Source organism: Sciurus vulgaris (assembly GCF_902686455.1).
Source record: "Sciurus vulgaris genome assembly, chromosome: 2".
Lineage (NCBI taxonomy): Eukaryota > Metazoa > Chordata > Mammalia > Rodentia > Sciuridae > Sciurus > Sciurus vulgaris.
This window is the reverse complement of record NC_136462.1, coordinates 181306987-181423026: the sequence shown is the minus strand read 5'-3', so window position 1 is coordinate 181423026 and position 116040 is coordinate 181306987. Positions and strand designations below refer to the sequence as shown.

At 41.8% G+C, this 116040-nt stretch overlaps 2 protein-coding genes and 1 pseudogene across 7 annotated transcripts; 2 read left to right on the top strand and 1 right to left on the bottom strand.

Moving 5' to 3' along the window:
- The first annotated feature begins 20005 nt into the window (after positions 1–20005).
- TRPC4AP (transient receptor potential cation channel subfamily C member 4 associated protein) lies at positions 20006–92558 on the top strand. 4 transcript variants are annotated; one of them, XM_079128183.1, is made up of 19 exons: positions 20006–20222; positions 37166–37294; positions 39207–39323; positions 49017–49074; positions 51254–51309; positions 51860–51988; positions 57223–57430; positions 62482–62667; positions 76359–76501; positions 80739–80870; positions 82615–82673; positions 84882–84983; positions 86119–86202; positions 87270–87360; positions 88271–88411; positions 88906–89014; positions 90414–90526; positions 91269–91475; positions 91661–92558. In XM_079128183.1, exons 1-19 carry the CDS (start codon positions 20055–20057, stop codon positions 91796–91798), a joined length of 2370 nt encoding a protein of 789 aa, XP_078984309.1. In that variant the 5' UTR covers positions 20006–20054; the 3' UTR covers positions 91799–92558. The 4 variants fall into 4 exon arrangements, with proteins under 4 accessions (XP_078984309.1, XP_078984308.1, XP_078984306.1 ...); XM_079128182.1 differs by having other exon boundaries at positions 62482–62676; XM_079128180.1 differs by having other exon boundaries at positions 62482–62676; positions 76335–76501.
- Positions 70938–76327, top strand: LOC306654583 (ELMO domain-containing protein 3-like; annotated as a pseudogene). The gene has a single exon. The product of its transcript is annotated as an ELMO domain-containing protein 3-like (transcript).
- Positions 92559–92633: 75 nt separating the features above from the next.
- Positions 92634–115611, bottom strand: MYH7B (myosin heavy chain 7B). 2 transcript variants are annotated; one of them, XM_079128124.1, is made up of 42 exons: positions 115593–115611; positions 115110–115234; positions 113718–113824; positions 113437–113580; positions 112713–112869; positions 112416–112443; positions 111318–111414; positions 109172–109195; positions 108965–109057; positions 108765–108828; positions 107686–107784; positions 106736–106839; positions 106436–106574; positions 106038–106156; positions 105811–105960; positions 105515–105685; positions 104270–104449; positions 104049–104181; positions 103880–103956; positions 103260–103347; positions 102956–103073; positions 101378–101501; positions 101155–101291; positions 100258–100513; positions 99193–99435; positions 98287–98463; positions 98059–98204; positions 97701–97791; positions 97230–97619; positions 96530–96656; positions 96321–96439; positions 96036–96232; positions 95550–95899; positions 95309–95433; positions 95089–95204; positions 94295–94691; positions 94084–94209; positions 93810–93980; positions 93618–93722; positions 93441–93536; positions 92869–93006; positions 92634–92778 (listed from the first exon to the last, which is right to left on the bottom strand). In XM_079128124.1, the coding sequence occupies exons 2-42, from the start codon at positions 115198–115200 to the stop codon at positions 92767–92769; spliced, it is 5826 nt and encodes a 1941-aa protein (XP_078984250.1). In that variant the 5' UTR covers positions 115201–115234; positions 115593–115611; the 3' UTR covers positions 92634–92766. The 2 variants fall into 2 exon arrangements, with proteins under 2 accessions (XP_078984250.1, XP_078984249.1); XM_079128123.1 differs by lacking the exons at positions 111318–111414; positions 112713–112869; positions 113437–113580; ... (1 more) ...; positions 115110–115234; positions 115593–115611 and having other exon boundaries at positions 112416–112436.
- Between the last annotated feature and the right edge of the window lie 429 nt (positions 115612–116040).

Sequence of the window (116040 nt, the reverse complement as noted above, 5' to 3'; positions counted from 1 at the left end):
GTTAGTATTGCCAGAGATTATTTTGTTATTCTTTTTTAAAAAATAAACTTTTTACTTTGTTCTTGCTGTCTGCTATAGTTTGGATATTGAACGTTTCCCCAAGAGCCCGAGATGCTTGATCTCCAGACTGGCCTGTTAAGTTGGGGGTGAAACTGTTGAGAGGTGGAACTTAGTGGGAGGTCATTAGGTCATTGGGTACATTTTCTTAAAAGGGATAGTGGTACTCTGACCACCTCCTTCCTTCCTTTTGTTTTTGGCCATGAAGTAAACAGTTTTTTACTTCACTACACACTGTCTACCTGATGTGCTGTATCATCACAGGCTCAAAGCAATGAGGCCAATGGATCATAAGCTGAAACCTCACACTGTGAGCCAAAATAAACCTTTACTCTATAAGTTAATTATCTCAAGTATTTGTTATAGTGATGGAAAACTGACCGACATAGTGTCAGTTATGTTTGTTTTCTATTGTAGTAATTACAGCTTTTATCTTCCTGCCTTCCTTCTACTTTGTTTGAATGATTCTGCTGGAATTGCCTGTTACTGTGGCACAGGCTCCAGGGTTTCAGTTTCATGTGTAGAATACTTCCATTTGCCCCTCTGGATATAGTCTCCATCCTTTCAGCCCTGTTCTTTGCCTACCAAAGATAAATATTGTAGTTAGCATCAAATCCAGATTCCTTACCATGTGTGTACAAGGCCGGGTTGTGGCTCAGTGACAGAACACTTGCCTAGCGTGTGTGAGGCACTGGGTTTGATTCTTAGCACTGCATATAAATAAATAAAATAAAAGGCCCATCAACAACAACAAAAATATTTTTTAAAAAAAGATAAATTATTCTCTGCTCTTTTAGTCTTATATGAACTACACCAATGGGCTCATTTGCTTCCTGGCATCCAACTGGGTCCATTTCCTGAGGATTCCAGATGGGATATTGGAGACAGTAGGGTGAGATCAAGGAATATATTTCCCTGGCTCCCTTCTTGCGGGGCAGTTGCAGTCATCTCTCAATTGAAGGTCACTGTTTCTTTCAAGGCAGCTTTCTCTAAAACAGCTTTCTTTTCAGTGATGGTTAATTTTGGGTGTCAACTTGGCTAGGCCATGGTCCAGATATTTGGCCAAACATTGTCTATCTCAAAGATAATGTGTCCATCTACAACTAGATGGGGGTATTTTTGGCTGAGTTTTCCCTCCATAATGGAGTGGGTTAGTTAATCAGTTAAAAACTGAATAGAATAAAATACCAGCCCTCCGTCACATAAGAGGGATTCTCCAGACATTATCTGTACCATCAGCTCTCCAGGGTTTTGAGCCTTCTAGCCCAGGACTACTGATTTGGGTTTGCCAGTCTCCATAACTCTGTGAGTCAATTCCCAATAAATCCCCTTTTCTCTGTGTTTATATGTATGTGTGCATATATATATATTACATATTAATCATGTATAATACTTTACATAAATTTATAATAGAATTAATTTAATAAAATACCTTATTTATGTTATACATATTTTACATGTATGTGTATCTCCTATTCTGTTTTGTAACTGACTAATACAGTAATATTTCCACTCCCTCATTCCCTTCAGGCTAGGGATTGTAATGTAATGGCCATGCTATTACTAGCCCCAGAATATTATATTATCCCTGTAGTTCTTCAATACTCTTAGTCTCTTTACTAAACCTTCCTCCTATCTTTCTCACTTTAATGAGCCATCTGTTTCCTGTCTGGTGCCCAGTTAATATACCTAGAAACCATTATAACTGGTATACTTCTTAATTTAAAATCTAAAGTTGGTCACATATGTTAATGAGTTCAATTTGCCCATTCCACAATGAATGCACATTTCAAAATATGCTGTAAAAAATAAACACAGAGCTGGGGTTGTGGCTCAATGGTAGAGGGCTCATTTAGCATATCTGAGGCCCAGGGTTTGATCCTCAGCACCATATAAAAATAAAATTAAGGTACTGTGTCCACCCTACAACTTAAAATATGTATATATTTAAAAAAATAAACACAGACAAATTTTGTCAATTAAAAATGATAAAAAAAATAGGACTGGGGTTGTGGCTCAGTGGTAGAGCGCTTGCCTAGCATGTGTGAGAGGCATTGGGTTCGAGTCTCAGCACCACATAAAAAAATAAAGATAATGTGTTCATCTACAACTAAAATGTTTTTTAAAATGATAAAAAATAGTTAATATATTTACACTCCTCCCAAATAATAGAAAAACTCTAGATCAGCAAAGTTGCAGAGCTGAAGATCAATATAAGAAAATCAGTTATATTTTTATATACTTCAACAATCCAAAATGAAGTCAAGAAAATAATTCCACTTACAATAGCATAAAAAGAATAAATTACTTAAAAGTAAATTTAACAAATCAAGTGTCAGGATTGTACATTTTGAAAAAATACTGAAATTTTAACAGACCTAAATAATTAGAAGAATTTTTCCATATTCATAGATTGGAATACTACCCAAATTGATCTACAGATTCAATGCAATCTCTTTCAAAGTTCCAACTGTCTTTTTTTAGAGAAATTGACAAGTTCATCCTAAAATTCAGATGGAAATTCAAGGGATCCCAAGTAGCCAAAACAATCATGAAAAAGAAAAAAACTAGAGAACTCACACTTCACAATTTCCAAACTTACTACAAAGCTACTATAATCAAGACACTGGTACTGGCATAAGGATAAGCATATAAATTAATGGACTAAAATTGAGAGTTCAGAAATGAACCCTTATATTAATGGTTAATTGATTTTTAATTTTTTTATTTTTTAAATTTTATTATTAATTTTTTGGGTACTGGGAATTGAACCCAGGGAAGCTTGACCACTGACCACATCCCAAGCCTGTTTTATATTTTATTTAGAGACAGGGTCTTTCTAAGTTGTTTAGAGCCTCACTAAGTTGCTTTGAACTCACAATCCTGCCTCAGCCTTCCAAGCTGCTGGGATTACAGACATGTGCCACTTGCCCATCCTGATTTTTTTAAAAAGTTTCCCAAAATGATCCACCATCAAGATTTTAAACAAAATGTTCCTGAGACAACAGGAAATCTGCCTGCAAAAGAAAGATTTTGAATCCCAATCTCACACTGTATATAAAAATTGACTCACTCTATGTTATAGACCTATCCATAGAAGCTAAAACTATAAAATTCTTAGAATAAAAAAAAAAAAAAACATGGACAAGAAGAACCTTTGGGACCTTGACTAGGACACTGAAAACACGTAACAACAAATAGATAAGTTGGACTTCCTTGAAATTAAACCTTTATACTTTGTGCTTCAAAGGACACCATCAAAAGTAAACCTAGGGGCTGGGGATATAGCTCAGTTGGTAGAGTGCTTGTCTTGCAAGCATTAAGGCCCTGGGTTCAATCCCCAGCACTGCAAAAAAACAAAACAAAAACCTATAGGAGAAAATAATCATAAATCATATATCTAACAAAGTCTACTGTCTAGAATATATAAAACCTTTGCAACTAAAGACCATTCAATCAAAATTGGGCAAAGGCGCTAGATAGATATTTCTCAAAAGAAGAAAAACAGATGCCAATAAGCACATGAAAGATGCTCAACATCATTAGTCATTAAGGAAATAGTAATCAAAACCACAACAAGATGCCATTTTGCACAGGCTAGGAATGGTTTTGATAAAAAGGAAGCACAAACAAATGTTAGTGAGAATGTCCAGAATTTGGAATTCTCAGACATTGTTTCTGGGAATATAAAATGGAGCAACTAGTTTGGAAACAGTTTGGTGGTTCCTCAAAATGTTAAACATACCCAGCATGGTGGCACATGGCTATGATGCCAGGTTCTCTGGAGGCTGAAGACGGATTGCAAGTTTGAAATCTGTCTGGGCAATTTAGTGAGAGACTGTCTCAAAATAAGATTTAAAGGGCAGGGGACAGCTGGGTGCTGTGACTCATGCCTATAATCCCTGTGGCTTGGGAGGCTAAGGCAGGAGGATTGCAAGTTCAAAGCCAGCCTCAGCAATTTAGCAAGGCTGTAAGCAACTTAGCAAAACCCTGTTTCCAAATAAAATATGAAAAAGGGCTGAGCCATATGATATGGCTCACTGCTTTAGCGCCCCTGGGTTAAATCCCTGGTACCAAATAAAAGAAAAAAAAAAAAAAAGCCGTAGACATAGCTCAGTGGTAGAGTACTTCCACAGCATGGGCATGGCCCTGGATTCAATCTCCAGTACTGTTAAAAAAATATATATATATATGGCTGTGTGGGGCAAAGTTACCTCAGTGATAGAGTGCTTGCCTCGCATGCCCAAGGCCCTGGGTTTGATACTCTGTACTGGAAAAATATAATTAAAATTAAAAGTTAAATATAGGGTTACCATGTGACCCAGCAATTCCACTCCTATGTTTAGATTAAAGAGAAGGGAAAACATACTCCACACAAGCCTATACACCAATGTTTATAGCAGCATTATTCATAGTAGCCAAAAGTAGAAACAATCCTCACTTCCATCAACTTACAAATGGATAAACAAAATGTGGTATACCCATACAATGGAATATTGTTCAACAACAGAATGAAGTACTGATAGATGCTACAACATGGGTCTACCTTGAAAATATATGCTAAGTACAAGAAAGTAGACCCCATATATATTGTATGATTTCTTCAATACTAATTGTTCAGAATAGATGACTCCATAAAGACAGAAAGTGGTTGCAAGGCATCAAGGGGAGGGAAAATGGAAAATTATTCTGAATGGGTATGGATATCTTTGTGGGTGATTAAAGTTTTCTGGAATTAGATAGTGATGATAGTTATACAACTTTGTAACTATACTAAAAACCACCAAATTGTACATTTTTTCTTTTGGTACTGTGGATTGAACCCAGAGGTGCTTAACCACTGAGCCTCATCCCCAGACCATTTTTGCATTTTATTTAGAGACAGGGTCTTACTGAGTTACTGAGACTGGCTTTGAACTCAAAATCCTCCTGCTTCATCCTCTCAAACTGCTGGAACTACAGGCTTGCACCTCTGTGCCTGACGAATTGCACATTTTAATAGGGTGAATTTTATGGTACGTGAATTACATCTCAATATTTTATTTATTTATTTGTTAATTTTTGGCACTGGGTGCTATACCACTGAGCTATACCACTGTATACCACTGAGTGCTATATTGGGTGCTATACCACTGAGCTATATCCTCAATCCTTTTATATATATATATATATATATATATATATATATATATATAGTTGTAGATGGGCACAATACCTCTATTTTATTTATATACTTTTACATGATGTTGAGGATCGAATCCAGTGCATCACATGTGTTAGGCAAGCGCTCCACCACTGAGCTACAACTCCAGTTCCTATTTTTATTTTTATTTTGATACAGGTTCTCATTAAGTTGCTGAGGCTGATCTTGAACTTGTGATCCTCCTACCTCAGTCTCAGGGTCACTGGGACCTGACATATCTCAACATTTTAAAAGATGGAGAAAAAAGAAAAAAGAACATATATAACACACACACACACCATCTCCTACTAACAGTTTGTCAGCACAGTGTGATCTACATTCAGACTGGAAAATAAAGTAATTAAAGGAAATACTCAATACATAGATAAGTAAGCTATTCTGTTTATATATTCATATGTATATCTTACAAACTTTATTGCTATAGTAATGGTTTAGTGTCTTAGAGCAGTGCTTTTAAGACTTTGCTTATAATCTTTTTTATAACTTTATTTATTTATATTTTTTAATGTGGTGCTGAGGATTGAACCCAATGCCTCACATGTGCTAGGCAAGCGCTCTGCCACTGAACCACAACCCCAACTCTGCTTATAACTTTTTACTGGGTCAAGAAATAAATTTCATGTGTTCCACTAACTTTCAAAATAATGAAATAGAATGAATTAGAAACTATTAGAGCACATTATGAGGATCCTTGGGAAGAACTGAGGACACTGGCACAATACAAAGGCTGACTGCATCACATTTTGGGAGACACAGAAGAGAGCATGTGAAAAACACACACGTAGGCTGAAAGCAGATTGTCTTATTTAGTACACTGTTACCTCATGTGGTTTTCTGGCATTTGAATATCTTTATGACCATTGCATTATAATAGGGGAATAGAGCATTTTAACTTTATAGCAATATAATTTGCAGTTAGTTGAATTAAAGCTTTTTTCAGTTTAGTTTTGGTTAGATACTTGCAGTGTAGTTTTCCAGAATGTGCATAATCGAATATGAAGATTTCAAATATGTGATTATTGTAGCATTTTGATTGAACTAGTTTAGACTATCCTGACATTGATTATTTTAATGCTAAAAAAGTGGACAAGAATAATCAAGTGACTCCTGAGACTGAGGTAGGAGGATCACAAGTTCAAGATCAGCCTCATCAACTTAGCAAATATGACTGAAACATAACAAAATTAAAAAAAAAATTTTAGCAGCATCTGAAAACCTTGCCATTTGGAATATCATTTATGTGTTGTAAATCTTTAGAGAACAAAGACATCCTGCTGAAACTCAGATATCTGTTGGAGAAAACTAGTAAAACTCAGTTTCCTGAAAACGTATTTTCAGGGATTAAAGTTGACTATACCACTTACTGTATCAAAGTTACTTGGTTGTTTTTAAAGCAGGTTATAAAAACACAAGAATGAAATTAATATTTTTCCAGCTGAAAAACAATCTCATTTGGAAAATATTTCCAAAGTTGTTTTTTGAGTAAAAATGTTGGCCTATCTAACTGATTTTTTTTTTTTTTTAACATTATTAGAGAATTAAACTAGAAACTTCTGGAAAAACTGTCCCAACATGTCAAGCCTGTCCAGTCATTCTCAATGTCATTACCACTATGGTAGCCAGGATTAAATATATATATATCACCAGAGAATGAAAACAAATGAAACTCTTGGCTCCCCCCACACCAGACCTTCTGAATCAGACTCTGCAGGTAGAACCAGCAATCTGATCTTACAAATCCTCCAGGTGATTCTAAAGCAAGCTGAAGACTGGGAACAAGGGTATTAGATGCTCAACATTGTTGCAACAAATTCATGGGAACTTATTAGTGAAAGCAGCTGAATTAGAGTGAAAGCAAAGTACATATTGTTACACTTCACACTTCATCGCCTATGTTGTTATCAATGTGGTGCTATTTTCTTAATATCAGTTTGCAAATATTACCTCTTTTTCCAGTCTCTGGGAGAAATTATGGAATACTGGTATTAGTTTCTCTTTAAGAGTTCAGTAGCCTGCTGGGCTGTGGTGGTGCATACCTGTAATCCCAGTGATTCCAGAGACTGAGACAGGAGGATCACAAGTTCAAGGCCAGTCTCAGCAATTTAGTAAGGCTCTAAGAAACTTAGCAAAACACTGTCTCGAAATTAAAAATAAAAATAAAAAGGACTGGGATGTGGCTCACTGGTAAAGTACCTCTGAATTCAATCCCCAGTACCAAAGAAAGAAAGAGAAAGGAAAAATAAAGAGTCTAGCAGCCCAGCTTAGTGGCATACTAAGCTACTTGGGAAGCTGAGGCAGCAGGATTACAAGTTCAGGGCACAGTCTGGGCAACGCAGTGAGACCTGGTCTTAAAACATCTGCAGTTCTTTGGGACTAGAGCTATCTTTATGGTAATGTTGTAAATTATAGATGAAATTTCACATAATAATGGTCAATGACAGACTATATATACGAAGGTGGTCCCTTAGGTTATAAATGGAGTTGAAAAATTCCTTTTGTCTCAGGGAGCTGGTAACTGTGACAATGTGTAGCACAAGTGCCATGTGTTTGTGGTGATGCTGTAGTGAACAAACCTATGTGCTGCCAGTTGTTTAGAAGTATAGCACATATAATTATATATAGTAAATTACACTTAAAAATGAAAGTAAATGACTATTTATTTATTAACCCAGGGGCACTTAACCACATTGAGTGATTGAGCTCTGTCATCTAGGTTTGTGGAGCACCCTGTGATCTTCACACAAGGACGAAATCACCTAACAATGAACTTCTCAGAAGGCATCACATCGTGAAGCGACACACGACACATGGTTCCTAGTTATGGGATGATTCTGACTTTTTATTACCTCTTACATTCATTTAGGTAAGTACTTTTTTTCTACAAATTTGTTCCATCTAAAATTTCAAGTGTGTAAACATTAAATTGTTCATCATATCCTCTTTTGATCTTCTCCCCCCTCTCCTTCCCCCTCCTCCTTCTCCCTCTCCTCTTCCTCCTTCTTTTCTTTTTCTGTGGTGATGGGAATTGAACCCAGGGGCACTTTACCACTGAGCTACATCCCCAGATCCTTTTATTTTTTATTCTGAGACAGGATACAGGGTCTTTCTAAATTACCCAGCCTGATCTTGAACTTGCAATCCTCCTGCCTCAGTCTTCTGAGTGGCAGGGATTACAGACATGTGCTACCATGCCTGGTTTATGATCTTCTTACTATTGGAGATTCTGAAATGGTATTCCCTTTTTAAATTTCTGACCTTAATTTCTGGTTGGAATCTCTTTTATTTTACTTCATGTGGTCTGTTCTAACTTGATTGTTTTCCAAGATTGCAGCACAACAGTCAATCTGGGATTTCTTTATCTTCTGTTGGCAGCTTTTTTAGAAAACAGAAAACTGATAGTTATGTAAGATGTTAATATTAGGGGGAGCTAGTAAAGGGCATAAGGGATGGTTTAGACAATGCTTGAAACTTCTGAAAATCTAAAATTTTTTTCATATTTTTATTGGTATGCATTATAATTGTACATAATGGTAGGATTTGTTCTCACATATTCATATTAGAAATTAAAAATTATTTCAAGATTAAATGTTAGAAAAAAAAAACAGAAAAGTGCTATTAATCATTCACTTATTTATCCAGCTCCACTCAGATGGCTTTGGATTGTTTGTAAAACTGCAATCTACCAGATTCCAAAGACTGTAGAATCCATTCAGGGGCAGGGTTTTTTTTCCCCTTTTGTTTTAAAAGACATTTTTGGAATTGTTTTCAAAGAGGAACTTCAAAAAGGGATTGAACTGGGTAGTGGCACAGACCTGTAATCTCAGTGATTTGGGAAGTTGAGACAGGAGAATCCCAAATTCAAGTTCAGTCTGTACAACTCATAATATCCTGAGGCTGGGGATGTAGCTCAGTCTCTCTCTCTCTCTCTCTCTCTCTCTCTCTCTCTCTCTCTCTCTCTCTCTCTCTCTCTCTCTCTCTCTCAAACACACACACACACACACACACACACACACACACAGGATTGAAACATTGTAACTTTATTATAATCATTGTACAATTCAAGAATCAAGGATTCAAATGTGTTTTGAACTATATTTGTGTTAAAGTCGTGGGTGGGAAGTAATCTGATTGCTTTTTATTTCTATTAGATGCACTCTACCTAGAAAGAAAAGAAACCACTGAATTATAGAACAATATTAAAAAGGTTTGTGAGCAAGTATTAAGTAGTAAGACTTTGAAGAAAAGTGGTTCCCAAGAGTTCATGAAAGGGCAGGAATTTAGTTTTTTGTTTTTTGGTTTTTTTTGTACCAGAGATTGAACCCAGAGACACTTACCCACTGACGCTCATCCCTAGCCCTTTTTATATTTTATTTTTAGACAAGGTCTTACTAAGTTGCTCAGGGCCTCACTAAATTGCAGAGGCTAGCTTTGAGCTCATGACCCTTCTGCCTCAGCTTCCCAAAGAGCCACTGGGATTACAAGTATGCACCACTGCACCTGCAGGAATTTAGTCTTAAAGGAAATATGGAATCTCCCAGAGTTAAGAGATCTATCTCACTGTCAGCATGATAGGGAGTCTCTGAGGGTCCTGTTCTGAAATTTCTGTCAGCATGTGGAAAAACTATAGGACTGAGGGCTGAGTACTTGAAGACAAAGGACTGGATTTTGTAGAGCCTTAACAATGCCAATTTAAAAAGCTAAGTGTTGGAACTCGAGGTGTAGCTCAATGATGAGTGTTGACATATCATGCACAAGCCATTGAGTTTGATCCCAGTACCAGAAGGGGCTTAAAAACAGAAAACAAAAACAAATAAAAAAGCCCAAGCAAGGTGGCTCATGGAAACTGAGTGGGAGGATTGCCTGAGAAGTTCCAGGGACCAGCTTGGGCAACACAGTGAGACTCTGTCTCAAAAAGAAGAAAAAAAGCATTACCAGTTGAGGCCTTTGAATGTTACATATGTTGAACAGAAAATTTACATTGTATAAATTATGTAATAGTAGTAATAATAATACCTGACATTTTTCAGTGTTTACTTTGGCCCAGGATGATATTTAGTGCCTTATGCAAAAGGCAACTCAGAATAATCCACTTAAGTAGGTGCTGTTATTTTCAGCATTTACAGATAAGCAGTGAGGCTTCACACAAATTAAAGATATTAAAGTTCAGGGTTACAACTTGTGTGGGGCTGGATGTGCTGCTCAGTGATAAAGCATGTGCTTAGCACACTCAAAGCCTTGAGTTCAATCCCTGCAAGTCTTACAGGGGCCATTTACAATTAAGATCATCCCAGAAAATGTCAAAAGAACAAAGGAACAGGTTTCAAAAATGAAGTTCAGAATAATATGAGCATCCAAAAGAATAACAAAAGGGAAAGGAAAACATACATATCAAAAACTTGTATAAGAATATTCAGAGTAGCTTTATTCATAATAAACCCAGTCTAAAAATAACTGAGATATCCATAAACAGGAGAAAAAAATAAACCAATCATTATAGTCATACAATGAAATAATTGCCAACAGTAAAAAGTAGTGAACCATGGACAAATGAACAAGGTGAAACTAAAACATTATGCTGGATGAAAACAAAGTAGACATAAAAGGTTACATACACGCAGGCCTATAATTCCAGTGGTTTGGGAGGCTGAGGCAGGAGGATCATGAGTTCAAAGCCAGCCTCAGCAAAAGTGAGGCACTAAGCACCTCATTGAGACCCTATCTCTAAATAAGATACAAAATAGAGCTGGGGATGTGGCTCAGTGGTCAAGTGCCCCTGAGTTCAATCCCTGGTACAAACAAACAAACAAACAAAAAGACTGCATACCATATGGCTCCATTTAAATTAAATTGCATTCTAGAACCATCAAAAGTAATGTATGGAGGCTAGGATTGTAGTTCAGTGGTAATGTCCTAGCATGTGTGAGGCACTGGGTTTGATTCTCAGCACCACATAAAAATAAATAAAACAAAGGTATTGTGTCCATCTACAACTTAAAAAAAAATCTGATCTGTGATGATAAAATTAAAACAGGGTGGCTTGGAGGAGGTAGGAATTGACTGGGAAAAGGTATGAGGGAACCTCTGGAGTGGTGAAAATATTCTATAGCCATTTCAGTATTTGTTAATTGGGGTATCAGCTACACAGGTGTACATATTCAAAATTTATGAAACTATATACACTGAAGATAAATGCATTTCACAGTATGTAAATGATGCCCTAATAAAATCAAAGTAACACATCATAGCACATTGTACAAAAAAGAATCCATAAGTTCACAGTAATATCCCAGATGAAAGGTAGGGAAGAGTGTTGTCTAGTAAAGGGGCAAAGATGATAGAATTAGAAAATTGCAATTTTTTCAGCCACCAACATCAAGGAAGGAATCATGAAGGCATGCTAAAAACTATGGAGCAAAGGTGGTTAGGGAACAATATATTCTCATAGCCTTGAAGGCCACAGATTATTTATTAATTAGAAAGGGGAAAGCACCTTTTAAAAAAGGTTCCATACTAGCCAAGAGATCAAACGGCATCATCAATAATGGAACAACTTTATATTATTTTCTCCTGATGTGAAGCAATGGGTAAAATATCCCATGACCCATGTAGCATTCTTGCCAAAAAAGTTTAATCCTGATTATATCATGAGAAAACAATCAAGCAGATCCTGATGGTGGGGCATGCAGTACACGTGGCCTCAACTCTTAATTGTCAATATCAAAAAGACGGTGAGGATGAGGGACTCTTCTAGATTAAAGAGACAGCATTCAAATGAGATGCATGATTCTTAATTGGATCCTGGATTGTGAAAAAAGGAACTCTAAGGGACATTTGAGGGACAACTGAAGATATTTTAATAGATATCCCAAGATAATATATCAGAATTAAATTTTCTTGGGTGTGATGATATCATGATTATTAGAGTGTCCTTGTTCTTACAAGATACACACTGAAATATTGAAGTAAGTTGTCATAGCATCTATAATTTGCCTTCAAATGGTTTTGCAAAAAGTGATTTAGCAAAAAAAGTCCTCTATATTAAAATATACTCATATCTACATGTGAGACTATATGAAGATAGATGTAATGTATTTCTCTATATAAGAATAGAGAGAGAGGCTGGGGTTGTTGCTGAGTGGTAGAACACTTGCCTGGAATGTTTGAGACACTGGGTTCAATTCTCAGCACCACATATAAATAAATAAATAAATAAATAAATAAATAAATAAATGTCCATTGATAACTAAAGAAAATATTTTAAAAAGGATATGAGAGAAAGATAAAACACAATTGATGAGTCTCCACAAAGAATATATAAATGTTCACAGTATTCTTTTTCAACTTTTCTGTAGATTTGAAAATATCCTCCAAAATCTAAGAGAAGAGTAAGACAGTGCAAATGAATTGCTAGGTGCATGGTATAGTGCTCAGTAAAGGGTAAGTGGTACCCAAGAGTATACGCTCCATAGGGAGCAGGGATTTTGCTTTTTTTGTTTAGCACTGGTTCCCCACTACTTGTAATAATGCCTGCTACATATGATGATACTCAACAAATATAAAATTTGATTAAAAATATAAATTTGATTAAAAATCAAATCATTAAGAAATTGTACATTAGAAATGTAATGTGAAAAAATAGTGTCCAAGATGACACCACAGGATGATGCATAGTTAGGGACAACTCTTCCCATGACCTGAAGATAACTGTACAAGTTGCTTGGTTAAAATGACTTCATGATTAAAAAACATGATTCAAAAAATTGCCCAAGAAAATTCTGTCTGCCTAGCTGAGATGAGTCTGGCAAGTCATTTTACAAGAGGTAATAGACTATGAATAACATCATCATATTTGGTCAAACCATTTGGGATTCCTGTGGAAACAAACAAACTCACCATTTTGATAGCTTCATTTTTTTCTAGTGCTGACCCCAATCCAACATCAACAGGCCTCTTGCTGGAGGAGTATTATGCCCTCTGGTGGTGAGAGGCCCTCAGCGGTTTCCAGGGAAAGGCCAGAAGACCGGAGAGGAAGTAGGAAGACAGGCTTTACACAGGTTTCTGCAAACCTGTCTCCTCATTTCCTAATCACATAGTGTCCTTAGGGGCTGAATTTGAGGCGATCATTTTTGACTCATGAATATCCATCTTTGGGGAATGCCTGGGCCAGGCTGGACTAAGAAAGCTACAAATAGGAATGCAAAGTGACATTTGCAGTTGGGTAAAAGCTGAGGTTGGAAGATTTGTCCCTAGCATGATGAATGCCAAGGGAAACCTGGAGGACTGTTTGAACTGTGAAATTTGTCAAGATCCTGTCTTCTCGCTGTGACAAGGATGAGAATATAACACCGCCATATGCTTCAGGAGGAGCTCTGGGCAGAACCCAGGGGTGGTAGATCTTTGGCTGCTGCCCAGACCACTCACCAATTCTGGCTTTTCATCCCTGGAAATGTCTTCCCTTTTTAAATTAATTTCAAACATTGAAAGACATTTTTCTTGAATGTAAAAATGATACATGGCCTATGCAAAAAACTATGAAAAATATTAATAAAATAAAAATCACCTGAAATCTGTCCACATTGGCGATAACCACAGCTGACATTTTTGGTGACATTTCTTTCTTTCAGGTAATTATATGTGTATAAGCAGATAGAGTAGGTATGTTTAATTGTACATCAGTGGGATTGTAAGTAAACCTATTCCTTTGCGATTTGCTTTGTTTTGTGCAATAGATCTCTAGAACCTTTTCATCTTGCAAAATTGAAACTCTATAGCCATTGAACAAATCCCCCCCACTATTTCCCCATCACCCCTAGAATCTGGTAACCAGTCTTTTACTTCTTATCTCTGTGAATTTGACTATCTAGGGACCTTATATAAATGGAAACATATAGTATTGGTCTTTTTTTATGATCGGCTTATTTTCCTTAACATAATGTCCCCAAGGATTATCATGTTGTAGCATATGTCAGGTTTTCCTTCCTTTTTAAGACTGAATATTATTCCATCATATGTATACACCACATTTTCCTTGTCCATTCATCTGCCAAAGGACATTTGGGTTACTTCTACCTCTTAACTATTGTGAATGATCCTGATCAAGGGTTTTCAGGTATCTTCAAGATCATGTTTTTAATTCTTTTGAATATATAGTGTTATGGATGGATATGAATTTAGTGTGTCCCCCCAAAGTTTTATGTGTTTGAAGCTTAATCCTCAGGTGGCAGTATTGGGAGGCGGCATGAAAATTTTAAGAAATGGGGTCAGAGGTCAGAGGTCCTTAGGTCAACTGAGGGTGCTGCCCTCAGAAGGGAATAAGGTAGATCTAGTGCGACCCTTTGGGAGTTCTTTTTTTTGAGGGGAGGGGGTGTCTGGGGTACTCCCCCACTCAGGGGAACTCAATCACTGAGCCACATCCCCATCCTTTTTTTTTTTTTCTTTTTTTTGGTGTTTTATTTAGAGACAGGGTTTCACTGAGTTGCTTAGCTCCTCGCTTTTGCTGAGGATGGCTTTGAACTTGCAAACCTCCTGCCTCAGCCTCTGGAGCTGCTGGGATTACAGGTGTATGCCACCATACGTGGCCTTTGAGAGTTCTTAAGAGAGGGTTTATAAAAACTTGAGCCTGGTCCTATCCAGCTCTCTGGCTTTCTGTTTTGATATGTGATCTCTCCCTTTCAAGCCATTTTGCCATAGTCATTCTGCCATGATGTGACACTGTCAAAGAGGGTCTTCACCGGAACTGAGTCAGTACAAATACCATGCCTTCAAACCTTCAAAAATGTGGGGTAAATAACCTCTTACATTAAGTTTTATTCCTAAGTATTTTATCCTTTTTTGAAGTTGTTGTAAATGGGCTGGTTTTCTCTAATTTGTGTGTTGGTTATGTGTATTTTCATTATAGCAGTGAAAAACTGATTAATAGGTGTACCCAGAGAGTGGATTGCAGGCTCATATGGCAATTCAAATTTTAATTTTTTGAGGAAACACCATATTGTTTTTTTAAATTGTAAACAAATGGGATACATGTTGTTTCTCTGTTTGTACATGGAATAAAGGCATACCATTTGTGTAATCATAAATTAACATAGGGTAATGTTGTTTGATTCATTGTTATTTTTTCCCTTCCCCCCCACCCCTCCAACCCCTCCCACCCTCTTTTCCCTCTATACAGTCCTCAACAGGACTCCCACAGCACAAGAAATAAAAGCAAGAATCAATAACTGGGATAGATTCAAACTAAAAAGCTTTCTCTCAGCAAAGGAAACTATCAGCAATGCGAAGAAAGAGCCTACAGAGTGGGAGAAAATCTTTGCCAATCATACTTCAGATGGAGCACTAATCTCCAGAATCTAAAAAGAACTCAAAAAACTCTACACCAAGAATACAAATAACCCAATTGACAAATGGGCTAAGGAAATGAACAGACACTTCACAGAAGAAGATCTACAAACAATCAACAAACATGAAAAAATGTTCCACATCTCTAGTAATAAGAGAAATGCAAATCAAAACCACCCTAAGATTCCATCTCACCCCAATTAGAATGGTGATTATCAAGAATACAAGCAACAACAGGTGCTGGCGAGGATGTGGGGAAAAAGGTACACTCATACATTGCTGGTGGGGCTGCAAATTAGTGCAGCCACTCTGGAAAGCAGTGTGGAGATTCCTTAGAAAACTTGGAATGGAATCACCATTTGACCCAGCTATCCTACTCTTTGGCCTATACCATATTGTTTTTGTACCAATTCTTTATAGTTTTGATTTCCACTTTGATTAGTGAAATTGAGCACCTTTTCATATGCTTCTTGGTTATTGTATGCCTTCTTTGGAAAAATATCTATTTAAGACCTTTGCCCATTTAAAACCATCTGGTTATTGTTGTTGTTTCCGAGTTGTAGGGATTTTTTTTAAATGTGTTCTGGATATTAAAGAGTCTGCAGCCCCGCATGGTGGCACACACCTGTAATACCAGTGGCTCGGGAGGCTGAGGCAGGAGGATCTCGAGTTCAAATAAGCCTCAGCAGAAGCAAGGTGCTAAGCAACTCAGTGAGACCCTATCTCTAAATAAAATACAATATAGGGCTGGGGATGTGGCTCAGTGGTTGAGTGCCCCTGAGTTCAATCTCCAGTACCTGCCACCTCCTTGCCCCACCCAAAAAAAGTCTGCAGACATTTGATTTGGAAATATTCTCTTACATTCCATAGGTTGAGAGACTCATTCTGTTGATTGTATTTTTTCATGAGAAGTTCTAAAGTTTGGTATCATTCCATTTGTTTATTTTTTGTTTTTATTTTTATATATTTATTTATTTTTTGGTACTGAGAATTGAACCCGGGGTGCTTTGCCACTGAGATACATCCCCAGTCCTTTAAATTTTTTTTTTTTTTTATTTTAAGACAGTTGCTGTGTGGCCTTGAACTTGTGATATCCCTGCCTCTGGCTCCTCAGTAGCTGGATGACAGGCATGTACCACCAAATCCAGTCTATTTTTGCTTTTGTTGGCTGTGATTTTGTTCAAGAAATAATTGCCAAATCCAATGTCATGAAGATTTTCCTCTGTTTTTATCTAGAAATTATGTAGTTTTAGGTGATATGTTTAGGTCTTTAATCCTTTTTGAGTTAATTTCTGTGTATAAAGATAAGGACCCAGTGTCATTCTGTTGCATGTAGATACAGTTTCCCCAACATTATTTGTTGAAGAGACAACAAATGTTCCCATTGTGTGGTCTTGGCACCTTTGTTGAAGCTCATCTGACCACGAGTGAGAATTTACTTCTGTGTTCTTTATTCAATTCCATTGACCTGTATCTGTTTTTGTGGTAGTACCACACTGTTTTGATTACAGGAGTTTTGAATATGTTTTGAAATTAAGAAATGTGAAATCTTTGACTTCACTCTTACTTTTTTGAGATTGTTTTGCTTATTTGGATTCTTTGAGACCCAAAATTAGGATTGTTTTCTGTTTCTAAAAAAAAAAAAAAAAAAATGCCATTGGGATTTTCATAGACCTTTCATTGAATCTGTAGGTTGTTTTGGGTTAATGAACATTTTGACAAACTTAAGTCTTCCACCCCATTAACATAGAATGTCTTTCCATTTATTTGTATCTTGTTTAATTTCTTCCAGCAATGTTTGTATTCGCAGTGTACAAGTCTTTCACTTCCTTGGTTAAGTTTTATTCCTAAGTATTTTATCCTTTTTTGAAGCTGTTGTAAATGGGCTGGTTTTCTCTAATTTGTGTGTGTGGGTTATGTATCCTGTAACTTTGCTGAAATTGTTTATTGGTTCTAATTGTGTGGGTGTGTGCGATCTTCAGAGTTTTCTACATACAAGATCATGTTATCTGAAGAGAGAGACAATTTACAATTTGAATGCTATTTCTTTTTATTTCTTTTTCTTGACTGATTACTCTGGCTTGGACATCTAATATTACACTGAATAGAAGTGGCTATAGAAGTAACTATTAAGTCAAAAAGTTTGAACTTCTTTATGACTCAATTCATATTGCTAAACAATTGCTTTCTAGAAATGTGTATTGATTTATGTTCTCATCATCATTATTCTACTATTGGTAAAATTGAGGTTTATCCTTTTCTACATTTGTTGGCCATTTCCTCTCTGTGAATTGCCTTGATCCTATCTGCCTATTGTGTTGTTTGGCTTATCTGTGTCATTATGTAGGACTGCATGCATCTGTTCATTAACCCATTGGTCCCATTAGTAAATATTTATCACCTACCATGTGTCAGGTACTATTGTGGGTGCTGGGAATGGATGTAGCAAAGAACAAAACACATCAAAATTTTATTCTCTAGTCCAGGGGTAGGGGTTCAGAGAATAATCAACTATATATTTCAGGTGGAGACAAATGCTATTTTTCAAAAGTAAGTAATAAGATGAAGAATATAAGAGATGTTACTTTATATAGGTAATCAGGGAAGATCTGTCTTTGATCAGAGAACTGGAGGTGGGAAAGCAAGCCTGTTGTCAAAGTCAATTTTATTAATCTTCTATTCCTGGTTCTAGATTTTATCCTTAAAAGGTCCTTCTCTGTCAGGCGCTGTGGTGCATGTCTGTAATTCCAATGACTTGAAAGGCTGAGGCAGGAGGATTGCAGGTTTGAGGCCAGCTTCAGCAATTTAGTGAAGCCCTAAAGCAACTTAGCTAGACCCTTTCTCAAAATAAAAAAATACAAAGGACTGAGGTTTAATCCCTACTACCCCAAACAAAAACAAATAAACAAAAAATACACAGTATCTTTTCTATCCCCAGATCTTAAAAATATTCTCCTATATTCACTTCTATTGTTTTTACTCTTTAATTTTTAACAGCTTTATGGAAGTATAATTTGAATATCATAAAATTCACTCATTTTGAATATATGATCCAGCGTTTCTTTGTAAATTTATGGAGTTATACTATCATGATTGTAATCCATTATAATGCTTTGATTTTGTTATGTTTAGCTTTTAATATGTCTAAGATTCACTCTAGCTTTTAGTATGAAGTTAGAGACCTATCAGCATCAACATCATCATCATGGTCATTTATTAGAGACCTAACATTATTATTTTTCCCCTTCTCATTGATTTGCAATATCTACTTTACCACATGCTAAACTTCCATGTATATGGATATCTTTTTCTGGTCTCCTTCTTCTAAGGATTTTCCAGGGTTTTATTTGGTCAATACAGGTTTCAGAATTGGGGGATTTCACATAAAAGCCTGATTTTTTACTTTTTTGGAAAAAACAGACAATCCAGCTTTAAAATGCTAGAGGTGAGTAGAGACCACACCTTTTAAATGGGTCTCAATTTGCCCAGGATAATGGCCTATTCTTTAAAGTGTTCACTTAGTTATGAGTCATATCCTAATTCATCACACTCAGCACGCCTGTTTCATAAATCACAAGATTGCATCCTAGAAGGGAAAAGGGGAGGAGTCGATGCCATCCTGCTACAAAAGTATGTCAGAAGAATGAGTATGTGGGCTCAGAGTAGAGAGAACATGCTGTCCACTGGGGAGAAATTAGGACAGGTTTTCATCTGACCGTCGATGTAACAATTTACTAATCCTTTCCCTTCCATTATTTCACTTAACTTCATAACGACCTATTCAGTTACACACCTTATCTAGTAAGTTATTGTACATTTATTTATGTGTGGATCTGCTGTCATCTGTTATAACCTGCATTCCAAAACAGGGTCCTAGACCGTTCTGCTTCAAGCTGCACCCCTGACTTCAGCGAACCATCGAGTGCCACGTACATAGCAGGCCCCTTAGGAAATATCGATTGGCGGATCTGGCGCCCAGAAACTAAAGATTGAATGAATTAACGAGGAAACTGAGGTGGCAGGTGCAGAATGCTGTGACTTGGTGGAGGTCAGTGGCGAGACTGACTCAGAGGGAAGGAGGCAGGAAGCAGACTTCAGAGCTTAACTCCTGAACTGTAGTCCAGAATCTTTTACTGCCCAGTTGGCTTCATCCTCCACAAATAGGAGAGAAATCCGAGAGTGCCCACGCAGGGACTTCGACTTGGAGGAACCTCGCGGAAATGCTGAACCTATGGCCCTTAAAACTGAAGATACAGGAAACACCGCATTTCGCTGTCACCTGCCCCGCCTCAGAGGGGGACTACACTTCCCAGCAGCACCCGGGGCACGCACGGACCCTGCCACGCGGCTTGTGCCTCTGCCGTCAGCCCACTGGGGGCGCTGCGGGAGCCCTCCGCCGCCCCGTAGAAATCTACGCGGCCCCGGGGCCGCTTGCTTCCTGTTTGTCCGACGAGGAGACATGGCGGCGGCGCCCGCGGCGGCTGGGGCTGGGGCCGGCCGGGGGAGACGGTCGGCAGCAACAGTAGCGGCATGGGGCGGATGGGGCGGCCGGCCGCGGCCCGGTAACATTCTGCTGCAGCTGCGGCAGGGCCAGCTGACTGGCCGGGGCCTGGTCCGGGCGGTGCAGGTACGAAGCTGGCCCGGAGGGGCGGGGCGGGGCGGACCAGGCGGGAGCTGGCTGGGGGCCGGGGAAGAGGCCTTTCCAGGCCTCTGCAGGACGGGCCAGACCCTTCCAGGCTGACCGCAGGGCCTCCCTGTGGACTGCCTGGACGCTGTCAGCCGCGGTGGGGCCGTGGGCAGATGCCAAGTAGAGGCCCCGGACAGGGACCGAGCGGGACTGGGCTGTTGTGGGCTTTGATGGCGTGTACAAGCCCTGGGCCCAGTTTCTGGATCCTCCCTTCCCTGCGCCACGTCTACACATCTGGGGGACCCTGGCGAGTTTGCTTTATTCTCTGTGGGCCTTGAGGTTCTTCCCAGTGAATTGGGCGGGGGTCCTCATTGCAACCCTGAAAACGGTTCCCAAGCGTATCATAAATGTCATTTTCTCAGAGAGGCCTTTCCTTGACATTCCTCCTTCCCCCTTTCTAAAGTAGGTCCCCATTGTTAGTGTGTCAAAGCCCCCAATTGGTTTCGTTCACATTACTTTCTTCGCGTGTAATTACATATTTCTTTGTTGTCTGCCCTTTTCTCGTCTGTCTCCCACATTAGGCTGAGCTCCAACGGGTGCAGAGACTGTTTTGCCAGTGTAGAGCGTCATGGTTTTACAGCCAGGACTCAAGTCAGGCCAGGGTTCAAAGCGCTGCTTTCTTTCTTGCTTGTGCAGTTACCATCACGTGCCTCAGTTTCCTCATTTATAAAATGGAGATGAGAATTAGTAACTTACTTTTTAAGGTTGTTGTGAAGATCAAAGGAGACAATTGTGTAAAGTGTTAATATATTACTGGTGCATGATAAGGATTCAAGGGTAATCAGTGACTGTTATACTTAGTGTTTGACCTGTAATGGGTGCCCAATATATGTTAATTTTTTTAGGATGAGTGAAGGACACTACTTTAGCAAAAAGCGGAATGGCTAAGACCTATTCACTCTTCACCAAACTCCACTGTCCCTGAACTACTTTCTAATACACCTGTAAAACATTAGCATAATTTAAAGAAAGCTTTTGCTTAAAGTTTTGAAGGGTACACAAGAAACTAATAGTGGTTGGTGGAAGAAGGGTAGAAATTGGGTGAATGGAGGAGAGAATGGGAGTGAGACTTTTCACAGTACAACTTTATTCAAATTTAGTTTTGAACCAATTGACTATTACTCAAAAGACTAAAAAGATAGAATAAAATAAATGTAGGTGGTCTGTGTGGAGGATTGCAGATGAAGGATTTGTTCTGAGTGAGCCATATTTTCCTGGACATCAGACAACCATAGATGAGCAACCTTTTTTCCTCTTGCATTCCTTTCTGTCTGCCTTAAGATCATGGAAATACTTGCTCTGTCCTATGAACTAGAATACCTTACTGAACTGGGTATGTAGGGACAGGCAGAAAGGGGTAGAGATAACTGCCCCTTAGTAAGCACATACTTGCACTCAAGCACCATGCAAGGTGTACAATATCTTTAATCCTTGATCTTTTGAGCAATGGGTCAGACTTATTTCTTAGCACAGATGAGGAACCTGAGACTGAGAAAGGTAGGTAGTATGATTTTAAACACCTATCTGGATAATCTGTGTTCTAAAAACGAGGAGCCAGTAGAAGATCTTTAGCATGATGAGTGAGGCAATTTAGGAAGGTTAATTTGTTTCCATTGCTGAAAAAATTTTAGGATGGGAGGAAACTAGAGAAGCTCACTGGATTAGAAAGCTACTAGAATATTCTCTAGCCTGATTTAGGCTAATTATTGTGGTTATTGATAGTTGTATTGCAGAGGTTGAGATAGGGACCCCTGCCCAGAACTATAGTGAAGATTCATCTTTAATATATTTTCTTTCTTAGTAACTTTGATGTATTCCTTGTCAAAGCCCCTCCTCTCTCACACTGCAGAATAAATTATTTGCTTAACCATATCTCCAGAGCACAGTGAACATATCCATTATGACATATGTATAAGTCGCAAAACACCAGGTTTTAAAAAAATTTAAATTTTACAAAATTATGTATAACCATCATAAGCATTTATAAGTGTAGGAGTCAGTAGTGTTAAGTGCTTTCACTTGTGCGACAGATCTTCAGAACTTTTTTGTCTTGTAAATCTGAAACCGTATACCAACTGAACAACTCCCCATTTCCCTTTCTTCTGTCCTTGGTAATCACCTTTCTACTTTCTGTGTCTGCGAGTTTGACTAGTATTATGTAACATAATAACCTCATATAAATGGAATCATGCAGCCTTTTTGTGATTGAGTTATTTCTCTTAGCATAAAGTTCATCTGTGTTGCAGCATGTGATAGAATTTCTCTAGAAAAAACTAGGTTTTGAAGTAAATGGACCTAAATTGAATCCTAGTTCTGTAACTTAGTTGTTGAGTGACTGAGGTTGTTTCTTAATCTGTCAGAACCTTATTTCTAAAATGGTGATAACATCATCTACCTCATTAGGTTGTTAGGAGAATTAAGTGAAATAATATGTCTAAAACGCTTAGCTAGCATGGCACATATGAGATATTTAATAAATAGTTGCTCTCAGCTAGTAGTTACTAGACAGGGTTTCTTCGTGGAATGTATCTTATTTTTTCTTGGTATCTGCAGTGCCTGAAACCATGCCAGGCACTTGATACTGAGGACTCGGTAATTTAAATACTGTATTCTCAGTCCTTTGTGCATTTGTTCTCACTGCCCAGCAACCCCATGACCTTAAAGGGTTCCAGAGTCAGATTGCCTAGTTTGAAACCTGGCTCTGGTACATACTTGATTGTCTTTAGGAATAATAATCTTTATTCTTCAGTTTCTTCATTTTAAAAGTAGGAATAATAGGACGTAACCTCCTAAAGTTGTAGTGAAGGCCAAATGAGTTTAAACATATAAAGCACTTAAAATAGTAACCAAAATGTATTAAGCACTATAAAGGTTAGCTTGTATTATTCTTAATACTCTATATTCTGATGGATCTTAAGTCTTTATTTCCATTCCTGATTTCTTCCTTTAGCTCCAGATGGATAAGCTGCCTGCTTAGCATTTCCACATAGATGTCTAATTGGCAACCCAGTTGGATTTTGAAAACCAAATTCGGATTCCTCTTTTACCAGATCTGATCATCCCTATCCCCCTAAATGAGACATAAGGGAAGCCTGAGAGATTACAGGCCTCATGATTTAGAATGAGCATGTCCTACTTGAATTTTGTTTGCCGTATTTTCTTCCCTTTTCTGCTCTGCCATTTGTCAAGGTAATAAAATATGCTGGTATACTTTAGAGTTTACTGAGCCCTTCTACATTCATCAGCACATCTGATCCTTAAAATAATTCAGATTTTATAAATCCCTTGCTTAAAACACCCCATCCACATCCCATTATAGTTAGAATCAAATCCAGATTCCTTACCATGTGTGTACAAGGCCCTGTGTAGTCACTAGGAGTTGAGGGAAAGGATAGACAAGGTAAACCCTGTGCACCAGGGCAGTGCACTCACACTACAGGTCCTGACCCACCATCCCTAGACACCCTTCAGTTTGGCAGTCTAGTGACAGATTGGATTATGGGAGCCTCTTTCCATTTCCCAAGTGCCTATGTGCCCTTTATGATTATTGGTATATCTACCTCTCATCCCATTTTTTTTTTCTTTAAACACTTCAACGGGAACTACTTGTTTTAGCCTTATTCTAAGCATTTGTGTTTGTAAAGCCTGAGGATTTAAGTAAAATCTTCCCTTGCCTGTCAAGGGTAATTGGATACTGAAAAACACTTGGATAGGATAAATTCTCACATAAGAGCTATTCCAACAAGGAAGTCTTTGTATTCACAAGCTCTAAAATGTCCTCCTAATTGTATTTAAACAACACAAACACCATTAAAATGTATTCAGTGGTTAACGTTTGTTGTCAGAATAACCTAACAAGATATTTAATCTTTATTAATAATCCTTTAAGATGTCTATTTGAACTTGCACTTAACTTGGCATTTTGAGACACTAGATACACTTAGGATTAAACAAATAAGATGTACATTTGTTTTTATGGAATTCATCCTTTAATTACTTAAAAAGAAAAGCAGTAAAATAAAAACTAAATGTCTGAAGAGGTTTCATTGGCTGAACCAGCTGACAGGGTGCTTGATACAAGAGATTATCACTACTGTAAACTGTCAAACCACAAGTACTCTAAGAGAAAAACCCATGTGACACCTGCCAATAATTCAGCTGTGAAGATGACTGGAAGGTGACTTTTTTCATCACAGTACTGTGCTATTCACAAGGAAAACAAAATCCTAATAATTATTTTTAAATGAGAGTAAATGCCTTGTAAGCCAATGTAGAGGCTGTAACAAATTTGTAAAGTTGAGTATTTGGACTGTGATTGGATCTTTGGGTATCATGAGGCTTGTAACAAAAAACAGCAGTAGCCTACCCTACTCTACCTCCAAATACTTCGCGTTTCATATCCCTGAGGCAATCACTCTCCATGCTGTAACTATTTTACAAGAAAGCCTAGGAGCTAGTGTTTCTAAACAACATGCTTTTAAAGCTATTTCTTGACATTTCAATTTGCTATTATCTGTTTCTTCCTCCTGTAAAAGATTAGGATTTAATTTACAACACTTTATGCCATCTTTCTTATCTCCACCATTCACCACTATCATAGGTTTGGTCGTTGGTATAGACATTGTGCTGATATAATTACTGTTTACAACAAAACCATATGTGTAAAACAATTGTGTTGGTTTTGTCTTGTATAATTTTAAATTGAAGTATATGCATAGTAAAACTCACTTTTTGTTTGTTTTTTTTTGGTACTGGGGATTGAACCCCCCAAGGCTTTGCATATGCTAAGCATACCCTCTACCACTGAACTACATGCTCAACCCACATTCACCCTTTTTAGTTTATAGTGCTCTGAGTTTTGATAAACATATAATCATGTGATTACCACTACATTTATAGAAAATTACCTTGTAGTGGTGAACTGCTTTCCACAACCACTGATCTCTTTTCTTCCTATTTTTTTGTCCTTTTCCAGACTCTCATAAAATGGATGCATATCTTATAAATACATATGCAAATATACCATGTGTAACCTTTTTTTAGATGTTGATAGGCTTTTATTTTATTCATTTTTTTATAGGTGGTGCTGAGAATCAAACCCAGTGCCTCACACATGCTAGGCAAGCACTCTACCACTGAGCCACAACCCCAGCCCCCATGTGTAACCTTTTGAGAGTGGCTTCTTTCACTAGCGTAGAATTGCATCTGTTTAAAATTGCTTTGTTTTCTGTATACTCATAATTTGTTCCCAAATTCTAAGATACTTTTTTTTTTGGTGGGGGGGTGAGTCCTTCTTCCTCCTCTTACTGGCAGGAGTTGGGGTTGGTAATTACTATATGTACTATACAGCTGAATTCTTGGGACTTCTCTTCATCACAGTGCTTTATTTGCTTTTTTCATGTTTTAAACTGGTTTCTAAATTCTGTGTCTGCCTTTTCTTGGAGCATGTTCTCTAGTAGCTTCCCAAGAAAGAGTATATGGGAGATAATTTTTTTCAAGCTTGCATATTTGAAAATGTCTTTTAGTTTGACATTTGTATATTTAGTTCAGTTAGGTATAGAATTCTGAGTATTTTCCCTTAAATTTTAAATGGCGTTGTTCTATTGTCTTGAAAAAAGTACATTCTTTCAGTCTACAGTGTTGGTTAGATTCATCTGTGAAGTTGGTGAAGCTGTATTTTGTTCATTTTCATTGAGACATTGTATTCTGTTGTATGAAGGGACCACAATTCTGTCTACTTTTGAGAAATATTTAGAATCCTTCCAGTTTGGGGCTATTATGAATAATTCTGATGTGAGCATTCTTTTTAAAATTTTTTTTTAAATTAAAAAATTTTTTGTCATAGATGGACACAATAGTTTTTATTTTATTTTTATGTGGTGCTAACGATCGTACCCAGTGCCTCACACATTCGAGGTGAGTGCTCCACCACTGGGCCACAATCCCAGTCCCAGATATGAACATTCTTGTTCATGTAGTTAGTACATGTATACCCAGTTTGGGGTATACATTTAGAAGTAGAATTCCTGAGTTATAGGATATGCATACATTCAGCATAAGTGGCTATCTCTAGGGTTTTCCAAGTGGTTGTACTAATTTACACTTCCACCAGTTGCAGTTATGAGTTCCATGTTCTCAGTAACCTATGGTACTGTGTCTTTTTCATTTTTCTTTTTCTTACAAGTATGTAATAGCATATCATTATGGTTTTTATTTATTTCTTTGATGACTTAATGAGCACTTTTCAGCATTATTGGCCATTCAGACATCTCCTTTGTGAATTGCTGTTCAAATCTTTTGCACATTTTTCTGTAACATCTTTTTAAAACTTGATTGGAAGCTTTTTTTTCAAAGTTTTTGTTGTGTTTTGTTTTGTTTTTGCTGTGCTGGGAATTGAACCAGAGCCTTGTACTTGCTATGCAAGCACTGTACCATAAGCTATATCCTCAGCCCTTTTTTGAAGTTCTTTACATTTTATGGATATGAGCTCATTTTAGTGAAGTTTTGCAGATACTTTCTCTTATTCTGTGACTTGCCTTTTTAATCTTTAATAACATCTCCATATGAACAGAAGTATTTCACTTTACTACAATTCATTGTATCACTTTTCCTTTGTGGTTAATGCTTTTTGTATCCTGTTTAAGAATCTTTGCCTACTCTGAGGTCATGAAGATACTTTGTGTATCTTCTAGAAACTTAATGGATTACATTTTACATTTAGGTATACATTCTGCTGAGAATTAATTTAGGGGTATATTGTGAGGTTTGTATGTAGATATCCAGTTTGATCCATCATTATTGGAAAGTACCCCTGTATCCTGCTCTGTAGTGCCACCTTTGTTATCAGTCAGGCATGTATGCATGGTTCTGTTCCATGTCAGTTATGTTCTACTAGTCTTATTTATCCTTGTGCTGGTATTAATGTTGTCTTATTTTCTGTAACTTTATATATGTTGATTTTGGGTAGAGTACATGAAATAGTATTTTTTCAACTTAATTATAGTCAAGATTGCCTTGACTCTTCTTGACACCCTTTGCCTTTTTTTTTTTTTTTTTTTTTTAAAGATTGGGGGAGTACTGGGGCTTGAGCGTAGGGGCACTCAACCACCAAGCCACATCTCCAGCCCTTTTTTTGTATTTTATTTAGAAACAGGGTCTCACTGAGTTGCTTAGCACCTCCCTGTTGCTGAGGCTGGCTTTGAACTTGAAATCCTCCTGCCTCAACCTCCTGAGCCATTGGGATTACAGGCATGTGCCACTGGGCCTGGCCACACTTGCTGTTTTTATACCCATTTTAGAATGAGCTTGTACATTTTTACAACTAAATTTTAATTGGGAGTGCATTGAGTCTTAATGCATTCATTCTCTCTCTTCCTTTTTGATTCGGTCATCTTTAATTTCTGTTGATGTTTACAGTTTTCTGTGTGGTAGTACTGCATAACTTTGCCTGGTTTGTTCCCTGGCATTTGGCTCTTTCAAATGATGTCGTAGTGTTTTAAAATTGTACTTTAAAACTGTAGCTGTAATATAAATTAAGATTGTTTTATATTTCTCATAGTTTGATAATTTATCTTTTAGACTCAAATTATATATGTGTATAATCATGTTGAATATCATATCTGCAGTTGAAGCTTTTATTTTATTCTTTCTAATCTTGCACCTTATATTTCTTTATCCTACCTTAATCTACTGCCTAAGACCTGCAGTACGATAAATAGAAGTGGCATGTTCCTGATCTAAGAGGGAAAAAACCTTAAAACATTCCACCATAAGGTATATTTGCAGTAAGCTTTCTGCAGATACCTGTTACTAGAAATTCATTTTTTTATCATGAATGTCTTGAATTATATCAAAGTGCTTTTTCTGTACCAATCAATATGCTCATATAATTATTCTGTTATTAATGTGGTAAATTACATTGAATAAAACTTTCAGCTTCTAAACCAACTTTTAATTTCTAATGTAGACTTATTTTTTAAAAATTTGTTCTAATGGTTATACATGACAGTAAAATGCATTTTCACATATTGTATACAAATGTAGCATAACTTCTTGTTCCTCTGGCTGTACCTGGTGCTGAGTCACACCAGTAATCATACATGTATATAGGGTAATTATGTCTCTCATTCTACTGTCTGATGTAGATTTCTATTCTTTTTGCTAAATTTGATTCCCTACTTAAAAAAAAAAAAATTTTTTTTAGTTGTCAATGAACTTTTATTTTATTTATTTATTTATATGCGGTGCCAAGAATTGAACCCAGTGCCTCACACATGCTAGGCACGCACTCTACCTCTAAGCTATAACCCCAGCCCCTCCCTACTTTTTTAATTATGTCTTTTTTTCCCTTCTATATTCATGAGTGAATCTGGACTACAGTTTTCCTTTGGAGGGATTTTGGTATCAGGTTTATAATAGTTACTGAACATGGATTTACTTGCACCCCATGAGTTGTTTTTTTTTTTTGCGGGGGGTGGGTGCTGGGAATTGAACCCAGGGCCTTGTGCTTGCGAGGCAGGCACTCTACCAACTGAGCTATACCCGCTCCCCCCATGAGTTTTTGATTTTTTTAAATTGTAAATGGACACAACACCTTTGTTTTATTTATTTTTATGTAGTGCTGAGGATTGAATCCAGTGCCTCACTGGATTGCTAGGCAAGCACTCTACCACTGAGCCACAACCCCAGCCCCTACCCATGAGTTTTTATATATGATATTTTCATGATCTTTCATTTGAGGATATTTTCAAATTTCCCCTTTGATTTCTACTTTTATCTGTGCATTTTTTTAGTAGTATAGTTTTTAATTTCCAACTATGGGTATTTTATAGTTATCTTTTTCTTAATAGATTTTAGGTTAATTGTGTTGTGGTCAGAGAACTTAGTCTGTATTTCAGTTCATTTAGGTGTGTTCCCATTTGCTCTGTGACCCAACAACTGGTCATTTTGTAGATGTTCTTTGTACTTATTAAGAATGTGTAGAGAGCAATGATTGAATGTAGTGCAATAGGAATGTCAGTTTTATTTGTGTTTATTTCTATTCTTTTTAAAAATAGTTGTAGATGGACGCGATACCTTTTTTTTTTTTTAATGTGGTGCTGAGAATCAAACCCAGTGCCTCACGCATGCCAGGCAAGTGCTGTACTGAGCCACAAACCTAGCCCCTATTCTATAGTCTTACTAATTTTTGGACTACCTATATCAGTTTTAGAAAGAGATATATAAAAATTTCCCACTATGATTGTGAATTTCCTTATTTCTCTTTTTAGGCTGGTCAGTTTTTGCTTGTGTATGTTGAAGCTTTTATTGTTACATTTAATGTTAGAACTATAATATCCAGATTGACTTTTTTAATCCTTCTGAAGTATCTACCTCTGGTAATGCTGTTTGCTTTGTGTCTCTTGCTGATTTTGATAGTTACACCACCTTTTTTTGTTGTGGGTTTCATTTAGCTTTCTCTAAGCATTTCTCTGGTAGGCAGCATAACAAGTTTTATTTTTAATTGGAACATTTAGCACATTTACACTTAATGTAATAATTGACATTTTAGGATTTAAATATAAATACATTTATATTTAAATATAAATATAATACAGTGTTTTCTGTCCTACCTGTTCTGTATTCCTTTTTTGATTTTTTACTATATTCTTAAAGTTTTATTGAGACATAATATAGGTGATCAAATTACCCATTATAAATGTTTGATTTGATGATTTTCAGCAAATTTATAAAGTTATCCAGCTGTCACCATAATCCAGTTTTAGAACATTACTCTTACTCTAAAAGGTTCACTTATATTCGTTATTTAGTTTTTATGATAGCTTTATTACAGTATGACTCACATACTGCATACATCACCCACTTAATGTGTACAAGTCAGTGATTTTTCACTATTTATACAAAGTTATACAGTTAATTACTGCAGCCAGTTTTAGAACATTTTATCACTCCATAAATAAACCCTTTACCCAGCAGCAGTTACTGCCTGATTCCTTCTTCCCTCTGGTCTTTGGCAATAACTAATCAATTTTCTGTTTCTGTGGATTTGCTTATTTTGGACATTTCATATTAAAAGAATAAAACCATGTGTCATCCTTTGTGACTGGCTTCTTTCATTTAGCATTATGTTCTCAAGAGTATGTATTAGTATGCCATTCTTTTTTCTTGCTGAATAATATTCCATTGTATGAATATATGGTACTTATTTGTACATCAGTTGATGGGCATTTGAATTGTTTCTACTCTTTGCTTATTAAGATTAATTTTGCTGTATTTGTTTGTGAGTTTTTGGTGGACATTTGTTTTCTGTTTTCTCAGGAGTAGAATGGATGGATCATTTGATAACCCTCTTTAACTTTTGAGTTCTGTCAAACTTTTTCAAAGTGGCTATACAAGTTTTATATTTTATATATCCACCTGCAGCATGTAAGTGTTCCAATTTCTCTATACCCTCACAAATACATCTTATTTTATGTGTTTTTGATTATGCTTTCCTGGTAGGTGTGAAGTGATATCTTATTGTAGATTTGATTTAGATTTCTCTGATAACTAATGATGTTGAGCATCTTTTTATGTTTCAACTGGCCATTCATATAGCTTTTTTGGATAAATGGCTATTCAGAGACTTGGCCCATTTTAAAAATTAGTAACAATTTCCTTAATAGATGATTTATTCAGTGTATCTTTTTAATGTGAGTTTTGGTCGTTTGTGTCTTTCAAAGAATTAATCATATAATCTAAGTAATCAAATTTTGAGGCATGTTCATATTATTCCTTTTAATTTCCATGAGATCAGTAATAATAACCCTATGAACATTTCTGACATTAGTAATTTATATCTTTTTTTTTTTTTTTTTTTTTTAATTTTGAGAGAGGGTCTTACTAAGTTGCTGAGGCTAGCCTCAAACTTGTGTTCCTCCTGCCTGAGGCTCCTGAGTCACTGGGTTTACAGGTGTGTACCTCCACACCTGGCTTTTTTTTTTTTTTTTTTTTTTTTTTTTTTCTTTTTCTCCTTGATTAGACTCGTTATTGAGTTTTATCAATTTTATTGATCTTTCAGAGTCAGCATTTGGTTTTGTTAATTTTCCTTTGATTTCCTGTTTTTGATATCGATTTCTGTTCATTTTTATTTCTTATTTTTTACTTGCCTTTAGGCTTAAATTGTTTGTCTTTCTCTGGTTTACTAAGGTGGAAGCTTAGGTTTTTGACTATAGTATTTTTTATTTCCTAGTGTGTTCATTGAATGGTTATAATTTTCCCCTTAAGCACTGCTTTTGCCTTATCCCACAAACTTTGGTAAGTTGTATTTTTATTTTCATTTAGTTTAAAATATTTTAAAATTTCTCTGGAGACATCTTTGACCCATATTTTATTTAAAAATGGGTTGTTTCATGTCCAAATATTTTGGGATTTCCAACTCTTCTTCTGTTAATTGGTTTCTAACTTAATTGCATTGTGGTTTGAGAACATACTTAGCATAATTTCTAAATGCAAAGAACATACTTTGCATACTTTGTGGCCCAGAATGTGGTCTATCTTGGTGACTCTTCAGTGTGAGCTTGAGAAGGATGTATATTCTGCTGTTGTTGGATGAAGTATTCTGTGAATGTCAACTAGATCCCCTTGACTGATGGTGGTGGTGTTCGTGTCAACCATATCCTTATTGATTTTCTGCCTGGTAATCTTTTTTTTGTACCGAGGATTGAACTTAGAGGCACTTTACCACTGAGCTATCATCCCTAGCCCTTTAAAAATTTTATTTTTAGATAGGGTCTCACTAAGTTGCTTAGGGTCTTGCCGGATTGCTGACCCAGTGATAGAGGGTTTTGAAGTCTTATCTATAATAGCTTTATCAGTTTCTCTTGGTGTTTATTTCGATTTTTTCCTCACTTTTTTTTTTTTTTTTCCTTGTAGTACTGGGGATGGAACCCAGGGGTGCTTTACCATTGAGCTATATCACAAACACTTTTTATTTTTTATTTTGGGACAGAGTCTCACCAAGTCGTGGAAGCTGACCTCAACACTTGTAGTCCTGCTTCAGTCTCCCAGGTTGCTGGAATTGCACATGTCCCCCACTGTGCCCAGCTCCATTCCTTTACTTGTAACCTGTCTATATCTTTATATTTTAAGTGGATTTAGACAATGTGTAGTTGGGTCTTGTTTTCTTTTTATCCACTCTGGCAGAATGGTCTTTTAATTGGTATAGATGTTTACAGTGATTCGTGATATAGTTGTACAAATGTCTGTCATATTTTTAACTGTTTTCTATTCATTATTCTTGTTTCTTTTTTTACCTTTTGATTTTTTTCTTCCTTCTCTGTATTTAATTGAATATATGATTCCAGTATTCCTTCTCTTACTGTGTCCATTATACCTCTGGAGTTTTAGTGGTTGCCCTGGAGTTTGCAGTATTTATTTACAATGAATCTAAGTCCACTTTCTTCAGTAATGCTGTGCTATTTCATGGGATTTGCGTACCCTATTGCAGATGTTCCCTGTTCCTCCCTCTTACCACTTTTAAGATTGCTGTCACTCATTTTCACTGCTCCAAATCCTGTAGTCACCTAATGTCCTTTTATTAGTTTGAATGATTATTAGATTCATTCAGAATAAAAAAGTTAAAGCTATTTTTATTTTACATTCATTTGTTCCGTCTTCAATACTCTGTGTGTATATGTGTATGTGTGTGATATATATATAATCATATATAATTATATATTATATTAGATATATAATATATATATCTGAATTTCTAACCTATATCATTTTCCTTGCCTCTAAAGAACTACTTCTTGCATTTCTGGTAGAGTGGGTCTCCTAGTAAAAATTCTCCTAGTTTTCATTTATCTAAGAAAGTTTTAATTTTCTTTGCTTTCAAAGGATCATTTCACTGGTTTTGGTGTTATTTAGTGCCATTTTTTTTTTCTTTCAGTGCTTTAAATATTGTACTCTACTCTTGGCTTGCATGACTTTTTAAATTAAACACTATGTAATTCTCTTACCCTAGTTCCTCTATAGATAAGCTCTCCACCTTCTTTCAAAACTTATTTCTTTGTCGTTGCTGTTTGTTTTGTACTTTGAGTATGATATGCTAACCTATCATAAAAACAAAACAAAACAAAACTCTTGGGTTCTCTGAATTTCCTGGATCTGTGGTTGTTATTTGTCATTAATTTTGGGAAATTCACAGCCATTTTATTTCCAGCCATTTCTCTTTTCTCTTCAGGTGTTCTAGTTACATGTACACTATACCTTTTGTGATTGTCTACCACTTCTTGGATATTCTCTTATACTTTCTCATTTTATATTTCACTTTGGGAAGTTTCACTGATTATTTCTTTGGCAATGTTCAGTATACTGATGAACCCATCAAAGGCATTCTTCATTTCTACTATAGTACTTTTGATTTCTAGTCCATTGTATATTTGTAAAATTGAATTGTCTTCTCATTGTTGATTTGCAAGAGTTCTTAATATATTTTGGACACTAGATCCTTATTAGATAACTAGTTTACAAATACAATTTTTGTGGGTTGTCATTTCACTTTCTTGATACTGTCCTTGGAGGCATAAACTTTTTTTACTTTTGATGAAGTCAAATTTATTTTTTCTTTTGTTTTCCCATTCTTTGGTGTCATAACTAAAACTATTGCCTAATCTAAGGTGATGACTTTTGCACCTCTTCTAAGATTTTTATCGTTTTAACTCTTACATGTAGACCCATGTTGAATTAATTTTTGTGAGGAAGGAGTCCATCCTCATTCTTTTGATTATGGACTATCCAGTTACCCTATCAGCTTTTGTTGAAAAGACTGTTCTACCACTGAAAAATTCTGATAGTCTTGTCAAAAGTCAGTTGATCTTAAATGTGTTTTAGTTTTGGAATCCCAGTGCTATTCCCCTGATCTAGATGTCTGTACTTATGCCAGAACCATTCTTGATTATTTTAGCCTTTTAGTGAATTTAGAAATTAGAAAGCAAGACTCTTCCAACTTCAAGGTTGTTTTGATTATTCTGGATTCCTTGCATTTCCATATGAATTTCAGAATTCACTTGTCATTTCTGCAGTGAAACCAACTGGGGTTTTGATTGGCATTCATCGAATCAATCAGGGATTATTGCCATAATAGTAATAGTAAGTCCCCCTATCCATGAACATGAGGTGTCTTTTTACTTATTTAGATCTCCTTTAATTTCTTTTAACAGTGTTTTATTTTCCTGTGTGAGTCTTATATCCCATTTTGTTAAATTTATTCTTAAATATTTTATTCTTGATGCTGTTACAAATGATATTGATATACTTGTATGTTATCTGCAAGTGCAGTTTTATTTTTTCCTTTCCAATCTGGATGCCTTCTGTTTCATTTTCTTATCCAGTTGTTTGAATTTCTAGCAGAGTGTCAAGTAGAGGTGGTGAGAGTGGACATCCTTATTTTTTCCCCTCAATACTTTAGTAGGAAAGCATTTCATCTTTCACTGTTAAGTATGATGTTAGGTATGGATGGTAAGTGCTTTTTTTTTTCCTTTTGTATTTATTGACGTATCATGAGGGTTTTGTTCTGTAGTCTATCAATATGCTGTATAACATTGATTGGTTTTCGTATGTTGAACTATCCTTACCTTCCTGGGATAAATCTTGCTTGATCACGGTATTGTAGTCCTTTTGATATATTGCTGAATTTGGTTTGGTAATATTTTGCTGAGGATTTTTACATCTGTATTCCTAAGAGATACTGATCTGTAGTTTTCTTGGAATATCTTGTAGTTTTCTTGGGATTTATTACCAGGGTAAAACTCGCCTCGTAGGATGAGATGGGAATATTATCTCCAATTTTTTAAAAAATATTTTTTAGGACTGGGGATATAGCTCAGTTGGTAGAGTGCCTGTCTTGCATGCACAAGGCCCTGGGTTCAATCCCCATACCCCCCAAAAAATTAAATAATAAGTAATTTTTTTTTTTTTAGCTATAGATGGACGCAATATCTTTATTTACTTTTTTATGTGGTGCTGAGAATTGAACCCAGTGCCTCACATGTGCGAAGCAAACTATACCACTAAGCTACAGCCCCAGCTCTGTAATCTCCTTTTTTAAAGAAAAATCTGAATTTTTGATGTTACTTCTTCTTTAAATGTTTGGTATAACATACTAGTGAATCCATCTTTCTGGACCTGGACTTTTCTTTGTGATTTTTTTTTTTTTTAATCACTACTAATTCAGTCTCTTGTTATAGGTATATTCAAATATTCTTTCTTAAGTCAGTTTCAGTTTGTATTTTGCTAATAATTTGTGCTGTTTAGGTTTTCTAATTCATTGGCATATGATTATTTATAATACTCCATTATAATCCTTTTTTTTGTAAGGGTGATAGTAATATTCCTTCTTTAATTTCTGAATTTTATAATTTGAGCCAGTAGAAGTTAGTTGGTACATCTAAAGATTTGTCAGTTTTATTGATCTTTTCAGAGACTCTTGGAACTTTTGGTTTCATTGATTATTTTTCTGTTCTTTATTTCATTTATTTCTGCTATGCTACAACTTTTTTTTTTTTTTTTTTTTTGGTAGTGATAGGGATTGATTGGCCTTATAGCATGGTCAGCAGGTGCTCTTCCACTGAACTACATTCACAGACTTCTTTTTGGTACCAGGGATTGAACCCAGGATTGCTTAACCACTGAGTCACATCCCCAGCCCATTTTTATATTTCATTTAGAGAAAGAGTCTCCCTGAGTTGCTTAGCCTCACCAAGTTGCTGGGTCTGACTTTGAACTCATGATCCTGTTGTGCCTCAGCTTCTCTAGCCGCTGGGGTTACAGGTGTGTGCCACCGTGCCCAACTCTACAGACTTTTTTATTTAAATTATATTTTGAGATAGAGTCTCAGTTGCCCAGACTGGCCTTAATTTTGTGATCTTCCTTCTTCAGCGTCTGGACTCTCTACAATTATATGTGTGGGTCACTGGGCCCTGTTCCTGCTGTGGTCTTTTTAATTTTCTTTCTTGTGTTTGTGTGTACTCCTTTTTCTCTATTTTCTCATGGTGGAAGTTTACATTATTTATTTGTGATACTGCTTCTATTTTTAATATTGTTGTGTAGAGCTGTAATTTTCTCTTAAGCACTCCTTTTGCTGAATTCCCTAACCGTTTGTTTTCTTCCTTTGCCTTCCAAAGAAAGAAGATATATTTCCATTGTTTTTGAGCTTCTGTTGATTTGAACTTGCTTGAACAAAATGAAATTGCTGATAATGGGGTTTGTCCATTATCATAGGAATGATAGATAGCAGGATAAAACCAAAATATTGAAGATCTGTTTGTCTTGTACTAATAGTTTCTAGAAGCTTTTGATCTGATTGAAGAACAAATGCACATGAAAATAATTCACATCTGGCCCCTCATAATGGTATGTTCGTTGTGTTCTAGAGGAGAGGGACAGATGAATCTTATGATATGATAGAATAAAGTATGCAATACATAAAGCCCCCCAAAAGAGTGCCTAATCTCTTAGAAAGGAGAGAGGAAGGCCAATTAAGGAAGATTTCTTGTGTTTTAAAGGAGAAGGAATGTTTCAGATAGAAAAGACTGAGAGTGTTTTAGGCAGGAAAAGATTGTGTACAGAGAGATGCAGAGAGAGAAAACACATGTGCTTGGAAGCTAGAGTGTGCCTTGAGGAATAGATGAGGCCGAAAAGCAGGGGTTAGCTTATGAAGGGCATTGTATCGTGAGGTAAGGAGTTGGACTTTTAGTTCGTAGGCTCTTGGGAGCTTTTGAAGATTTGTACAAAGAGGCCTTTGAATTGTTTTCCTGGGTACTGTAGGGAGTCAACTGCTCTGCTGGCTAGTAGTTCTTTCCTCCTCAGTAAAATGTTCCTTTTTTTCCCCCAATTCACAGTTCACTGAGACTTTTTTGACGGAGAGAGACAAGCAGTCCAAATGGAGTGGAATTCCTCAGTTGCTTCTTAAACTGTATGCCACCAGCCACCTCCACAGTGACTTCATTGAGTGCCAAAACATCCTCAAGGTAATGTGTAGGGGCCCCAAAAGGGCTGCCTTTAGGGTCTGTAGGCGATACAAACTGTGTGCCATTTAAAAATAGCTGGTCTTAAAATTATGTGAACTGTACAAAATTTGAGAATTTCAGGAAAAGTACAAAGAACTAAAAATCACCAGTAATCCCACCATCTGGAGATAATCACTATGAAGTTTCCTGTGTGTTTTCCTATGGGCTTTATTCATGCTTATTTTATGGTGGTATTGATTAGTTTTGGAGGTCAAAACTGTTTCAAGGATTTGGATAACATTCCCCGCCTCCCGCCATGGTGCTGGAATTGAACTCAGGGCCATGTGTGCATGGTAGAAAAGCACTCTTCCACTGAGCTACATCCCTACCCCTGGATGACATTCTTTGAACAGAGTTTAAAAGATCCCATATTGCTGAAGGCTTATGAAAGGTGCCTTATAAGTTGTTCATAACTACCGTCAACATAAGAAGATTGAAGGGTCCAGGTTTGATAGTTAGAAAGCGGTGGAAAGAGTGCAAAGACATTATGCTAGGGCAGTTATTCTCAACAGTGTTCATCAGAGTGCTGGGCTCCATCCCCAGAGTTTCTGATTCAGTAGGTCTGGGGTTATCTTATTCAAACTTTAGCTTGCAGCTGGGCCCAAATGTAAATTTAGAGTACCAGATCTAGCTGCAGTTATAACCTGTGTAAGTGTATTTATCATAATGAAACTGAATGATATAATGTTCTTTAGAGGTAAAGTTTTGATGATTATATTACAGAAGTTCTAAAATACAATAGTCACAAAGCCTCAGCTTTCCCTTTAGGAAGAGATGTTTTCATGTTCTTGCTCTCATAGGGTCATTGATAGAAATAATTATAGCCTCATATACTTACTTAGAAATGCTTTCCTAAGAATTTTATATTCTTTCATTTTTTATTGTAAAATCTCTCAGAGATAGGGTTGAGGTAAACTTGAGGGGGAGGAAAATTAATATCTGAATCTCTGATGCCTGATCATTTTTTTATTCATCTAACAAATACTTATTTGAGGCTAACTCCATAGAGGCTTTTCTATAAGATTTTCTATAAGGACTCTGTGGCTCCCAAAATTTGTTGAACCATTGCCCTATTTCTACCATATCAAATACCTGTTATGTCTTGTGACCTATGGTAGAAAAAACAAAGAGGAATCCATTTGGCCTTCTCTTCAAGGAGCATTGTATTCTAGGGAAGAAATAACATAGATTTATAAATAAATACAAAATAAAAGTGCTGAATGTGATAAATGACTTACAGATTGCTTTGGGCCTTTAGAAGAGCATCAGATTGCTTTTGAATGGGAGAAATCAGGATGGACTTCCTTCAGGATGTGACTCTTCAACAGATTTGATTATTGGTGCAGACCCAGTCACCATAAAACTTAGTAGCTTGAAGTAGTAACTATCATTTATCTCTCACAATTCTTGGTTGATTGAATGGTTCTTCTGCCTCTTCTGCTATCAGATGGGATACTGAGACATCTGGAATGTTCAAAATGGCTGGTTGGTGTGAACTGTCAGTTGGAGATAGGCTAAAGGTATCAGTCCTGGCCTTAGTTCTCCTCCTCATGACCTCACTAGGTGGCTATGTTGAGTTTCTCAGAGCACTACAGTTAGGTTCCAAGATGGTAAAAGCCAACTTTTAAGGGTTATACCAGAAGTGGCATAGTGTCACTTCTGTCACATTTTGTTAATTGAAGCAAATCACACCAGCCCAGATTCAGTGTGGACAAGGACCCTAAAGGAGTTTGAATACTAGGAAGTACAATTCATTTGGAGTTATTTATCTTTGTGCTCATGAGGATTCAACTTGTGGCTAAAATGCAAACTGATATTTCAGTCTGTGTTGAATTCTAAAACAGAATGTCTTTGTACTATTTTTTTAAACTAGGAAATTTCTCCTCTTCTTTCCATGGAGGCTATGGCATTTGTTACTGAAGATAGGAAACTTACTCAAGAAACCACTTATCCAAATACTTATATTTTTGACTTGTTTGGAGGTGTCGATGTAAGTAACTTTATTATTATTATTGTTATTTCTCCTACTTAAACCATTTTGAGAATTTAAGTGTTTAAATGGGAGACAGGAAACCTTTCAGAATTTATAGCAAACAATTCAGATTTAATCTTTTAGAAGCTGAGTAGCATTCTTATATGTTGAAGCAGCATATAGTTTTTTTTTTAAGAAGAATTTATTTGAATTGATACTATAGCCACCTTTTTTTTTTAAGATACAAAGCAAAAAATGTGTCTCCCACTTTCCCTGTGTCTCCTTCTTAGAAGCAATTGTAATTATTAATTTTTTGTATGTCTTTCTAGAGATACTATGATGCAATATGTGTGTAAATACTCCACACCCCTCAGTTTATAGTCTCTCCACATGCAGGGGCATACCATACACTCTCCTCTGCCTTGCTTTTTTTTATGTTATTCTCTCTATCTTGGGGATAGTTTCATTTCAGTACACATAAATCTGCCTTTTTTAAATAGCCAAATAGTATTCCTTGATGTAATTATACCATAATTTATTCATACAGGTCCCAGTTGATGGGCATTTCGTTTTTCCACACCTTTTCTTTTCTTTTTTTTTTCCCCTTTTTTTCTACACCTTTTCTATTACAAGGTTTCAGTGAAGATTTTGTATGTATTTTTTTCTACATGGGTGAATGTAGACCTTTGGAATCAAAGCATGTCTTTTATCGTTTATTAGCCTGCAGTTTATAGTTTTATCAACTTGCATCCCCAATAACAAAGTATATGAGTATCTTTACATCATCAATATATTGTATATATGTGTGAAGTTTTATGGCTTTCTATGGAAGTATATTCTTTATATAGAAAATTAAAGCTATAATTACTATAAAATAAATTCATTTTTGTCTTACTGCCTAAATCAAGAAAAAGAACATTACCAGACCTGGAGAGTTTCACCAAACTGTCTTTAAGTATTCACTAAGCAGATGTGAGAAAAGTAGTATTTCTTCATAGTTTTTACCAGGCTTTTGTTGAGATGATTCACATGTCATATAATTTACCCTCTTAAAGTATAGAGTTCACTGGTTTTTTAGTGTATTCAAAAATATGTGCAACCATTACTGCAGTTTTAGAACATTTTCATCACCCCAAAAAAGAAACTCCATATGGATTAGCTTTTGCTTCCTTATCTTTCTATCACTGTCTAGCCCTGCCCTGGCTATGAATCTACTTTTTGTCCCCTGTAGTCCATGTTTCATTTCATATAAATGAAATCATATAATGACTGGCTGCTTTCACATAGCCTAGTGCTTTCAGGGTTCATCCACGTTGAAGCATGTGTCAATACCCATTTCCTTCTTATGGCCAAATAATATTCCATTATATGGATAAACCATATTTAGTACATCCATGTGTCTGATGGATGGATAGTTTGTTTCCAACTTTTGACTATTATGAATAACACTGCTACAAACATTTTTGTACAGGTTTCTGTGTAGACATGGATTTTCATTTCTCTTGGGGCATATACCTAGGAGTGGAGTTGCTGGGTTGTGTGGTAACTCTATTAAACTGGGGAACTACCAGATTGTTTTTTCAAAGAAGCTTGCACTATTTATTACTATTATTTATTACTATTATTGGGATATAAGAGGTCTTTTATGTATTTATAGTTTTTAAATTTTACATTCTTCTGTGAGATTGAATATTTTTCATGCGTTTATAAGTAGGTCCTTTTCTGTGAATTGTCATAATACCTTTTGCAGCTCTTCATATTTGATTATTAGTCCTTTTTCCTACTGATTTATAAGTACTCTTATTTTTTAGAAGTCTTTTGTTATAAGTGTTTTAATGGGTTAACCACACCCCCAACACACATTGAGAACTGAATTTTTACTTTTACTTTGTGGTACTTTTAAATTGGAAGTGGTTACTTTTTTGTGTGAGATTAATCAGTCTTCCCTTTTATGACTTCAGAGTTTTCTTGCATGTTTTTTTCCTGCTGTTGGATTATAAACTTTGTTTCCTTCTTAATATTTTAAAATTTTTATTGTATCTTTTAAATTTTTATACCACTTGACTTTTATATTGGTTAGGGATTGAAATTTGACAAGTTTTTTTCTAGATCTCTACCATTTCCTTTATTATTTGGAAGGAATAGAAGGGACCGATCACAGTGGGGTGTTAGGGTTATTCTCTGTCTTGATCTAGGTGGTAACTATATAGGATTGGTGTTCTGTTTGTAAACAGTCATGCTGTACTTTTAAGATTTATACTGTTTATTGTGTTATACTTCAATTTTAAAACTTTTTTTAAAAATTGTTTTTAGTTGTTGATGGACTTTTTATTTTATTTATTTATTTATACATGGTGCTGAGAATCAAACCCAGTGCCTCACACATGCTAGGCAAGTACTCTACCACTGAGCCACAACCCCAGCCCTCCTTTTTCTTAAAGATACCATTTTCCACAAAAGTAAAGAATATTTTATCTGCATCCATATCAACCATGGCCTTTATTCCTCCCTCCCTGTTTCAAGGCCGGGGATTGAATTGAGGTCCTTGTACATGCTAGGCAAATGCTTTACCCTGGGCTATACCCCTCCCCATCTTTTTTTTTAATTGTTGCTTAGCATTCCCTCTTCTCAGCAGAGCCAGTGGTACTGTAGCATTTGCTTACTGGTCATCGAGGGGGACCCTTTATTTATGAATTTGTACATCAAAGGATTTACTGAGTAAAAACCAACATATTTATAAAAGGAAAAAGAATAATAATGTGGGCTGGGGAGATAGTTCAGTTGGTAGAGTGCTTGAGACCCTGGGTTTGATCCCCAGCACCACAAAAAAAAGAATATTAATGTAAGTCTGTAGCCTGATTTCTGTTTGTAGTGAAAGTGTAGCTTTGTATAGTAAGGGCCTGTCCGCCTGTCCTATCTTAGGACCTCTTTGGATCAACTGTTATTGATTTCGTGGGGTTTTTTTTTTTTTTTTTTGGTAACAAGAATTGAATGCTTGGGCGCTTAGCCACCAAACCAGCCCTTTTTGTATTTTCTTAGAGACAGGATCTCGCTGAATTGCTTAGGACCTCTCTAAGTTGCTGAGGCTGGCTTTGAACTTGTGATCTTCCTGCCTCAGCCTCCTGAGCTGCTGGGATTATAGATGTGCACCACCTCGCCAGGTGATTTTTGTGGGGTTTTCTTTCCTATTGTGAATTAGATCAGTTTCCTCAGGAATCCCCATCTTCATAAATATGGGTTTTGCTTTGGTCTTTTGTGTCTCACAGACTTTCAGTTATTGTATTTGTTCTTGTTGAACTTTGTTGCTGTCTTGCTTTGAAGGTGTTTTTCAAACAAGCTCATTTCCTCTGCTCTGTATTAGCAAAATCCCAAAATAAACCTCTGTTGGTTGTCCTGCCCAAACCTCAGCTGGATTGGAATGACTGACCACAATCTTGGCTGGATTATTTCTTGTCAACTTGACCCAACCCCAAACATGACACTGATAGTATATCTTAGAGTTTGTAAAGTCACATGCCAAGTGTGTAACCAAATGGAGCAAAATCATCTGCAGTAATCAAAAGACTGCAGGGGCTGTGGAGAACTGTGGAGTTTGTGCCTGCATTTCTGTGCAAGAAATGACTCTTCCATTCTCATCGACAATTTCCCTGAGGGGATGGAAATCTAGATGTGTGGGTAAAATCTCCCAACTTTTTAATAGATGTAGGCCAAAATATACATCTATATTCTATTATCTAGTGTAATAGAATATAGCTGTATTGTAAGTGTGAGCCAAAGCTTGACATTCAGAGACCGTTATTCATTGACCTACTCCATCTTCCATTTGAGGTAAATTTATTTTAAATATAGTATTCTGGGCAGTTGAGCATGTTATTTCTTGCTTGGTGATTGTGATCTCTTTTGAAAAGCATTTTTGTAGGATGCCTGGCCTAAAGATCAGTATTTATTTTGTGTTGTTGCATTCATTTCATGACTGTCTCCTGAGGACATAAATGAAAATGAAGTAAAGCTTTATATAAAAATTTTTTTAATAAAAAACGCTTTGTATACATAAATAGTATAACATTATTTGTTTGTTTACCTTTGTTTTATTTATTTTTATGTGTGTTTTGAGGATTGAACCCAGTGCCTCACATGTGCTAGGTGAGTGCTCTACCACTGAGCCCTAGCCCCAGCCCCAGTACAGCATTATTTGTAATGATTAAAAAGTATCCAGCCAGGTATGGTGGTGCATGCCTGTGATCCCAGGGACTCAGGAAGCTGAGGTAGGAGGTCAAGGCCACCTCAGCAATTTAGCGAGATTGTAAGCAATTTAGTGAGACCCTGTCTCAGAATAAAAAATAAAAAAGGGCTGGGGATGTGGCTCAGTGGTAAAATGCAACTAGATTCAATCCCCAGTACTGCTACTGCTACTATTAATGTACATACCATAAACATAGCTCTTTAACCACTTTTCATTAGTTTCTAGTGTGTTCATGAAGTTGTACAGTGATCACCAGAACAATTTTCATCATGCCAAAGGAAATTTCATATCTTGAGCAATCATTCCGCCTTCCTCAGCTCTGGCAACCACTAATCCATTTTCTGTCTGTGTCGATTTGCCTGTTATAGACAGTCACATAAATAGAATCATACATTGTGATTTTCATGTCTGGCTTCCTTAGCATAACAGTTTTATTGAGATATAATTCACATACCATACAATTAACCCATTTAAAGTGGAACATTAAATGGTTTTTCACAAATTTACAGTTATGTAACTGTCACCATACTTTATTTTAAAACATTTTTATCACTCTAAAAAAGAAACCCCACATCCTTTGTCACATCCCATTTCCTCCTAAGCTCCCCATCCTTAGGCAATCACTAATCTACTTACTTTCTGTCTGTATAGATTTACCTGTTTTGAACATTTCATATAAATGGAATATATAATACGTGGTTTGTGACTCAAGATTTATCTGTGTTATAGTACATATCAGTACATATGTTATAGTACATATCAGTACTTCATTCCATTTTATTGTCAAGAAATAATCCCATCATATGGATATACCCTATTGTGTTTATCCATTCATCAGTGAGCATTTGGATTGTTTCCACTTTTAGCTATTTTTAATGCTGCTTTGATTAGTAAAACTGCAATGAACATTGGAGTACAAGTGTTTCTGTGGCCATATTTTAAAATTTCCTATTGGATTGGGTGTTTTTAAAAATTTCTCTTGGTATATATGTAGGAGTGGAGTTGCTGGGTCATATGGTAGCTCTATTTAACTTTTGAGGACCTGCCAAACTGTTTTTTAGAGCAGCTGCATTATTTTACATGACCATCAGCAGTATATGGAGGTTCCAGTTTCTCTACATTCTTTCCAACGGTTGTTATCTGTAGTTTTGATTATAGCCATTCTAGAGGGTATGAAGAAGCACCTCATTGTAGTTTTGATTTGTATATCTCTGATGGCTAATGATGTTGACCATTTTTTTCTTTTCCTGTGTTAATATATTGGCCATTTGAAGAATAGCTTGGAGAAGAATAGCTTGAAGAAGTTTTTAATTTTGTTCAAGTTCATTTTCTTTAATTTTTCTTTCATTCCTTGGGCTTTGGTGTATATCTAAGAAACCATTGCCTAATCCAAGGTCCCAAAGATTTATTCCTGTGTGTTTTTCTAAGTTTTATAGTTTCTTCTCTTATATTTAGGTCCTTGATCTATTTGGGTTTATTTTTGTTTATTTGAGGTAGAAGTCCATTTTCATTATTTTGCATGTGACTGTCCAGTTGTCACAACACAATTAGAAAAAGCTAGTCTTTTATTGTTTGTCTTGACACCCTTGTCAAATGTCAGTTGATCATAAACACATGGGTTTACTTGTGTACCTTAGTTCAAGATTGTTTTGGCTATTATCTGCCCCTTGCATTTGCATGTGAATTTCAGGATCAGTTTTGTCAATTTCTGAAAAGAAGCCAGCCAGATTTTGATGGGCATTGCTTTGAATATGTAGGTCAGTTTGGGAAGGATATCTTTAGTTTCTTTCAAAAATATTATCTTTTCATTGCACAGTCTTGTACTTGTTTAATTTATTTCTAAGTTTCTTATCCTTTTTGGTAAGTGGAATCTTTTTAAAAATATTTTTCTTTAGTTGTAGATGGATACAGTACCTTTATTTATTTTTATGTGATGCTGAGAATTGAACCCAGTGTTTCACATGTGCTAGGCAAGCACTCTACCACTGAGCTACAACCCCAGCCCTGGAATTTTTGGTTTGATCATTGCTATAGTTGTAGAAATGCACAGTATTTATATGTATTGCTCATGTATCCCAAAAGTTTACAGAACTCTTATTTATTCTATAATTTTTTTTTTCTTTTTTTAGTGGACTCCTTAGGATTTTCTATATTATAGGTTGTAACATCTGCAAATAGAGATGTTTTGCTTTTTCCTTTTGAATTTGGATTCCACCCCCACTTTTTTTTTTTTTTTTCTAACTTTGCCCTGGTTAAAACCTTTATATGATAATAAATAGAAGTAGTGAGAGTGGACATATTTGAATTCTTTCTGCTTTCAGTGGGAAAGCACTCAGTCTTTCACCAGTAATATGAAATGAGCTGTCAGCTTTTTTTTTTTTTTTGTTAGTGTCCTTTATCAGGTTGAGGAAGTTCCCTTCTATTCCATATTGATTGTTCTCTTTTTTTACAATGAAAGTGTGTTGAATAGTTTTCAAATACTTTTCTGCATCTATTGAGAGATGTTTGTGTGGGTTTTATCCTTTCTTCTGTTGATAATGTTACTAATTTTTGATTTCCAAAGGCTGGGTCCTTTTTCCTTCTGGGAATTGCAGAACCAATTACAAGACCAAGCACTGATTAAGCAGTGGAGACTTTTAGTTTGTGCCAAGAATAGGAGAAGTAGGAGATAAACTTGCAAATCAACTTCCCGCTCCTTAAGGGTCTGGTGGGGAGTTTATAGACATAGGGTGAAAGAAATAAGGGGGAGAGGCAGGCTAATAAAGGGGAGGAATAGTATTTTATTATAATAAAGTTAGAGATTTTTGGCTGTCACTCTGGCCACCTTGTTAGACCCAACCAATTTCAACCAGCCGTCCTGAAGATCAGTGTCTGCCTTTCTGACACTGTCCTCAAAGGTAAGAAAGATTAGGGCAGAATAAAAATTCAGCAAGGGCACCTAGGCAATACAAGACCAGGGTGGAGTAACAATATGGTGTATCATATTAATTGATTTTCATATGTTGAACCAACCTTGCCATTTGGGGATAAATTCCTCTTAGTCATGGTGTATAAGGGTTTTTATATGTTGCTGGATTTGGTTTGCTAGTGTTTTTAGGATTTTTTTTTCATGTGTGTACATTCATAAGAGATATTTGTCTGTGGTTTTATGATATCTTTGTTTGACTTTGGTATCTGGGTAATTCTGTCCTCATAGAATAAGTTGGAAAGTGTTCCTTGCTCTTCTGTGTTTTGGGAGAGTTTATGAAAAATTGATAACAGTAATTCTTCTTTAAATGTTTTGTATAATTTACCAGTGAAGCTGCTTGAGCTTCTGCTTTTCTTGATGTATAGAAGTTTTTTGTATCCTTGATCACTGATTCAGTTGCTTTATTTTTTATAGGCTATTCAGATATTTTGTTTCTTTGTGAATTTTTTTTTTTTTTTTTGTAGTTTGTAGGAATTTGTCCATTTTATCTAGGTCATCTAATTTATTGGCATGCAGTTTTTCCTCTGTTATTTTCCATTCTCTATTTCACTAGTTTCCACTCTAATACTTATTTCCTTCTCTCTACTTGCTTTGGCTTTAGTTTATTCCTCCTTTCCCAGTGTCCTAAGGTAGATTATTGATTTGAAGTCATTTTTTTTAAAGATCATGATTAGCTATAAATTTCCCTCTCAGCATTGCTTTATGTATAAGTTTTGGTTTATTCATGTATCTCAGATACTTATAAATTTCCCTTGTGATTTTTATTTTAAATCTTATTGTTTGGGACAATTTTTGTAATTATCCACATATGGATGAATTTCCTATATTTCTTTCTCATTTCTAATTTCATTGACCAGAGAATATAATTTGTATATGATTTATCCTGAAGAATGTTCTGTGCATACTTGAGTAGAAGGTATTCTGCTGTTGCTGCATGGAGTGTTCTAAAAATTTCTGTTGGGCTGGGGAGATAGCTCAGCTGGTAGAGTGCTTGCCTCACAAGCACAAGGCCCTGAGTTCGATCTCCAGTACCGCAAAAAAATAAAATAAATAAAATAAATAAATAAAAATAAAAATGTCTGTTATTCCTAGTTGGTTTATGATGTTCAAGTCTTCTGTTTTTTTTTTTTTTTTTTTAACTGATCTTCTGCCTAGTCATTTATCCATTATTGAAAGCAAAGTATTAAAGTACTCTTCTAGTCAGCTTTTTTGCTGCTGTGACTAAAGGACCCGACCAGAACAGTTTCAGAATTCTAAATCCATAGGCAGCAGACTCTACTCCTTGGGGCTCAAGGTGAGGCTGAACATGGCAGAAGAATGTGGAGGAGGGAAGTCACTCACAGGATAATCAGAAAGCAGAGAGACTCTACTCACCAGATACAAATATATGCCCCAAAACCACACACCCAATGCTCCACCTTCTCCAACTACACCCTGCTTGCCTTCAGTTGCCACTCAGTTAATCTCATTAAGTGATTAATTCACAGATTGGGTTAAGGCTCTCATAACCCAATCATTCTTTTCTGAATCTTCTCACATTGTCTCACATGTGAGCTTTCAGGGGACACCTCACATCTAAACCATAACAAGTATCCTCCTGTTTTGTTTTTTGGTACTGGGAATTGAACCCAGGGGTGTTTTACCACTTACCTACACCTTCAGCCTTTTTTATTTTTTATTTTGAAACAGGGTCTTATTAAGTTGCTTAGGTCCTAAGTTACTGAGGCTGGCCTCAAACTTGCAATCCTACTGTCTCACCTCCAGAGTTGTTGGGATTACAGGTGTGCACCATGACCGACTCCATTATATTTGAATTGTCTCTTTTAGTTTTGTCAGCTTTTGCATCTGTACTTTGGAGCTCTGTTGGGATGTGTGTGTTTATTTAAAATATATCTTCATGATTGATTAACCCTTTTATCAATTATAAATTGTCTCTTTCCAACAGAATGAATTTTTAAATACATATTTAATCTAAAGTTTAAGGAAACTTGCATACTCTATTAAAAGTATGTAAAATGAAAAATATATGCATATCACCCCCAGTCCTTGGTAAAAATCAGTGCCAATGATTTATGGTATACCTTTTGAGACCTTTTTAATAAACACACACGTGTTCTTTAAGTAAAAGAAGAGCTGTGGTAGTAATAATGTTCTGTAGCTTTTCAAATATTAAAGTCACATTGAACCTCAGAGATTACGTTGATCTAACTTACTCATTTATAAAAATGAGAAAACCAAGTCCCAAATAGGGGCATTGGCATGTGTAAGTTTACATGAAAAATAAGTGGCTGAGTTGGGACTGGAACCCAGGTTTTCTGACTCTGGTACGATGCTTCTTCCCCTGAATCTCATTGTCTTCTGGCACAAGAAGATCTTGTAGTTCTGTGACAGCTACTTGGGCCATGAGCTATGATAGCAAAGAGTGTTTTATAGTTTGTGCTTTGAATTAATTTTTCAGATTTTTATTCCTTTTTTTCATGTTGTTTTTGTTTTTAAATAGCTCCTTGTAGAAATTCTTATGAGACCTACAATCTCTATCCGGGGACAGAAACTAAAAAGTAAGTATGTTTGTCAGGCACTGTTTCTCATTTCCCAATGTACCAGTATGGTGGCATTTCCTCAGCGTTGCTCTTCTTTCCCTTCCTAACTCTTAACAGCTTACCATATTCAGTTCCAGTTGCTCTCTCTATCCCCAACTAAGCAACACTCTTCCTTCATTCCGTACTGGATAGAAATATAGACCTGGCACTTTCAAAAACAAAATAAAGCATGAAAATCACTGAACTAAAAGAATTGCCTCTTTAATTTTTTGAACTTTTTAAATTTTTTTGTAACAGGGAATGAATGCAGGGACGTTTAACCACTGAGCCACATCTCTGGCCCTTTCTATTTTTTTATTTTGAGGCAGAGTCTCCCTAAGTTGCTTAGGGCCTTGCTAAGTTGCTGAGCTTGGCTTTGAACTTGCAGTCCTCCTGCCTCTGCCTCCTGAGCTACTGTCAGCCTCCCTTGCCGCTATAAATCTGTTAGTAGTTGTTTGATCCAACTTTTTTTTTCTTTGGAGATTCTTGTTTCACATATATAGCTACCTGAGAGTAAGGAATAACCTTGTACAATCACTTTATTTACGTTTTTGAAAAACCTATTCGTTTTTTGTTAGAAGAGTCATACATGCTCTTTGTAAAAAGTCAGTCGTTACCAGAGCACATATGATAAAAAGTCAGAGTTTTTTGGTACTGTATAATTTTTAATTTGGGTAGTGAGTATATGGGTATTATTCTTCTATTATTTGTAACTTACACATGTTACAGATGTTCTTTTTAGGTATTCAATATTTAATCTTTAAAAAGTAAGTAAGTAGTCTTAAAACCAGAATGCCCTTCTACAAGCATCACATGTGTGTTTTTTTTAATTTTTAAAAAATTTACCCTTAACGTCAATAACACATATTGTATAAGGCCTCATTTGTGTGTGCAGTAGTGGTTAAGAAAATTCCTATTTATCTTTAATGCCTTAGTGTTGTGCAGTAGGTTAGTCCTTCATGTTCTCTACCTTGACAGCAAGTAGCATCTTGTAATTGGTAGTACACTTGTTTATTTTCTTCTTCCTCCCTCTAGATTTTGTCTGTCTCTCTCTCTTTTTTTTTTTTTTTTGCTACTGCTATATGTTTTAGAGTAGGTGCTAAATGAATACTTGGTTAATGCATGAATCACAACAACTCTCTTTGAAACTGGAAAGCCTAGAAATATAGAAATAGGTCGGATCTGGTATTCCACCCTGCTCAGAAGTCACTAAATATATAAAGCAAAAAGGTTGAAGTGGGTTGAGAGGTAGTGATGAGGGATACAGGGCACCTGCATTGTCTCAAGATATATGAGGCAACCTTTCTGGTCAAGCCAGCTTGGCAGGACTGCTCATTGGGACCTCAGGGAGAATTTATGGCAGCATAGGAAAGAATTAAGATAGTTTTTAAAAAAATAGAAGCAGTGGAAGACAAAACACTTTTGTCCACGTGTCGTACTTCGTTTTATCATCTCTGGGTTTTGGGGTCATGAAAATTAAGTTTACATTTTTGTGCTGTTTTATTGTTCTGCTCACAGAGAAATACTGAGTTCATTGGAATCAGTAGTAGGTCAAACACTAAAAGCTATTTGCCCAACATAATTAACAGCAATTAAAAAAAAATAAAACACTTAGTTGGTGAATCTTTAGTAAAAGTGGTACCTTTGTTTGCTGCTAGCAGAACGTCCAATTGAAATTATAACGAACAATTAAGATGCTTGTACTTTGGATTTTAGTAGTTCCCTTTTGAAAATGTACCTTGAGGCAAAAACTGAACCCAGGTATAAAGAGGCTATACATACATATTAAGTTGCTTATTTATAGTCTATTTAAATAGCAAAACCGCCCTCAAAATTCTGGCTTATCCTAAACAAAGACACAAAGGAAAAATGGCTTTATTGAGTGATGGCACCACAGCAGATTGAATGAGAAGAATGTGGTGCACAGTAGGAAATTGGCTGCTGTATCAAACCAGAAAGTAATATACAAATTGTTTTTTAGGTTCTGATGGGCACTGTGAAATCTTTGATAGACAAATTTTTGACAGACTGGAAGGAGATATACTAAAAGAAAAGTAATCATCTTGGAGAGAATTATTATAGTTCTTTAAAAAGTGTAATAATGTTATACTGTCCTTTCAGTGAGAAAAATAACCAGTTATTGTGCCTTCCCTTTCAGTAAGTGATGAAATGTCCAAGGACTGCCTGAGCATCCTGTATAATACCTGTGTCTGTGTAAGTACCCCTGCCATTGGAGCACCATTTATTTCCCTACCACATCTTCAGTGGTTAAGAAGGGAACGTGTGAGTGGGGATGCAGACACAGAAACTGTCTTCAGACACTCGAGAGAATTGGATTTATTTTATGTGTGCCTTAGAAGCAAGACCAACAAGTAGAAATATTGGGGAGGCAGAATTCTGAAATAATTCTTTTAGCTCTGAGTGAAATCACTCACATTAGTCTCCAGTTTCTGTTCCAAATCATGTTTGTTTGTTCTCTAAATTTGGGGCTTAGATTTTACAGGCCAACTGAGGCCACTGCCGCCTACTTTTCTCATTCTCAGCTTTAGAGTGGCTCCCTGTTGTGTGTCAGAGGCTTTTTGATGCATGGCTGGGCGTTTGCAGCTGTTCCCCACAGTTAACACATGATGTCCTAGATTTATTGGGGTACCAGTTTTCCAAGGTGAGATTGCTTTCCAGCACCTGGAAGGAAGGTCTTGCTGTTTATATTTTATGGTCACAACCTATTCACAACCTTGCTTTTTCTTCTCTCTCCCTGTGACAGACGGAAGGAGTTACCAAGCGCTTGGCAGAAAAGAATGATTTTGTGATCTTCCTGTTTACACTGATGACAAGTAAGAAGACTTTCTTACAAACAGCAACCCTCATTGAAGATATTCTGGGTGTTAAAAAGGTGAGCTGAGGGCTGGAGATAGCTCATTTGGTAGAGTGCTTGCCTCCTAAGCACAAGGCCCTGAGTTCAATTCCCAGCACCGCAAAAAAAAAAAAAAAAAAAAAAAAAGGTGAGCTGTGTCCTCCAGCAGGTTGCTGAATAGATGGGGGAGCATATATTAGATTATTAGATTCTCAAACCTAATGTAATGTACAGAATTCCTTCAAAAGAAATTCTTTCATACTTGCAGTGTTAAATTGTTTTTTGGTGTTACTTAGATATATTCAAGTAATAAAACTAGTATCAGTGAGTCTTTTATGACTATGAAACCTAAATAAGTACATAAATTAAAAATCAAACTAATTAAGAAACTTAAAACTTCAAATTGACTTTGTGAATTTAATGTGATAGCCAGTATTTCTTTGCTAAGATAAAACTGCCCCTCGATAATTATTATGGTACACATTCTTTTTAGCATATCTGTACCACTGTATGCTGTGTGGTAACTCTAATTTAGAACCAGTTCTCTGTGTTTGAAACTGCTGTGAAACCTTTATTCATTAGGGTAAATTCCCCATGGTGGTAATGTTTGGCCTTTGCTTATTAAGTCTTCCTCAGTTTTTCTCAATGCCTTTAAGGATTAAGATTGATTAATTGCTGCCAACATAGTAGACAAAAATGTGAGCACTGAAATCCTACTACTTGGTTATTTATAAGGTAGACATTCAGATTATCCATAGTTTGGTTGTTTTTTTGTTGTTGTTGTTTTTGTTTTTATAATCAGCATTTAGGTGCAGTGATAAATACCTCTCATCTCAGCTACTTGGAAGGCTGAGGTAGGAGAATTGCAAGTTCTAGGCCATCCTGGACAGCTTAGTAAGACCCTGTCTTTACAAAGGAGTGGGGATGTAACCCAGAGGTAGATTGTTTTGGAGTTCAATCCTCAATACCAAAAAAAATTAAAAATTAATTAAATTTAAAAATTGTGACTTATAAATTTCTCATCAAGAACTCACAGACCCCGCCAAAAGACTTTTTTGTTAGAGACTCACTATTTTAGAATTTTGGTGTGATCCTTGTTAGGACTCAGAGTCTGCTTCCCCAGTCCTTATCTGTTCTGAGCCTCTTTGTTGGTTTCTGGTTGACAGATTTCTTCCCCCTTATGGCTGAGCAGCCTCCTTAAGGTTGCTATTGCAGAAGGTAGGGTACTCGTGACCCCAGCTTTCATTTGTCTTTCTGCTATGCTTTTCTGAGGACTTGCTTGTCATTGTTCAGGCAGAAGTAGCACAAGTGACCCATTGTCTTTAGGAACACATTGGAGATGTGTGCAGGCCCCAGACAAGCCCTTTGTGCCCTTTGACAAAAAGGCTTTGTTATTTTCCCAGTAATTGTGTGCCCTAGCTAGTGTGTAGAGGGCCTTCATGGCAGAAACTCCACTCTCTAGCAGTCTCACATAGGAGGCTGATATAGGAGCATAGGAGTGATGACTCTCCATGACTTTCCCCACCTGATCCCTTATGCCTTCTCATTCATTTCTGTGTTGCCAAAAATGATGATGGAGTCTACTATACTTGATGGGTATCTTGGCACAGTTTGCAAGGGGTATAGACACCAGGAGAAAAGTGGAAACGCAAACCACAAACTGGGAAAATGTATTTGCAATTCATGCAACAAACAAAGGATTGGTATTCGGAATTTTCTTACAAATCACCCTGAAAAAGAAAAGTAGCATGGTTGAAAATGAACAATGAAACGAACAAATATCTCACAGTAGAGTAACAAGTAAGCCATAAATGTAAGAGAAGAAGACTGACTTCATTGATAAACAAGGAAATGCAAATCCCATATCAATAGGGAGGGACAGAGGGAGGAAATGTTGGTGAAAATGTGTATCCATGGAAATGCTTACCCACTGCTAATTTTTTAATATCAGGAGAATTTATTTTTACTTTTTGTTTTGTTTTATACTTGAACATGCACCTAGGGAAACTGTTCAGAGGGCTGAGGCATTAGTATTTTTCCATGGGTTATTTGTACCTGTTTCTGAACACACTGTGGGAAAGCTTAGTCTCCAGAACAGTGATTCCTAGAGATGAAAGTGCTAGATAGAACTCAGAGGAGTTATGAAATTAAGGGGTCTAATAACTAAATAAAAAAGATCAAAGTGTGTGTCATGCAAGGGTATTGTTTGAAGATTTTTTTTCCATATTTATACATTCCCACATGTGTATTTATTAGGCTATGATGGAAAATATGATTTATTCTGTGCATCAGATAACATATGACAACATTCATAGCATCATTGTTTCAGAACAGAACCTGAAAGCAAGTCAGTGATCCATGTCTCTCTGTACAATGGAATATTGTGAAGTATTATAAGTGAATGAACAGTTGCTTTAGGCAGCAACATAGCTGAATAATGGAAATGATTGATAGAAACTAGTGGTGGAAGACTATAGATAGTATTTCATTTTTATAAAGCTCAAAAATAAAAACAGATTCTGTGTATGATAAAACTCATTGATGGCAAAGCAATAATTCACAGCAGTGGTTACATCTGACATAAGCAGAGAGATGTAACAGGAAAGGCATATAGAGGTATTCATTTTCTTATTTCAGAACATGTTGTATATATCAAATATTAAACAAAAATTGTAAAAAGAAGTGGCTTCTGGGTGGTGGGATTTGATTTGGGACCAATACAACAGGGTTACAGGAACTGAAGAGCTGGAAGTTGTAGTTTCCAATAATAAGACTAACATTTATGTGTACAACTGACATTTATGTGTACTGACTAGGGAAAGAAAAGACAAAGGTGGAAGCAACTGCTCCCAGTTCTCCCTCCACAGCAGATTCCTCTCCTCCATCTCCAGAAATTGAGGGTAGTGGGATTCATGAAAACAGTCAGGAATCATTAGCTTTTTAGTGCATGTTTGTGGATTCTTTCGCTACTGGGTCTTATGCTTTAGGGCTCTCGACAAAAGGTAAACTATGCCCCTCCCTCAAGGTAGTGTCACAATTATTTGGGAAATAGATGCAGAAACAAATAATTACAAGTCTACATTATGTTCAGTGCTAGAGAAATTCCTGATCCTGTGGAAGTTTAGTAAATCGGTAGGATGAAGGATAGCACGTGTTACCTGGGGAATATAAGACCCATTTGAAATAAGGAAAGCTCACATAGTACACACATTTGCAGACTCCCCCCCTCCCACCCCCCCGTACTGGGATTGAACACAGGGACACTCTACCATTGAGCAGCCCTTTAAAACAAAATTTTTATTGTGATACCATATCTGAACTAAATTGCCCAGGCTGGCCTTGAACTTGTGATGCTCCTGCCTCAACCTTCCAAGTACCTGGGATTATAGCCTGGCTGCATTTGCAGATTTAAAAAAAAAATATTTGCAGAGTTTAAGCAAGAAAAAGAAAAAGAATATAACCAACTAAGAGGCATTTCAAAAAAATTCAATATTCATTTATAATAAAAACTAGTATTTTAGTCAACTTTTTGTCACTGTAATGAAATACTGGACACAGGCTACTTATGAAGAAAAAGAGGCTTATTTAGCTCACAGTTATGGAAACTGAAAGTTCAGAGAGCATTGCACAGGGTCTGTGGCAAGGGCTGTCCCTAGGCTGTATCACCTCAGGGCAGGTAGCAATATGTGAGTATATAAGAGGGAGCAAGAAGATTACACATTGAGGTAGGAAACAGAGAGAGACCTGGGTGAGACCTTTTATAACAACCCTTTCCCAAGAACTACCAAGGAGTTCCAAGAGAAATAACTTATGAGGGTACGCTCCCAGTGTCATTAGGACCTCTTAGAGTCCCCACATCTTAAGGATTCTCCCACCTCGTAATAGGATTACCCTGGAGATGAATTTCCCAGTATAAAAACCTTTGGTGGGTCGCAAACTATATTCAAACTGTAGCAGTTAGGGCTGGGACTGTAGCTCAGTGGTAGAGCCTTTACCTAACATACATTAAACACTGGGTTTGATCCTCAGCACCATATAAGAATAAATAAAATAAAGGTATTATGTCCATCTACAACAAAACAAAAAACTAGAGATAAATGGAAAATTCCTTATCTTAATATAGGGCATGTATTGAAACTTACAGTAAACATTAATTTTGAAACTTTGAAAATATTTCTATTAAAGTCAAGAAAAAAATAAAAATACTTGCTTTTTTGTACTCTACATAAATGGGTATATATACATGTACACAAGGAGCATCGGTAGGAATATGCATTGTAACATTGTTTCATAGTGAAAGTTATACTTACCTAAATGTATAAAAAGGAGAACACTTAAATTGTGCAATAAAGGGAAAAAAATAATTGAATGAAAGCTATTTGAATCCATGTAGATAAACACCGTTGAATCAAAAGTAAGGTATAGTATCATAATCACACTGTGCATACAGAACAGTAGCATAAAATTTAATGAAAATACTTATAAGAATAAAATCATGCCCTGGGAATAACAAATGCAAAGTTCAAAATAATGATTACCTGAGGCTAGGGATATAACTTAGTGGTAGAGCACTGGCATTGGCATCTGCAAGATGCTGGGTTCAATACCCAGTTTAAAAATAAATAAATAAATATATGTATATATGTTAACTTTATATATAAAATTTATATATATATATAAAATTTCTTAAAAAGAAAAAAAAATCTAAGCCAGGCATGGTGACTCATGCCTCGATCCCAGATACTAAGGTAGGAGGATCACGTTTGAGGCCAGCCTTACCAACTTAGTGAGATTCTGTCTCCAAAATAAAAATAAATAAAAGGGGCTGTGGATATAGCTCTGTGGTAGAATGCTTGCTGAACGTGCGTGAGGCTCTGAGTTCAACCCCTAGTTAAAAAAAAAAAAAAAATCTGTAGCAAAATTGGTAGTTTATGATTTATGTAATTTGGTGCCCCACACCTTTTTTTCTTTTTTTTAAATAGCCAAAAATGCATCACAAGAGCAAAGGTAGAGCATGGGAGCTGTGGTGCTTAAAGGATAAATTTAAACCTTGGACTAATCCTAGGAAGTGTGTTAGTCTCATTTTACAGATAGCAAGGAAAGATGAGAGATACCAAAATTTACTTATCTTGCACAACTGCTAATTGTAGAGCTGGGATTTGAACACTGAGAGGTCTCACTACTGAGACCCATTTCTGAAGAAATGCACAAGGGCAGATAAAATCTCTTGAGCCAACTGAGCATGGGAATTGTTTCATTTGTATCTTCTGTAGGAAATGATCCGACTAGATGAAGTTCCCAATCTGAGTTCATTAGTATCCAATTTCGATCAGCAACAGCTTGCTAATTTCTGCCGGATTCTGGCTGTCACCATTTCAGAGATGGATACAGGGAACGATGACAAGCACACACTTCTTGCCAAAAATGCTCAGCACAAGAAGAGTTTGAGCTTGGGGCCTTCTGCAGCTGAAATCAACCAAGGTAAAGTTCTCAGAATTTTGAGATTATACCTCTGAGACTCTTCCTAAATCATCTAGCTCTTTGAATATCTCTAGAGAGTGAGGTGTAAGAGTCCTGACAATCCATTTAAAGTATGGAAATTTACATGTATCTATGTTTACCTAAAAATAAATAAATAAAAATCCACTGTTTATCAGAATTACAAATATTTATACCTTTTGTCCTTCTTTAAGCCTCTCTGAACCTTTATCTTATAGATGTATATCAAAGTTATTCATTGCAACATTGTAATAACAAAAGTCTTGCTGGGTGCACCTGTAATCCCAGCAACTCTTTGGAGGCTGAGGCAGGAGGATCATGAATTGAGTAAAAAATACAAAATAGGAATACAAAATGGAAATGTGGCTCAGTGGTTAAGTGGCCCTGGGTTCAATCCCCAGTACCAAAACAACACAAAAGTCTGGAAACAATCCAAATGTCCATCAATAAGAAACTACTTAATTTATATAATGTTTATATGATGGAAAATTGTATAACTTTAAAAAACAAAGATCTCTATGTACTACCATAGAAAAATCTCTTAAGAAATATTAATGATAAAAAGGAAAATGCAGGGGCTGGGGTTGTGGCTCAGTGGTAGAGCTCTTGCCTAGCATGTGTGGAGCACTGGGTTCGATTCTCAGCACCATGTATAAATAAATGAATAAAATAAATGCCTGTCAACATCTAAAAAAATTTAAAAAAAAAAGGAAAATGCAGAACAGTGTATATAATATGATACTTTCATATTAGGGAGGGAGACTAAGACTATTCATTTGTTTGCTTACATACAGTCTGCATAAAGAAACTGAAAGGATACCTAAGAAATCTGAAGTGGTTACCTGCTAGGAAGTGGCTGGTAATGGTGGCCAGTGTCATCAGTGGCACTGGGACTTCTTAATAATACTTATATATGTTTGATTTATAACCATGCGGGTATGTTAATTATTAAAAAAAAAAAAAACACTATTCTAACCAATCTACCCCACATATTTCTTTTCAGTAGCAGAATTACTCTATTCTATTGATAATGTATCATTCTGACCTAAGATGGTTTTGGGGAAACTGGGTATACATCTGGCTGTAAAAATATAGATGATAAATTTTTTTAAACTATCTTTACAGTTAGTTCCTTTGAGGGCATTATGTTAAATGAAATAAGCCAACTTAAAAAGTCAGGGGTTCTATGTTTTCTCTCATGTGGAAGCTCAAGAGAGAAAAAGAAAAAAAAAGTGTGTGTTGGGGAGGGAGCATCTCATAAAAATAGGAGACCAGTAGAATAGATAAAGGAAATGGAGGTGCAGGAGAAGGGGGTAGAGAAAGGGGAGGTACTATCACATTGTGTACATGTATAAATATGTAGCAACAAATTCCACTGTTTTGTATAATTATAATGTACTAATTTTTAAAAGCTAGTTCTTGACTGTTAACAGCTAGAAATTTAGACATCAAATTGTTGATAAATAAACATATCACTGCATATCAGTGTGTACTCTAGGGTTAAAAAAAAAAAGATAACAAAAATGCACTAGAAAACTCTATCATCCCAAGGTAGCTCTGGTGGTGCTTAGAAAACAATACTGTTTCTGCATTCCAGGGTTGTCTGCAGAGTTGCTAAAGTGCTTGCTACACAGTAGCCTGCTTTTGTAATATTAAATGTGCCCTCCATTAACTCTGTTAAGGTCCATATGGTTATAACTGTGCTTTGTAGGTTATTAAGGAATAAATTTTACATAGTTCAGTCATGATATCTGTAAAAAAAAATGAGTGTGTGTATTCTGTGGACCCTAGATGAATGTGTTTCCCTACAGGTTTGCATTGCCTTCTGTGTCTATAGAAAAGGCCTTCCTTGGTCTGTTAGGTGTTTCTTCTTCTCTTCCTTCCATATGATTTTTGGGGCATTCTCATTGTAATAAGTTGTAAAATAATACTTTAAAAATTATAAATTTTATTATAACTGAATTATACCTTAACACTGACATGAACACACATTATGTAGACATTGCTTCTGCTCTATGACAAACACTGAGCTAACTTAACTTCTTTACCTAGAAGTAATGAGAAAGACCTCAGTGTTGTTATTTTTTAACTGAACTCCAGTATTGAATACTTTTAAATGCATATAGCTGTGGCTGCCATATGAAATATCATGGACTAAGGGACTTAAATAACAGAAATTTATTTTCTCCCAGTTCTGGAAGCTAGAAGTTCAAGATCAAGTGCTGTCAAGATTGGTTTCTGGCAAGGCCTTTCTTCTATGGAGGTGGCTTGCAGATGGCCACCTTCTCATTACATTCTCTTGGGGTTTTTCCTCAGTGGATACAAAGAGAAAGAGAAAGCTCTTATGTCTCTTCCCTTTTTTTCTTTTCTTTTTTTGGGTGACTGAGGATCAAAGCCAGGGGTACTCTACCTAGGAATCTCTGGGGTGAGAAGTAAGGGCCTCATAACCGTGAATGCTGAGAAGGTCACATCTGAAGGGGTGTATTCAGTATTCAAGAATAGGGAAAAGTTGGACTGGGGTTGTGGCTCAGTGGTAGAGCACTTGCCTAGCATGCGTGAGGCATCGGGTTTGATTCTCAGCACCGCATATAAATAAATGAATAAAATAAAGGTCCATCAACAATAAAAGAATGAGGAAAAGTGAGTCTTCTGAACAAAGAAACTTGGAGTTATTTATATTGGAGAAAAGAAATACAAGAAAAATCCAATGAGGTAAAGATTTTTGTATACAATCCAAACTCTTTTATTTTTAGAAAAGGAATACATGCCTAAGTATTTTTTTTTTTTTTTATGCAAACAGTACAAAAGGAACAGCAGATAAACAGTAAACAGTACAAAGTTTGTCTCCTTCCTATGTAATTTATTACCAGTCTTCTTCAGAGATCTCTATATGAGCCAATTATAGGGTTGGGTGTGGGAGGGAAAGATTGACTCTTGTTTGTACATATGGCAGCGAGTGTGTATGTGTGTTTGTGTGTGTGTTTATTATAGATGGACACAATGCCTTTATTTCATTTCTTTATTTTAATGTGATTCTGAGTCATCAAAGTCAGTGCCTCACGTCTGCTAGGCAAGTGCTTTACCACTGAGCCACAACCCCAGTCCCATGTGATTCCCTCTTAATTAAAAAAAAAAAAACAACTTTTAGTTGTAATGGACACAATAACTTTATTTATTTATTTTTATGTGGTGCTAAGGATCAAACCTAGTACCTCACATGTGCTAGGCAAGCATTCTACCACTGAACCACAACCCCAGCCAGCTCTGATTCCTTCTTATAGCTACATTTTATTGCATTATATGAGCATACCATAATTTATTTGACCAATGCCCTGTTGATGGAAATTTATTTCCAGTTTTGTTACTACAGGTAACAACTTTGTGTGATAGAGTATAATATGCTGGGTGTTGTTTGTATTTTAAACTTTGATGGAAGTTGACAAATTAACCCTTTCTAGTACAGGGCATTTTCAGATTTTTTGATATTTGCCAAGCTGTTGAGTAAAACAATGGTATCTTAAAAAAAAAAAAAAAAAAAAAAAAAAAAAAGCTATCTCAATATAAATGTTTTTTTAATTGAAATAAAGGTCACATAACATAAAATGGACCATTTTAAAGTGAATTGTTGAGTGTATTTACATGTTGCACATCTACCCCACTCTGTCTTGTTCCACATTATTTTCTTATTTTGAGACAGTCTTACTAAGTTTCTAAGGCTAGCCTTGAACTTGGGTTCCTCCCACCTCAACCTTCCGTTCACTGTTATTCCGAATGACCTAATTCCCTCTGTTCAGTTTGATGGACATTTGGGCTATTTCCTCAGGCTGTTTCTTATGACATCTACTGCTGCTGGTTTCTTTTCTGTCCTTCCTGGGAGGTTTAATGGATATTTAAATAAATATATACAGACATTAGCCTCATTTTCAAGAAGGTTAAATGATGGTACCAGGATTTAAACCCAGTATCCCTGCCATTAAAGTTTATTGTTCTCTTATACTGATCTTAATTTCTCTCTTAATATGAGTGAATGGAATTAGTAGAAATACAAGATGAAATCATTCAGTTATCATTTAATCATCCTTAGAAAGGATGCTTGTCTTCTTTCTACTGATAACTGTTTGTTACAGGAAAGTCAGAAACTACAGATATGTAGCTTTGTTGGGGAGATACTGGGGGCTGAATCAGGGGCCTCATAAATGCTAGGCAAGTTCTCTAAACCATTGAACTACATCTCAAGATAAGTAATTTTTAAAATGTGTTATTTTTAGATATGCATGACATATTATATATACATGGACCATTTTTAAAGGAATATTTATGCTTTCCTACTCAGGAACAGCTGCGGTATATACCTTGTACATGCTTTTCTTCTTTATATGTATATATATATATTTTTTAGTTTTTTAAAATGTTTCTTAGTTGTAGGTATGTATATTTTAAAGAAACAAATGTTTAAATTTTTGAAAAAAATGAGCTTAAACCAATATTGTTTAATAATTTACTTTTTTCTCTAACAAGTAAATTTAAAAAGTTTTTGAGTCTGTGTAAAAATTTGTGTCATCATTCTCAAAGTCTGTGTTTAAATTCCATTATGTGGATTTATCATTATATTTAATCAATCTGCTGTTGATGAACATTTAGTTATCTTAACCTTTGTACTTTTCCAAAAACCACATCAGTGAAAATCTTTATACAGATATTTTTGTATTCATGACTGGATATTTTCTTATGATAGTTTCCCAGAAATGAATCTGTTAACTCAAACACAAATTTAAGGTATAAGGGTTATTCCGGTATATATTTGCAACAATAGATAAAAGAGAGCTGTAGTTTCCCTGAACCTGCTAAAAATTGAACTTGTTTCTTAAATTTTATTGCTATTTTACTTTGGCTTGTCATTTTTTCTTAAAAGAGCAGCTCTGACTAACTGCTATTTCAGTAAGAATCATTTACTATCATTCATATTGTTGAGTGCTTTAGAGCTCATTTTGCTGGTGATTGTTTTGGAAATTTCTTCATTCTCTTCCTGACAGCGGCCCTTCTCAGCATCCCTGGTTTTGTTGAGCGGCTTTGCAAACTGGCAACTCGAAAGGTGTCAGAGTCAACAGGTACAGCCAGCTTCCTTCAGGAGTTGGAGGAGTGGTACACATGGCTAGACAACGCTTTGGTGCTGGATGCCCTGATGCGAGTGGCCAATGAGGAGTCTGAGCACAATCAAGGTACTTTGGGTGGGTCCTCTGAGTGGTGAGCTATTTTTCATTGGGGAGCAGGGCCTGGAGACTTTTTTTTTTTTTTTTTTTTTTTTTTTTTTTTTTGCCATACTGGGAATTGAACCCAGGGTCTTGGGTTTGCAAGGCAAGCACTCTACCAGCTCAGCTCTATCTGGAGACATTCTTAATCACCTTTCCAAGAAGGATTTATTTGAGACTTGCTAAAAGTAGAATTCTCCTAATGTTGTCCTAGGGTGTGACTATTAAGACTTTTTTTTAAAAAAATATTCTTTTAGTTGTCAGTGGACCTTTATTTTATTTATTTATTTATATGCAGTGCTGAGGATTGAACCCAGGGCATCACGCATGCCAAGCAAGTGCTCTACCGCTGTACCACAACCCTAGCCCCAAGACTCTTGATAGCTGATTACAGCAGTCTTTTGGAACTCCTCACAGTGACTGATTACAAGAAGTGCTTTGTTGTAGAACCTGAGGCAGATATTTTTAAGGATTGATGGGAGCCAATAAACAAGCATTCTTAGGAACTCAGGAAATCTTTCTTGTCTGGTATTCATCCTACATATTTCTTAGTCTTTGTTTTTGCTCTGCCCTACCTTTTTCTTATTCCTTGATGGGACTGGGTAGCTTAATGAGTGCATAGACTCCTAGTCTAAGCCCCATCTTCCTGATAAAGGACTCTGGCCCATCTTGGGTCAGATGCTCACACCTGAAGCATTTGACTCTGGTCAGCAGGATGGAATCAGATTGTTCAAACCCAGGAATTCTTAACTTCCAAACAAGGAATATGGTACCTCCCTGGGATGCAAGGTCGCAAACTTTTCATATCCCCTCCAACTCCCAAATTGAAGAAGCTGAGTTCTTGGGGAGTATGATTTAACCCAGCTCTGTACTACACTTATAATGTGGAAGCTTTGCCCTATGTTTTTCAGGCCAAGAATACTATGGCTTCAAATGCTCTTTCCCTAGCTCACTTATTTCCAAAGATTTCACACCAGGAGAGATAAGTGGAGAGAACTAGGGCCTATGACCTTGTTCCAGACTATCGACTCAGAGGTTTTGCCTAAGGGAAGAGAAGAGGTACTTGGTCAGAACAGAACCCGGAGAGATTCATACCTAAGGGCAATAATTTCAAAAACAATAGAGATTTCGATGATAAGCAAATAAAAGGAGGGTGGTAGTTCTTAATTAAGAGTAACAAACTAAACAAATAAGCTCACTAGTTCACCATAAAAGCAAAGGCGGAGACTTGTAAGAAGAGCTCTCCTAAAGTCAGAACTAACCTCACCCTCAAAAACTATCCCTACTTGGGGCTGGGGTTGTAGCTTAGTGGTGGAGCACTTGCCTTGCATGTGTGAAGCACTGGGTTCCATCCTCAGCACCACGTAAAAATAAATAAATAAAATAAAGGTATTATGTCCATCTACAACTAAAATATATATATATATATATATATATATATATATATATAAATTTAAAAAAAAAAAAAACTATTCCTGCTTGAATTTAACCATAGCAGACTTTGGAGCAATTTATGCCCCAAGGCATTATCAAAAACAGAATTCAGTCAGCACTTGGTGGAGCCTGACTTCTGGGTGTCATACCAGAAGAGACAGAAAGCGTAACAGAGATCAGAGAAAGAACCAGTCAGAGAGAACCATCCCAGGGAGACTGTGTGCATGTGGTCTCTGAGGTACAACAGTAAAATCTTCACTAGACTATTGGAGAAATGGACTTTACTAAAATAGGCCAAGTCACTAAACAAATAAACAACAAGCCCTAAAGGGGAACCATGTCCAGAGTTGTTACAATATATTACCTAAAATGTTAGTTTTATGATACATACAAAGAAACAGGAAAATGTGAGCCATACACACAAAAAAATTAGCAATGAAGATTGCCTATGAAGGCCCAGATAAGAGATTTAACAGTGACTACAAAGCAGCCCGTATAAATATGAACTAAAAAGTAAAGGAAACTATATTTGTAGAAGTTAAAAAAAAAAAAAAAAGTGCCTGGCACAGTGGCACACACCTATAATCCCAGTGGCTCGGGAGGCTAAGGCAGAAAGATCACAAGTTCAAAGCCAGCCTCAGCAATTTAGGGAGGCCTTAAGCAACTCATTAAAACCCTGTCTTTAAAATAAAATACAAAAAGGTCTGGGGATGTGGCTCAGTGGATAAGTGCCCCAGGCTCAATCCCCAGTACCAAAAAAAAGAAAAACAGCTTTGATGATGCTGTCTCATTAAATAGAGAACAATAGAATGGAAATATGAAAAAGAGTCACGAGTTGAATAGTAAAATAACTGAAATGAAAAATTCATTTGAAGAACTCAGCAGTAGATTTGAACTGTCAGAAGAAAGAATCAAAAAACTTGAGGAATAGATTAAGATCCAGCATTCTGAAGACTAGTGAATAAACAGGAAATACCAACAGAACCTCAGAATAATGTGAGAGAATGTTATGTAAGCACAAGGCCTTGGGTTCGATCCCCAGCATCACAAAAAAAAAAAAAAAAAAAAAAAAAAAAAAAGAATGTTATGTGCACAAAGGTGTGCATAATAGAAGTAACAGAAGGAGATAGAAAGGAGCAGGAAAATAATCTTTTAAAAAATGGTGAAAACAACCCAAATTTAATGAAAAACATTAATACACATATCCAAAAAGCTCAAAGAACTCTAAATAGAATAAACTCAATGAGGGCTACACCCAGACACATAATAAAAATGGTAAAAGACAAAGAAAATCTTGAAAGTAGCAAGAGAAAAATGGCTTTTCATGCTCAAGGGTATCCAATAAGATTTAGTGACTGATTTTTCATTAGGAATAGTGGATATCAGAGATAGTGATACCCAAAGTGTTGAAAGAGGAAAACTGTCAACCAAGAATCATCTGTCTTGCAAAACTATCCTTTGAAAATGAATAGACATTCCTAGATGAACAAAAACAGAAACCCCTTATTAGACAAATGTGGAAATTAAATAGTACCACCTTATGAGAAATACCAAAGGAACTTCTTTAGATTGAAAGCAGATGACTTCAGACAGTGATTTGAATGCACACACATGCGTGTTCACGCACATGCACAAAGAGCTCCAAAAAAGGTAATTATATAATTGTAAATGATGGTATAAATGTATATTTCTTCTTTTTTTTTTTTTTTTAACATAGGGTATACATTTATTAACAGTGAAAAAGCATTTACCCAAAGTGAATGTTACAAAATACAGAGTGTCTCCACAGTCTTTCTAGCTCGTCATTTTAGGCATTTTCTCAACATGCATAGGGTTTCTCTCTCTCTCATTTGACCTTTTCCCCCCTCTATCACTGACCAAAGTTTAAACTTTCAGACAAACAAGAATATTAAATGCCTAAACCTTTACCAGTAGTTACTAGGAGAAACATCAAACAATTTATCTGCCCTCAAATCTGAGTATTTAAAAACTAAAATATCTACTAAATTTAAAAAAATAACAAATTAGATAGGAGCTATAACAAAAGCTAGTTTGATAATGTTCACAGTACCATGGTGATAACTAAAGTATTAAATATAGTTCTTTGGCTTAACTAATTTAAGAAGCATTTATATAAAAACTGTGTTTATATTTGACAATAACTACACCAAGAAAGTGGGTGGGATGAAAATTGTATTGGAGAAAGGAAAGAATGCTAGATGATAACTTGACTCTAGGGGAATCAATGAAAGGAACCAAAATGGTAAATAATAAGGTTAATGTAAATTCTGCAAATATTTACTTACAGTTTTCTTTTCTCAGGTCTTTAACAGAGGTAAAATTTTATAAAATAGGGCTGGGGCTCAGTAGTAGAGCTCTGGCCTCACACATGTGAGGCACTGGGTTCAATCCTCAGCACCACATTTAACAAATAAATAAAGATATTGTGTCCATCTACAACTAAAAAATATATTTTAAAAAATTATATAGAATAGTTATAACAATGTGTAACAGCTATTATTGGGTTTTTAACATGTGTAGACATAATATGCAAAACAGCACAGAAAGCGGGGAAGGGACTAAAGCTGTATAGGAGCTCTGGAATTTAATATAATTCTGAAAAATAAAAAGTCTGTTACGATGTATATGGTAAGCCCTAGTGCAGTTGCTAAGATAGTAGCTTAAAACATATACTGAGAAAATCATTAAAGGAATTGTATTGTACAGAAGAATATTCACTTAATCCAAATGGAGCACTAAAGGAGAAATAGAAGTTGGCGTGGTGGCGCACACCTATAATCTCAGCTACTTAGGATGCTGAGGCAGGAGGTTTACAAGTTCAAAGCCAGCCTGGGCAACTTAGGGAGACCTTGTCTCAGAATTTAAAAAGAAGGGATGAGGCTGGGGATGTTGTTCAGTGGTAGAATGCTTTCCTAGACTGGCCAAGGCCCTAGGTTCAAACTCCTCCTTCCCACCCCATAGAGCTAAGAAGAGAACAAGAGCTCCAGAGAAATAGAGAAACAAGAAACCCACACAACATGTAGAATGGAAAAAGTGAAATGGCAGAAATGTGAAGGGGTTGATTCAAAAGACAGATTTTAATTTTGGGTTAAACTTAAAATATCCAATTATATCAAGTGTATAGGGGAGACACTGATTCAAAGACAAAACTAGATTGAAAGTAAAGGATTGAAAAGATGTATCATGTATGTTAGCATCCATAAAAAAACTGGAGTGACTGTACTAAAAGAGACTTGAAAACAAAACCATTGTCAGAGGTAAAGGGGGCTATTTTGTAATAATAAAAGGTGACTACGTTTAGAAGATATAAGTTATATGTATCTAATAACAGAACCAAAATTTATATTAAACAAAAACAAACAGATTTAAAGGGAGAAATAGACAAACTGTAATAATTGGAGACCTTAATATACCACTTTCAGTAATTGCTAAACAATCAGTAGGGATATAGAAAAGAAGGTCTAAATAGAGAAGGTCTAAATTACTAAAATCAGAAACGAGAATTATAACCAACCTTATAAAGACAAAGAGTACTCCGAGAGAAAATGGTAAATGTTGCAATAAATTACATAACATAAATGAAATGGACAAATTACAAGAAAGACAAACTGCTGCAACTGACTCAAGAAAAAATAGAAAATTCAAATAGACATATAAGAATATAGTAAAGAGATTGAATTGGTAATGCAAAAACTACCTACATAGGAAAGCCCTATACCACATGGCTTCTGCCAAATGAGCTGGTGAATTCACTCGGTGAATTCTACCAAATGTTTAAAGAATTAACAACAGTACTTCATAGACTCTTCCACAAAAAACAAGAGGAGGGGGCATTTCCCAATTTGTTCTTTAAGGTTGTTATTATCCTGATACCCAAACCAGACAAAGACATCACAAGAGAAGAATATTGTAGACCAATATTTTATAGATATGGATGCAAAAATCCTCAAATAGAAAAAAAAGTACTAGCAAACCCAATATAGTAACATTTATGAAAGATTTTACACCATGTCCAAATGGGATTTTTTTCATCAAGATTGGTTCAACATATGAAAATCAGTTCATGTACTACACCATACAGTAGCATAAAGAATAAAAACTACATGGTCATTTAAATAGATGCACAAAGAGCATTTGTAAAATTCAACACCTCTTCATGATTTAAAAACAAAACAAACCACAACAAACTTAGAATAGAAGGGAATTTCCTTAACCTGTAAAGGGCATCTATAAAAATCATAAAACCCATAGCTAATATTATGTCTTATGGCAAAATGCTATACACTTTCCCCTGCAAGATCGTGAACAAGACAATTATGTCTGGTCTTGGCCATTTCTATTCAAATTATATTGGGGGTTCTGGTCAGGTCAGGGCAGTTGGGGACAAAAAAAAAAAAAAAGAACTTAAAGGCCTCCAAGGGCTGGAGTTGTGATTAGAAGACACACCTCACACAATTTTAATCCTTTTAAAATCAAGGCTTTTTAAGAAATAGCATCTTATATGGTCTATCGTGAAAAATGTTCCATGTGTGCTTAAGAAGTGGTAGAGCACTTGCCTGGCATGTGTGAGGCCCTGGGTTTGATCCTCAGCACCACATATAAATAAATAAATTAAATTAAAGCTCCATTGACAACTAAAAATTACTTTAAAAAAAAAAAAGGCTTCCAAATTAGGAAGAAAGAAGACTTTGTTCATAGATGATATGTGAAAAATATTTTAGGAATTTGTTTAAAAAAATATATATTTTTGCTAAACTAATAAGTTGAAAGTTCCAGGATGCAAGATTAATGTTTTAAAAGATCAACAGTTTTGCTATCTGTTAACAAACCAAAAATCAAATTAAAAAAGCAATTTCACTTAGAATAGCATCAAGAAGAATAAAATACTTAATACGTATAACAAAGAAGTGCAAAACCTATATTCTAAAAATTACAAAATATCATTAAAAGAAATTAAAGAAGACCTAATAAATGAGAAGAAATTCCATGGCTTTGATTTAGAAGACTTAATATTATTACAATATCAATACCCCTCATCTCGACCTACACATTCATTGTAGTCCCTATCAAAAATTCCAACTTGCTTTGAAGAAAGATGTTAGTTGATCCTAAAATTCATATGGAAATTCAGGGGACCCAGAATAACCAAGACAACCTCAAAAAAGGACTAGGTAAGGGAATTCACGCTTTCTGATTTGAAAATTTAATACAAACCTGCAGTAATTAAGATGGTGTGCTGCTGGCATAAAAACTAGACGTATACAGATCAATGGAATATTATCAAGAGCTCTGAAATAAATTCATGAACATATAGTCAGTTGATTTTCAACAAGGTGTCAAGACCATTCAGCAGGGGAAATGATGGTCTTTTCAATGCATGGTGTTGGGATCTTCAATATCTACATTCAAAAAGAATAAGTTGACTCCTGTAGCTCACATATATAAAAATTAACTTACAGGAAAGACCTAAATGACAGGGCTGGGGTTGTAGCTCAGTGGTAGAGTGCTTGCCTAGCACGTGTGAGGCACTGGGTTCGATTCTCAGCACCACATAAAAATAAATGAATAAACAAAATAGAGTTATAAAAATATATTTTAAAAAAAATTTTTTAAAAGACCTAAATGTAAGATTTAGACTTATAAAACCTGTAGAGGAAGACATAAGAGTAAATCTTGCTGAGTGCAGTGGCTCATGCCTGTAATCCCAGCGGCTTCCGAGGCTGAGGCAGGAGGATCTTGAGTTCAAAACCAGCCTCAGGAAAAGCCAGGTGCTAAGCAACTCAGTGAGACCCTCTCTCTAAATGAAATACAAAATATGACTGGGGATGTGACTCAGTGGTCAAATACCCCTGATTCAATCCCCTGGTACCCGCCCCCCCAAAATAATCTTTACCTTGGATTTGGCAGTGGTTTCATAGATGCGACATCCAAAACACAAGCAATAAAATTAATAATAGACAAATTGGACTTAATCAAAATTAAAACCTTTTACACTTTAAAAAACACCATCAAAAAAACGAAAAGAGGCAGGTGAGCAGGCTGAGGCCAGGGACAGACAACTGGCCCTCCGCAGTCCACTCCAAGGCTGCTGCCTTTACCCCTGGTGCCTCCAACAGCTGGCCTAAGAAACAACCCTGTCTCCTGCTGGGGAGTGCAAGCTTCAGGGACACACGGCCTCCCTCTGATCCCCATGTCTGCAGAGCACCCATCTCTGCCCAGAGCCTTGTAATAGGCATCTGCAACCATCCCACCTGAGGTCTGACCTTCACAGGCCCTTCCCCGGAGGCTGGTATACTCCACATGAGGTGAAAGAGTTGATGCAGGGTCAATTATGGTAATGGAGCCTCTGTCTTGCACCATTGAAAATCCCATCTAGCAGTGGCCAAGCTGGCCAACGGCTACTGTGTATACCGTGTTGAGCTGAGGCTTCAAAGGCCTCAGGGACTTTTTCATTACTTACAGAAATAAGCTACACCCTGGTGATGGTACAGGACTGTTTTCTTACTCCTGATCTGAATGACTACCAGAAGGAAGGCGTAAGATAGGGCAGTTAATTGGACCTTTGGCTCTCCTTGTGGTATCAGATCTCAGACCTCAGACCTCAGAAACCCCCTTTTTGAGCCTAAGAACAAAACTTGCTTGAACAAATGATTTTGAGTCTTGAATGAAAAATCTCACTCTTTCCATAATGAGAAAGAATTAAGAGAGAAACAGTTGTGATGCAGAGATGCTCAGAATCCATGTGTACCATTGTACACATGTACAGAATCCATGTGTACAATGGGAAACCGTGTGTACCATTCAGCCAGACACAGGAAGCTAAGACAGCTCAGATCAATCTGGACAGCTCATCTCCTTTGTTGAGGCCCTGAAACACTCCCAGACTCTGGGCCTCTTCTCCTTCAAGAAGAGAATCTAGCTAACTGTTCAGAAGCCTGGGCTTGCTGCCTCCAAAGTCCTACCAGGGCCTTTGGAAAGAAAGGGACTTGGTCCTGACCATTTCTCAGTGTGACTGTTGGGGCTGCCACAGGACAGATGCTGCATTGGTGGTCAAAACAGAGTGCCACCTCAGTTGAGGCCATGCCAGGACTCTTCTTGCATGTACCCTGATCGTGGGTGAGAGTGGGAACTGAAAGGAGGGTGTCTTGAGCGCCCAGTCCTCCCCCAAGGGACAGTCTAGCAGGGAGTATGGGTGTGTTTGGGGCAGGTGGCCAGGACAACCATGACCCAGTGCATGGCCATGTCCACCAGACCATCAACAAGAATCTGACAGGCTCCAATCTGGACTGTGCCCTCCACAAAGACCACTGGGAGGACCTGGGCTTTCAAGGAGCAAATCCAGCCACACTTCTTAGAGGGGCAGGCTTGCCCTCCTGCACCTGCAGTACCTGGTTATGAGCACAAAGACCTTGCTCATGGCTTGTCACCATTTCCAGCAGTTCTCTTTCAGTTTGATGTCCATGAATGTCACCCACATCACCATCCAGACTTGAGAGAGGAGTATCTCTCCAGGGAGTGTAATTGGCAGCAAAAAGGTCAATGCCGTGATGAACATCTTCTATGCTGTCACTTCCCTCTGCCTCACCAGTGCCTGGAAGATCTAGCAGAAGACTGTCTCAGACTCAGGCTTTGTCCTTAAAGATTTGGAAGTGTTGGTCAAGAAATATCCACAGCAGCTGCTTGAGACCCTAGAGATCAATTTGGCCTGGGTGTTAAACAGATAAGCCTCCTTGTTGACAAAAGTGCCCTGGACCATAAGCCCCTCACTCTATTGATCTCAGTTTCACAGTTGTGTGTGACCTGTAGCCCCACTCATCTGAGAGTGCAAGACTGATCTGAGCAGCCCCAGAGATTGATAGGAAGACTCCTGGTCTGGGCCACCAGCCTTCAGAAGGCATGGGGCAAACCACACCTGATGCTCCCTGACTGGGCTAATGGCTTTCCTGCCTTCGCAGGTGAGATGGGAAGCTCCTGGGCTTGTTTGCAGAAAGCCACCCACCCTCACCAGGGGCAGACAGCGTGACTAGACCTGACCTACTTCCTACAGACCTGCCTCTAGAGCAATGAGAGTCTTCCCTGTTCCCACCTGGACTCCAGGTCCCAGGTCTGGGTTTCAGGAATCGGTGGCAGTGAGTCGAGCCTGAGGCACAACTGGACACGCCACACCTCCCCATGGGAAAGGAGATTACCAAATAGAAGCAGCTAGAATTCGGACTCCCTAGCTAGCCTCTGGTTATCATCTGAAGGAGAAAGACAGCAAGTGACTGCAGCCAGCAGGAGGCAGCATGACCCAGAGAAAGCCCACTAATAGGCTGGGCAGGACCTGTCTCTCCTCCCCAGTCCCTCCCTTCCAGTCCAGTTTTGTGATTTAGAAATGGACATTGGCTAATGTGTCCTGGCTGCTCCCTCCTAACCATTCATGAGCTAGGGCTTCCTCTGGGGAAGGCTACATACTTGCCCAGGATGGTGTTCTGACCTGAGTGAGGAAGGAGGAAGTGGCTTACATAAGGTGGGTGTGGTAGGGGGAGTGAAAAGACAAACGCACAAGAATGAGGGAGGGAGAACATTTTTGCAAACCAAGTATTGAATAAGGTACTTGAATCTAGAATGTATAAAGAACACCTATAATTTAATAATGAGACAATACATTTCAAAATATAGAACAGGACCCAAAAAGACATTTCTTCAAAGAAAATACACAGACGGCCAGTAAGCCATGAAAAGTTGTTCAGCATCATTAGTCATCAAGGAAATGCAAATCAAAACTACAATGAGATACCTCTTCATACTCCCTAGGATGGTTATCATTGAAAAGACAGATAATAAGTCTTGAGAAGAATATAAAGATACTGAAATGCTTATTCAGTTTCTTTTTTTTTTTTTTTTTTTTTTTTTTTGGTTTTTTGAGATGGGGTCTCTCTGTGTTATACAGTCGGCCTTGGCCCTGAACTTGCAGTCCTCCTGCCTCAGCCTCATGACTAGCTGGGATTACAGGCAACCACCACTGTGCCCAGGCTTATTTGCTTTTGATGGCATGTAAGGTAGTGCAGCCATTTTGGAAAATAGTCTTGACAGTTCCTCAGAAGTTAAACATATAGTTACCATATGTCTCAGAAATTCTAATCCTAGCTGTATACCCAAGAGAAACAAAAACATGTTTATACAAAAACATTTTCATGAATGTTCACTATAACCTATTCATAATAGCTAAAATATGGAAACAACCCAAATATCTACCAACTGATGAGTAGTTGAACAGGATATGGTTTTTTTCATACAGAATACTATTCATCAGTTTAAAAAAAGGAATACTGATACATGCTTCAATATGGATAAACCTTGTAAACATTGTGCCAAGTGAAAGAGACTGATAAATGACCACATATTATGTGAATTCATTTATAGGAAGGATCCCATAGAGACAGAAATTGAGTGATTGCCTAGGGCTGGGGTTTAGTGGGAAGTGTAGACAGTGACTGCTGATGAGTATAAGTTTTCTCTTAGGATATTGAAGATGTTCTAAAATGATTGTGGTGATGACGGCACAGCTAGGATCATTCTATTAAGTCAGTGAATTGTGATTGATTTAATGGGTGAAGTGTATGGTATGCAAATTGTAGCTTAAAGCTGTTTTTAAAACTGGCAAGTTAGTATGCCCAAGAAAGTGGAAGACAGTGCAGACATATGGAGAATGGTCACCGCTTTCATCAGTGTTATAGAGCCGAAGAGATTTGGAGGGAAGGAACGCCTCTTGAACTAGTTTTCCCTTTCTTCATCCTTGGAAATGACCTTGTTGCTAAGCTCTAGCTACTGCTTTGGAGACTTTCTCTCAAATATTTATCCCCACAGAGTTTGTCAGATTGTACTAGCCCAGCACCAAAAATTGACTGTGACTTGGGGCAGGATCTGGGCTGTGTCTTTCTCTCCACAGACACTCATTTCTGATGGTGCCTATGTGCCCCAAATTGCACCTGCTCCTTCCGTAGCTCTCTTTTCCTGCAGGCCTCTCTAAAGCCCCCGAGCCAGGCGAGCCAGGTTGTGCAGATGTTGGGGCTTACCGGGTTACCAGCAAGTGTGCAGCAGAGGCAGATTGTGCATATTGGTTCCCCAGAGTCTCCACAGATCACTGGACTCTTACAAGATCTGGGAACTGACCAAAGAGTCCCAACATGGACTTAGTAATTCTGGTTTTCTCTGAAGGTGCAGGAAAATATGTGTGAATAGATAGAATTTTCTTATACTGTCTCTGGAAAAATTTTCCTTAGTCTTTGCCTACTGTCAGTTTAGTTGCTGTTAAGCTGGAAAAGAAGAAACATGGGTAATAAGTTTGTTAGATATGAGTAAGAAGTTCTGGTGTACTGTTGCCCAGTAGGGTAACTGAAGATAATAATTATGTACTGTATAATTGTGCTATATCTCAAAAAGCTAAAGAAAAGGGATATTGAATGTTTTTGCCATAAAGAAATGATAAATGTTTGAAGAGATAGATGTGTTTAAAGATTTAAGCATCACATAGCATATTCATATATATCAGCACATCACGTGGTACCCCATTAATGTGTAGTTTTTTATCAGTTTCAAATTAATTTAAATCTGTAAAAGAGAAAACAGAAGAACTCAGAGTTTTTTATTTCTATTTAATACATGCAAGCATATGTTGATAACTTGTGGTGGCCATTGTTCTAAGCACCTCCAAAATACTAGTTTCTTATATCTTTGCAACGTTATTAGGAGGTACATACTGTTGTCATTAGCACTGTTTTATAGATGAGGATGGCTACTAAAGCACATAAAGGTCAGCTGAGGCTTCCCAGCTAGTGAATGAGTTTCCAGCTCAGCAGTCTGACTTCAGCATCTGTGCTCTTACCCACTGTGCCATGCTGCCTCCTAAGTCATGCTTCATTTGGCAGCTTGTCCTCTTCCAGGGTTATGATTTTATATTGGTGATGTAATATGACTGGGAAAAATTTTTCTGGGTCTGTAAGGTGGAATAAGTCAGCTGTTACATTATGACACCCTGCAAAAATCAGTGTCTCCTGGCTGGGCCTTCCATGAATGGGTTTGGTCACCACTCCTCTGTATGTTTAGTTCTTTTGGCCTTTGCAAAAGGCCTCCAGGGAAATAAGTTCAGTAGGAGCTTGAAAGAACCTTAGCAGATACTGATTCATTCTTTTACCTTAAAGATGAGGAAACTGAAAGGAAGTGAATCTCCTAAAGTCATCCAGCCTCTCCGGGCTATCACCACTGTCCTCTTAAAAGGAATCTAATGGTGACGGAGGCTTCCTAAGATTCCATTGCTGGCCTTTTTGTGTCTTCCTCATGGTAACCCTCTCTGTCCATTGTAGTAGTTCAGGACAGTCTAAGACCTAGTGAGGAGATGATTTGCCCAGAGTCACTTAGCCAGCAGATTTCAATTCCAGAACCCTCCATCTTCATCATTTTGTTTTCCAACCTTCCCAAGGGTAAACTCCTTTTTGGGGTGGACCAGACAGACTTTTGTCAACTGGGTAGCAGAGTGAGTGAGTTGGGTTACCTAAAGTTTAGAGCACAATACTGTGCAGGTACCAAGTGTCCCATACATACTGCTTATCTGCTACTATTAGTAATGATGAGATCCTATACAATGAAAATCTACTGGTAGATAATGTTCATCTTTATCTCTGCTATCAGTAGTAAAACCCGGTCTGCTTTACAAAAATTGAGCCTTAGAAAACTTGAGATGGTTCTTTGAAAAATGGGGGAGACCTTCAAAAAGATCCAATCCCTTAGGCTTTCAGCAGTGTGCCCTCATAGAATCTAGACAGAAAAACCAAGGACTCAGAGTCATTTAGTAACTTGAAGAGTTCCACACAACTTCCTGTAAGACATCTGAACTCTTTCTGCTTGGGGGCAGGAGAAGGAGTACCAGTGGGGAGGATAGAATATGACACTGCATTGACTATGTCAGAATATTTTTACTTGGTAAAAGTTGGTGAAACACACCAGAACTACAGTCTGTTTTTCTAAGTTTCTGGCTTGCTTAGCTTCTGGGAGTTTGAGGGAACTTGGAGACTTTCAAAGTCTGATGCAGGCTAGGGCCCAGTCTAATGGCTTTGTATCTCCTGTCTGTTCAAAGTGGGTTTGAGGGCAGAACGTGTTTCCTCAGGAGCCATGACTTACCCCTTTCCCTGGGGCTGTGTCAGCCTCCACTGTGTTCCCTCCTCCAGGCTCTTCTGAGGAGAATGGGCTACCTCACACTTCAGCCAGGACCCAGCTGCCCCAGTCGATGAAGATTATGCATGAGATCATGTACAAACTGGAAGTGCTCTATGTCCTCTGCGTGCTGCTGATGGGGCGCCAGCGAAACCAGGTGGGCACCACCCTAACATCCCAGAACACGGGGAGTCAGGAGCAGATGCTGCCTGGCTTGTGGTGTACAGGGTGCCCTTCCATCAGCCTTCGTTTAGAATGGCACTCACTCTAACCCAGCAAAGTATATGGGTTTTTTTCCTTCTCATAAGGAAACTAGGCTCATTCTAGAGCTTGGGATCTTTCCAGGTACCTTGCTATAGGCAACATTTCTAGACAGCATTGGCACATAGACCAGAAGCAGGCATCTTATCTCAATAAGGTGAGGAATAAAGACTGGCCTTGTAGATGTGCTGGAAGAGTTTCTGATCTGTTGCAAGGTCAGTGTGGTGGGGTAGAGCTCAGAGCTGTGTCTACTTATGAAACCTGGGCAAGTACAGAGGGTTCCAGATGTCGCAGGGTTTCCTGAGCCTTGAAGCAAAAGAAAGGAATAAGTTTGTATAACCTGCAGTGGCAGAAAGAGGGCTCAGAAAGTTTCAAGATTGATGAGAACTAGATCTCTTCTACTAACTCTGCTGGTATGCCAGGCATACTGACAGGAGAGACTTCTGTGGGATGAGAGCTTAGGCAATCAGTAGCCCTCATGCATTTTTATGAGTCAAATGCTGGATCATCACATTATCTCTGGATGACAGATGTGCAGTTAACCTCATTTTACAAATGAAGAACAACTTCAGATAGGGTGCCCAGGGAAAAGACTCCCTTTAAAAATAACATTTGAAATAGCAGTGCACTGAGGAAAGTGAGAGCCTGCATTGTTGAGACAATGAGACAGCTGACCAACTAGAGGGAGCTGTGCCCCTGAGGTGGGAGAGGGCCTTGTAGGTTGGTGGAATAGAAAAGAGACCAGGGTAGATGACTAGGACAGTGAGAAAGGAGAGCTGAGGGATCATGGGCCAACTTGCATTGGAATGTCATAGGCCATTTGAAAAGACTGTTTTTCACTCTGAGTAAAGTGAGGAGTTGTCCCTCTGATTGCTTTGTGAAAGTCTGGGGGTCAGCAAGAATGGGAGTAGGGAAAGCCCTTAGGGACCCTTGTAATTGAGCAAAGATTTGGTAGCTAGGACCAGCACTGATGGGGTGCTGGTGGGAAGGGGTTACATTCTGGCTATATTTTGAAGATGGAACAGAAGAGATTTGCTGATGATTTGGATGCAGAAATATGAGAGGGGAAGAGTTAAGGATGAGCCCCAAGGTTCTGGAGATAGATTTGCCATTTATTGAGATGGTTAAGACTGGTGGGTGAGGAGTGGAGGGGCAGGTTTAGGGAAGATGAGTTTGGTTTTGAACAGGGTAGGATTAGGTGGAAGATGGAATAACACTTGGATTACCAGCAGTTGGAGTTGGGGAGAGGCTGGGGTAAATGAGTTACTTTGGGAGTCCTTAGCATACAATTAGGTAAAACCAGGACACTAAATGAGATCCCGCACTTTCTTCCATAGCCTTGGTGCCGTAGGGTTCTTCTAAGTAAGACAGAAGACACTTGACTTGGTGACCACCATAGGTGTCAGCTACACTTCCCTACACCAGTAAGCAAAGCAAGGTAGATCAGGCTGGGTTTTACAGAAGCCCGAGCAGCAAAGCAGACATCATTTCACTTTAATTGTTAGCCTGACAGATTCTGGACTGCCCGTGCATCTCACACTGGCCAGAGGTTTGACTTCTGTGTCCAGAGACATCCATGAAAATGGAGTCACAGGCAGTAGTACATTTGTTGGGTTTGATCTCCCAGGATCAGTGATGCCAATGATGGGCTGGAAAGAGGCAGACCTCAGGATGAGACCCTGAATTAGGTGTCATGTCCTCTGCCAAGCTTGCCCAAGCTGTGAAGCTTGCTGGACTTCCTTTCTCTGCAAAGCATTGGCACCAGAGCACTGGGCCATGCTCCTAGCCTCACATGCAGTCTCCAACTTCATCCGTATGACAGCCCTAAGATGGGGATAACAACAGCTTTGTTTCATGTTATGTAAAAAAAAAAAAAAAATGTAATAAGCAAATAATCCTCAGAGTTGACATAAATTAGTATCAGCGAAGACTGTGTTCCTTCTTCTCCTCAATTTCTGGGTCTTCCATGAAATAGCTAATTTTACCAATTGTTAGCCCTTCTAGAGGTATATATGCTTATAAAAGTCAATAGTTTTTTTAAACAGTCAATAATACAGCATATCAGCATGTACACAGTTCTTTCTTTTTTGGTACTGGGGATTGAACCAGGGACACTTTACCACTGAGCCACATCCCCAGCTTTTTTTATTTTTTATTTTGAGATAGGGTCTCACTAAGTTGCTTAGGGCATCACTGAGTTGCCAAGGCTGACTTCAAATTTATGATCCTATTGTCTCAGCCTTCCAGGTCACTGAAATTAGAGATGTTTGCCACTGTGCCTGGCCACTTGCTTTCTTAATATTGTATATTAGCAATTGTTCAACTCACTACATGTAAAATACCTTGATTCTTTTTTTTTTTTTTTTTTTTTTTTTGCTGGTGCTTTGTATTTCATTGTGGATGTACGTTATTTAATCCCTGTTGATAAAAATGTAGGTATGTCTGTTTTGGGGGGATTATAAATAACACTTCCTTCAGTAATGTCATAAATATGTCATTTATTATTTGTAAGTTTTCTGTCTGAGAATAAGAAAATGGAATTGCTGGTCAAGGGGAATGTGATTGTAATTTTTAGAGAGATTGCAAGATCATCCTCCCTGAGCAGGTAGTACCAGTCTGCTCTCTCACCCCTAGAATGTGAGTGTATCTGGTGCCTAGTCACCAAAATGATGCCAGAGTTAGATAAAACTTTGTCTCCTTTGCCCATGTGAAAAATCAGTTGAGATTTGAATTTATCTTAAAGTTGTAAGTGAGTTTAAGCCTTTTTCATATATTTAAGAACCTATTCTGCCGGGCACAGGATACATGCCTGTATTCCCAGAGGATCAGGAGACTAAGGCAGGAGGATCGGGAGTTCAAAGCCAGCCTCAGCAAAAGTGAGACACTAAGTAACTCAGTGAGACCCTGTCTCTAAATAAAATACAAAATTGGACTTGGGATGTGGCTTAGTGGTCAAAAAAAAAAAAGAAGAAGAAGAACCTTTTCTATTCTCCTGTCTACACTGTATCCTTTGTCCACTTTTTTTCTGTGGGATTTTTTTTACCCCACAGTGCTAGGGACTGAACCCAGAGCCTTGTACATGCTTAGGCAAGTGCTTTACAGATTGGTCTTTTTGTCTGAGATTTATAGGATTCCTCTTAGAGGAAATTTGCTCTGTTTATGATATGAGTTACCAGTGTGTGTTCTCCATTCGTCATGTTTGACTTGTGACTTTTACTTTTTGTGAATTTTGTGACAGAATGTTAAAAAGATTTGTGTGGTTGAAATCAACAGACTCCTTTCTTGACTTCCAGGTTTAGTAAATCCTTTATGTCCACTCTTGGGTTAATTTTATTTATTATTTTTTTAAGTTTTCACATAGATTTTTCTAGGATTATTAGCAGTTACTTTTTTTTTTTTTTTTCTTTTTTTGCGGTGCTGGAGATTGAACCCAGGGCCTTGTGCTTGCGAGGCGAGCACTCTACCAACTGAGCTATCTCCCCAGCCCAGCAGTTACTTTTTGTGTCTTGCCCCAGTTGAAATTTATCCCATTGTAAAGTATTAAAGTATAAGGCATATTTTCTTTTTTTTTTTTTTTTTTTTTCCTCTTTGGTCCCAGAGATTGAACCCAGCAATGCTTTACCACTGAGCTGAAGCCCCAACCCTTTTTATTTTTTATTTCAAGACATGGTTTTGCTAAGTTGCTGGGCCTGACCTTAAATTTATGATCTTCTTGTCTCGGCCTCCCAGGTTGTGTGGATTTATAAAGTATGTGTCACCATGCCCAGCCACATTTCATCTTCATGATATTGCAAGGATACTGACATTTAAGGGACTTTCTTAGGGTTCTGGAGTTGATACATGGTGGGGCTAAGAGTAAACATAGGTCCAAAACTCATGCTTTTAAGATAAGACCTTCTACATAGTGTGACTTACAGGATTACCTTGAGCAGTCATGAGCAAGGTCAGAAAGTGTGTGTAGCGAGGTGATCCAGGTAGGGCATGTGTAGATGTTTTCTTTAAACCTCGACATTCTACTCTGACTGCTTTCTTAGTCCTAAAGATCGTGACTGTCTGTGCTGAGTATGAGGCTTTGGCACGTCTTTGAAGCACATTTGTCTTTCTTACTGTTTTTCCCTTCCTACCCCATGCAGGTTCACAGAATGATTGCAGAGTTTAAGCTGATCCCTGGACTCAATAATTTGTTTGACAAGCTGATTTGGAGGAAACATTCAGCATCTGCCCTTGTCCTCCATGGTCATAACCAGAACTGTGACTGTAGCCCGGTGAGAAGGGAACCCTGGGGACACGTGGGATTTTACTTGCTAGAAACAGTTGTTTCAAGACCTGCCACTGACCCTTTGGCTTCTTCTCTTTGGGAGTAGGAAGGAACTGAAAGTCCTGTTTTATTATGCCACAGTGGGAAGCCAACTATACCATCCTCTGTAACTTGGTTTGCCTGCAGGCATCATGCACCACCAACACCCTACCTCAGGAAACAGCTTTGGAATGCTTTGGTTTTCTGAGGCCAAAGACTCATCTCTCTGCCATACATTGTACATCTCGCAGTGCCCTAGACAGAATACTGAACTGAGAGTCAGGAAACCTTTGTGCTGCTCAGCTTTTTGGGAGAACTTGAATGAGTTACTGAGTATCTGTTTTCTTACAAAGACTCTTACAAAAGGACAATCATACTCCTACTCTTGCTGACCTCTGGCCTAAGGCCCGCCCAACAATGTGGGAGGGAAAGTGCTCTGGGACCTTGAAATGCTGTGCAGCCTTCAAAGCCCAGTGCCATGAGCCCCCTGATCCCTTCATTCTGGGACTTTTCTCGGTACCTCAACTCCCACTGTATCATTTTTTGTCTTTGGCCTTGTCAGATACGCCTTTTAGTCCATCCATTTGAGTTTTTAATTTTATGTGAATATATTTTGCATTTAATTTTTTCTGACTCCTTTTCAAAAACTGCTTGGTTTTTGTTCATGTAAATATGATGTTTCTTGTGTTTTCTACTTTTGCATGTTTTCTCTATATTATTTGTAGCTTACTTTCTTACAGTCTCTTTTAATTGCTCATGGAGTAACGATGCTTGTATTTGGGTCTTCAGACCCTCAGAGTGCACCTTTGCTTCATGTTTGTGGCGAGGCTGCCTTGAGCGAGGCTTGCTTTCCCTGGTACCTGTGTAGCCTCAGCCCTGGAAGTACTTCTCCAGGGCACCTTTGCTTTCATCTCCCAGGTACTTTGGGGGAGCATCTAACCCAGGGCCAGATTTCGTATTTGGTTCTTGGCCCTGTTGCTCTGTTAGTATGAGCCTAGGTTTGTGTTTCTCCTGGGAGACTCCAGCCTCCACCTTTGCTGCAGGGTCTTAGAATCCCAGCCCTGGTGTGACAAGGCCCCCATCTCTGCACACAGCCCTCAGCTTCCCAAGTGTCAGAGCGAGGGCTTGCTGCTTGGCCTCAAGCCTGTCTTCATGTCCCATTCCTACAGGTTTCCCTTTCTAGTTTATGAACTTAGTCTCACATTTAAAAGTATTTTGGTGATTTTTTAAAAATTCAATATGTGAGATGTTTTTAGAAGGAAGGGTCTACATTAATTAAATTTGCCATTGGTTAGATGTGGAGATCTAACTAGATGGTTTTCTAATAAAGAAAAGTCCTCATTGTGGGTGAGGACAGAAGCTTAAAAGCAGAGTAGCATGCCCAGAGTCTTGCCAGAGTCTCTTTTCTTTTTGGATAGGGCATCTTTGTATTGTTGTCCACGATCCTCAAACTCTCGGGCTCAAGTGATCCTCCTTCTTCCCCACCCCCCACACTTTTTATTGGAGCATTCTAGTTGTACAAACTGATGGAATTTGTTGTTACTTATTCATATATGCACACAATACACAATATAACCATACAATTTAGCCAGTACACTCCTAGCACATTCCCCTCAGTGATCTTTCTGCCTCAGCCTCCCGAGTAGCTCACGACTGGTATTGCCCTGTCTTATTTAGAAACAATATGACTATGGTTTTAAAATGTATTTTAGGACATCACCTTGAAGATCCAGTTTTTGAGACTTCTCCAGAGTTTCAGCGACCACCATGAGTAAGTACACACACCATGAATAAGTACTCGTATGTGTCCCTGCAGAGAGAATCATCGGCTGTGTCCCAAATGTGGGAAATGGTGGGAGCCCTCTGTCACCTCCATGTTACCAAGTGTGGCTGCGCTTCTTTGACCCTGTAGTATGAGTTGCTTTTTGACTCACCAGGGTCAGAGCTTTCCCTCAGCCACTCTGATAAGTAGGGATAGACATTATTCACTCCTTCCTACCCTTGGAAACAACACATCTCTCCACCAACTGTCCTCGGATCTCAGACAGGCAAAGCCAGCAGATTTTTTTGCCTTGTGCTTTCCCCATTTTTCTTGAAATATATTCTGTCCTGTCATTTTCTATTTTTCAACTTTTTATGGGAAATATACAGGAAAGTTATTTTCTGCTATAAAGATAATAGTGAAATGGAGGAAGGAATAGCAACTAACCCTTGACCTTAGTTAGTTAGCATAGTGATGGCAAACTCGGTGAACTGGAATGACAGGCAGCCACTCAGCCCCAGCAGCTGTGCATGTACAGAGAACTGGTTTCACTGTTGCTCACTTTGGATTTTTCCCTCAAGGAAAGCCAGAAATTAAGATTCATAATGAAAACTGAGCACAGTTGCTCATGCCTATAATCCCAGTGGCTTGGGAGGCTGAGGCAGGAGGCTGAGGCAAGAGGCTTGCAAGTTTGAGGCCACCCTTAACAACTTAGCAAGACCTTGTCTCATAATAAAAAGAGACTGGAGGTGTAGCTTGGTGGTAGTGCACTTGCCCAGCATGTGTGAGTCCCTGGGTTCAACCCCAGGACCATGTTAATTAATCAATCAATTAATTAAAATAAATAAATAATAAAGGGCTGGGGATGTATTTCAGTGGTGGAATGCCCCTGGAATCAATCCCTGGTATAAAAAAAAGAAAAAGAAAAAGAAAAACATTTATATAAAAGGTCCTGGTGTTTTGTTTTGTTACAGTGCTGGGGCTCTGATTTTTAAATGGTGGTTTAAATTCTTTTAGAACATTGTATAAGCTAACATTTGCCTAAGAACAAATGTGACCCACAGGCCTCTACGACTTCCTTCATCATGTGTGAGCACCCCCTGTGAGAGTTGCTCTGACTGAGGGCACTGATAGGTTACAAAAGTGTACGGGGTTTTTGGTTTGGTTTGAGAAAATGAATCCCTAGTTTTCATCAGACTCTTAAATCAGCACTTGTGTGCAGGGATCGGGGATACAGCGATGAATGAAAACATCTGTGGCACCTGTCATGAAGAATACAGGCTGGGAAGGGGTTAGGCATTGATCAGAGAATGTCACCAGTAAATGGATGTATGGTGGCCAATGAACATTTTATGTGGGAGGCAAGGAGCATGAGTCTGTAAGAGGACGGTTGGCAGGAGTCCTGTCTGACCATCTGATGCTCAGGAATTCTTCTTTGCAGAAATAACTTGTCAGCTGAGGCCTGCAAGGTCAGTAGTAGTAAATGTCATGCAGGAGGGTGTGTGGTTGAGCCAGGTGCCCTGCCCGTGCAGAAACCCCTGCTGGAGGGAGTGTGGCATGGCCAAGAAAAACAGGGTAACCAGATGGAGGCTCTATCTAGGTGCAGTCACAGAGGTGGTCAGTGGCTGAGCCACATAGGGTCTTGGGGCACATTCTTAGCCCTGGATATTTTATGTCCTCAAGCAGTGGGAACTCAGGAAGTGTTAAATGCAGCAACAGTGTCAGAATCTATTCTGAAGGTTTCTGGGGGAGCTGTATGAAGGCTTGATTCCTGCAGGACTGATTAGGAAACTGGCACTGTGTGCCAGACTCAGGCTGGATGAGAGAGAGTGGGAGGTGGGTCACCACTGGCCAGGCCTTTGCTATGTGACTGGCCTCTGGGAATACTGCAGCAGGGCTAGGCGTGAGGAAGGCAGCAGGTTTGACTGGATTCTGGTGCAGTTGTCTCAAGAAGTCAAATAGAAGTGTTCAGTGGGCAGCAGGAAAGCCTAGAGCTGCTAAGAGAGGGGGCCTCCTTAGTGATGTGGCAGACAGAAAGGGCCTCAGTGCCCTCCTGCACAATGCCACTCGGGGTTGCAAGGTCCTGTGCAGGAGGCATCCTGTGGGTTCTCAGTTTCCCTCTCCCCTCAGAAAATGGGCAGAGGCTTTCTGCCCTGGCACAGTGCTGACAGGCAGCCCCAGCTCCTGTCCTTCACCCCTGCAACCCTTTTGTTTAAGGAATAAGTACCTGCTCCTCAACAACCAGGAGCTGAATGAACTCAGTGCCATCTCTCTCAAGGCCAATATCCCTGAAGTGGAAGCCGTCCTCAACACTGACAGGTGAGTATAGGTGAGCATGGCTTCGGCCACATTCCTCCAGCTGCCAGTGTGCCTCAGCTCACAGCTGTGCACACAGGTGTACACACTCGCCTTGTCTCGCATGTAGCTATAATGTCCCAAGAGCTTCTGTGTACCTGGCACTTCCTCAGGTCTCCTGCACTTTCTCGCTGCAGCCTCGCAGCAGCCCTAGGAAGGAGTGCCCTCATGACCTCCTCTTTACAGATGAGGGACAAAGGCTCCAAGAAGTCACCTGCCAAAGGGCATCTGTATTCTGCCCTCCCCTTGTCACATGCATGTGTGCACTCAAGCTGATGTGGACCTTTCCTGCTTAGTGGTGGCTGGCCACGCAGGGCAACAGAAGCCCCCCTTCCTCCCCTCCTGAGGGTTAAATTCTTTTATACTTTGTTTGCCTGGCTTTGGGAGCAGGGTAACAAGGGTCATAGGAGCCAGAGGAGGGTGGACCTTTTCTAGCAGCCATAGCCATGACTTCTGGGCCTTATTGTGAAGGGATTGAAGGGCAGAACTCACTCAGGTCAAATTGAACTTGGGTCCCTACCCTGATGTCTGCAGGGATAAAAGAAGTGCTGCTATATTTGAAGAGGGAGTTTAAGGGTCAAGACCCCTGCCAACTTGATTGTCTTCTCCACCAATGGGTCTGAGTCATTTCCTCACCTACCACCTTTGCTTCATATTGTAGAAGCCAAGCCCTTATGCACAGCCCAGATGGAACTGAACCTGGGGCTGGGAGCACCTGGGCCCCACCCTGTTGGCACGAACTCTGCCCCATCTGGCAGATTCTGTCATGGCCTCAGATCCACTTGTGGTGTAAATGACCCTGCCTCTAGCAGTTCTGAGCCCCATCTGGCTCGGCATGTGGCTCAGGTCTCTCACCAGCAGGTCTCAGGAAGGCAAGCTGGCCTGAGGTGCAGTGGGAAGCACATGGCTTTCAGTTGATGGTCACAGGAGTCTTTGGGACCTCTGGACCCAGGTGGAGCAGGAGGACACCCTGCAGACCTGGAAATGTCTTTTTTTTTTTTTTTTTTTTTTTTTTAACCATCTAAGCCATCAGAGTGATTCAGCCCCAAGGACTCTGTTAATCTCTCAGATCTGCCACCAATGCTCTTTTTTATACCAGGAGTCTGGTGTGTGATGGGAAGAGGGGCTTGTTAACTCGTCTACTACAGGTCATGAAGAAGGAACCAGCTGAGTCCTCTTTCAGGTGAGCCTAATAATAGGTACCTGTCACTCCTGAGGGACCCAGGAACCAAATGTTAGAAACACCACCTTTAGTCCCCAGCATCCACCCTTGAGATGTGATCACTGTTGGGGAAGCTGGCTCGATGGCCATTTTGGCCTTATGCGACTCAGCAGGTCAGTACTGCCCTGCTGTGGACCTGCAGGGCCTGCCAAGAGGTGACCAGGCATTTATTTGCCAAGCACCTCCTCTGTGCTGGTGCTGGAAAGGAGGGAGAGAAATGGGACACAGACCCTTGCCTGGGTGGCATTCTCTGGGGTGGGGAACAGGCATGAAAAGAAACCCATTTCCATGAAGCATGCAAAGGAATGGAGTGAGGTGCTGTCCTAGGAGCTGTGGAAGCAAAGGAAAGCTTTTCCCCTGCCAGGGGGTGGTGAGGGTGGGCACAGACAGGCCTGTTTAGAGTTCTCAAACCCCTCAGCAACGAGTCTTGAAGGATGTATGCAGGAAGAATTCCAGAAGGTCTGGGTGTGAAACTGTCAGTAGGCTGCACCCCAGGTGAGACCCTGTCACTCAGCCTTCCTAATCCAGACTTCCTATCATGAATCCCAGCTGAGCTCTCTGGGCCACTTGGTTAACATCAGCCATCTCTCTAGACCAGCCCAACATGTGAACTCAGTGGCCTGTCTGCATATACTTTTGTGCTTTCCACACCCATTCCTGGCTCCCAGTTCTGATGTCCTCCCATTCTAAAAGGGCAAAGCCTGTAGTATTTTCACATAGGACTTGCTGGAATAGCCAGCTCTTTGTTCTTAGATGCTACCTTCTCTGTGATACAACTCCTTCCACACAGACCCATATAGAAGACTATTCCTCACTGAGCTGTCAACTCCATGAGAATAAGGATTCCCTTGGTCACTGCTGTATCCCCAGGGCCTGGGGTGAGGCCCAAAGCCTGGTAGATATTCAGCAAATGTCTGTTAAGTAAATGAAAAGTCAGTAAATATCTCCCAACCCCTGGGGGAATTGAACTGGGGCCAGGAGAGGGCAGCTTAGCCACCTGGGCCTGGGGGTCAACGTTTGGGTCGCAGGTTTTGGCAAGCACGAGCTGTGGAGAGTTTCCTCCGAGGGACCACCTCCTATGCAGACCAGATGTTCCTGCTGAAGCGAGGCCTTCTGGAGGTATGGCCTGGAGAAGCCAGGGTGCTGGGTGGCCATCCTCCCCAGCCCCACACATTGCTCTTCTGTTCTGAGCCCTAAGCAGTTCACCAGGAGCAGACCAAATCTCAGCATTTTAAAATGCCAGCACAGATTGCCCTAGGGCTTGCCCTGGGTTTCTGTCTGTGGCTTCCCCATGGGTGCTTCAGGGTCGATGCCAAGACTTGGTGTGTAACTCTGTAGGAGGGTAAGAGTCTAGAGTTACCCAGCAAAGCCTTTGACCCTGAGGGTATTTTGATTTTGACTAAAAGCTAATTTTTCTTCATTGAGTAATGGCCAGTTATAATTGGTTTTTACAAATCAATATGGACAAGAACCTATGAATTGTAACATCCATATGGAAAAGAAGTTTTATTGATCCAAATCATTGTAACTTCAAGAAAATTTTGAAAGACTTTAACTGTCAGAAAACTTTATCAAGGAGTTGACTTTATGTTTTTGATAAAAATTTGCTTATTTTGGTATAAACACAAAGACCACCCATGGGATCAAAATGTGCCCTGTGCTCTTAAACTCTGGCCTCTGGCCTCAGTGCTAGGGCAATGACCAGTGTTAGATCTGGAGATGGCTCCACTGCCCAGGAGCTGGAGAGCTCTGGCTATGTTGGTGACCACACAGCAGGTCAGAGGCTTCAGCTGTGAGCAAGCAAGTACCACATGCCCAACCCCCTGCCCCCTCCTGGTGAGGTGTGTCAGCCTGGTCCTGTCCTTGGAGCCACCAGCCTCCTCAGAATCTAGACAAGGCCACAGGTTCCATAGAACTGGATGTTTGCTTAAAGCAAATGTGTAGTCTGAGCTCCATGCCAGGCCCCAGTGGGAGACTAGTGTAGGGCAACGGTATCCATACCTTCACTGTGTGCCCCTCCTCACCCCAGCACATCCTGTACTGCATTGTGGACAGCGAGTGCAAATCAAGGGATGTGCTCCAGAGCTACTTTGACCTCCTTGGGGAGCTGATGAAGTTCAACGTTGATGCATTCAAGAGATTCAATAAATACATCAACACAGATGCAAAGGTGAGGCTCCTCTGCTCTGTGGTGTTGGCTGCACTGCCACTAAGTTATCTTGGAGCCCTGATCCAATAGTCTCCTGGTGTGAGTTTTTAAGTGGAGAGTGCTAGGATTCAGTGGGAGTCTTCAGCAGACATTCGCTAGCACCTAGTGTGTGCCAGACCCCGGAACTGCAGGTGTGAAGTGTGGGGGCTGCAGTGGGAGGCCCAGAATGGAGCACTGGGCCCGGAGTGTTAGGCAGCCTGGAGCGTGACAGACCCAGTTGAGGCTAGCTGAAGTAAAAGTGAGAGGAGCCAGCACCCTCGGGACAGAACCACTGATACGTGACCCAGAATCTCAGCAGCAGGTGGAGAGAGCAGGTCACTCAGGTTGCCTGTCTTATAAAGCAGCAGGGCTGGGATAGAGGATCACTGAGGTCTGTGGTGGCAACTACCCACCCTGGGCCACAGCCAGCTTGGCCAGCAACCCACTGCCTCGCCTGAGTGCTGTCTCTGCTCCAGTTCCAGGTGTTCCTGAAGCAGATCAACAGCTCCCTGGTAGACTCCAACATGTTAGTACGCTGTGTCACTCTATCACTGGACCGATTCGAAAACCAGGTGGACATGAAAGGTGAGGAAAAGTCAGGGTTCCAAAGCAAATGGGTGCAGTGCGACGGCATTGGGGTTAGTTACCTGACTTTCAGCCAGGAGATGGAATGATCGAAGCAGCTGCCCCAGACAGAAGGTGCTTGGAAGGTGATGGTCTCAGCTAATTGATTCAGGTGCTTTGACTTTTCCCAGTTATTTGTGTTTCCTTTGATGAGCATGTACAACACTTTGATACAGGAGGAGAGCCATTGTGGCCAGCAAAATGCAAAAAAAAAAAAAAAAAAAAAAAAACCAGAAAACCCATTTCCCTCTTCTGGGATGGGGTGAGTGGTACCCCTTCCATCTGTCTCCCTGAGTGTGGGCATGGAGTAGAGCTGTGACTGGGGCAGGGCTCACCTAGAATTGTGTGCACTGAGTACATGTTTATGATTATATGCATACATGTGCTTGCTTTTCCTAGGAGAGTCTGTGGCATTCAGCAGATTCTCACAAATTCGTGAGCACACCCTCCAAAAACAGATAGTTGTTCCATGTGATAGTCACCATTGGTTTTTTTTTTGTTTGTTTGTTTGTTTTTGTTTTTGTGGTGCTGGGGATTGAACCCAGGGCCATGTGCTTGTAAGGCAAGCACTCTGCCATCTGAGCTACCTCCCAGCCCAGTCACCATTGTTGATAGCAAGAAGCATCCTGGTGCTGGGGGTGGAGGTACGCACCTATAATCTCAGCTACCCAGCAAACTGAGGCAAGGAATCACAAATTCAAGGCCAGCCTGGGCAACTTAGCAAAACCCTGTCTCAAAATAAAAAGGGCTGGGGGGTGTAACTCAGTGGTTGAGCACTTGCCTAATGATTAAGAGGTCCTGGGTTCAACCCCCACTATTGCCCAGAAAACAAAACAAAAAATAAACAAACAAAACAGCATCCTTTGGTAATTTAGCCATTTGCCTACTGTTTGTGCCCCTAAAGGATCTATTTTAGGGGAATGGCTACATGGACTTTGGTACAGTCAGCCATCATATCCCTCACCCTATAGTGCTTGGTGCTCACATGCACTGTGATCTTGACAGTGGGAGGACGTGTGGTGCTATGTGGGAAACCAGTCTAGTTAGAAGTTTTGGAAAATGATTGCAACTTTCCTTCACTGGTTTTCTTAATTAGCACCATGGGTCTACTTTCCTGTGGATGCACACTGTCCTGTGGAGAGGAGCCATGGGTGGTGCTAGACTGGGGAACAGGGCTGCTCTTGAGTGTGGTTTTGAAGGACCAGATGGGACTCTGAGAACACAGGCAGCTTTTCCTATAGCTCTTCTGGTGAGAGGCTCCCAGCTGCAGTGTCAGGACCCAAGGGGAGCCCAAGTGGAGGCATAGGTGGCCTGGCCACTAGACTTGAGCCTGCTGCTACCCCTGTGCCTCCCTCCACAGTGGCTGAGGTCCTGTCCGAGTGCCGCCTGCTCGCCTATATATCCCAGGTGCCCACCCAGATGTCCTTTCTCTTCCGCCTCATCAACATCATCCACGTGCAGACGCTGACCCAGGTGAGAGGCCCCACCGAAGGGCAGTTGGAGAAGGGAGACTGGAACCCATTCCCTCTTGCTGGAGTGCAGCACATTTGTTTCTCTCACCCTCGCTCTAGAAATGCCTCTCTTGGCAGTGCTTTGCCCACTGCCCCAGTTTACAAAAAGGGCCTACAATGAGGTAGCAAATTTCCTGAGTTCACAGACGAAGTCAGGACACAGTCAAGATTGGCACGATGTTCTCTTGACTTCCAGTCAGTGCTCTTCCCCAGTGTCCCACATCTACACCCCTCCAGCCATTTGGAATTGGACCAGACTGCCCCCAACTGTGACCTTCCCTTCTCCACACCTCACACCTGTGTTTTCTAAAATGGGGCAATACTAGTACCTATCAGAGGTGATCCTTTTGTTCTGTCATCTAAGAATGTAGAGAAGCTGGGCCCCAGGTGGGGGATGCTTGATGAACAAGACAGCCTGAGACCTCCCTCCCAGGGCACCCAGTCTAGTGTGGGAAGTTCTAAAGTGAGACAATTGTACCTAGTATGTGTACCCAGCCCTGCCAGGTGACCAAAGTTTCCAGAAGAGGTGATGCCCAAGCCGAGATCTAGATGAGGACAGATGTTGTTGCCATCAGGGTGGGCACGGGGAGTAGGAAAATGCTTGGGAAGGGGCAGCTCAGAGGGAGACCCATGGCTGCGCAGGTTCACCAGAGGCCACTGGGACTGCTGGCATGCACCCAGCCCAGCTGCCTGCGGCTTTGCAGGAGAATGTCAGTTGCCTCAACACCAGCCTGGTGATCCTGATGCTGGCCCGGCGGAAAGAGCGGCTGCCCTTGTACCTACGGTTGTTGCAGCGCATGGAGCACAGCAAGAAGTATCCTGGCTTCTTGCTCAACAACTTCCACAACCTGCTGCGCTTTTGGCAGCAGCATTACCTGCACAAGGACAAGGACAGCACCTGCCTGGAAAATGTGAGTGCCCTGGCCTGGAGTGAGTGGGCAGTGGGCACGCAGACCCAGGGCTTCTGAGAAGTATCCAGGGCACAGTTCTCAGCTGGGCTGTGGGGCAGGCTGTTTTTTGTGTCCTTTCCTCCCCTGTGGTGCTAGACTAGGCCTGAATTCTCCAGACACCCCCCAACCCCTCTCTTTTTGCCCAGAGTTCCTGCATCAGCTTCTCATACTGGAAGGAGACAGTGTCTATCCTGTTGAACCCAGACCGCCAATCACCTTCTGCCCTCGTCAGCTACATCGAGGAGCCCTACATGGACATAGACAGGGACTTCACTGAGGAGTGACCTTGGGCGGGGCCTCGGGAGGCTACTGGGCCAGGGCCAGGGCCAGAGCCAGTGCCGGTGAGTGTGGCTACATGTGCCACACAAGCCCTGCCTGTTCCATCCCTCCCCTGCCTCCCTGCCTGACCCAGGTCTTCAGGCACAGGCTTAGTGGGAGGAAGCATCCTGGAAGCCCTGGACCTCTGGATCTGAGGGTCCCAGTCATTAAGGAGCCTCAGTTCCCTCACAGTTCACATGAGGACAGGGCACCATGCCCACCCTTCCCTCATAATCCTGGGACTCTTGGCCTGCCCAGAGGAAGAAAACTTACGAAAAGAGCTCTGTCTGAGCTCCTGCCCGGTCTCTTGGCTGCCAGTCCTGGGGTAAGGAGGGAAGACAAGGTCACCCATGTATGAGCCAAGCCTCCCCTGTCCTCAGGCAGAGGCTCCTGAGGACAGGGGTGGGGATACCAGAGAATGCTGCCTTCCCCCAGGCCTACCCATCTGTCCTTCCCTCGTCTTCCTTCAGCTCCTCTGGTTCTGTTTGCTCATTGGCCGCTGTGTTCATCCCAGGGGGTTCCTCCAGAAGTTAGGGGGCCTTTTCTCCCCATCCGTTGGGGCACAGGGTGGCTGTGCCTGCTCTGCCCCAGAGCAGCATCTCCTGCCTGAGCCCAGACACAGGAACTTGGCTAGGAGCTCACCCTTGGCCCCTCCTGTGTTGCCAATTTATTAACAGCAAATAAACCAAGTAAATGGAGACTATTAAAGAACTTTATTTTAAATGACTGATGTGGACCTGACTTTGTCCATGAGACTGTGTTCCCTTCCACTGAACCCCCGAGAAATGAGGACAATAGCTGTGGCTGCAAAGATGGCCTTTATTCAGGGTGGTCCAGGGTTTGGGGGATGTTGGATTGTCAGCCAAAGGGGGCGAAGAAACCACAGGACAACAGGTGTCCCTCTTCATAGCCCAGGGGTTCGAGACTCAGGTTCTCACTCCTTGTGCTAAGAGTTGAGGAAGGATGAGTGAGCTGCACCACCTGCCACCCCCAACCCACACGCGCAATGGAAGGCGGTGGCCATCGGACCCCTCACCTTGGGGCCCAGGGCATCCCGGGTCCGTGCTCGCAGCTTGTTGGCCTGGGTCTCTGCCATGTCTGCCCGCTCCTCTGCATCATCCAGCTCGTGCTGGGCCTTGCGATACTTAGCCAGGTTGGTGCTAGCCTGCTGTTCCTGGGGGTTACATAGGGCCTTGGTTCCCCTTTGGTAGTAACAAATGGTCATTCTGGTCCCCATCCCATTCCCAGAAGGAACTGGCTTCTCCTGGTCTTCTACTCTACTCTACCACCAGCCTCCCTCAACACCAGGAACCACAGCAGGAAGAAGGAAGTGGAGACTACTTCAGGAGGTGCCTGAGTGCCAACCTGCCCATCAGAGGCAACCCCCAAGCCTGGCCAGGGGAAAGCACATAGGGCCAGGGACAGCTTGGTCTAGTCTCTTCTGGAGCTTTCAGGAAATTCTCTTCCTGTAGGGGGCAGGTGGTCACTGCACTCGGAGAATAGGACAGCCTGCTGCTGATGTCTCACCTGACCCCAGGGCCACAGTTGAAATTGGGTCACCCTGGCCTCTGACTAGTCTCCTGTGTTCCCAGACCCTGGTGTACTTACCGCCTCCTCAAACTGTCGCTTGTAGCTCTTGACCTTGCTCTGCAGCTTGTCTACCAGGTCCTGCATGCGAGCCAGGTTCTTCCTGTCCTCCTCGGCCTGAACAGGCAAAGGGGACTCAGGGGTTGCCTGGACTGGGCCAGCTCCAGGGCTGCCCAACAGGATGGACCCATCACCCACCTGGTATGCGAGTTCCTTGACCCGGCGCTCATGTTTGCGCACCCCCTTGAGGGCCTCAGCATGCTTCTTCTGCTCTGCATCAAGCTCGGCCTCCAGCTCCCGCACCTGCAGACAGGGTGGACCTGCTTGCTGGCAGTTCTCAGTCACCTGCCCACCCACCCTGCTGGGGAAGGACTAGGGGCCTGCACACACCTTGGCCTCCAGCTTTTGCACCTGCTTCTTCCCACCCCGGAGGGCAGCCTGTTCGGCCTCCTCAAGGCGTGCCTGCAGCTCTCGCACTGTCTGTTCCAGAGTCTTCTTCATCCGTTCCAGGTGTGCACTTGTGTCCTGCTCCTTCTTTAGCTCCTCAGCCATCATGGCCGCCTATGAGGGAGGAGGTAGCATGGTCAGGAAAGGACCAGCCCCGGGGAAGCTCCTTTGGCCTCTGCTCTACCCCTGACCCCACAGAGTCCTGGCCCAGTCTCACATCAGTGATGGCCTTTTTGGCCTTCTCCTCAGCCTCCCGTCGCTCCTGGGCAGCCTCCTCTACCTCCCCACTCAGCTGGGCCAAGTCCACCTCAAGCTTCTTTTTCTGGTTCAGAAGCCCTGTGTTCTGTGGGGAGGCAGAGTCTCAGCCGGCCAGCAGGCCCCTGCTCCGCTCCCCACAATCCTTGTGGACATCCTTGTCCCAATCCCACCTGTGAATGCAGGAGGTTGAGGCGCTCAGTGGCCTCCAACAGTTCCTGCTCTGCCAGCCGCCGGCTGCGCTCGCCCTGTTCCAGGGCAGCTCGCAGCTCTTCCAGCTCTGCAGCCAACAACGCTGTGCGGCGCTCCAGGGCCTGGGCCTGCTCGCGGAGCTCAGCAGCCAGCCGATGCTCCTCATCACGCCCTGCCTGTTCCTCCTTGAGTTGGGCCTGCAGCAGTCGCGTTGCTGCCTGTGCCTCCATGGCCTGGCGGGTGGCATGGCCCAGCTGCAGCTCCAGGTCATTGAGGTCACCCTCCATCTTCTTCTTAAGCCGCAGTGCCTCGTTTCGGGCTCGGGTCTCTGCATCCAGGGAGGCCTGCAGAGACTCCACTGCGCGCTGATGGTTTCGCCTGTGGGAGGCAGGATGGAGGGCAGGCTTGGCTCATGGAGAGGCAGGCGCAGAGCATGCACTCGCAAATACCTAAGGACCCTTGGAGATAGGAACCCATTTGGGGAACCAGTGTCCCTCCCTGTTGTAAAGCCCATTGTGGCTGCCAGTTGTCCACCAAAACAAGGGAGGCCCTGAAATACATGGACTGAACTCTGGCTCTACCCCACTGTGTGATCTTGGGGCATACTTTAGCCTCATGGAGGTTCACTTCTAGAATGGGGAGAACCACCCCAACCTGAGAAAGCCATGTGGCAGCGTCAGACTAGATGCCTGTGCCAGTGTGCTACCATGAGCATAGCAACACTGCCTTCCATCATCGCTCCACTCTCAGGAGGCCAGGAGGAGAGGTACCAGACCTCAAGTTAGTGCACTCCTCATCCTTTTCCGCCAGCTTTCGGTCTACTTCTGCCTTGACCTGGGACAGCTCCAGCTGGATCCGCAGCGTCTTAGTCTCCTCCAGTTCCAAGGCCCCCTGGGAATGCAGAGTAGGCAGTACAGGGTGGGGGCCAGGGATAAGTGGTCAGGAAGCAGGAAGAGACCAGTCAGCATCCACCCATCCCTGCAGCCAGTCCTGACCTCAGCCTCCTCCAGTGCTGCCTGCAGCTCACTCTTCTCCCCTTCCAGTGCCTTCTTGGCTTTTTCTAGTTCCTGGATGCTCTTCCCATTAAGGCTGACCTGGTCTGTGAGGTCACTGATCTCCTCTGCAGAATGGAGAGGGTGTTGAGGGGCCACCCCAGGCTCACACCCCAACCCAGGTCACTTTCTTCACTTTTAATTCCAAGGGTGACCCTAAGGTGCTTCCAAGTCCATGTCCTACCCTGTAAGTTCTTGTTCTCCCGCTTGAGTGTTTCCAGTGCCTCAAGCGCCTCCTCATGGCTATGGCGCAGCCGAAAGAGCTCTGTGCCTAGGCCACGGGCCTCCCTCTGTGCTGCCTCCAGCTCCCGCTGCATCTCCTCCTCCTGCCGCCGACGCTCCTCCAGGGCCCTCTCCAAGTGCCGCTGCTTCTTGTCCAGGGCAGCAGCCGCTGAGGTCGCCCGCTCCAGCTCCAGGGTCACGTCCTCTGACTCTGTCTGCAGCCGCAGCTTGGCCTTCTCCAGCGACGAACACTTGGCATTTGCGGCCTCTACACCCTCTTCTGCCTCTTGCAGCCGCAGGGCCAGCTTCTTTCTGGGCCATGGATCAGACAGGGTGTGGACTATGGAGGGAGGAGGCCAGCAGAAGAAAGGACCTAGCATCTCCCCTCGCCCCCTGCTGGCCCCAAGGCACAGGCATAAATGTGATGGCCTGGCCACCAGAAGCTCACTTGGCCTCCTCCAGCTCCTCAGTCCTCTGGATGGCATCTGCCTCATACTTGCTCCTCCACTGGGCCACCTCAGCATTGGCCTTGGACAGCAACCGCTGCATCTCAGCCTGGGCCTCAGCTTCCTCCTCATGCTGTTCCCGCAGGAGGTCACAGTCATGCCGCAAAGCCTGCACAGCATGGGCCAGCGCACTCTTGGCCTGCAGGGACATCCGGGCCTCATCATCAGTCCATGCTGATGGCCCCAGCATCCAGCTGCCCATTCTATGATCACTGGCACCAGCTCACCTTGCTTTCTTCCTCTAGCTGCCTCCGCAGTTCCTCCAGGCTCTGGGCGGCTGAGGTCTTCCCACGGCTCAGCTGGCTGATCAGAGACTCCTTCTCTTCCAGCAGGCGGCCAAGCTCCCCTACAAGCAAAGGGCACGCAGACAGGTCAGGTGGGTGAGGGGCAGTACCTAGGTCACACCCAGTGTGGCCCGGCTGAACCCTGACCTCACCATTCTCCGTCTGTAATCGCCCACGCTGGGTGTTCACATCCACCAGTTGCCGCTGCAGCTCCTCCACCTTGATCTTGGCCTCACTTAGCTGATCCTCATAGGCCCTGCACAGCTTCTCTGCACTGGCCTGGGACCCAGAGTCAGGGATCAAGACAAGTTTGTACACCTGAGGGCAGGGATCTGGAGCTTCCAGAGACTGGGACCTGGGATCAGGAACTGGAAAGCTAGATATGGGCCCAGGAATCAAGGGGAGACCAAAGATCCACATTCAGGGTCAGGGGTTCTATTGCTAGGCTCATAGCTTAACTAAGGACTCAGAGTGAGAGGGCTGGACCAGTCCCAAAGCAAACAGGTCAGGTGAACATTTGGATACTAGATTTGGTGTCAGCTAAGGATAACAATCACCAGAAGTCAAAAGCTCATGGGTCAAAGTCAGGTGCTGGGTTCAGAACAGCAGAATCAGGACAGGTATTAGTTGAGTTCAGGAGTCAAAGGCTGGGGTCATAACTACTGTTGGGTCAAGGGTCTGAGGTGAGAATTGGAAGCTGGGTCACAATGTTCTGGAACCATCAGAATAGGGATGAAGAATCAGGGTTGGATGCTAGGTTAAAGGGTCCAGGGTCAGGTTCAGGGTGAAGGCTGTTGTGGGGTCATGGGGTGGCCAGGGATCAGAGGTCAGAGTGAGGAAGAAGGCTGATACCTTGCCTCGGGCCAGCGTCTCCACACTGGCACCCAGATCGTCCACCTCCATGCGCAGCTCGCTCTTCTCCTTTTCCAGTTTTTGCCGTATCCGCTGCAAGCTGTCCACCTGTTCTCCCAGCTCAGCTGCGCCATCTGCCTGCTTACGCCGCAGGGCAGCCACTGTGGCCTCATGTCTCAGTGCTGCCTCCTCCAGTTCCCGCCGAAGCCGGCCCAGCTCAGCCTCACGCTTGCGGCAGCCCTCACGCTGCCCAGCTGAGGCACCACCAGCTTCCTCAAGTCGCTCACTCAGCTCTTCCAGCTCTCGAGCCGCTTCTGCCCGCTGCTTTTCCACCCGGGCCCTGGCTGCACGTTCAGCCTCCAGCTCTTCCTCCAGCTCTTCAGCCCGTGCCTAGGTGGGTAGATAGGTGGCGACATCAGCTGGTGGGCCTCTGACCTAGGCCTGGCCTGCCTGCCCACCCTCCCCTCGCACCTGCAGCTCCTTGATCTTCTTCTGCAGCTGGGCGCCCAGGAGCTGCTCATCTTCCACCCGCAGGTTCAGCTGACTCAGCTCCGAGTCCTTCCTGTGAGCACAGGGTGGGATGAGCCAGCTCAGGCCCTGTCATCCACCTGCCTGGGCCCCCATAACCTCCAAGCAACCTCCTTCCCTGAGACTCTAAGTGGCCACATTCCTATGCACCTGCTGCTCTCATCCCTGAACCAGGAAGAGCAGGACACTACCCCTGCCCTGGTGACCCATTTCTCAACCCCAACCCCACATTCACTGAACCTCCACAGTAACAAGACTAATAGATCCAGAAGGGAAGGACCTGGTCAGGCCCCACACCTACTTCTTGAGCTTCTCCTCCAGCTGCTGCTTGTCCTGGGTAGTGTCCGTCACCGCCTCCTGTGTCAGCTTCAGGTCGCCCTCGAGCTTGCGCTTGGCCCGCTCCGTGTCCATGCGCAGCTTCTTCTCCTGCTCCAAGGAGCACTCCAGCTGTGGAGCAGGGTGGGGCTCAGCCTTAAGCCAGCCACTACTTGCCCACCAACCCCATGACCCCTGAGCAGCCCTAACTCACATCCTCCACCTGCTGCTCCAGCCGCAGCTTGGCCTTGGCCAGTGCACTCACGCGGTCTTCCTCGGCCTGTAGGTCGCCCAGCGCCTGCTGGTGAGCCTCCTGCAATGCCTTCTTCTCTTTGGTCAGCCGGGCCACTGATTCATCCAATGTGGCCATTTCTTCCGTCAGGTTCTTCACCTATGCCAGGGCCAGAGTCACCAAGGGGAAATCCCTCCCAATACTCTGGTCTCAGCAGCCACCACCCAGCAGGTGAGAGCAACTGCCCCTTCCAGCTGAGGGCTCAGGCGAGTCACTACACTGTGAGCCTTCCTCAGGGTGAGTGGAGGAATTAATGGGTGAAGCTCACTGAGCCCTGAGCACAGTGCACAGCCCAGAGTAAGAGACTGGTGTATGTCAGTGGCTTGTAGTGTCCACAGATGTTCAAGTTAGTCCTGGCCTAGTCCTAAGCACCTGTGAGACCCTTAACAAACATCCTCCACCGCAGCTCCCCTTCCCCCTGTATAAATAAACGCAGTACTCCCAGTGCTGTGAACCACCATTGTAAGCATTCGTGATAGAAGCCACATGGGGGATGTGAGGGGCGGGTATGGGTTCCTGCCCTCCAGGATCAAGTGGTCCTGGCTGGATGAAAATTATTAGCATTTGCTGAGCTTCCAGTGTGTGGCGCCCTTAAGTGAAGGCCATTTACATGCTGAACCCTAGGCTACCCTAGGCTACCCTACTGAGGCAAGCTCTGTTACTCTCATCTGACAGATGAGGAAACTGAGGCCCATAAGAGGCAGTTAGTTACCTGCTCCAGGTTACACAATAGAGGCCCAACAGAGAGTCAGGGGGGGGACCTGCAGCTGCCTGGTCCCCTTCAGTCCCCAGGCTGAGGCCCTGCCCCATAGCTGACCCTGCCCACACCTTGTTCTCAGTGGCTTGCTTTTCTTTCTCAGCCTTGGCCAGAGTCAGCTCCAGGTCATCAATGTCCTTCTTGAGCTCTGTGCATTCATCCTCCAGCTTACGCCGGCGAGCAGCCAGGTCGGCGTTCACCTCCTCCTCATCCTCCAGTCTCTCATTCAGCTCCTTCACCTTTGCCTCCAGCTGCACCTTGGATTTGATCAGCAGGTGGCAGCGCTCCTCAGCATCCGCCAGGTTCTCCTGCTCCTGGAGGGGACACAGAGAGTGAAGCCAAGCTGACTCAGGGTCAGCTGAGGAACAGCAAGCCAGGCCATTGGTTTGTCTATGCAAAGGTTTGACACCCACACTTGGCTGGGCCAAGAACCAATGTCTTGACCTGCTCTTGGCCCGAGTGGGGAGAGGGGCAGAAGTGGCACCATGAAGAAAGTAACATTAGACAGGCTGGGGCAATCCATGGAGAGGCCTAAGAAGCGCTCTAGGAGGAAAGCCCACTGCCCACACCCATGTGCTGGGCTGAGGTCTTGAGGGGCGGGTTGGGCAGTGGCAGACATGTGGAGCCCTGCATGGCCACAGAGGGACTCCTGGAAGCTATCCCTGAAGGGGCTCAGACATCCTTTCCTGTTTCCTGGCTGCATAACCATCTCCAGCCCTAGTGATGACCACGAGTACCTCCAGGGCTGGCACACAAGCAATACTGAAACTGTGTGGAAGGAAGGACAGTCTGCTCTGTGGACCTGGGGAGTTTCCAGACCTTTGGTCCCTACCCCTGGTTAAGGCCTATCACCTACCACCTGTGGCTTCAGGGAATACCAGGGGTGAGGGCTTTAGGACTCAGACAGACAAGGCCTGCAGATGGGGGCTGAGTATGAACACAGCCTCATCAGATGGCGCCTTCAGAGTAGGAAGACAGATCCAGGTAAGACCTGAGCAGCCGGAGCATTCCAGGGCCACCCTGGCTCTGGATCTTGTGGGTGTTCCTTCAGAGAAGCCTGGGGTTCTCAAAGTGCCAGGAGACACCGAGTCATCAAGGGGACTTCCTCATCCTCCTCCCACCCCACCACCACTCACTGCCTGTAGCTGCAAAGCCAGGTCATTCTTCTCCTGGGTGACACTGACGTGAGTCTCTTCTAGCTCCTGGCGCTTAGCCTCAGCAGCAGCGAGTGCCCCTCGAAGCCCCCGCAGCTCTGCTCGCAGGGCCGCCAACTCCTCCTCAGCCTGTGCTGAGCGCAAGAGTGGCTTCATCTTGAAGAAGAGCTTCATCCATGACCAATTCTTGACAGCGTTGAAGGCACGGATGTTCCACTGGATGGTGAACAGGGCATCCCTGGGGAGAGGCAGCCCGTGAAACAGGCCCACGACTGCCTACTTCAAGGGGTGACTGAAGTTTCTTGAGCACCTACCCTTGGCCTCCCACTAAGACGTGTTACCACATCTAGTCTTCCTGATGATCCTCTGGAGTGGGTCCTAATGCCTCTGGGTTAGGGGTGAAGCTGAGGGAGCAGGCCCCACAGTCTGCCTCCTGGAGGCACTCTTGAGGCCCACATGTCCAGTGCTTGAAGACCGCAGAGGGGGCTCAGCCACCAGGCTGTGGGGTCTGCTGCCTGGGCTTATGCCCAGCACTCATTGGGTCTTTACTGGATCTGACTGAGTGGGTGGAGGCAATCACAGCACCTACCTCTTAAGACTGCCTCAAACTTTAGTCAAGAAAATGCAAATAAGGTATCTGTCCTGAAGCCTGGAAAACACTGAAAGCCATTATCACCCCTCCAAGCCCTGACTCCGGTGGCGCGCAGTGGAGTGGTGAGTGCTGTCAAATTCTAAGGCATGGAAATGGAGGCTGGGCATCTGGGGACACAGAACAGAGCCTCACCCCAACAAGCCACAGGGAGGGTAACCTGACCACAAGGCAGCATGACAGGGCTTATAGAGCCTACATCCTGTCCCCATCCCTTCTCTCACACCCACCTGCCTCCCAGCATACGCTGGTACTCAAGTCGCATGAGGCGACCCCGGCTCCGTGCCTGCAGCAGCGTCAGCACCTTGGCCAGGCGCTGGTCTCGGAGCTCCTCCAGGACACCTAGAAGCCCAGCCTTGAAGAACACCTGGGGGTGGAGGGGACAGCCAGGTGTGACTCCTGCCCAGTGTAACCCCACACCCGCGATCGACCCCAACTCCAGTGAGCCTGGACCTTGGTGTGGCCAAACTGGTACTGGGTATGGTCAATGTCCAGTGAGCCCAGCAGCTTCTCTGTGGCTTTTCTGCTGTCCATGAAGGTGTCGTCTGGGATGGCACTGGGATTCAGGATGCGATACCTAGGAAAGCAGGGAAAGACTGGTGAGAGGACAGCGCACAGGCCACTGAGAATGGGGACGCCAAAGAGAGAGAAGGCGACTGGGTAGCAGGGAACCATTCCTGGCCCTTCAGAAGTGGAAGGAGAAGTTCCAGAGAGGCACACTGAGCAAGGTGGTAGGGAAGGCAGTGCCGAGTTAGGGGCTGGGCATGTTCTGTTTGAGACCCTCAGGGTGTTTAAATGCACTGAGGAAGTTCTTTAAGAGGATGTCATTTTGACAAAAGGCATATGCTACTTTTAAAAGGTAACATCCTGTACCACATCACAAAACTGAAGGAACATTTGGAAAAATTCTCAAAATGAGTAAGGCGCTGGGCATGGTGGTGCACACTTGGAACCCTAGCAATTCAAGAGGCTGAGGCAGGAAGACTGCAAGTTCAAGGCCAGCCTCAGCAACTCAGTGAGGCCCTAAGCAACTTAAGACTCTATCTATCTCACAATAAAAATAAAAAGGGCTGGGGATGTGGCTTAGTGGTAAAGTGCTCCTGGGTTCAATCCCTGGTGCCAAAACAATTACAAAGAGCAAGGGTTCCCAGTATGTCCCTTTCTTAAATGGACACCTGTGCCTGTGCAGAGGAAGGAAAAAGCCCAGAAACATGGAAGGCCCTTCACTACGTGGACTCATTAAACAAATCACATGGTTCACTAGCCTATGGGATGTTATACAGCCGAAAAAATAAGAATGCTGCAGACTTATGCCTGCTGATGAGGAACAATCTTCAAGACGGACAGCTACATGAAAGCAAACTATGGGAGAGTTCACATGCCTTTTAGAAAGGACTATGTGGATGCCCAGTTACTTCTAAAAGAGGAGGAACTCTGGGTATCTGTAGTTTAACAAAATCAAACCTTTGGAGGGAAGAAGGAAGGCAGCTGATGGTAGTGACTGAGTGCTCACTGTCAGGCATCATGAAGCCCAGCTCTGCTGAGCTCCAGAAGAATAAAGCAAATCTCCCTCTTGACTTTCCTTCAGGGTGTCTGCTGCAGACACTTCCAATTTGACATGCTCAGAGTTCAAACCCCTACCCTGTCACTTCCCCAGATCAAAACACCCTGCTTTGCATCTTGCATCAACCTCCCAGTTGCTCAGGCCACAAACCTGGGAGTCACCATACTCTTTCCTTTCTTTCTTACTCCGTATCCTGGTCATTGGAAGGCCTGTTGGCTCCACCTCCCATATTTACCCCAAGTCTACTCCCTTCTCTCCCCAGGCCCCTTTCCAGGTCCTAGCCACCCCAGGGAGACTTGCCCAGCCCCTCACTGTCCCTGGCCTCTTCTTTAGGAACTGGAACCTTCCTTTATCCCATAGGCTCTAATATAAGCCTTTCCTGCAGCTTCCACCTGGAGCTGAGAGCCAAGGAAGGGAGCTGAGGGTGGAGGTGGAAAAGGAGCCAGGCAGGGCCAGGAGCCACCCACCGCTGCCTGAAGTCGGCATAGAGCAGCCTGTTGGGGAATCCTTGGCGGCAGATGCGGATCCCCTCCAGGACCCCATTGCAGCGTAGCTGGTGCAGAACCAAGAAGGCGTCCATGACCCCTGGATATGGTGGGGAAAAGGAAAAGGTCAGAGGTCTAAGGATACACTTCAGGTGTCATAGAGAAGAGTCTAGACCCAAGGTCTAGACCCTGGTTTTACTTTGAGGCTGTGCAGACCCTGCAAAGGCAGGGGAGAAGACTTGTCTTCCCTTCTCCAGTGTCCCCACATACCCCAAGCCAGCCCTACCTGGGGTCTTGTTCTCGTTGGGGACAATGCAGCGGACAAAGTGGGGCTGTGTGGCCCGCAGGTTGGTCATCAATTTGTTGAGGTTCTCCTGGGAGTGGGGAGAGTGGGGAGAAGGTACAGAAGGCAGAGAACCACAATTGGATGTCGCACTGGATCGGGGCTGGAGAGGACTGGGCAGAGGTCCTAAATGTAGGACTGGGGATGCAGCTCAGTGGTGGAGGGTGTGCCTAGCATGCACGAGGCCCTGGGTTCAATCCCCAGCACGCCAGAAACCACATCAGAGGTGCCTAAACATGCCCTGCACCTTTGTTCTTTCACTCCTGCTCTTTGTGGCATGGTCCTCTCCTGTCATCACAACCAAAGTCTCCACCCCGCCACCAGATCCCCATCCCTCACAGAGGCCCATGGCTCCCTTCCCTCCCCCCCCCCAGCCCTGCCCAGGCAGCATGGGGACGGGTAGCAGCACAGACTTGCTGTGATGTTCACGTGGAGACGAGTTAAACATCACTGCAAGTCTTAACAGCCGCCCGCCCAGGGAGCAGGGGACATGGCAGGGAGCACAGGATGGGCTGGAGGCTGGTGAAAGCAAGGGTCTGCATGGGGCCCACTCTGGACCTCACCTTGTGCAGCTGGGACACAGTCTGGAATGATGCTGCCTTTTTACGCTTCTCCTTCACCCCAGACTTAGGGGGCTCAGCTGTGGAGAGACAGGAGACGCAGTCAGACACTCCAGAAAATGCCACTCCATGGGCCCTTATGGGAATGGCAAGCTTGTTCCTCAGTACTCACTGGAGCAGGAGCCTGCATAGTTCTCATAGAGGGTGGCCAAGAGCCTGTTCTGTGACTTTTGGAAGATGGGGACCACGGTCTCATTCAAAGGATCCTTGTTTTTCTCGAGCCAGCCCACAATGCTATAAGGCACCTGGCAGAGGCAAGACAGGTGCTGAGCCAAGGGGAGGGAACCCCAAGGAGGGGAGCAGCAGAGGGGTGTGATTCCAACAGGCACCTACCACGCCTGCATAGTGGACCACCTCAAAGTGGGCCTGGTACTTGCGCTTCTTATCAGGTCGAGGCTGCTGGAAATTGGGTGACTTCCCTGCATGGTTGTCATACAGCTTGGCCCGAAAGCTGGCATCTGAGGCCTTGGGGAACATGCACTCCTCCTCCAGGATGGACAGGATGCCCAGCGGCTGGGGATAAAGACCAAGTTTGAAGGGCCAGCCCATCCTGGCTGGGCTGGACCCGTTTCCCAGACCACCTCCCTCTGGGAAGACATTCCAAATCCCCAACCCGAGCCATCTCCCCCAAAGATCAGAGACCAAACCCACTTCTGGAAGCCCCAACTTCTGAGAGAAAAACAAAAGTGAGTGTTGGCTTCCAAACCACTATGTACAATTCCCAATAACCAAATTTCCTTTGTTCATGAGATGTGTACAAACCCAATACCCATTCTCACCTCCACGACATCTACAGCTCACACATGGTAACACACAAATATATAAGTTAAAAAAAAAAAGAGGCCACCAAGTCCACATGGCTTCCTCACTATCTGTGGGAACCTTATGCCTCAATAAGCTTCAGCTTCCCAACCTGCTATCTGGGAAAGTGATTATCTTCAGTGCCAAATGTAACAACAAAAGAAATCCATCACTGAAATGCCCAATGGTTGGGGACTATATGAGAATCATCTGCTCCATGACCTACTCTGCTCAATATTCAAAATGCATGTGCAGAGGAAAAGTAAGATATGAACCGAGTTTGTGTCCATAAAGAAAATATATACCCAGGACAAAGGATATGGAGGAAATTAACTCAAGGGCCAGGACAGGCTATAGTAAGAGTGGAGGGAAACATTTTTACCTCTTTATTTCTAATATTTATTTCCAAATTTAATTTTCCTCCATTCTTGGTACAATAGGGAAATACATGGTATGTTTCACAATTAAATAAACATGGAAACACTTTGTCCTGCACAGGGCAAGTTGGAAGACCCAGTGAAATTGTGGCTGCAAAATCATGTGCACCCAGAGGGGTTGTTGCCAACAGACTTTCACACTCCCATTGCTCACACACACCAACACTCTTTCACATCCAATCCTGCACACCTATACAAACATTCCCATTCATACCTGCATACACAGTCACAATCATACATGAATATGCTTACTTCAATGTAAACCACACACACACACACAGGCTTGCTCACAAATAAGCACACACTCCCCTCCTCACAGGGGCCTTGCCTGGGGCCCCACCTTCTCAATGAGGTCAATGCAGGGCTGCAGGTCAAGGCCAAAGTCAATGAAGACCCAGTCGATGCCCTCACGCTTATACTCCTCCTGCTCCAGCACAAACATGTGCTGGTTGAAGAACTGCTGCAGCTTCTCATTGGTGAAGTTGATGCATAGCTGCTCAAAGCTGTTGAACTGAGAGGGAGGTGTCCAGCTCAGCAGATGGGATAGAGGAACACGTGAAAGCTCACCCTGCCCCCTCCCACCCATGCTGCCCCACTTCAGAGAGAACTCAGCCAGGGTTGCAGGTCTGTCCTCACCTCAAAGATCTCAAACCCAGCAATGTCCAGGACCCCAATGAAGAACTGCCGGGGCAGCTTTGTGTCCAGTGTCTGGTTGATCCGAGACACCAGCCACCGAAACAGCCGGTCATAGGTGGCCTTGGCCAAAGCGCCCACAGCAAACACCACCTGGGGGAGGAAGAAGGCTAGGCTGGAATTTGATAAGGAGGGGACCCTGCCTAGCTGCCTCACTAACCTCCACTCACCTGCTCCACACTCTGCCCCTTGGTCACGTATTCATTCCCCACACGCACCCGGGGGTGCAGAAGGCCTTTGAGGAGGTCCCCACTGCTGACGCCCATCAGGTAGGCAGCCTTGTCAGCACCTGGCAGGGCACATGGGTTGGCTAAGAAAGGAGGAGGGCAACAATGTGGGCACTTGGCTCTATTGCCTCAGCCTGGGATTAAGAGGAGGGGTGGGAGGGGTCAAGTTCAAGACCAGCACACTGTCAGCCTGGGGAGAGTAAGGGTCTGGAGTTGAGTAGGAGCACAAAACACTGAGGTCAAAGGTTGTGGACATGAGTGAGGGTTAAAGATCATGGACAGGACATGGTAATGGAGTCAATGTGAAGGCCAGGTCAGACCAGGGTCAGGTCCCCTCTCACTCTCAGTGCCATCGGCCTCGGCCTGCTCCTCTCTTTGCTTCTGCTTGAACTTCATGTTGCCAAAGTGCAGGAGGGCACCCACGATCTTGTAACAGGCACACTTCTCATCCACGCTGAAGCCCAGGATGTCCATGGCATGCTAAGGGTATGGGGAGCACAGAGGATTGAGAAGTCTGGGGTCCTCCAGGTCCAGCCAGGCACTGCCACTGATGGTGCTCCCTGATCCCTACCCAGCCCACACATCCATGAGCCCCCACACCACAGGCACCCTGCTCAGCTCCCCAGCCCCACAGCCCATACGTCTGTGGCGATGAGCTCCTCCCCATCGTCCATATTATCCACAGTGATGACACCCTGGCTGCAGAAGTGGTAGTCGTAGGGGTTCATAGACAGAAGCAGCATATCTGTGGGCACGAGGCAGCAAAGGGCAGATCAGGCTATGTCCTCTAGCCCAGCATGACAGACCTTAGGGAGCCCAGCCAGCAGGAGTCTAGGGCCCTCCCAGGACTTGTCCAGTTTCTGATCCCCAACCCCATGCCTTCTTTTTATTTGTTCCTTCGCCCCCCCCGCCCCGCCCCCCAGTACTAGAGATTGAAACTAGGGCCTTGTTCACGTTAGGACAAGAGCTCTGCCACTGAACTATACCCTCGTCCCTTTTATTCTTTTTTTTTTTGGGGGGGGGGGGGGGGGGGATTCTCTTTGTTTATGCTTCACTGAGGAATGAATCTCTGTCTCTCATGGCCACCCCTCTGGCCCTAGTGCTGGAACACAGGGAAGACTAGATTCTGCCCTCAAGGGGCTTGTAAAGGAGGGAACTTATGGACAGTCACTGGGTCCACTGTGATATGGGTCAGGGGGCTCTAATCTCAAGAGGGACTTCAGTTTCTTTTTTTTTTAATTTTTAACTGTAGCTGCACACAATATCTTTATTTTTTTATGTGGTACTGAGAATCGAACTCAGTGCCCTGCACATGCTAGCAAGTGCTCTACCACAGAGCCACAACCCCACCAGGGACTTCAGTTTCTTTGAGAAGATATATAAGGACAGCAGAACCAAGAGGCCTGCTGCCTGGCACAGGAAGGAGAGAACTCAATAATAACCAGAAGTTCCAGAAAGGAGTGCAGAGACAGAAACAGGCTCTGAGTGCCAAGGAGGGAACAGCCATCCCAGGGCCTGGCCTGATGGGGGCCAGGAAGAGCCAGGCAGTCCCCTTGGGTTATGACTCCTCCCCTCCATCGCTGGCCCTCACCCTGCAGCTCTGGCTTCTTTCCGGAGAGGATCTGATAGTAGATGTGGTAGCCACGCTCACCAGGCAGCTGGAAGATCACTCGAGATTTCTCTAGGAGATCTGCAGAAAAGGGGCACTGACCTCCCATCTCCTAGACCTCCCCAGAGTGGACACCCCAAGAAGGGACAAGGGGTAGGGAGGAAGTGACAGTTAGGAGCAGGGGATGTGGAAGGTTGCTGTGTCCACAAACAGGTCAGCACCTGCATCACTCTGTGGGATGTGTCTATTTATACCGCTGTATCTCTGGCCACATGTGCATGTGCGTGTGTGTGTGGAGACTTTCATTTGCTGGTGTGTTAGTCCATGTGTGCTTATCTATTCAGGATCTGACATGCATCCAAAGAGGGGGAAGTGGTCAGCACAGCAGCTCTTCTGTGGGTGTGACCCACTCGTGTGGCCCAAACAGTGGTGTCTAGGTAACTGGACTATATCAGACAGGATGAGCAACCATGCAGACAGGTGTTAGGAGCATTCTCTTAAGTGTGGACATGAGGCTGAGGCAGAAGGAACAAAGGGGCAGACGTGCCTGATCAGGGGCGATGGACAAGATGGGATGCAGGCAGACCCAATCACAGGAGCCTTACTGGCTAAATAAGAATTTGGTGATCCCATCTTAGATTTTTTTTTTTTTTTTTTTTTTTTTTTTTTTTTTTTGCAGTGCTGGGGATCGAACCCAGGGCCTCGTGCTTGCAAGACAAGCGCTCTACCAACTGAGCTATCTCCCCAGCCCAAGAATTTGGGTCTCTATCGTCAGGTGACAGGATTTAGGGAAGGTTTTTAAGCGGGGACAGGTCAGGATCAGAGAGACTGTGGCTGGAAGACCAAGCAGAGGAGTGAGGCTGGGAACCCCTAGGGAAGCTGGTGCGACATTGTGTTGAAAGGTAAGGTGGCCTGAAATGGGCAGTGGTCTGATGGCGGAAAAAAAAACTAGGGCAGGTGGAGCCCTGAGGACTTGAGCAGGATGCCAAGTCTGAATGGAAAGGCTCAAACTAGCTCTGTCCCTTCTTCCCCACCCCAGCCCTCCCCTCCCCCCGACTCACAGCTGTCAATATCTGCAGAGGCCAGCTTCCCAGAGGGACCAAAGTGAATGCGGATGAACTTGCCCTGCAGGCAGAGGAGCTGCCCTCAGTCAAGGCGCTCAGGCCGCTGCCCAACCCACTGAAGGCTCCCACCACATGGGTCCTCCTGGCTACTGATCCCTCTCCACCCCCGGCCACCCACTCCCACTGTGGCCACTCACAAAGCGGGAAGAGTTGTCATTCCTCAGGGTCTTGGCATTGCCAAAAGACTCCATGGCAGGGTTGGCCTCAATGATTTGATCCTCGAGGGTGCCCTAGTGGTGGAGGAGGGGACGAGGGGTCTCTCAGTGCTGCCTGCTGACTGGGAAGGGGAGGGGGCTGCTCAGGACTTCATCATTGTTGCCCCCTCACACTGGCCCCATACTTACCCCAGTCTTTGTTGCCAGAAATTGCTAGGGGGTGGGGAGAAGAATATATTAGAGGATGTGCGGTCTCCCAGGTGTTGGTGGGGAGGGAGAGTTAGAAGGACAGTGAATGCAGCGCCCGTCCCCCGCTTCCCACAGCTTGGCCCCTGGGTGGTTAGGAGCAATGTTAGAAAGGCACAGCGGGCTCAACCCTAGCCAGCAGCTTCAGGCAGGGGCTGCATCAGGGTCTCCTCCTCACTGCCCATTCCCTCCAACGTCTCTGCCTCTTCAGTACTCTCTCACTTTCCACGCCTATGCAATGCCACCCATCCCAAGCCCTAGGGGCTCTTGACTAAAATCTCCCCTTCAGCCAAAGCCCCCCCCCCCCCCCCGCCAGGAAGGCTTCCCTGATGCTCTGTGGCTGGAGGAGACCTCTTTCCTGCTCTGAACCTTCCTACCCTAACCTCCCTCTGATGGCCCTTCCATATACCTCTTTGTATTGTGATTACGTGTGTTTTCATCGTATGCTGTACACCTATTATTCAAAAAGGCCCTACCAGGTACCTGTTATTAGACCTAATTTGCAAATAAGGAACCCAAGACCCAGAACTGGGAGCTGATCTGCTCAAGCAGATGGTAGAGTAGGCCAAACCCAGGCCTCCTGCCTCCCTCAATGCCTACCAGTCTTATGTGCCTCACCCAGAGGGACTTTAGGAACTGAGCCTTGCTCCCTCTTCCCCTCCTAGCCTCATCCTTCTCTTCCCTCCATTTTCTTCTGCCTTCTCTTCCCTACCCTGGATGCCATAAACCTGAGAAGAAAAAGAGAGGAAGGAAGGAATGGATTCTGGAGAGAGCAGATATGCCACAAGGGACTTCGGGATTCACTTATTCACCTCCAGGAAGCCCAAGACTTAAAAAATGCCCTCAGAGACATTGTTGGGAAGATGGAGGCAGGAAGGAAATAGCAGGTCCCCCCTCTTCACACACTCCCATCTAATATGTTTGTGCAGGGTTCCCTCCAGGACTGTTGGGCCAAGGGAGAGGGTCAATACAGCTTTCAAGTTCCCGTGTCCTGTGGGCAGCCTTCCCTCTACCTCCCATGCCTGACCCTTTATCCTGGACTCCTTTCTGCCCAGGTGCTCCCTGCTCCCAAGCCTCTCCAGATATGTCCTTGACAATTTTGGCCTTCCCCTGCTATTTTTCCTATTGCTGGACCTACAACTTTCTGTAGATCTCCCTAAAGATCTTTTGGAAAACAGGATGGGAAGGGAAGGAAGAATACCAAAAAGTCAACGGCAAAAAACAAAACAATGAAAACAACAACGGCCACAATCAAAAACAAAACTAAAACAAAAATCAAAAACCAAGAAAATAAAATGGGAAAAAAGAAAAGGGGGGGTGGATAAAAAGTAGAAAAGAAGAAAAAAGAAAAATGCCCCAGAATAAAGCAAGGCTCAACAGGACCAGGAGTGGGGGCTGTGCAGAAGGCTTCTGGAAGGAAATGGCAGCCCATTTTGGGGTAGATGTGTGGGGGTGAGGGAAGAGCCACAGAACTCTGAACCGCTGGCCCCTGAGCTAGGAATAAAGACAAAACCAAAACAAAATGGGGAAAAGGAAAAAAAAATCCCACCTCTAAGAAATTTTCAAAAACCTTAGCGTATCACAGGTCACAAAATCACTGAGAACACCCAGTACCCTTGACTCTGGCTACTGAATGTCTGTGTAAAGCCTGTTCCCTCTGGCTGAGCAGGTAACTGTCTTTGGTGTGTGAAAACCAAGAAAACAATGACTTAACAGGAAAAACACCCTATTTGGTAAGCTCTCTCAAAATACAAATGTTACAATGAAAGAGAAAAATCACACAAAAAAGTTTAGGAACAGCATCACAGCACAGCCATCCTGTGTTACAGGAGGGAACACTGTGGCAGGCGGGTATGGGGCTAACTCAGTGTGCTTTAGGTGGCCACAGTTTTTCAGGTCAAGCCTTGCTCAGGCCAGAATCTCCCACCAAGGTGAGAGGCTCAGGCAGGGCTGGGAACTGTGGGGAGTAACATTTTAAAAAGGGGAAAAAGAAAGAAAGAGGGAGGGGAAAAAAAAAAAAAAGAAGGGGAAGAAAGAAAAGAAAAAGCGAGAAGCAGTGGGAATCTGTGCCCAAGTGGGCAAGTCTTACGGCCTTCTTGCCTGGCCCGTCTCCCAGGGCAGCGACGATGGCAAAGTACTGAATGACCCGCTTGGTGTTAACCGTCTTACCGGCCCCCGACTCTCCGCTTGGACAACACAAACATGAGTCACCAATGCCCATCTTGCCTAGATCCCCCGGCCCCAATGCCCTATCCCTCAAGCAGGACACCCTTCTCTCCTTCCCCCATCACTCAGCACTCAACTCAGTACCCCCAAGTCCAAACCCTCAGGGATAGATCAACCCTCAGGGGCTTTTACAAAGCAAGCCAGCAACCCATTCCTGTGAGATAACACACATGAGGGTGCCACTGTTCACTAAGCACTAACTTAGCTCCAGGTGCCAGGCCAAGTACTGGACCTCCAATGGCTTAGTTAAGCCTTAGGAAAGAAATCCTGTAGACAGGTACCATTACCATTTTATGCATAAAGAAACAGGCCTCAAAAGTTCTGGACTGTCCCTGCTGTGTGCCAGGTACACATATCAACTCATTAACTTATTATTCTATATAGTAGGTAGGATTGTTCTATTTTTATTGGTGAGGCTCAGAGCTCCAGGGCATACAACAGGAAATGGAAACATGAGAACCTGACTCCAGGTCTATCTGGTTTCAAGGCCTCTGCTCTTAACTACCAGGCTGCAAGTTTTTGCATGTGTGTGTGCATGTGTACACACAGACATTGTCCATATTGGCTTGGCTGGACATGAACCTGATATGTAAGAAATCTACCACCTTTCTTTGCCTTCAAAGGAAGAAGGATCAGAGGTAAAAGATGGTGAGGAGGAGGAAGGGGAAAGGAAATCCCTCCTTCTTCCCCCTTTTCTCCTTAGCAAAAATTAGAACCCCCAAAGGATCAAGGTGGAGATTCTGGGCCCTGGGGAGAAGCAGTACTGGAGCTAGGCCTCCCTATTGGTCACCCACAAATGGGGGCAGAAATGCTTAGGCCTGATTTAGCTTCAGCTGGCAAACTGGCTCCCGATGGCAAAAACCCTGCCCTCAAGCACTTCGGATTCAAAGTTGGGAAATTATTTTGGTTCTATCCCCTTCCTGCTGCATATCCCACCCCACCCCCAGAGCCCCACACTCACGTGATCAGCATGGACTGGTTCTCCCTGTCTGGAGGAAAGAGGAGGGGATAGAAAAGTCAGCCAAGGTGGAACATGTGGGGTGTTCAAGGCACCAGCAGGCAGCCCCCAACAATCCAGGGACAAAACCAGGAAGGGCAAGTGGGACAAGCCAGTCTGGAGAGGCACATAGCTGCGCTAGTCTCCAGAAGCATCAATGGATGGCAGTACAAGAGGAGGGAAGGGCATCCTCTACAGAGGCCTCCCTGGAGGCGGAGGTAGAGGTCTTGAGTGGGGGAGAGGAGTGGAGGCAGCCCTTACTGCGCAGCATGTCGTTATAGGCATTATCCGCCACTGCGTATATATGAGGTGGGGCCTCTGAGCGGCGCTTTCCCTTGTAAGCGGCCACAACTGAAGCCGTGTAGACAGGAAGCCATTTGTAGGGGTTGATGGTGACACAGAAGAGGCCCGAATATGTCTGCGGAGACAGTTTATAGGGAGGGTTTTGTTTTGGGGTGCAAATTCCACATTCCCAGGAGCCAGTCCTCACAACACCATGACCCCTGTGATATTCAAGGAGACACTTGACAGGCCATGCCACCTCCTCTTTTTTTTTTTTTTTTTTTTTGCTTGTTTTGTTTTGTTTTGTGGTGCTAGGGATCAAACCCAGGGCCTTGTGCTTACAAGGCAAGCACTCTACCGACTTAACTATCTCCCCAGCCCCCACCTCCTCTTAACTAACCCTTACTCCTGTCCCCAGCTCCGCCCCCCGGCTGGTGACTCCGCCCCCACAGGGCCAGCTAACCTCCTTCCACGTCCCAGCAGCAGTAGTTGCACCCCTGTGGATCGCAGCCATGGCTCCAGCTCTGCCAGAGCCCTGGATACGCCTCTACCACACCAGGATCCCACCACGCCCTACCTCTGGGCCGCCTTCACATTTGCCTAGGCTGTTCCCCAAGGCCAGCCTCTACAACCACAGAAGCCTTGCTTCTAGCCCCACCTCCATCCCCGCCCACTAGCAGCCCCCACCCAGCGCGCAGCTCACGTAGATCATCCAGCGAGCATAACGCTGGCGCAGGTTGTGCAGCACTGCTGCCTCATTGAGGTGCGTCATCATGGCCATGTCCTCGAGTAAGTCGAAGCGGGGTGGGTTCATAGGCTGCAGCTCAGTTTCACGTACTGTCAACACCTGCCAAGAAGGGGTGTCATATGGTGAGTGCTGCAGAGAAACCTACTGACCCTTCCTCATTCCCAGATGGTTCCCAAGGGTCAGGAGTTTTGCCCCCAAGAATAGAGGGACTAATCTCAGGAAAAGGTAAGCTGAACCTTCTGGTCTTTGGTCTCCACGGTGACTCTGCCCCCAGTAGCCTCTGACTTGACCTCAGCCTCCACATAGGCATCCTGTTCATCCGGCACCCAGACCCGCTTCTTTCCTAGGTGCCAGAAAGATCATTGAGCCTTTGAGAGTGGCTTGAGCCCTTCCAAGGGTCCAGGTGGGGTTCCCAAGCCTGTTCATAGAGTTGTACCCCTCCCAGGAACTACTCTACTAGGAAGCAGAAGTCCCAGTGAATACCCCTCCAAACCCAGGCAGAGCTGGCAGTCCCTTGAGATCTCCAAGGATCCCGATCGGAGTAACGGTCTTGGTAGCACGTGTGGGTTCAGAACCCTGCTTCAACCCTACTTGCCCTGCAACCTGGGGAAAATCCCTCATTCTCTCTGGAGCTGTTTCCTCAAATGCACAATGTCTTGAGGCTTTCCTAGGTCCTATGTGGAGCAGTCCCTCAATATCAGGAGCATAACTTTCAGGGGTTTTTGCCTTCCCCATTTCATTGAAGACTCAGGTCTAACTGTCTGTGCTCTTTCCTGCCACCTCTTTCCAGCTGTTTTCAGAGTTTTGGGTAGCCCAGATTTTGTGATAGTTAAAAAACAGACTCAGGTTGCTGACTAAAGGTTCTATTCCTTTCCTTTGTACTTGCTAGCCAAGTGACTTGTTCAGGATCATCTGCTTAACTTGAAGGCCTCAGGTCAACATAATGCAGACTCATATGTTAAAAAAAAGCTTATTTAACAATTCAAGGTGGCAACAGTAGAGTGCTCAATCAAACAACAGATCCTTTAAGATTGGTGCCCTGTGCAACCACAGAGGTTACACACCCTTGAAGCTGCCTCTGGCCCTGTCCCCACCTTCCAGGTTGTTGAGAGGATGCATGCAAAGGCATCTGCATCTGGACCTGGCACACAATAAGCACTCAATACACATTACCTATTGTTATTATTGTCCTATGAGCAATCCAGGTCATAAATAGTAGTCTTTATTTCTGTCTCTAACAAACAGTGACTTTGGCTCTGCAGAAAGCACTAAAAATAAGATCAGCATAGGTTTTTTTGGACATGTTGAGGCTACCTGCACACATGCTACTGGTCTCATCTCAGAGGCCTCAGGTTCCAGCCTGAATCCTCATAGACTCAGCTCCAGGAGGCAGGTGGTATTATCCCATTTTATAGAGAGACAAATCAAGGCTTGCTGACAGACACACATAATCCCTGGGATTTTAGCCTCTAAGACTTAGAATCTGAGGAGCAGGTCCAGAGCTAAGGCTGTCAGGCCAGAGTGGCACTTCAGCCTGAACTGGAGTATCACTCTTCTCCATTCCTGGTATGAGTTCAAAAAGGCTTCTCTGAGGCCATGCCCATCCCCCACCCCCAGCCTTCACTTACCATCCCATGGGACAGTGTGCACCTTCATCAGCTCCTGGTAGCCTTGGCGGAGGTAGCGGGCAGACTCTCCAAGTTCACTCACATCCATCATGGCAGTAAGAAGTGGAGAAAAAAGGCCTGGAAATCTGGGGAGTTCAAGGTGGTCCTAGGCAGTATGCATTGAATATGGCAGTGACAAGGAAACTGAGGGACCAAGGGCCCCACACTGAGGCAGGATCCTCCAACCCAGACGGCCTGATACTAGGTAACTCCCTGGTTGAAACCCGTGTGTGTGTGTGTGTGTGTGCGCGCGCGCGCGCGCGCACGTGTGTGTGTCTGTCTGTCTCTCTCTCACACACACACACACACACACACACACACACACACACACACACACCATAGCACATAGCATCCTCTCCTACAGATATGGAAGATCTGTAGTGCCACCCATGGGCACTCTTGCCTGCCAACCATTTGGCTCCCACCCCAGCCCTGATCACCCACCTCAGCACCGCGGTGAGGGCAGGGAGTTGTGCTACCCCTTTTATTGCTGCCGTCAAGGTCATTGGAGGAGAGCTATGTCAGCAATCTCCACGTGTCACAGCCCCCCCAGCCTGGCTACAGGACACAAAAGGCAAATTCCCTTTTATCTCCACCAGCATGGCCCCTGGGCTATTTTTACCTCCCATTGTCAGGGGATCACAAAGGCAGAGAGAGACACTCCACTCAGAGACAGGGAGGCTGGGATTCAGAGACTGACAGGGGCAGAGACAAGGCAGTGAGGAACTCAGAGAGAGAAACTGAATAACAAAGAATCTCTTACACCCACAAAAAGACCCTCACCCCCAGAAATGGAGAACAAAAAGACTCAGAGAGGGGGAGCCACAGAATGCCCTCTGAGACCATCTAGTTCAATTCTCCTTACACATCCAGGGAGACTGAGTCCCAGAGA

Excerpts from the sequence above, each read along its gene's own strand:
- TRPC4AP (XM_079128180.1), top strand. The coding sequence starts at position 20,055 with ATGGCGGCGGCGCCCGCGGCGGCTGGGGCTGGGGCCGGCCGGGGGAGA. Across the intron at positions 37,295-39,206 it reads AGTGCCAAAACATCCTCAAG|GAAATTTCTCCTCTTCTTTC; the intron begins GTAATGTGTAGG and ends TTTTTAAACTAG. Across the intron at positions 51,310-51,859 it reads TGTATAATACCTGTGTCTGT|ACGGAAGGAGTTACCAAGCG; the intron begins GTAAGTACCCCT and ends TCCCTGTGACAG.
- MYH7B (XM_079128124.1), bottom strand. The coding sequence starts at position 115,200 with ATGATGGATGTGAGTGAACTTGGAGAGTCTGCCCGCTACCTCCGCCAA. Across the intron at positions 99,436-100,257 it reads TGGCTTTGCAGCTACAGGCA|GAGCAGGAGAACCTGGCGGA; the intron begins GTGAGTGGTGGT and ends TGTCCCCTCCAG. Across the intron at positions 94,692-95,088 it reads GAGGAGTGCACTAACTTGAG|GCGAAACCATCAGCGCGCAG; the intron begins GTCTGGTACCTC and ends TGCCTCCCACAG.